This window comes from Acinonyx jubatus, chromosome B3, assembly GCF_027475565.1.
Source record: "Acinonyx jubatus isolate Ajub_Pintada_27869175 chromosome B3, VMU_Ajub_asm_v1.0, whole genome shotgun sequence".
NCBI classification, from domain to species: Eukaryota; Metazoa; Chordata; class Mammalia; order Carnivora; family Felidae; genus Acinonyx; species Acinonyx jubatus.
Window position 1 is genome coordinate 132,463,591 of NC_069386.1, and position 102,217 is coordinate 132,565,807.

Below are 102,217 nucleotides of genomic sequence, written 5' to 3' on the forward strand. Positions count from 1 at the left end.
CCGCCTCACCAGGCTGACACAATTACACCCAGGGATCCAAATTTTATAGAATAAAATTCCTATGAAGAACCCAAGTGGTGTTCAGCTCACTTTTCCATCTGCTGGTGTAAAGAACACAGGCTGCTTTTGAATGGAGAGAGAAGGGTTATCTGGCCAGGGGCCAGAGCAAAGAGTTGTGAGAGCAGGGATTCTTAACCAGGTCAGAGCCAGGGCCAGATGGCAGCTGGATAAAAATTGAGGAGTTGAGTCAACACAGGATTCAGGGTTAAAATGTTCTGCAGGTCACAAAAGAAAGACCTTAGGCTCTGAGGGGGTCACGTGCCTTGCCCTAGGTTAAGAGAACCTCGAAAAATTCTCTTTCCCCAGAGAGAGTTGGCAAAAGAGCCAAGGATGTCTAGACTTCCAGACTAGCGCTCTTCCTACTACATTGCCATAACTCCTTAGGCCAACAGAATTTTTCCTATACATTTAATTAAATACAGTATACTCTGGGGGAAAATAAATGCTAGCCTCCAACCAGGAACATTTATTTGCCTAATGGGTTAATTGGAAAATGACTCCGCTGCTTCAAGAAGCTACTAGGTGGCATGGTTAATGCAATTTTCAATTTTCATATGCGGCTCTGAGTCACTTTGGTTTATCTTAGCATTCTTTTCTCGTATGTGGTTTGTACAGACCATGAGGATAGGCGCCCCATCACTCACTCAAGGAAGTGACTGGCTCTGTGACTGCTGTCCTAAGTGTGTTTGGTCATCTAGGTCAAAGACTGGATCCTCAAGTTTCTCATCTCCAAGGGGCCACCTCATCTACATCTCCATGGTCACTTCTCAGAAGGACCCCCAGGGTCCAATCTCTAGCAACAAATTTCTCCCTTTCCACACATGCTTCTGAGCATCTTCAGAATACCTCCAGCTGGTTTACAGTCATCGCAAGTTCAGCATAGTTTTCCTGTCCAAGATATCCGTGTAGTTAAGACCTATGCATTTATTCCGCTGTATGTAAGTTATACCTCAACCGAAAAATAGAACTAAAGAAGCAGGTTTAAAATGGAATTCATCAGGGTCACCTAGGTGGCCCAGTCAGTTAGGTGTCTGACTATTGATTTTAGCTCAGGTCATGATCTCATGGTGGTGAGATTGAGCCCTGCATTGGGGCTCTGCACGCGTGTGGAGCTTCCGTGGGGTTCTTTCTCTCTCTCTCTCTCTCTCTCTGCCCCTCCCCCACTCATGCATGCACACACACACACACACACACACACACTCCCTCTCTCTCTCTCTCTCTCTCTCTCTCTCTTTCTTAAAAAAAAATGGAATTCATTTAAAAAAGGTATGTGTGTTGGGGGAAGGGGGTACCTGGCCAGCTCAGTCTATAAAGCATCTGACTCTTGATCTCAGGGGCGTGAGTTCCAGCCCTACGTTGGGTGTGCAGCCTACTTTTAAAAAATGGAATTTACCTTTCCCCACTACCCAAACTCTTCTTCCTGAAGTATTCTTTAGCCTGGTTCAGGGTGTCTCTTAGCCTCCACACCCAATAAATCACAGAGACCTACTGATTCCATCTACTGCAATTCTCTTGAATCTTTCCCTTTTTCCTCCATTTTTTCTTGTCAATTTCCATGATCATGTTCAATCAAATGACACTGACCGCCCAGTTTGTGCCGGGCACTGCGTTAGCCCTTTAGTCTATAGTGAGAAGCAACACACCATGTCCTGAAGGAGTTTGCATTTTGGAGCTCCATGTGGTGACCACAATGCTGGAGATGCAGGTCATGCAGAAGGAGTGATTTACTCCACATGGGGGTGAGGGGGCGGGGGGGTGGCAGTGCAGTTGGAGTGTCGGGCATGGGTCTGGAAAGCTCCCAGAGCACCTGACCTGTGAGGGCAATGTTGCCAAAAGGCATTTGCCAAGTGGGTAGAGAGGAGCCAAGGAGGACAGCTCTAGCAAGAATAGCTGGAGAGAATTCATAAGCCTTTTCGGGTTTGTTTCGTTCGAAATGGCTTATAAAGGAGGGGCAAGAGGTAGGAGACGGAGCTGGAGAGGTAGGCAGGGGCCAGACTGAGGAAGGTTTTGTCAACCACATTCAGGTGTTTGAACCTTCACCTGTGGGCAGAGTGGATGTCAATAAAGAGTTTTAAGCAAGAAACTAGCCAGCTTCACTCTTTAGAAAGACCAGTTTAGAGATCATGATCTCTTATGTGAACAACTGCAATGATTTTCTTGACTTCTGCCTCTCCCATCTCCACACACCATTTCCAAAGGGATCTTCCTACAAATTAGACCGTGTCCCTTCCCCTAATTAAAAAGTAAAACAAGATCAAATAAGAACCCTACCATAGCTCCCCACAGCAGAGACAGCAACTCTCAAACTCTAAAGAAGATTGTTCCTGGCGATGTTGATGGTTGTTTTAGCTGGGCGGGGGGGGGGGGGGGGGGGGGGGGGGGGGCAGACGTATCCCTTGTGAATAAGTTTGGTTAACTTTCATACAAAAGTAAACATGTTTCCTTTTATTGCAGAACTTTTCAGAGCCTTTCATTTTCTAATGTCATTTGCCAGTCTTTAAAGAGGAGACTCAGATTCCTCAACTTATTAAACAAGTGAACTCTTTTGTCTTAGAGTCCTGGTTAGCACCTCCGTGGACTAGTGTTCTGTGAAGTGTTGGCCTCCATAACAAAGTCCAAGTTCAGTTAGATGAACAGGGACATAAAAAAATCTGACCTCAACTTCCATCGCTTCCTGCCATCCACATGCCCCTTTATCCTCTGCTCCAACCACACTGGTCTCAGCGCCCTTCCCTCCCTATGCTTGAGGAATTCTTTAAGTCATAGCCAGATATCAACTCCACTGTGAAAAAGTGGTGTATGGGTGATCGTTGCAAGGATATATATTAGCCTGACTAAAGGCTACTATCCATAAAACCACACTATGTACCATCTGGGAGTAGTCTGGGTGAATGATTCTGCAGTCGGTGAATCTGTGAAGAGTGCTAGACTACGTTTTACAAAGAAAGTGAAGGGTTGTTATTGGCACAGAGACTCTGGTCTCTGGAGACTGTGCACCGTCCCATATTTAAAGGGACTCCAGTCTTTCCCAGCCTCTCTGCTCCAGATTACATGAAGAATATAGGTGCTCTGTCCAGCTACTAGGTGCCATGATGGACTAGGGACCAAGAGAGAGATGGAAAGATTTTTTTTAATGGGAATGAGGGGGGTAGCCTGGCTCCTGGACAGGGGGTGTTGGAATAAAGGAGACTGACCCTAGAGTGGAGAGACTGGAGATCAAGAAGGAACCCTGAAAATGAATCCTTATGAAAAACAGCTGCAAGAAAGACCCAGGGTCACATCACCAGATGAAGATGCTTTCCTATTTTTGTGCAGGGACAACAGGAGGAGAAGAAGGAAAAGGAGATCCGGTTCTATTCAGGAAAGGGTGTTCTGGAGTCTAGGAGAAATTCTGTGTGCTGGGAAGAGAAGTCAAGAGGAGCTAGGCAGGAGGGGTACCTGGGTGGCTCAGCTGGTTAAGCATCTGACTTTGGCTCAGGTCATGATATTGTGGTCCATGAGTTTGAGCCCCACGTTGGGTTCTGTGTTGACAGCTCAGAGCCTGGAGCCTGTTTCAGCTTCTGTGTCTCCCTCTCTCTCTGACCCTCCCCTGTTCATGCTCTGTCTCTCTCTGCCTCAAAAATAAATAAACGTTAAAAAAAATTTTTTTTAAAGAGGAGCTGGGGGGTTGCTGTGCTTTGCCCCCCAGACCCCGCTGTGCTCTCACTGGACAGGACCTAGCCTCGGCCACTTCCTTCCAACTTTGGATGGAGATTCAATGGCAGGGGTGCAGGGACAAGTCAGAGAAGGAACATGGGGAGAGAAGAGAGGACAGGGAAGAATTGGGAAGAGAAAGTGGAAGGGCAAAGAACTTCCCCAAGTCTATGACCTCACTCAGGAGCATGGCAGGCCTGCCCCATCTAGACATGTTGCTCCAAATGAGGCAATCCACTCCTTTGTAGTGTCCCTTATGGTCCCCGAATTCTTGCATTATACCTGAGAGCTCTTCACCACCTACTTGTGGAAAGCCCTGGCTTTTAGGAGGAAAAATGATGTCACAGAATTTTTTTTTTAATGGTGCAGAGAACCCTAAGAAGATAATACATTCCAAAGTCCCAACAGGAAAAAAGCAAAAAACAAAAAACAAAAAAACAGACAGCAAGGGGGTCTAGCTCTCCCCAACTATGCATAAATTCTGAGCTGAAAAGATCCTCTTGACTAACCATGGTTTTACTGGAAGTAGATTATAGTTTCAATAGTGCCCATGCACATAAAAATTCAGCAGTGTTATTGGACCATACATAGGTCTGCTTTTCAGAAAAACTGGCAAGAGGCTGTGTGGAAATGCCAGGCTTACAGTGGAAACCTCCATGGGGTATTTTTCGATGTGGAACTAGACAAAAGCAAAACAAAACAAAAATGTAAGACTACAGGTCTCTGTAAGGAGCTAGGTTACTTGCAAATGCCATAGCCTGGCCTTGCACCCATGATGGCTTTTTTGATAAAATTCTTAAGAACAGGGTATATTATATTTCACAAATATAACAGCAATCCATGCTCCTCTTTACAGATAAATTATAAATGGTTTGCACATTAAAACACAGAAGAACTCAAGGTACCTGTTTTAAAGCACAGTTTTTAAAAATTTTTAAGTTTATTTATTTTGAGGGAGACAGAGAAAGTGAGCTGGGAGGGGCAGACAGAGAGGGAGAGAGAGAATCCCAAGCAGGCTCCACACCATGAGTGTGGACCCTACTACACGGGGCTCAAACCCATGAACCTCCAGATCATGAGTTGGATGCTCAACCGACTGAGCCACCCAGGGCGCCCTAGAGCACAGTTTTTAGGTACAGTTGCTCTCTTGTGATACAAGTCAGTTGTGCAACATCAGATACCTTGTGTAGTAGGCTGGATTGCAAGAATTAGAAAAAAAGGCTGGGTTGAAACCAAAACAATCCTCCTGAAACAAAAACTACTTTTAAATGATATCAAGCTGTCCCATGACTCTCTGGCTCTAAATCCGTAGTGATTAATTAATTAATCTTGACAAATTAGTATCCCAATGACCCTGATGTCTGCATCTATGTACAATTTACCTCTGCCTTCATTTTACACCATTGCTCAAGAATATGCCAAACTCCTCAGAAAACAGTGCTGTTAGTCACTGCCTGAGAATATGGAATTCCCTTCCATGGCAATTTACTGCCATACCCATTTGACACCTGTTTTCTTGCCCAGACGGTTTTTTTCACTGATGACTGGAGGCAAAGATTCATAAGGAGGAAGCATTAGCAAGTGAAACATTCTAACTGGAGGCTGTCATCCCTAAGAGCTACCAAAGTGATAAACCTTGCCTCTACGGCCTCCCTTTGTCCTAAAGCGTCCTGTTTTGCTTTGTTTGTTTGTTTTGTTTTTCTTTAATCTTCAATTGCTCATGGATTCTAATGAAGATATCAGCCATTTGTTAAGTAAAGACACTAAGAACTTCAAGAACAAAAATATCAGTAAGAAGGAACAATCTGTGTATTTGTTTGTGGTTGATGAACATTGGCCAATTCCAAAATAATGAAAAGCTTTAAAAAAATGTTTGCTTTTTTTTCTCTTCTAGAAAAGAAAACATTGCGTTTCAAAGTACAAAGCGTATCAAAAAGAAAGAATATTTTCACCCAGCATTGATTCTGTGCTTTCTTGCCATGTATGTAACAATTGTAAGCAGAGGCATTTTATACTAAATGTCAAATGTGTATCTATAGATGTTCATAAGAACTTTTGTTGTGTAAGCAAAAAGAATGAAACCCTGCCATTTGCAACTACGCGGATGGAACTGGAGGGTATTATGCTAAGTGAAATTAGTCAGAGAAAGACAAAAATCACATATGAGGAATTTAAGAGACAAAACAGATGAACATAAGGGAAGCAAAAATACTATAAAAACAGGGAGGGGGACAAAACATAAGAGACTCTTAAATATAGAGAACAAACAGAGGGTTGCTGGAAGGGTTGGGGGAGAGGGGTGGGCTAAATGGGCCAGGGGCACCAAGGAATCTCCTCCTGAAATCATTGTTGCACCATATGCTAACTTGGATGTAAATTTCAAAATTAATTAACTAATTAACTCATTTTAAAAAGAAGACTTTTTGTTGTGTAAAGTAGATATGTCTTAGTAATTATTACATTCTAATCAAAATCATTTTGTTGACACCGCTAAAAGGTACCTAGCACATTGTATTCCACTTTTGTTCCACAGGCTGCGTAACCCTGGGGAAACGCTCTTATCCATGGACCGGACCGGATCTGTCTTGTTCACCTCTCTGAATCTAGAAACTAGAGGAGCCGAAGTTGGGTGGCTCGCCCAGATGAAGAATTTGTACCCATTACAGTAAACAATCAGGCCACAGAAACACACCTAAAACCACTGCAAATGAAGTAATCAGACCTCCTTAAATGTTTTCACCATCTGGAAAAATCACACCCCAAGGGCCAAGACAGTTACCTAAGAACATTTCTAAGTACATTACCCAGGCCTAGAGGCAACAGGTAGGTGGATTCCATGCCAATTAGAAAATGTTATGATTGGCAAGCCACGATGAAACTCTAAAATTGCAGTTTAATGGAAATGCTGGCTGTCATCCCCAAAGTACATTTCAAGGAATCACCAAGCTTTAGAATTAGAGGCAGCTAAATGGAAGTTTTCATCCATATCGAGCCCAGAAGATTAGGAGGTAACACAAGGATTGGTGCAGGTGTCTCCGCTCGTAATCCGGTGCCGCCCCCACTACAGAACCCTTCATCCTTCAGGACCCGACGGAGCAGTCCGGAGCGGGGCTCATATAACAAGTTCTCAGCACCGCTCTGGGATGGGTCAAAGCTGACGATCGACCCCGATGGAGAGCCCAGGTATCTGAGCCGGAGGGAACAGCCAGCCCCATCAGACTCCAGAGAAGCACAATGCTGTGATTCAAAGAGCAAGCTTATCCCCAATCTTGTGAAAATAAGATTTCCCAAGGGGTGGGTGAAACCGACAGCTTTTCAGGTTCTGGGAGCCTCTAGAACGGTTTCCCAAATGTTTGGGGTTGGGCCTTACAGTCAATACACACTTTGCCCCGGGGCGTTTTTTTTTTTGTCCCTTAATTTTTAGCCCCCGGTGTATTTGAAGGTAAATTGATCCCACATGCTTCTGATTCATTTACACTGAACTCATCAGGCCATGTTTGGAAAGAGCGATCTGAGGTCCAAGAAGCTCTTTCAGCCTGCTTTTATGAGTCTCTCCGTGCCTTTTTTTTTTTTCTCAGAAGCAGGAAGCCACGTTTTGACATGGACAAATAAAATGCGAGCCCCAGAGACTCGGGTCCGGTTCCAAATGTGGCACCTTTGACACCAATGGGTCCTCAAATCACCAAGAGACAGCCTTCCTGCCTTCTTTTTCTGACATTAAGGAAACCTTACCCTTGTGCTGTGTCGAGCCGAAGCAGGTAATTGAGAGCTGCCCAGTGCCGAGCTCACATAAACTGTCAGCGTTCTACACACACCTTTTCCTCGTCACCTAAGCCGCCCACGCGAGGGGAGTCCCAGGCTCGGGGCCACCTCCTGCTCTGCGCTCTGCAGGGAGCTGAGCCGGGCCTGCATGCTGGCACGTCTTTAGGAACCTGTCCTGATTCTTCCGAGCTCTGCACCCGAGGCATCGATGTTGTTAGTTAACGTCACTGGAAACCGGCTGCCCAACAGGAAGGGGCTTGGTTGTGCTTCATTTTAATTAAAAAATAACCACAGCTGGACGGCGACTGGGTCGCTCAGTCAGTTAAGTGTCTGACTTCAGCTCATGGTTCATGAGTCCGAGCCCTACATCAGGCTCTCTACTGCCAGCACAGAGCCTGCTTCGGCTCCTCTGCCCCACCGCCCACCTCTCTGCCCCTTCCCTGTTGGATCTCTCTCTCTCTCTCTCTCTCTCTCTCTCTCTCAAAATAAATAAACTTTGAAATTAAAAAACAAAAACACAGCTGGGAGCAGTCAGGTGCGCAGTACGGGTGAGAGAAATGCTCTCTGGGCAAGGGAGCCAAATATACTATTTCCTCTGCTAAAGAAACTTTCAACTAATCCTAGGAACAGGCACAGTTCCTGGCACCCAGTAGTTCTTTAATAAATATGCTCCCAACGAGTAGAATGGGAATATCTGTCCATCTGTGTTGTGGACTGAACCTCATCAGGGAGTACATGCCCTCCTCTGGAAGCCTCAGGTCAACCCCTGGGATGGGACACAAAGGCAGCTGTCCCCACCTGTTCTCTAACCCGTGACTTGCACTGTTGACTCTCTCTGTCCCCTGCCTGGGGTTCTGACTCTTGAAAGGAAAGCCAGAGTCCCTGATCAGGAAACGGGCAATGAGCCCTGCAAATAGCTGAAAAGATGTTGAGGGCAAGGTGACCAAGGCTGGGCCATATTTGTCCCCCTCTCTTTATAGGGCTTATAACAGTGCACTCTGAACTCTGGCTGTTTACTACAGTTTTTAAAAGTGTCAATGCTGGGGGGCGCCTGGGTGGCTCAGTGGGTTAAGTGCCTGGCTCTTGATTTCAGCTCAGGTCAGGTTTTGATCTCATGGTGTGTGAATTCAAACTCTGAGTTGGGCTCTGCACTGACCGTGAGGAGCCTGCTTGGGATTCTCTCTCCCCTCTCTCTGTCCCTCCCCCTGCTCTCTGTCTCTCAAAATAAATAAATAAACATTAAAAAAAAAAAAAAGTCAGTGCCCGGGCCCTACCAAAGACCAATGAAACCAGAATTTCTGGGGGCAAAGCCCGAGACATCAGGTTTTTCTCTTAAAAGTTCCACGAGTCATCCTACTACACAGCCAGGGTTGAGGGCCACTGATCATAAAGTAAGGTGACTACATTTCGGCTCTGGAAGGGTACCTGGAAATAATCTACATGACAGAGGGAACAGTTAAAGAACAACTGTTCTCAAATGAATGAAACAGGATTCAGGTTGACGCTTCCTCTTACCTTCCTCACCTCCGTTTCTCTGCCCCCTACTCACCATCAGGTACCTGAGTTATAAAGGACCACGCAGCTCTCCAGGGAGTTTTCAAACCAGTGCACAATAAATGGGTTCAAAGAAGAGCCAGCCCCACACGCTGAATCATCTACGATGTCAAAATGAACCAAACACAAGATCTCTTCAAATATTTAATCAGTTTAGAGACCTCTGCCTTCCAGCCCAGTTGGGTAAAAATTCTAAAGAAAACATGAGTAAGGGGTCCTCGAAGAAAACACCGGGGTAGAATGGAGAGGAGACTGGGTTTGGGAAGTCAGAACATAACATGTGTCTGAAGGCCTTCTTAAGGAATTCTACCACTTATTTAAAAAAAAAAATACTCAAAATGCACAAGAAAGGATTAGACAGTTATACAAATGTAAGGACAACTAAACCTTCTCTCGTGGCTGAAAATACCACACATGGTTTTGAAATAGACTCTGTGAAAACCCTTAGATCCGGCTGTGGTTTCTTTCCACAGCCTTCTCTGTGCATACAAGAAGCAGCTAGCTACACCCCGCGTCCCCGTGAGCAATCCGGGCCTCGGCAAAGAAGCAATCAGCGACAGACAGCAAGAAGGCGTGGAGGAGGTGACAGGAAGCCGTTCACAGTCTTTGAACGCGGACTCAGACCCCAGCGAAGCTAATCTATTTCCTTCGAAAAATATGAAAATAAACTGACAGGCCTTGAAAAATCACCGTCGATCTCAGGTCAGGGCGCTGATAATACTTTTCGATAACTGCGTCGTTTAAGAACTGGGGAAGCATGTCCTTCAGAGCGACGGGTCTACAAGGGGACAGGCAGCGTCAGGACATTCGGGGCCGACTCCTCGGGAGGCGGTCAGCAAGAAAAGCGTAACATCTGTCCCACGTCACCCTCCCTCTCGTTTCTTCTCTTCTCCTGTCCCTGGGTGCTGCTGAGAGGCAGTGTCAGAGACCCCAGCCCGGGGCTCAGAACGGGTACTGGGACACATATATCCGCAGTCGGATCACGGAGCTGCCTCTGAAGTTGATGACCGTGTTGACCGTGATCATTTCCAAGTCCAGCTGTATGTCCCTCGGCCCTTTGATGGGGCGTGTCATCACCAGGGTGGCGCTGATGGGGCCCGTTTGCTGTGGACAGAACCGGGGATACTGGTTAGAGAAATGCTGGCCGGCGTTAACAGGGCAGGTGAGCCGGACTCCAGAAGCTGTCGAGCAACAGCAGAGAGGGTTGGGGACAGCTGTGGGTCGGTTGTGCCCCACACGACCACCAGGGCAGAGGGCCGAGTGGTCCGGCGGCAGCCTCCACCGGGGCGCCCCTCCCCCCCACCAGAGCACTGCAGTCGGACTGGCATCCCCTGACGCCACGCTCTCCCCTGGCCTCTGCCCACGTCCCACCCGGCTTTTTCCTGCCGACCCTTCAGGTCCCACCCGAAATGTCACTTCCTGAAGGAGCCTTCTCTGCTTCCCCCAACTGCACCCACTCTACTTTCCATCGCCGTCCACCCTACTTGGTCTACGTCTGCTGTCTGAGTCCCCGCCAGACTGCGAGCTCTGTAAGAGCGAGGACGGGGGTCAGGTTTTTCACCACTGAGTGTCCCCAGAACCTGGCACGGTTCCTGGCACACGGTCAGTGCTCAGTGAATAGATCTGGAATGAAAGAAGGAATAATTGATGGAACTAACTGCTTGTCACAGGGCTGTCACTTCGCTTCTCCGGGCCTCATCCTCTAAAATGAGTGTTTGTAGGAGCACGTGGGTGGCTGTCGGTCAAGTATCTGCCTTTGGCTCAGGTCATGATCTCACAGTCCGTGGGTTCGAGCCCCGTGTCGGGCTCTGTGCTAACAGCTCAGAGCCTGGAGCCTGCTTTGGATTAGGGGTGTGTGTGTGTGTGTGTGTGTGTGTGTGTGTCTGCCCCTCCCCCGCTTGCACTCTGTCTGTCTCTCTCAAAAATAAATAAACATTTAAAAAAATTAAAATGAGGGTTTGTACCAGATCAGTAGTTCTCCAGTCAACACCTGCCAATGCACCCAGAACACTTTTTCTTAAACTAACAATTCCAGGGACCCATTCCAAGATTTGCTGCTCAAGTGGGTGCTTGGATGAAGCCTGGGGAAACTGGTTCTGATGTACAGTCCCTGCTGGAGCTCCCATTAGACACTCTAGTCCCTTCCAGCTTCAGCACTCTGTGACCCTTCTGCTGTAGTCTTAACGATTCCCTCCACTGAATCTCTCTCTAAAACTTCTGAGCAGCTAGGGAGGGAGGACTGACATCCACTGAGCATCTACCACGTGGGAGGCACAGTTTTCAGCAATGCACTTATTTAATCCTTATAAACGCGCTGAAAGGTTCTGGTTCTGTTACTCAAAGGGTGGTCCCTGGACCAGTACCACAGGCATCACCAGGGAGCAGGTTAGAAATGCAGGATCTCAAGCCCCACCTCTGGCTTACTGGGCCAGAATCTGTACGGTAACACAATCCCCAGGTGATCTGCGGGTACATTAATAATTGAGAATGGCTGGGACTCCTGATGGCTTAGTCGGTTGGTTAACTGTCTGACTTCAGCTCGGATCATGATCTCACGGTTCGTGAGTTTGAGCCCCTCATCGGGCTCTGTGCTGACAGCTCAGAGGGAGCCTGCTTCGGATTCTGTGTCTCCCTCTCTCTCTGCCCCTCCCTGCTTGCTCTCTCTCTCTCTCTCTCTCTCAAAAATAAATAAAAGTTAAAAAAAATTTTTTTAATAAATAAATAAATAATTGAGAAGTGCTGATCTAAAAGCACAGGACCCAGTCTGGGGACCCTGCCTGTCCTACTAAAGGTATGTCTCATTATTTCCCCATTTTATAACTAAGCCAACCAAGGCCCAGTGAGGTTAAGTCATGACATGGGGTCACCCATGACAGGTAAGGGGAGGGCTGCGGCTTGACCCCAAATCCCAGGCCTTTTTCACTGCACAACAATTATCAGAAGAGACTGCTGTGTGTTTCATTTCTTCTCCCTGGAACCATCTTTTAGGAGAGATGCTCATGGGTCAGGGCAGTGGCCAGAGAGTGGGCTCCTGGGGAGGAAGTAGCGTGAGAGAGCACAATCGCTCCCTATAAGCCGCAGAGCTCAGCGCTGTGCCCAGAAACTGAAAGCAACAGGCTTGCAAAATCAAGCAACTTGGCCTAGTTCAAGCCACACCAGGTATTTTATCTGTCTCCATAAAGGGAGGGCTCCCCATAAAGATCCGACATCCCCAAGAGTATGACAAGGGCGGGACGGGCAGGCAGGTGCCAGCCAGGTACCGGGACCTCCCCTGTCCCCTGGACTATCAATAGCCTGACAGCCATGCAATTTCCTCTTGGCATCCGCTCCCTCTGTTCCTGTCAGCATCAGCGCAAGTGGTGCGTCCTTACACAGAGGATCGCTCAGACTTCCTTGTCAACTCTTGCAAAACTTGAGAGCACTGGGCCAGCAGTGCTGGCCACACAGGGACAGCCACACAGGGAAAGCCACACAGGGAAATGCCCATGGCATTTACGTATACGAATATCTCACCAGCTTTCACTGTTTGCATGAACAAAGGCCAAGGACTGAAGACCTTGAGCCGTGGGCAGCCCTTGGGAGGGAGGCCTGCAAGGCTCGTGGTCATTGGTACGAAGCAATGACGGGGGCAGTGGGTATGAAAGCAGGCACTGGGCTATTTTGTACATCTCTTATTTAATCCCCATACCCTACAGTGTGAGTAGGTGACATACATTACATCAGGTCACCAAACTAGCACACTGGCCCCCCAATCCTGCTCTGACCTCTACATCCTACGACAAGGTCTCAGTACATCTGAATTTCCGGACCATTCCGCTGCACTTACTCCAAGGAAGAATCGCCACTTTGCATTGTCAATGTTTGCCTGGTTGTTTGCCCCCTCTCCCCACCAGGGTGGGCTCCTCAAGGGCAGAGGTCACATCCTGTTTGTTCCTGAACTCTCGGCGCCTGGCCCAAGGCTGCATACGTCCTGGTGCTGAATTTATGTTTGGTGACGGAAGAAGAACGAATGCCCAGCACCCATGCAGCCGACCGCAACGGCGGCAGGGTGCAAACGGACCACCGGATGTGTGTTTCCTTGGCCTTCCTCGGACACGTGCGGGGGTCTGTTCTAAGTCAGCCTGTGGGACAGCATCGTCTGACTCGCGGCCAGCAGGTCAGCTGCCCGGGGACCTGCCACCTGATCCACACATGTCTCATGGAGTAAATATGCTCCTCCTTCCGGCCCTAATTGCGTCCTCGAGTCACCTGGCCAAGGCCAGTCACCAGTCCAGGGCTCAGGGTGAGGCAGGCTGCCGACTGTGTTTGTGAAAGGCACATGTGTGTAAGCACACGTGCCTGTGTGTGCACAGGGCCACGTGTGGCTTGCCCGCTGTGTGCTCGCGACACAGTGACCTTCCGTGTGGAAGAACCTGAATTCTGGCCGCCAAGCCGCACCTCCTGCATGATGCTCCTGTCACCAGCTCCAGAGCCCAAGAGCTCACAGCGTCCTAAAAACAGCAGCCGTCACAGCAGAAACAATGCTATCAGTCCAAAATAACTAACCCTTCCTGAACACCTTCTACTATTACTAGATGTTAAAGCAGCCCTTTCCTGTTATTTCAATTTCTGACCCCACATCCTAAAGAGAAGGTAAGTGTATGCATGGATTTCGATACCGGCCTGCCCAGGTTCGAATCCTGCTTGGCTGCTTCCTGGCTGTGAGACCATGGGCACGTCCCTCAGCCTCTCTGTGCCTCGGTGCCCACGTCTATAAAATCGGGACAGTCATGCAGGTGGCGCGTCACAGGACTGTTGGAAGGATGAAGGGAGCGATATATGGAAAGCACTTGGCGCAGGCCGAGCGCTATATAGGATTTGCTGCCATCGGGGTAGTTCCTGTAGCTGCCATATCGGATTTGCAGAGCGGTGGCCCAGCCAGACCTGTTTCTCTCACCTTCAACATCATGGGGCATTCAAGACACTCACCAGCCCCCACCTCAAGCAAGAGGGCGGTTTGAGAGAACCGTTCAGGGATGTGGGTCCTTTAAGAGTGCAGAGAGAGAGAGTGGGGCGCCTGGGTGGCTCAGTCGGTTAAACATCCGACTTGGGCTCAGGTCACGATCTCATGGTCTGTGAGTTCGAGCCCCGCGTCGGGCCCTGTGCTGACAGCTCAGAGCCTGGAACCTGCTTCAGATTCTGCATCTTCCTCTCTCTGCCCTTTCTCTGCTCACGCTCTGTCCCTCTCTCCCTCTCTCAAAAATAAATAAACAGTAAGAAGAAAGAGTGCAGAGAGCAGTGGAGAAGTCTAGAGACGACAGCCAGCCCGATACCTTGAACCATGGTGATGTAAGGAGCTGCTGGGGACCTGCCTGTTGGTGCATCTGCTCCGCCGAGGCCACAGCGGCCCCTCCCCACCCGCAGAAAGTCTGTGTGAGACACAGCACTGGAAAGAGGGTGCAAAGGTTTGGGGCGGCTTGTAGCCAACAAGGGGCCCTACTGGCAACAATCCAGTAAGACCCCGGTCCCGTCACCCTAAGGCTCCCCTCCGTTATCTGCACCCCCCGCACCCAGTCCTGGAGAAGGAGCCTAAAACAGCACGGTCAGCGTGGGGAGGGGAAGAGGAAGCTGGCATAGGGGCCACCCCCACCCCACCCCTAAGCAGAGGAAGGGGAGAAACATTAAACACTGAGTGAGGGACAGAGAGGTGGACGTTTCCACTGAAACCAGCTTATTAGACTTGATATGAGGAGACAATTCAATAGTAACTCAAAGAACCTGTCAGTCCGAGGGATTAACCTAGATATCACCCAGGTGTGCACAGGTTGGAGCCAGCAAGGTGAGAAAAAGGTTACTGAATGTTTCACCTCTGCCAAATCCTACCTGTTTGATCAAAACAGTCATTCTGTGTTCCAGGCACTGAGCTAAGCAGATGATCTCATCTAATCCCAAGGTAAATGCTATTATTATCCCCTGTTTACAGATGTGGAAATTGAGGCCCAGAGAGGTTAGGTAATGGGACCAAGGTCACACAGTGGTGAGTTGGTGAGTTGTAGAACCCGAATGAAGTGGACCAGCCTGGCCCTGGAGCCCACAGAGAACAACGATGTGCGGCCTCCTGATGATGGGGCCGTGCCTTGGAGGCTGGACGTGTGGAAGGCCCACCTTGTCCAGCAGATTTCTCCTTGTCTTCCTGCCCCATGCCCGTGGCTTCACAGGGCACCCAGACGGAACCTGTTTTCTCTTCCCGGGTGCAGCCAGGAGAGATGCCAGGAGCCACCTCCCTGTCCCTAAGTTCCTTCAGCCTCAGAGTCCTGACATCCTCTTCTGAATAAATAGTAAAGAATTAGGGCCCAACTCAATGTCCTGAGAGGGCGCAAGCATATAGCTCGGCTTTGTGGGTTTCAAGGGTCCCCCAGGGGCTGTGTCAACCTGAGTCCCAGAGGAAGCCTCCAGGAAGGATCCTCCCTCCCGTCCACGCCACCTGTAGGACAATCTTCTTCCCTCACCATCACTGGGTACCTCTTACAAGCCAGCCACACGGGGAACATTTGGGTCTATAGGGATTTTAGCAGGTGGTGTTCCAGTGAGCGACACCTCACCCAGGCAAGGCCACCTTCTGAGGATCTTGTTTTCTGTGTGGGAAAAGGGAAAACGCGAGGCAGGTGGAATCAGTGATGGAATTTTAAATCCCCCAAAGGGGCATCTCTGTGCCCTATGATTGGGACCCGCTGTGTCTGTACAAATGACAGAGGCCAAACTGCAGGAGGCCGGTGGGCTAGGCTTGTGCTCCCGAGGGCAGCAAGGCCACAGCAGCTCACAGATATGGGTTTCTGCTGGACAGCGGAGAAAGGACAGACATAAACACAGCTCTGTCTTTCTCATCTCACAGAAGTTCCTCTGCCTTCAACTCAGTCCATCTTTTTCCAAAGCCTCTGACCCTGTTGCACTGGCCTACAGATGCTGGCTCTGCTGACTGAGTTACACATGTGACCCGGTCCCGCTGGGGTCTTGCCACAAACTATCAGTGAGGATACAGGCATGATACCAGCCCCTGGAACCTTTTCGAAACTGTTCTCACCGCTGCTTCTGAGACGTCCCTGTTTTTAGACAGTCCCAGCCCCAGAAGCAAGGACTGGAAGGTTCGGCCAGGAGATAGGGAGAGGGAGGTAGAGACCTCAGATACAGGGTCCTTTCACAGGACTGCGACCGGCTCCCTTCAAAGTGGGTAAACTTCCATGGGCCCGTAGCTCCCCCACGATGCCTCTGGAGGACCACAAGCTGCATTTGTTACAAATGCAGATTCCTGGGCATAGTGGGCTGAAGGCTCCCAAAGGTATCGGGCCCCAATCCCTGGAACCTGTACTTGTTACCTTATAAGGAAAAGGGACCTTTGCTGAGGAGATTAAGTTAAGGATCTTGCCATGGGGAGATTATCCTGGATTATGTGGGCTGGCCTTAAATCCGATCACATGTGACACACAGAGTGAGACAGGGAGGGTTGACACCCACAGAACCTGAGGCAGTGTGACCACTGGAGGCAGAGACTAAAGTGATGTGGCCACAAGTCAGGAAATGCTGGCAGGTGCCGGGAGCTGGTGGAAGCAAGGAATGGCTTCTCCCCTGGAGGGGAGATGGCTCTGTGACACCTTGGTTTCAGCTCGGTGAATGTGATTACAGGCTTCTGGCTCCCAGAACCCTGTGAAAATAAATTTCTGTTGGGTTAAGCCACCGAGTTGGAGTAATTTGTCATAGTAACCACAGGAAGTGGATACCCTAGGCCTCAACCACGGTCTTCTGAGATAGATTCTCTGGAGAGGAAGCTCTGGAATCCACTTTTTGGACAAGTGCCCACATTCACACTGAAACGTAAAAAACATTGCTCTAAACCGGGGGTATCCAAAGAGGTACATTCACCCCAGGGCTGCAGGAGATGAAATGCAATAACATAAGGGTGCAGGATTATACGTGTATAACACAGAAGTGAGGGGCGCCTGGGTGGTTCAGTCAGGTGAGCGTCTGACTCTTGATTGTGGCTCAGGCCATGATTTCGCAGTTCGTGAGTTTGAGACCCACGTTGGGTTCTGTGCTGACAGCGTGGAGCCCGCTCGGGATGCTTTCCCTACCCCTCCCCGGCTCGAGCTTGTGCTCTCTCTCAAAATAATGAACTTAAAAAAAGAAGGGGCAAATACATTTTAGGATGTGTATTCTAAAATTTTCTCCTGATGTGGATAAGTCAGTGCTATCCAATCAAACTTTCTACGATGATAGAAACGTTCTCTATCTGAGCCAATACAGCAGTCACAGGTGACCACTGAGCCCTTGAAATGTGGCTTGTGCTACTTTTTAATCTTATTTCATCATAATTCATTTAAATGTAAAGAGCCACAGTTGCACAACACAGGTGGGGCCCACTTCCGTGAGGCACGCTTTCATATTCGCCACAACATAAGTGCCAAGAGGGCAGAGATCTGGGGAAGCTGTGCTCACTGCTATATTCTCAGTTTCTGGAAGTGCGAAGTAGGTAATAAATACCTTCAGGTGAGTGGATGGATAACTGGCTATGTGAGTGACTCCTCCAGGCAGGAAAGCGATGGAAGACCGCATCTTGGCCTAACTTCTCATTGCACTGACGAGGGTCCTGAGGCCCACGGGGGAAAAGCAGCTTTTACAAAGCCATCTAGAAAGTAACAGGAATCTGAACCTTGAAGTCCTGACTCCCACCCACCCCCTCTTCTCTCTTCATACCCGCCCCTCCTGGCTGCTCTCCGAACTGTTTCTAGAAGCACGTGCCAGGTTAGACAACACAAGCATCGTTAAAGACGGTGACGATGCCCTCTTACCCGCATATAGAATTCTCGGCCCTCATTCCCAGACTTGATCTGGAAAATGTAATAAGCCCCAGGGTAGCGGGTCGTTGCTTGCATTTGGAAGATGTCAGCAGGAACGGAGCGTCCCGATACCACATCCATATCCCGGTACAAGATGGTAAAGGGCTGGTCTCTGCAGCCAGGATTCTCAGCAGGACACATACAGCGGCTGTTGGGAAGGGAAATCATTTGAGAATGCGATAAATCCTTTCCAGATGCTCGCTGTACCTACTTCCTCACTTAAAACGTTGAAAAGAGGCCACCCCATTTTTATCATCTGAATGCTGTCACTGGTGATCCTCTCTGCTCCTCGGTCTGGTGTAAAAACTCACCAGCGTGTACGTGAGCTGTTTCCTAGAGAATGGCCTATTCTGACCAATCAGATCTTGTGGCTACCAGAATATAAACCTTAGATGTCTGCCTTTCAGAACACTGGCACGTTCTCTAATGCACTTCACATTTGTCATGTATTTATTTGGCAAAATGCGTCCCTGGTCACATAGCCCTTCACTTCCCCAGACGTACACACTCATGAAGAAATTTTAAAAAGTGAGAAATGCCATTTAGCTTGACAGGATTTGGGGGGTCCTTGTACATTCTCTATGGCACTAACACAGTCTGGGTAGAATGTGACTTAATCTTTCCATTTGACAAACAAGTTAGAACTCACTATGTTTAAGGCACAACATCAGACATTTTGGAACTGCAATAATAAATACGATCCTGACCTCAAATGGTTCACCTTCTAGTAGGAGAAATAGATCACGGGCACAAATATCTCTAATACAGAGCAGCTAATTTGAAAGACTAGTAACAGTGTTGTCATCATATGAAATCATGGACTCTCTTTACCAAGGAATGCCTGTTGTAGATACCCCGTTGATTTCTCCCTAACCACCCCCATCTCTCACCTCATCCCTGAGACTTCCCCTCTAGGAGTCAGAGCTGAGGAGAATGGGGAGGTCTATAGATATGTGCCTTGCTGGGTGGAACCGGGAGTCAGTCTTGTCTTGTTTCTGCTGCTCTCCCCAAACTTCTGATCTATCTTCAAAACTTACTGGTTGGTTCGATCTCCAAAATATAGTCCAGATCCAACCACCTTTCACCATCTCCTCTGTCACAGAACTGTCATTCAGGCCACCACCACGTCTCTCCTGGACCTCTGTGATGGCCTCCTAATAGGTCCCTCTCCCTTCAATCCATTACACAGCAGCCAGAGTGCCCGTCTTCGAACAAAGATCAGATTCTGTCTCTGTCACGCTTGAAGATCTTCCAGGGGCCACCCCTTATAACTTGAGTAAAAGCTGAACAAAGTCTGGGGCGCCTGGGTGGCTCAGTCGGTTAAGCGTCTGACTTCAGCTCAGGTCATGATTTCACCGTCCATGAGTTCAAGCCCCGTGTCAGTCTCTGTGCTAACAGCTCAGAGCCTGGAGCCTGCTTCAGATTCTGTGTCTCCCTCTCTCTCTGCCCCTCCCCTGCTCGTTCTCTGTCTCTCTCTCTCAAAAATATATAAACATTAAAAAAAAAATTTTTTAAACTGAACAAAGTCTGGCCTCTGTCAATTTCCCTCAGATCACTGCCCACTTCACTCACTAGGCTGCAGCCACTGAAGACGTTCCTTGAAGACATCAAGTTCACCACCGCCTTGTGGCCTTTGCACATGCTGTTCACTCTGCTCTTCCAGTCTCTGCCAACGTCGACTCATTTTCCCATCCCAGCCCAAATGGCATCTCCTCAGAGGAGCTTTTGGACTCCCCAGTCTAGACCAGCTCCAGCCCTAATGTTCCTTTTATAAATTCCCGTTCCTCCTGCTCACAGCACCCATCCCAGTCTACGATTATGCATTCATTTATGCGACAACCGGCTGAATGCCTTTCTCCTCCACTAGCATAAGAGCAAAACCATCATGCCTGGTACTGTTTGCCACGTGATAGGAGCTCGGCTAACGTTTGATAAAGGGGTGTATAAAAATCATTTGTAAAGTTTGGCTTTCTGAAGGCTGATCCAAATAGCCAAGTCAAACTGTCCCGGGTGCCCGAATGGCCCCTGAAAATGTCACGTGTCACACAGAAAAGAACTGCCTCCTAAATTAAGAAGCCCGGAGGAGGGCGTGATGGCTGGCAGCTGAGGAGGATCACAGACAGCTGGGGGAGATGGCACTGGAGCTGAGATCTGGAAGATGGGGCGGATCTGTCCTTGTGGCGGTGGAAGAAATGCCTTCCGTATGGCAGAAAATGGGTGCGTGAGAGGCGGGAGGCTGGACGTTCCAGGGTGTGGGTAAGGTGAGGGCGAGTCCCGCTCAGGTTGGCAGGAGCACAGGACCACGAACGAGGAAATGAGCTGGAAGGGGGTGGCTGGAGTCAGCCGAAATGGGTCCTGGAGGCAGGCAGCTTGCAGCGGCACGCCAGGGACCTCACGGGCAACACGAGCTCAGTGCTGTCATTGAAGCCGTCGACTCCCTGGCTCCAGACAAGCGCGGCCTGGAGGACCCCAGAGAGAACCAGAGAGAGTGGACACTTTGCTCTGCCACGTAGGACCCTGGAACCAGACACCAAAGGGTTGCTAGAAGCACGGCTCTGAGCAACAAGCCGAACTGTCCATAACGGACCCACCTGCCCCTGCTTCGTCCTCTTTGTCCAGTTTTTGTTCAGAGCAGGAAGCGCATGGGTAAACCACAAATTGCTCTTAGATGCTGTATTCCTAGAGGCCACGGCAGGTGTGTCTGGTCCATCCCTTTGTCTCCAGCGCAAGGAGTGGGTGTTGCTCAGGGGGGAAACTGTGTGACTGAATGAGAGGAGGGCCCGGGGCATCTGGGTGGCTCAGTCGGCTGAGGTCATGGTCTCATGGCTCATGAGTTCCAGCCCCGCGTCGGGCTCCGTGCTGACAGCCGGGAGCCTGGAGCCTGCTTCGGATTCTGGGTCTCCCTCTCTCTCTGCCCCTCCCCTGCTCACGCTCTGTCTCTCTTTCTTAAAAAAATAGGAAAAAAAAAAAAGGAAGAGAGAAGGACAGAAGGTGTGTGTGTGTGTGTGTGTGTCTGTGTGTGTCCAGCAGGCAAGAGGCTAAGTATCCTGACTCCCTGGCAGGGGCACCCTCCTTTCCCACCACACAGGCAGCTGAACCAGACCCCTCATCACATTCCCATTTCCCAAATGACTTACTTATCGCTGATCCGAAGATAAGGCTCCTCACAGCGGATGGGGTCAATGCACTTGAAGCCCCCTTGCAGATTGTAGCAAGTCTGCTGCAGGTTACACGTGTGGTTTCTGTGCTCACACTCGTTGATATCTGAAATGAGGGGTAGACAAGGGGCTGAAGCAGGACAGTGCTTCCAAGGTGCTGGGCTCCTGGCCAGGTGTCGGGGGTGGGGTGGCCTGGGTCTTTACTAGAGAACTGCTCTGTCCACCACGATAGCGACTGGCCACGTGTGGCTACCGGGCCCTTGAAAGGTGGCTAGTCCGAACTGAGATGTGCTGGAAGTGGAAAATACACACAGGTTTTGACAACGCAGTACAAAAAAGAAAGTGATATCTCTTCAAAAGTTCTTGCATGGAGTACATGTTGGAATGATAATATTGTAGATGTATTGCATTAAATAAAATACATTCTTATAAGTAATTTTTCCTATTTTCTATTGCTGTATGGCTCCTCTTTGTAGCTGACTTTATATTTCCATTGCCCAGCCCTGGCTATGGAGAATTCTTGCCTGGTGTTCCAGTTAGGTAGATTCAAGGAGCTGAAATGGGTCAACGGCTCAGCCACCAGCCTCTCCATTGGCCCCACGGGGTGACCATGAGGCTGGGAATCAGCCCGAGTGGCCAATCTGAAGAGTAAGACCTACCCCTTCACCATCTGGGGGTCCTGACCCTTTGGGGGACACAGCAGTCCGATGTGTGAAGTTCCCCTGCCATCCATTTTCTAGGAAATCAGTAGAGAAACACTAACTGGGCTGCCCTCCAGGGCCCATGAGAAGGGCTGGACCGTGGTCCGTGAAGGGGGCCAGGCCACAAGGAGTCTTGGGGATGCAGAGATCTGCCTGGGGGTGGGGTTGGGCCACACAGCCTGACCACAGCCTGCCACTCTGGGAGCCACCGGAACCTACTCCTGCCCTCATCCCTGCCACCTCCCCCAGGTGAAGACCTCCAGGTGACCCCTTGAGCCAGCCCCACCTGACACCTCCCCCAGCCATGTCCCCCTGGACAGCCTTACCCTGGCAACTCCGGTTGTCATCCAACAGAATGTAACCAGGGGGACAGGAGCAGAAGTATGTGCCGGGCTGATTCACACACTCATGCTGGCAGAGGAACTCAGAGAAGCTGCATTCGTCCATGTCTGGGGGTGACAAGTCACACCTGCTGTTTATAATTAGACCACCTGGGCGTGGGAGCGTAGCGGTTGTCTCCTCCGACTCCCACACACTCCTGATGCATATGACAGCTTTGTGGCTACCAGGTTGCCATTTTACTTCTCGCACACTCAGGTGACAGGGAGCTCACTACCTACTGAGGAAGCCTACCAACAACTGGACAGCTCTAGCTGCTAGAAGATTCTTTCCCCCAGGGAGCTGAAATCTGTCTCTATCAAGCTTCCATCACTCCTCCCTCTGGCTCAGCTACGTTATCTACTCACTACCGACTCCTTTTGCCCAACAGCTACATGTAACTTTCACTTCTGAAGGGGGGATTCTTTTGCCCATCGGAGTTTTCTACGGGCAGAACTCTTCCCCCAGAGCCCCCAAAACCCCACGTTCCCTGGTCCCCAGCCTTCTGTAAAGGGCAACCTTACCAGCGCTGATCGCCCTCTAATCACCCCGAAGTTGAGAAGCAATATGCTTCCGAAAATCCCAACTCAAAGGGACACATTGGGGAGGCCGGGGGATGCGCGTTACGGCAAAAGTTCATTGTGTTCAAAGACCTCCTTGAAAAAGAAAGCTCTGGAGGGGCGTGGGGTGGGCCAGCGTATGGCCCCTGGCTGGCCCGCCTGCCTCAGGAGGTGGTCGGCACGTGGGAACCTGGAGCTGGGCCACTCCTGGGCTGCAGAGAGGTGGCGACACAGAGGAGCAGCCATCGAACACATAGGCCGGGGCAGCTGATGCAGAAGAGGGCGTCTTAGAAGGGCCAGACCTCCTCACACACGGAGTTTGGCAGCAGAGCCCCATCTGAGCCTCGTTCGTCGAGCGCGCCAAAGAAAACATGTTTTTCTTTCATTTATTGTTTCCCGAAAACTTGCTTTCACCAGCTTCCCCATGTGACATGTCCTCGGATTGCTCTCTCGCTCACAGACCGCCGGTGGCCGGAATGACCCAGGGAGGGTGTCCGGGCAAACGAGGCGGCTTCCCCACCTCGGGATAATCCTGGTGTCGCCTAAGCCTCTCACATCGCAGGAGGAACAACTCCTTCCCAGCTCTCCCAGGGGTCTCCGGGCAGTGGGCTGGGAGCCGGCAGAACCGGATGTGCATGTGGAAAGTTAAAGCACGCTCATGAGGTAGGACGTGCTTCTGTCCGCCCCGCCCCAGCCCACCCCACCCCTGCTCCCCCAGGGACCTCGTAGGGTCCCAGGCCTCGGGCCCCAGCCCATCACAACAGACAGTAGATTCTGCTCATACCTCTGGGAGAGGCGGGAGTAAAGCCTGAAGCTGTCAAACGCTTGCTATGCACCAAGTGCTGGCTTAAATCCTTCCCATGTCTCATCTTACTATTTTTTTTTTTTTAAGATTTTACTTTTAAGTAATCTCTACACCCAACGTGGGGCTTGAACTCACAACCCAAAGATCTGAACTCACAACCCAAAGATCAAGAGTCGCATGCCCCGCAGACCGAGCCAGCCAGTGTCCCATGCCTCATCTTATTTAATCCTCACCTCAGCCCTATGAAGGAAGTGTTATTATTAGCTACATTGTACAGAGGAAAAATGGAGGCTTACCGAAGTCAGGTAACTTGACTAACGAGTTAGGTAACAACTTACACATAAGGAGGAAGCAGTAAATCTCGGACATGAAGCTAGCCAGCCAGCCAGCCAGCCAGTGTAGGTGTAGCCAAACCACCTACACTGGTCAACACCATGCTGTGGTGTCTCCCTGAGCGATCCCGCTCAGGACTTAAAATCGGTGGATTTGAGGGGTCCTAAGGTTGGGGTCTCCCCTGAGCAGGACTGGCCCCAGGGCAGATGGAGAGGGCAGCACGTGCCCCCACCTCCTGTTGGCTAGGGAGGGTCCCTAATAGGCCCACTCAGTTTATCTTGGGGTCTGCAATCCCCAGACTTTACTAGGGCTGTGGCTCCAATCTCCACCAAAAAAGCTGAAGTCCAAGCCTGGTTTTTGGCCAGGAGCACCCTTGAGGCCATTTTTCACTCATTTTTCACTCATTTTTCACCCGCCACGGTTTCCAGGATTAGCTCAGTTTAGCAAGTCCCCAAGAGATAAAGGGACACAGCCAGGAAAGGGCTGGTGCTGTACAGAGGGGCCACGCTAGCTGTGACGGCACCGGGAGTCACAGTTCCTGGGGGGAAATGAGAAGGAAGGAAGGAAAGAAGGAAGGAAGGAAGGAAGGAGGGAGGGAGGGAGGGAGGGAGGAAGGACGGAGGGAGGGAGGGAGAGAGGGAGGAGGAAAGAAAGAAAAAGAAAGAAAGAAAGAAAGAAAGAGGGTAAGTAGGAAGGGACAGAAAACAAACTCCCTGTGTCCCACTGTTATCCCGAGCCAACCTTAAAGCCTGAGGTGGCCAGGAGTCACTCTAAGTCTTAGGAAAGTGGGCACTTCATGGTGAGTGTGGAGGAGAAGACGGCCATTTAGGGTAAAATGAGTCAACTGAAAATCCCTGCCAAACCACCGAGGATGTAAACTCTGTGAAAAGCCAGAAGTCTCTTACACTGACAGAGAAAATAAATTAATATGGAACGATGCTTAGGTACACTAGTTTTTTTTTTTTTTAAGTTTATGTATTTATATTGAGAGAGAGAGAAAGAGAAAGAGAACCAGTGGGAGAGGGGCAGAGAGCAAGGAGGACAGAGGATCTGAAGCAGGCTCTGTGCTGACAGCAGAGAGCCTGGTGTGGGGCTCGAACTCACAAACCATGAGATCATGACCTGAGCTGAAGTCGGATGCTGAAATGGACTGAGCCACCCAGGTGCCTCGACACCAGCTTTTTTAATCTTTAGGACCACATGAGTGACGTGGCCAAGGAAAGCACTAAACAGCAGAGCTAGAATTTGAACCCAGCTCCATCTGGCTGCAGTCGCTCTACCATACCCCCTCCAGAGATGGTCAGTATACCCCTGTGGATGTGCAGGGACTTTTGGAGAAACAACTAATCCCATCTCATGATGCTAAACTTTCTCCCTCTTAGTCCCTTGGCCCAGATTCCCCCAAGGAGTGCCATAGGAGGAACCGAAATCTAGGAAGAAAGTAGCTTTTCATGCCTGAAGGTATGTTATTAGTTTCCGGGACTGACATTTAATCCGTCTGAGGCTCTCTGTAACTGCCTCCTCACGGCTCTGGCTTTCCGGGCCCCAGGGAGAGGTTGCTCGTTTGTTCAGAGTACTCTGTCCCTAGAACACCCCGGACCTCAGTGAGGCTACCACACAAGTCCCATTCATGACCTGGGTCAGTTCCTGTCACAATGAAACCCGGGATTAGGAAACTTTCCATTCAGTGGGACAAAAAGATTTTCACGCCCTAGGGTATGGTTCGCTTATTTTGAAGAATACGGCGAAGCAGCGTTAATTTGAGCCGTGCTAATTCACAACGTCTCATGATGCCAAAAGTCGATGCAATGGAGTTTACTTTAATCCAGTATTTACCAAAAAACAAGGAAAGAAGAAAAAGAAAAAAGAACGAAAGAAAGAATGAGCACATACGTGGCTCTGTGCCGGATGCTACATGGATTTATAGGAGTAAAATGTCATCCCTGTTCTCAAGGAGTTTGCAAGAGTTTACAACTTTCTTGTCACAAGGTTTTAGGAAGAAAATTGTAATGGAGTCCGCAAGAAAGCCCTGGCAGAGAATCGTAGCTTCTGGGTCTTGGAAGGAATTTGTAAAAGGTCAGAGAAGTCACCACATCTATGTTCTCACAAATTGTTAAGAATTAATTCATTCAACATTCAATCATTCATTCATTGATTTGAGGACTCTTGATTGTACGTGTGCTATGTGCCAGGCCTGGAGCTAGGAACTGATTCGTTATTTGTAGAGATTTTAGAAGTTCGCAAAGCATTTTCACTTACGTATGTGATCTCATTCACTCAGTGCCCCTGCCAACCCTACCCTGGGAGATATGCTATTATTCCAAGTCACTTCACTCTACAAGTACGATGTATGCGATCCCCAGGACTTGTCAGTGCTGGGTAGGGATAGATACTTCAAACCAACACACAACATTGGGTCACTCTTTTCCCTCTTCAACCCCATGTCAGACCCTAAAAGGCAGCTCCGTCAGATTTTGCGTTAGGGGTCAAATGACAAGGGAGGGGACTCTACTCCACCTTTCAGGAAGTGACTCATCTCTGCTTTGTGTGGTTGTGACCCCACCGCACTAAGAAATGTCCCCAAACTGGATATGTGTCTGTGAAATGAGAGGAAACACCTGTAAAGGAAGCCCTTGTCCTCTGACCCCCCCACCCCTGGACCCCTAATACAGATGGAAGTCTCCAAATGCCAAAGCCCATTACCACTGCAATGAACACCGTCATCCTCAAGTTCATATCCTGGGTCACAGCGGCAGATGAAAGAGCCATAGGTGTTGACACAAGTTTGCACGCATGGGTTCTCAGTTGCACATTCGTTCACATCTACGGGAAAAGAAAAGCACGTCACTGAGCATTCCCACAACAGAACATCCCCAATGACCAGGCAGAAAATGCACCGGCAACAAAATCTACCGGCGCTGGGAGACCAGATTCACAGGGGCCAAGTATCTCCACCCAAGATCTCTCACATTCAGAGCTCAGACCCCAGAGCTTCCACCGAAGGACCAGGGTCTCCATCCACATGCCCCTCCTTGCTCACAAGTTGGGAAGGGCAGAAACAACTTGTACATACACCATACCCATGCATGTGCATGTACACACACACCCCTCCTAGTCAGTCTACTCCCCAAGGGTCACCCACAGGAATTTCCAGGCAATATCTGCTTTGCCCTCTCATCTCCCGCATTATATCACCGATTCCCTCTTCTCTCACTACTGACTCTAAACTTTTCAGTAAACAGGTAAATAACCATGACAACTCTAATAATAACTCTGTGATTGCTACGGACCTTATTATGTCCCTCCCCCAAATTCATAGTTTGAATCCCTAACCCCCAATGTGACTATATTTGGAGATGGGGCATTTGGGAGGTAATAAGTTACCTAGAGGCGGGGTCCTCAGATCTCACACTTACTGAATCCCTACAACAACCCAGCTTTGGGGCCACTGCCCCATGTTACAGGTTCAGGGGGTTAAGGAAGGGACCACAAAGGAGCACGAGGAAACTTTTACATAATAGAATATTTCATCACCTTGAGCGTGGCGATGGCTGCATGGGGGGATACATACATCAAAGGTAATGGAATAATGGACCTTTAAGAGCACAGGTTATTGTACACCAATTATACACCAACAATTTTAAGGTTGTTTTAAGGTTAGGAGATGCGCCCAAGTTCCCAAGCTAACAGGAGCACAGCTGGAGCCGGAACTTGAGTCCGAGGGCTTTCCATGATATCAACAAACTATTCTGCACAACTCATCGGGGTGAGGGGAGGGGCAGGAAGGAGCCCTTTTCTGCACTGGCACTGGCTGACTTGATTTAAGCACACCCTCTCCCAAGCCCGACATGCCAATGACCAAAGTTCCAGCTGAGAGCATTTCTATCCCCTTCAAAGTCCAGGTAAACCTCTCAAGGCTCTGAATAGAGATTTGAGTGTTTTCAGAGTGAAAAGCCTTCATCGGCAACAGCTTGTAAAGCTTTTCTTAACGGGGAGGGCTAATCCCATGCCCACACAGTGCCTGCTTCCTGGTATCCTCAGAGCTTTCAGAGGGGGAAAAACAGGGCTCTGCAGGGAGGGTCCACAAGGTACCATTCTCCCCAACAGAGCTTGGAGGCTCTGTGCCCTGGCAGCCTGGAAACACCATGGCGGTGAGTCTTTGAGTCAAGTCCAGGCAGGACGGCACCGCCGAGTATTAGGGCCGGTGTCCTTGGCTCCCGGCCACTCGCTGACCACGCCAATACGAGTGAGCTCGGGTCTTGTCCTCCTGCAGCTCTCAGCTGCCTCTGCAGAGCAACAGGGCCCACAGGACGCTGCCCCCTGGGCCCCGGCTGCACTTGCCTGCCAGCCCCCAGGATCCACACATGCACAAGTGCCCCTGTGAATCATGTGGAGCAGGCCACACCCACCCACTCTGACTTGCTGGACGGGAAGGCTGAAGCCTCGGTTCTCTCAACTCTGCCACCACCTGGCTGCGTGACTTCGGCCAAGTGGCTTCACGTTTTTGAGCTTCGACTTCCTCATCTGCAAGGCATGGCCACACACACCTGCCGTACCTGTCCCCTAAGGCTATTGCTGGGGTTCAGTGAGGTTAACAGAGGCGTCACTGGTTTGAAGAGCGCACAGCAGCCTTCCTTGCGTGAGGCATCAGGACAAGAGCTCAATGGCGTAGGTAACATCCTGTACACCCGTGGCCCCTGCTGATGCAATATCCCGGTGGCTGGGTGCCCATGTCCAGGCTTTACCACACCAAGGCACCTGGCACGTGCCAGGTGTATTATCTGCTCCTTGTCACAGGCCTGTCCCTGAGAGGCCCTTTTGGCTCTGCTGAGCACGGCTGTTCCTTACGAGATGCTGATGCACCTTGCCAGCCTCTGGGGGAAACCTGGGCGGGCGCTACCACCCCCCGGTCTGGGCACGGAGAAGCCCGCGGCTGCCTTATGTCACTCGTCGCAGCGGCAAGGGAGCCAGGCGGCCTGCTCCCTGCTCCAGTGGGAGAGAAGGGCCCCTGCTCTGTCGGGAGAAAATTACCTCCCCTGGCAAGAGGAACATAGCCGAGACTTCTTGGAACAATTAGCAGAACCAGTTCTGGAGAGAAAGACTTACAAAGAACCCAGGATCAGACCCTTTAAGCGCTGAGGCCTTCCTGTTTACTCAATGATTTAGATATGATTAAATGAATGGAAACATGATATCCCCCGACTAGCTGGCCAGGAGCCTGCCCACCAGACCTCAGATGGTGTGACAAGGACATGGGCCCTGCAAAACCTGGTGGCAGGCTCCAAACAAAGACCTCATTCTGAGGCCCCGGCACCGCCTCCACCCTGGATGGAGGGGCAGCTGCCAGGGACCGGAGGCCTGGGTGGGGGCCGGGGCGGGGCCGGGGGCCGGGCAGGACTTGCGCTAATTCCTTGGGGGGCCTTGGGCCCCCAGTCACTTCCTGAGCAGAAGAAACTGAAGTAGGCATGCAGCTTGTTTTTCTTATCAGTATTTGAAGGGATCCTATAAAACCCAGAAAATGCCTTTGTTTCATTCCGGTTTTGTGCGAAACACTGCGTCGGAGGAGGAAATCATCATCCCCCCTGGACTCTCTGCTAAGGAGCAGGCCCTCCCAGCGTAGGCTGTAGGCAACATTGGAGGGAGAGGCATGAAAATTGCCTGTGAAAGCCCTGCACAGAGTATGCGTCTATATGGGAATGCATCGGAGGTCAGATGCCCTTTCTGACCACCCCTCTTGCGCATCAGGAACTGAACTCAGGCCACTGGACGTGCGTGAAAATTTCTGATTAGCCTGGAAAGCTGGCAGGCCAACTCCTGGGAAGTAGACGCACAGAGAGAAGCAAATCCATGCAGGCACAAGCCCCAACTGATGGATGACCGTGGTTCTCATCTCAGCCATACTCAGAGCACTTTTTGAGATATTTCCCATAACCTCCGTTCGGATCTCAGGTTTCTGTAAGCACCCAGGAGGGGCACACGGTGACACCAAAGTAGGAATATGCGCCAACCGTGTAAACTGTCAGATTCCGAAGAAGAGAGCGTCTCGTGCTTTGCATCGTGTGCAAGTTGTCATCTGCATCACTTACCTTGGCAAGACCTTCCATCCTCATTGAGGGTAAAACCGGGGTTGCAGGTGCAGGAATAGGACCCAGGAACGTTCGCACACAGTTGCTGGCAGTAGCCATAGCGACATTCATCAATGTCTGGAAGGAGAAACGCTAGCAAGGTGAGACATCTCTCCTCAATCACCAGTGCCACACCCGGCATCACCATTGGCATCATTATGGCCCATCTCTCCTGGAGCAGGACCGCCAAGGGAAGGGAAGGGGAAGTAAAGAGAAGACAGTACCGACCGACTGAGTGTTGGGGGTGGTGATACCCTCTGGGGCTAAGGCTCAATCTACCTTTCTAACCTTTCCTGCCCCATCTCAGTCCCATGAACACCTGAACCTGAAAAGCTATAGAAGAAATATCTGCTTAGGCTGGGATGTGGGGCAAGGCAAGCTCTGAGATCTTTATCCAACTCCAACATTCAATGCTAAAATGTATCCAATGTGGAGAATCAAATCTAGGATTCTATAGAAACCTCCCACTGCCCTGGGAAGAGACAAGTTGGCTTCAAGTGTAAGAGGAATCCATAGCCTTGCTCCCATAGGCTGTTTGCCAGCTCTATTAACAATAAATCTGTCTCGGTGTGCCTGGGTGGCTCAGTCAGTTAAGCGTCTGACCCTTGATAGCGGCTCAGGTCACGATCTCATGGTTCGTGAGTTCAAGCCCCACATCGGGCTCCGAGCCGACAGCATGGAGCCTAGTTGGGATTCTCTTTCTCTGCCCCTCCCCTACTCACGTTCTCGCCCACCCTGCCAAGTAAATACATAAACTTAAAAAAAAAACAAAAAAAAAAACGCAATGACTCTGTCTCCCTCTCAGGAACAAGAGTGAGTGTAGGCCAGGAAAGGCAGGGCAGCAGGGCCGTCTAGAGACCTATGAATCCAGTAACACGAGGATGCCAGAGTTCGCCTTGGATCTCCTCCTTGCACCAGAGCAGACATAAAACTCTGGATAAACATGCCCCTTCCGAGCCATGGCTGGCCTTTCCTGAGCAAGCGGCTCTGTGGGTGAATGGATCCTTTTAGCAGAGCTGGGCAGTATGCCCTCCCTGCTGACATGTACCAGTCAATGGGGAGCCTGATGTCATTGGGAAAGCACTTCCCAATACTCCAAGTTAATGGGCTGATGGGCAAGAGAATTCCCTCCTGCGAGATGGGACGCCTTGAAAGAAGCCTATAGGTGGAGACCAAGTCCCCACCTATACAATACCTGCTGGGACCAGCTGATCTGACTGTAGCCATAACTGGTCCTTGCTTACCCCCACCTCCCCCAAATGTTTTCTCCTGGGACCCCAGTTCCTTTGGAACCATTGTCCATCCAGGGCTCTGGAGACCAGCCCAGAATCTGTCTCCGTACCTGGTTTCTACCACCTACTGCCAGAAAGGACCCCATCTCCATCTTACCTATTGTTCAGTTGTTCAGCCCGCCTCAGAGCCTGTGCCCTACCCTTGTGACTGAGTCATCTCTGAGTCGCAGCTACTTCTAACCTGGCCCACCCCACTGCCCATGGAGAGCGCTGCAGATCCTGCTTGGAAAGCACACTGACTTGTGCAGTTGCTGGGCCCAACTTTCCCAGGGTGCACTGGGACACACCGCCAAGGCCAGGGAGGCAGTGGTGGGGGTTAGGGAGTGGGGAGGGCATCCTCTGCCCAGGTGTACCTTGGAGGAAAGGCAGCCCCCAGCCCCTCATTTTTCTGCAAAAGCAATGTCTCCAAAGGTGCACAGAATGGGTGGTATATGACTGTGGAACTTGGGTTTGGAAAGAGAAAGAATTTGGCCAGGAGGAGGCATGAGGTCAACCACAATTAGGAAAGGCCTTCGCTTCAGATGTGAAGTGTGAGCGGGCTGCACATGTGGCACCACGTTAGGCCCCCAGGAGCACGTCTCCCTAAGCTTCAGGCCCTGGTGGAAGAGAACAGCTCTCCCAAGGAGATAAATGTCCCAGTTACCTGGCCCCAAGGGCTCTAGGACAGGGCTTGTGTTCCCATCACCTGGGCCTCTCCAGCGCCCCCTTGTGATGGAAAAAACTGGCCTGAGAGGAGCCAGATTTTAGACCCAACTCGCCTTGTTCAAAACGTTCCCCCTCTTTGAGTCTCAGTTTCCAACTCTATAAAAGTTGGATGACATAATATCTAACATCCCTTCCAGCTCTGAGAGTCGACATATTAAGTTCCTGTACAAATAACTCACTCACACTGATCCGCTTATGTTCAAATCAGTGGCATCAAATTTTCCAGAATAGCTGAGGTTGGTTAAAACACACAGCGACCCTCATATTCACAAATGCCATGTGCTGGCAGCGTTTTGGTGCATGGCTGGAAAAGAGGACAAGCCAAGTCCAGTCTGGCTTATCGGCCCCAAAGATGCTACAGACAGAGCTCTAGAGCAGACCAACACTCAAGTCTCAACCAAGAGAGTCTTGGAAAAAAGAACCCTCTTCTTTTTTTTGTTTCCATGATGTTGTTTGGATTTGCTTCTCATCCTCCAGGACTGACTTTTGGGCAACAGAACAGTGTCTTAGAGAACTTAAACTGGTAGGGCTTTTCCAAGAAAACACAGCATAGAAATCACACCCTAGAAATAGAAATTGAAGTGACAGCTAGAGATTGCTATGAATTCATTCACTTGGCTAAACCAAAAAACCAGAGCGGAAGAAAAGAAAATCACCCTCCAGTAAAAATAAACAGAGAGATCATAGAGCAGATGCCAATGGCAAGGGACAAAATTCTCAATTGGTGACGACTGAGTCCTTAAGAGTAGAAAGACCACAACTCGTGGGGTGGGTGTTGGGAGGGGGTGTTAGAATCTACCAAGCCACATTTGAGACCTGGAACATTTCTGTGACTAAGAAGTGTTCCCTTCCCTTAGCAGGATTTCTAACTAAAATAGAATAACCCTCACTTCCACAAACTTCCTGAAGGCAGGAGGCAGGTCTAGGTAAAATGAATACGAGCCCTTAAACATTACAGTCAAAAACTCGGATAATGGCATTTGACCATGATGATCATAACTGGTTTGAACGGGCAGTGCTACACGCGAGCTGAATAGCCTTCTACCTCTCCCGCCCCAAGAAAATCCCACTGTCCGTGGACCACCCAGTTAGGCCCCCATTTCACAGTACCCCTGGAAACCATTCACTTCCAAGAGTCTCTGTGAGCCCCAGAGAGCCGTTACCTAAGCACTGGCCTTCCAGAAGCCAATAGCCATCCGTACAGGAGCAGGTATACCCTCCTTCGGTGTTGATGCAAATCTGGGTAGGATTGCACTGGTGAGAATCCGTTGCACACTCGTCCACATCTGTAACACAGACATATTCCAAAGAATGTCACCTACGTTTATCCAGAGCTCTGGAGCCACCAGAGTTGCCAGCTGCTTGCTTGTCCTTCTGGGAAGAAGGTGATAATGTCCATGAGTTACATTCAAGGAAAGGATGCACCTCCCTGATGGATACCATTAGGAGACACTGACCCTTTTGGAGGGAGTAGACCTAGTCTTCTCCCCAGAAATCCACGAAAGAAAATAGCCAAGAAGAGACCACACACCCTTGGGGACTCTTCTGACATCCTGTCCCATCACTTTCTGAAAGCAGGTCACCTTGATAATAACCATTACTTACTTGATTTGGAAACACATTTTGTCTGGGGCACCTGGGTGGCTCATTCGGTTGAGCATCCAACTTTGGCTCAGGTCATGATCTCGCCGTTTGTGACTTCAAGCCCCACATCAGGCTTGCTGCTGTCAGCCTGTCCGTGCAGAGCCCACTTCCGATCTTCTGTCCCCCTCTCCCCACCCCTCCCCACTTGCACTCTCTCAAAAATAAATAAAACACTTAAAAAATCAATAAAAAGGGGTGCCTGGGTGGTTCAGTCGGTTGAGCAGCTGACTTCAGCTCAGGGCATGAACTCAGGGTATGTGAGTTTGAGCCCCACGCTGGGCTCTGTGCTGACAGCTCAGAGCCTGGAGCCTGCTTCCGATTCTGTGTCTCCCTCTCTCTCTGCTCCTCCCCCGCTTATACTCTGTCTCTCTCTCTATCTCTCTGAAAAATAAATAAACACTAAAAAAATTTTTTTTTAAATCAATAAAGAAAAAAGAAACACATTTTGTCTTAGGCTTATTCATGCATGTGTTAAACAGGGGTCTGTTGTGTACCTGCGTGAGAAACACCTCTGAGAACAGAAGAAAAACCAACATCTCCTGCCAAAAGAAGCTAGTGGTGGAACCACTTGATTGTATCTATCCACAAAAATCCTTCGGCCTGGGGCCCCTGCACCTTCACGAAGCTTCACGGAGGCTTCCGGCCTTCCCTCCGCTCCAGAGCTCCTGGGACTGATCTCTTGCTGCCTTCGGCTCAGCACTGGAGTTCCCTGCATGGCTACATGCCCATGGCTGTCCGTCTGGCAGTGGGCAGTCAGCCCCTTCTCCTTAATCAAGAGCTTCAGAGCCCAGAGAGCAAACTACATCCACGGTCACATCCCTCAAGACCTCCGACGTACACACTCAGCACTCAAAACTGTCGTAACTGCAACAAATCCTCCTGCCCTTTGTCCCCGCGCTGCACTTTGGGGGGGGGAGCGCTTCCAACGCCACACTCTCACTTGGATCTGGAGAAGGACACTTTCCCTAAACATTCATCTGTGCATTCCCGGCACAGGATCCACCGAGTGCCCTGGATCCGCCTGGCCCAGCACCAACCCCTCTCCTCGGTCAACCTCCCCTCCCTGTCTGTACCTTCGCAGGGCACCTTCCGTTTGCTTCCCTTATTACTGCACTTGGGGTTTGCTCATCCGCATCTTCCCCTGCCTCCTCCAAAGGGACCACGCACGGTTGGAAATAACATTAAAAGGTACTCACCGAGCACGTGCGGTGTGCGTATGTGGTATACACATGTTACGTATGTCGTGTGCACATGTAGTCGGCGTGGGCATGCGTGTACGTCATGTACATACGTAGAAGGCAAATGTAGTCTGTATATGTCGTGTGAGTGTGTACTGTATTATGTGCAGATATGACACCTCACATACAGTACCAAGCCAAGAGCTGAGCCCAGCTCCCTTCCCACCTGACTCCAAATCCCTCTATGCAGCTATGGCAGCGGTCACACTACCCAGGCCCAGGCAGGTTCAGAAGGGAGCTGGCAGACTCGGAAGAGGAAAAAGGGCTGGGGAGAGGATAACTGGCTGCCTCTTGACATTGCAGACTGCAGACTGTGGGGGGCGCCTAGGGCCCCAAAGTGTGAATTCCTTGAGGACAGGGTTTTGTGTAGGACAGAGCTTTGCCGGCTACAAGCGCGGAAAGTGGGCACGACTGACTCAGTGAAACCTTCAGCCAGGTAAGCAACAGTTTCTCGGGGTCAAGCGACACCACCGTAATCCACCACCCACCTGCGACAAGTCAACCCCAATGACACCAATCGATCCCCACCCTGCCCCAGCCCGCCAGGTGTCTGGGCATCACGTGGATTCAGGCTTCAGGCCGCTGAACGCCACGGCCTCCAAGAACCTGGTTCCAAGGTGGTGGCCGCTTCCACTCCACCCCAACACGTTGACGATGTGCAGCCTCCGTGGCAAAAACCCAGCTGTTCTTGGCTGCAGGAGCTCATGCCTCTGCCCTTGGCCTCCCTTCCACCCCCAGCTCTGCCCACCCAGCAAAGCCTCCCAGGGGAACCAGCGAATAATGCTTGGCGAGCAGCCACCCCTGCTCAAATCCGCATCGAAGACTATGATAATAAATAATGCCGCTATCGGCCAGTGCATATTTACATTTTTCTGGCGAGGAGTGATGGATGGCAATTGTACCCTGGGAACAACGTCGCCTTAGGAATTCTGCGCTCTTTTTCCTGCCTTGAGGGGATTAAAGGGTGAGCGAGACCCAAGGGGAGAAGAGCCATTAGACTTGGTGGTAGCAAGTTCCCAAGACTCTGTGTTTGTGCGGCTCGAGACGCACACAATGGGCCGGCAGACTCCCCGCAGAGAGAAGCCGAACACTCGCCAGGGGACCAGACGGCTCAGAAGGGCACGCGGCACCTGAACGCGCACAGGCGCGCGCATGCGCAGGCACGCACACGGGCATCCGCAGCTATGTTGGCCTGAGACTACCTCTTTAAAGTTCATTGTCTTAACAAAAAAAAAAAAAAAAAAAAGAAAGAAAGAAAAAAGGAAAAAAAAAGCAACTCCACCCCTTTTACTGGGTTAAAGAATTAACTTCGTGATGCTCCACTTCTGTTGATGTACATTCGAAAAACTGTATTTTCAACTTTCACTCGCTCACTGAGTGGATTCTCAATACATACGTATTTTCGAGAACCCTATAAATCCCTGGAGCTCTTGGAGGGTGTGTCTTGTCTTTTATACGCTCAGAACATACCTGGTATAATGCCGTGTCCATAGTAAATGTTCAATAATTATCTGGTGAATGAATGAACGAACACACGAATAATGAACATCAATGCCTTTAAGCCCCGACAAGTTTCCCCAGCCAGTGGCCGATAAGACCATTTAGGTGTGTGGACTTTAAAGGCAATCAGCGATCAACCCCACCGAAAACCCCCATCGGTTTACACACCTGGTGGAGCAGAAACTAGAATGTTCTCGCTGTGAGGTTCCACCCGAGGCTGAAAGACTCATCACACATTCCAGCTCACAGCTGAATTGCTTACATTAAATACATTTGACTTAAATAACAGAAGGAAAAATACGTTGAACCACTCCAAGGACATTCTTTGGCAAAGCTTCCTTTCTGCATCAGTGGAAAAGTACAAGTTACAGCAACCTGAGTAAAGTGTCATTATCCGCGGATGCAAATCATGCCTGCTATTTCCTTTCCTGTGTGATATTCAGGAAGAGACTCCTAAGAAAGAACGCCGAGTCCATTCAGCCATCTATTCACTCATTCACTCATTCATTCTTTTCTTCTGCTGTGGCTATGTGTGTGTGTGTGTCCTCCCAAACCTCCAGGCTATTTGGGAGAGCTGGCCTTGAGTAGAGCCCTCTAGCCCCGTCGTTCCCGGAAGGAGACTCTGCTTAGAGGCCTCTGTGCACTCTCTGCCTCACTCCTGGGAGCTGTGGCCCGGTCCACAGCTCCCTGGGAGCTGCCTGGGCACCAGGAGGATTCCACCAGATCAACCGTGACTCGTCCCTCCCCAGGCAGGGCAACGTCCACCACTGTCCAGGCAGCCCGAGCCCCGGCCACTGGAGGAGAGAGCTCGCTCACCTCTCCAGAACCTGGCAGCAGTTTGAAGCCCAGAACTGTACCTGCCCGGGAAGCAACTGCCCTCTGCAGTGAGTGGCACAGCTCTGCTGACCCGTGCAGCTTTGTCCGAGCCGTCGCCTCTTCCTTCCGACATCCCCAGAGTGGCCTTCAATGAAAACATCCTCAATCTGAAACAACTGCTCACTTGGGAAAGTCACCAAAGTCAGTCACCCCCTTGACCCCCTCTCAGGAGGCTACAGGCTGGACTGGGCTCCCGGGCCTTAGGACAGAGGCCCGCATATTAGGGACACTCACTGAGGACTTCATATGGCCAACTATGTCCCACGTCCCCAGCCAGACAGACAGCTTCACGTGGACAGGTGTGCTGAGACAGTGTGAATAAAGGATGTCTGCCAAGTAGAGTCGAGGAAGCAGATGGAGGAACTGACCTCAAGACATCAGAAGACCACTGGCAGACGACCCAAATGACAAAAAGAATGCTCTCCTTCAGGCTGACTCAAGAAACACCAGGAGGAGGAGCCACAACTCTTAGTGTTAACTCACAGGTTATTATATAAAGAGATCTAAAGGCACGCATAACAGGCTAAACGTACTGCCATAAATTGTGTAATAAATCGGTTTGTGTACAAATACTATGCAAATGGGAGCATCTGGGTGGCTCGGTCAGTTAAGCGTCCGACTTCAGCTCAGGCCATGAGCTCACAGTTCGTGGGTTCGAGCCCCGCGTCGGGCTCTGTGCTGACGCCTCAGAGCCTGGAGCCTGCTTGGGATTCTGTGTCTCCCTGCCCCACCCCAACTCTTTCTCAAAAGTAAATAAACATTAAAAACATTAAATAATATGCCTATGTATGCCAGCTATTTATTGTTGTATAGTTATTACATTTCCACATCTATTCCTAAAAGTTAAAGGGAAAATACTTAAACTGTATTCATAGTACATGTTCTAATTGAAATTAAAGGTCTTTTAAAAAACTGGAAGACAAAACAAAACAAAACCCAACGATTCATCCATGCCCCGGGGAGAACATTTCCTAAGCCATTCTGCCCGCACTAAAGCCACAGAGGAAAAAAGACCGAAGGGCCGAGACTTCCCCAGAAAGGGCTAATGGGTAAAAAAATAACTTCGGGGGGAGGCAGAGCTGGATGTAAATCCAGGCTCCTGCACTTGATAACTAAGTATTACTGATCAAGTTCATTAGTCTCTCACATCCTCAGGTGTTCTGCTAAATACAGTATTTGTGCACAGGTCCTATCACCACTGGCTGGCACATAGCAGGTGCCCAGGAAATTCTAGTTTCCTAAGTGAGGCGCTATTTCTAACAACTGTGAAAGATAGCAGGGAAGCATGGCTCCTGCCTCCACAGGCTTTGTTCTGGGATCCACCAAAGACACCAAGATGACAGCACTAGGGCTCAGTAAGACATGATTAGTCCAATGGTTCAACCATAGCCAGAGCCGGGGACATCTCCCTGGTAGACAGGGAGGCGATTGGGACAAGAGTGAAAAAAGGTAGGGTACATTCCTTCATGGGGTCTCAGCTTCCACCTCTGCACTTTGGCATCTGTGAGTCCATCTATGACTCCATAATCGCAGACGTCCAGAAGCCTAGGGGTCTTTGTGTTTTGCTGAATTCCACAGCTAACTATGACCAATCTCTACACCATCTACGACTCTTCCTTCTTTCCATGTCTTCTGTTCTCCAATACTGTGGACAAGCAATGGGTCATCCTTGTGAACCTGTGTATACAACCACAGAGGAATGTCTCTGTTCTTGTGTGAGAACGGCCATCAGCCAAAAGGAAACATTCTCACTGGGTGACACTGGGAGAAATCGTCCAAAAGAGTTTGGAAGACTACACCTTTTCAAAGGCCTTTTTTGGAAACGGCAAAATCATTTCCTGGGTAGTAAATTTTTACCCAGTGAAACAACATGTTTTCCCAGCCCATTTTTGTTCCTTCCTTGCTCACGCTAATGGGGCTTGATAAGAAAGAAAATAACAATGGCACATTCCTACGCCTCCGATTGAAGCCAGTTTCAGGCCTGCTGCTGGGCTGGGTCAGTGCCATTTTTCAGCAAGACAAGCCCAGCCAAGGCTGGAAGCTACACGGGACCTACTTCCCAAACACCTGCTTAATTAAAGACCTCAGCGTTTGAGAACTCGCTTGTTGAAATCCAAGGACATCTGCACTCCATGTGTCTTATGGGTCCTGGGCAATAGTTAGGAACCAGATCTCTCTGTGTTTACAGAACTTTTCCCAATGCTTGATATTACACTTAGAATACAAAGCTTGCTCGTATGGCGCCTCTAATTAGGCAACAAATATGTGCTCCGTTTTTCTAAACGACAAAAAATCCTTTCCTCTTGGATGAAACCAGCTAGAAGGCAGGTTTCAACTTCTCTGTGGATTCTATTTTTCTACCCATAAAGTGAGAGCTGGGAGGAGAGTTCTGGAAGGCCCCTTCTAGCTCTGACCTTCTACAGAAAAAAAAAAAACCAACAACTATGCAACTAATGGAGATCATATTGTTTGGTCTTGGGTAATTATTTTCATCAGAGTGCTTGGAAAACATCAGCTGACTTTAGCTGCTTTCAAAATGGGCAGTGAATTGGCCAAGCCCATTCACGTTTTGCCAACGTATGAATGGTCGCTGCAGTTGTGGGGGGCAGGGACTAAGGAAGGGATGACACATATCTTCCTTCTTGAGTGCCATGCATCAAACTGTCCTGACAGTAAGGAGCCAAGACTGCTTACTACCAGCCTAGACGTGGTATTTTTTTTTTTTAAAGGGCATGAGGCTTTAGTTATTACCATGACTGTAAACCAAACAAACATGGCGCTCAAACTAGATTTCCACAAACTAAAATTCGTGCCATTTGCCCATCAACAGAGAAGGACTTTTGAACCCGTACAAGCCACAGTTCCCAAACCTAGCTACCCAAGAGAATCACCTGACTTGATCAGAATGCCTGGGGTTGAGGCTTGGAAAGCTGTTTAAAGTAAGCTATGTGATTCCAGTGCAAAACCACGTCTGGAACTTGCCACACCAGACCAATACTTCACATGCTTTGATGTGCGTACGAGTCAGCGAGGACCTTGCTAACATGCAGGTTCCAGTTTGGCAGATTCTGCATTTCTAACATGCAACCAGGCAATGCCAATGCTGCTGCTGGCCCAGGGCGCTTCGTTCTGTACCCGTGCAACCTGCTCAGAGTTTAAGAGGCTGTTCAAGAGAGGCTAGGAGAGAATTTAAGTGTTCACATATCAAGCCAACAATTCCTCACTGGATATTTCTCTAAGATCAACCCTGCGGGTTACTATAGTATTGTGATTTTTAGAGTCTTATTAAACAAGTTCGTAGCACAGTCTAAGCCAGGCAGGATGCTTTCCTGGTGTACAGAAACATCCATGATTCAATTCCACCGTGTAAGTGCTGGAGCGCCTACTGCTGCGATGCCTTGGGCGAAAGCACTGTGCGCCTTCCAAAGTTCTTCCCCGCTTCAGTTTGCCGGGGGTGCGTGATTTCCTAGGAGTAAACTCAATTTTCTGAATATTAACTAAGTTCTTAGAAATAGTGCCCCTAAAGCGATGACAAAAAGTGCAAAAGATGCCAGTTAGAACAAAGGACGGTGGGGGACCTGGGTGGTTCAGTCGGTTGAGCGGCCGACTTCGCTCAGGTCGTGATCTCACAGTTCATGAGTTTGAGCCCCGTGTGGGGCTCCGTGCTGACAGCTCGGAACCTGGAGCCTGCTTCGGATTCTGTGTCTCCCTCTCTCTCTGCCCCTCCCCCACTCATGCTCTGTCTCTCTCTTTCTCTTTCTCAAAAATAAATAAACATTAAAAAAAAGGAGAGGAAGAAAGGCGGTGTCTTTCCTCCAATGCAGACCATCCCTTTTCCACTGTCTAGGAATCACAGTTCTTAAATCTTAAAATCTCCATTGTGTCCTCCCACAGTCTCCTCCTCCTTGTCCCCTCTGAGCCTACTCCTGCCCCACATCCTGACTTCCTTGTCACCCTCAGTGTCACAGTCCATGATCTCCTTGTCCCTGAACCTCTTCCAATGCTGTCTCAGTTAAGGGCATCACTGTTTTCTAGTATCCTGGGCTAGAAACCTCAAGCATCCCTACAATCTTTCCCTAACTCCCTATTCTCACACAATTCTCCTTCTGGAAATCTTTCAAATTCTCCTCTTTCTTTACGTCACCTCAAACACTTCAAGGCTTCACTGTCTTTTCTCTGAATGATTGAAATAACTTCATTACTAGTCTGCAGGCTTCCAGTCTCTCCCCCTCGACCTCAAGCTAAATGCAACCTCCAGAACCATCCAAGACACAAAAATGATCATGTGGCTATACTCCTCAAAATTTTATATCGCCTCCTGAGAAACGTCAGAGCTTTCTTTTGGCACCTCAGCAACATAGCACATGAAGCCTACTTTCATACTCAAACATGTGCTAAGAACATCTAGCTTTATAGCACTTCATATTGTATTACATAGTTAGCTGTGTATGGCCCAGCTCCCTCCACTAAACCACGAGCTTCTTGAAAGTCAGAACTGGGTCTTATTCACATTTGTATCTTAAGCTCCCAACACAGTGCCTAGCATGATGGAAAGTATGGAAATGAATTCTATTTGAGTGAAGGTACTTCGTTTACTTAGAGTTTTCTGAAAGCAAGAGGGGAAAGTCAGTTAGACCACAGGGCATCAGAGGAAACCGGTTCCACCATCCATTCTTCTGGTGACTTGTATCTCATTCCCACGAGCTGAAGGATATCTGGCATCCAGCTTCAACTCCGGCAGAGCCTTAGGCCTCAGCCTGTAGTGCCTGGGGCTTTATTCCCATCCCAGTCTTTGCCCAGGGCTGATTTGAGAGCATTCTCCACCTCTAAAGGCTTTGACACACCATGCGCTTGGCCCAATGGAGTAAGTTACATTTCCTCTTTCCTCTTAGAGAGCTGGATGTCTGGTCAAGGACAAAGTTTATTTTTAACCATCACAAGAAGGAGGAACACCAGAGAAGGGAAAAGATACACGTTCATTCTGGCCTGAAAATGGGCACCAAGCTCTTAGGGGACAACCAGGAAATCCTACCCATTTTTCAGGCTTGGGACAAAATCCTCAGCCTGGCTGCCTGTGAGAATACCCAGGTGTGCAAACTCACCCCAAGGAATGAGTCTGTCGTCAGCAACACACATTCCCTGCCAGGTCACGTTCAGAACACGATAACGAAATCTGCATGTGTTTTGTTCCCCACACCTGAGGTCAGGGACCCTGCTACAGCTTCTGACATTTGCTTTCTTATCTCTGAAATGGGGCCACTACCCCTGCCCCCTAGTGCTCGCAGGCTAATGGGGAAGACTGACACTGAACAGAAACAGATGTGTGGAGGGCATTGCAGAAGGCTATGAGAACATATAACTGGGTATGAGAAGATATAACTGGGTATGAGAACATATAACTGGGAGTGTCCCAAATCTGGGAGGTGAGGGCAGGTCTTGACACTGGACGATGATGCAGAGAAATGGTTCCTTCACACACATCTATTCCTGGAACCCCAGAACAAGGGAGGGAAGTAACAGATGGCTCCTTCAACATAACAAAGTACAAGCAATAGGCCAATAGGTGATTAAGAATATGGACATGTCATCCTGGGAGCAACCCACTATGTCTCCTCTCCTGCCCCCACTCCTCCACCTGGTTCCCCATCTCTAACAGACAAGCCCAGCACATCAGAGAATAACTGTTAAGGCTACAAGTCAAGAGGAAGTGAAACCTTAGGGCACAGGAAGAAGAAGAAGAGGTGACCATAGGGGAGAGTATGCTAGGGGTGCTCTCTCCTGGCTGAGGGGGGGGCCACATATCCTGAGAGTCTGGAAAGGAGGGCCCCACCCCAAAAAGCACAGATCTGAAGTAGCCACACATGTTTCCCACCACCCTTTGGCCTTGGTAAGAGTTGAATTATATCACTTGAGACTAAAATAAATATTTGAACGAATTGAACACTTTTCAGGATTGCTTGTTTACTTAGCCAATGGAATAGGGGCTATCCTTTTACATCCACCCTTCTGTGGTCACTAGCAGATTCGGGATTGCTTTAGTGTGGACGGCAATGAGATGAAGGAGCTACATGTGGGGCCAACCAACTAACTTACTTGCCAGACCACTTTAGCACCTCCCCACAAAGAGCACAGTGCCCAAGTCCAAGGGTCAATAAAATTCTAAACAGGATTCGTTTATGCCACATACATTCACCACGAGCCAGTACTGCTATAGGTACTAGGCATTCAAAGATAAATGACATGGGTCACATATGTTTACAGTCTAGTAGGGAACAGTTACAGGAGCAGATAATTCCAATTCAGTATGGTCGGTTTCATAGCTAGAGCAATGAATGGGGTCCCGTCCAGGAGGAACAGGCTTCCTGGAACAGAAGATATTTGGGTGGATCTAGACAGATGATGTAGCAGAGGTTGCCACAATTGGATACTGTCCTCCGATATCCATTCTCCCAACTAAAGACTGTATTTTTCAGCTTCCCTTACAGTGAAATGTGACTATGTGACTAAACTCTAGCCAGTGAAACATAAATAAAAATATGTGTAACAACTTCTGAGTCACACTTTAGAATAATGAGCGTGGGGTCCTTTTGTCACTTCTCTCCTCCCTCTGGGATGTAGGTGTGATGGTGAGGGCTAGAGCAGCCACATTGGATCCAGAAGTGAGAACCACATGTTGAGTTTGGCCAAGACACTCTACCATCCCTGAACCACCTGCCTCTGGACTATACCATGTGAGAAGATGTAAATTCTCTCTTATCTAGACTACTATGTTGAAGGTCTTTTTGTTATAGCAGCCTAGCTTGTACCCTAATACAAACGAATAGGAATTAGCCCAAAAAAGTAGGTGGGCTCTGTTATGGCCCCATCCCACTAAACCCAGGGATGGATGCACACTGGCCTGGAGTTCCCCTGTGACCCTCCCCCAATAAGCCTAAAGGAACTACAAACAGGGAAACAAACAAAGCCCAAAGCTAGTAGTATGAAGGAAATAATAAAGGTCATGGCAGAAAGAAACGGTACTAAAAAAAAGAAACTAAAAGTTGATTCTTTGAAAAGACAAACAAAAGTGAGAAACTTTAGATAGACTCACTAAGTAGAGAGAGAGGACTCAAGTAAATAAAATCAGAAATGAAAGAGGGGAAGTTACAACTGATACCAAAGAAATACAAAAGGTCATAAGAAACTACTATAAAAAATGATACATCAACAAGTTGGACAACTAGAAGAAATGGATAAATTCCTAGAAACATGCAGTCTTCCAGGACTGAATCATGAAGAAGTAGAAAATCTGGATAGACTGATACTAACAAGGAGTTTGAGTCAGTAATCCAAAACCTCCTGACAAACAAAGTCAGGATGACTTCACTGGTAAATTCTACCAAATATTCAAAGAAGATTTAATACTTATCCTTCTCAAACTCTTCCAAAAATTGAAGAGGAGGGAACACTTCCAAACTCATTTTATAAGGCCAGAATTACCCTGATAGCAAACCCAGAAAAGAACACCACAGAAAAGATTACTACAGGCCAATAATCCTAATGAACATAGATGTAAAACTTCTCAACAAAATATTAACAAATTGAATTCAACAATACATTAAAAAGATCATACACCATGATCACATAGGGTTTATTCAAGGGATGCAAAGATGGTTCAACATTTGCAAATTAATCAGTGTGACACGCCACATTAACAAAACGAAATACAAAAATCATATGGTAAATCACTAGACGCAGAAAAAGCATTTGACAAAATTCAACATTCATTATGATAAAAGCTCTCAACAGCACAGGCATAGAGGGAATGTGACATAATAAACATAATAAAAGCCATTTTTGACAAACCCACGTATAATATCACACTCGATGGTGAAGAGCTGAATGCTTTTTTTCTGAGATCAGGAACAAGACAAAGATGCCCACTTTTGCTGCTTTTATTCAACATAGCATTAGAAGTCCTAGCCAAAGCAATTAGGCAAGAAAAAGAAATAAAATGCATCCAAATGGAAAAATAAAAAGCAAAACTGTCACTATTTGTAGACAACATGATTTTATATATAGAAAACCCTAAAGACTTCACACATGAAAAAACTACTACAACTAATAAACAAATGCAGTAAGGCTTCAGAACACACTATCAATATACACAAATCTGTTGTATTTTAATACACTAACAACAAACTATCAGAAAGAGAAATTAAGAAAACAATCCCACTTACAATTTCATTCCAAAGAATAAAATAACTGAGAATAAATTTAACCAAGGAGATAAAAGACATGCACACTGAAAACTACATGACACTGATGGAAGAGATTGAAGAAGACATAAATAAATGAAAAGATATTCCATGCTCATTGATTTGAAGAATTAATATAGTTAAAATTTCCATATCTCCCAATGCAATCTATAGATTCAGAGTAATCCCTATCAATATCCTAATAGCATTTTTCACAGAAATAAAACAAACAATCTTAAAATGTGTGTGGAACCACAAAAGATCCTGAATAGACAATGCAATCTTGAGAAAGAAAAACGAAGCTGGAAGCATCACACTCCCTGATTTAAAACTACATTACAAAGTTATAGTAATCAAAATGACAAGGTACTGGTATAAAAAGAGACATACAGATCAGTGGAACAGAACAGAAAACCCAGAAAAAAAACCCATATGTATATGGTCATTTAGTTTATGACAAAGGAGGAAAACAGGGAAAGGACAGTCTCTTCCATAAATGGCATTGGGAAAACTGGACAGTTACATGCAAAAAGAAAAAAGGAAAAGAAAGAAACTGGATCACTATGTGACACTATACACAAAAATTAACTCAAAAGAAATCAAAGGCTTGAATATAAGACCAGAAACCATAAACTCCTAAAAGAAAACATAGATGGTAAGCTCCTTGACATTGCTCTTGGTGATTTTTTTTTCTTGGATCTGATTCTAAAGGCAATGACAACAAAAGCAAAAATTAAAAAATGAGTTATACAAACAAAAAAGCTTCTGCACTGGGGTGGCTGGGTGGCTCAGTCAGTTAAGCATCTGACTTCAGCTCAGGTCATGATCTCGCAGTTTGTAAGTTCAAGCCCCCTGTCAGGCTCTGTGCTGACAGCTCAGAGCCTGGAGCCTGCTTCAGATTCTGTGTCTCTCTTTCTCTCTGCTCCTCCCCTGCTCCTCCCCTGTTTGCACTCTGTCTCTCTCTCTCTCTCTCAAAAATAAATAATAAACATAAAAAAAATTTTTAAAGACACTTCTGCACAACAAGGAAAACCATCAACAAAATTTTTTAAAAATTAAAAAAAAAAGCAATCTACTGAATGAGAGAAGATATTTGCAAATCATATATCCAATAAGGGGCTAATACCCAAAATATATAAAGAGTTCATACAGCTCGATAATAAAAAAAAGCAAACAAACAATCTGATTTTTTTTAAATGGGCAGAGGATCTGAATAGACATTTTTCCAAAGAAGATATACGGAAGATGAAAAGGTGCTCAACGTCACTAATCATCAGGGAAATGCAAATCAAAACCACAATGAGATATCACCTGTCAGAATGGTTATTATCAAAAAGACAAGAAATAACAAGTGTTGGTGAGGATGTGGGAAAAAAAAGAACCCTGGTGTATTGTGGGTGGGAGTGCAAACTGGTGCAGCCGCTGCGGAAGATAAGATGGAGTCTCCTCAAAAAATTAAAAATAGAGCTAACATAGGAACCTTGTCTACTCCTGGGTATTTATCCAAAGAAAATGAAAACGCTAATTCAAAAAGATATTTGCAACCCTCTGTTCATGGCATCACTATTTACAATAGCCAAGATAGGGAAACAATCCAAGTATCCATCAGTGGATGAATGGATAAGAAAGTTAAGGTACACACGCGCGCGCGCGCACGCACATACACAGGAATACTACTCAGCCATGAAAAAGAATGAAATCTTGCCATTTGTGACAACATGAACGGACTTTGAGGGTATTACACTAGGTAAAATAAGTCAGACAAAGAAAGGCAAACATGACTTCACTTATATGTGGAATCTAAAAAACAAAACAAGTGAACAAACAATACAAAACACATAGATACAAAGAACAGACTAGTGGATGCCAGAGGAGAGGGAGGCTAGAGGGTGGATGAAATGAGAGAAGCAGATCAAGAAGGACAAACTTCCAGTCATAAAATATACAAGTCATGGGGACATAATGTAGGGCATGGTGACTATAGTCAATAATATTGCACTGCATACTATGTAACTGTGACAGAGGGAAAGTAGACTACTTGTGGTGATCATGTCACAGGATACACAAATACAACATCATTACGTTGTACACCTGAAACTAATATAATGTTATATGTCAATTACACCTCAATGAAAACTTTAAAAAAGTAAGCGAGGAACGGCGTGTGCAAAGGCACAGAGGCACGAGAGGCACAGCCCATTCAGGGAGCCAAGAGCAGTTAAAATGGGTGAGCGCAGAGAGTGCAGGGGGATGAGGGACAAGGGCCCATTTGTAAAAGGGTCACATGCCATGCTAAGGATGCTGCAGGAGGAGGAAGAAATGGGAGCAGAAAGAAGCGGAAAGGGGGAAATAAAAGGAAAAAGTGAAGAGACAATGAGGAAGGAAAAACAAGAGAGGAAGAATGAAAACACAACTGTCCTCTCCCACATGTGGGTACTTGTAGCTCTCAATTGACTGCTATGAAAGTCCTAGCCCTTGTAGTTCTGCAAAACTTAGCATTAAGTTTTATGGATTAAAAAAAAATTTTTTTTTGAGAGAGAGAGAGAAAGAAAGAAATAAAGTGCATGTGAGATCAGGGGAAGGACAGAGAGAGAGGGAGAGAGAGAATCCCAAGCGGGCTCTGTGCTGACAACACAGAGCCCAACAGGGGGCTCAAAATCACGAGCTGTAAGATCATGACCTGAGCCGAAATCAAGAGTCAGATGCTTAATCGACTGAGACACCCAGGCGCCCCCATTAAGTTTTATGTTTTGATGAGCTCTCTGAGTTAGCTTAAACAGAACAATTTGACTTCTGTATTGAACACCACACACACACACACACACACACACACACACACAATAAGGTGGGCCCGAAAAACTGTGGTCCCTGTTTCTAAATGGTTGGTAAATGCTTTTTTCATTAGACTTAGTAGCAGTCGTGAAGGAAACTCTAATAAAAAAACAATAAAAATAAATGGCCTAATGTAACTCCCTGGGGCCACCACATTTCTCTGTGCCCCCTACCACAGACTTCCTAGAAGTTGTCTTCAATCACTGCTCTGCTCCACACCTCCCACCCTCTCTCTAAGAGAGACTCCCATCAGACTTCCAGCTTTTTAATCCCACTACGGACTCTCTCGCCAAGGTCACCAATGACTTCCACAATGTCAAATCCAATGGCTTAGTCTTCATCCTTCACTACTTCTCAGCCTTATTTGGCACAGTCAACCTCCCTCTTCTTCCTTAAAGACTTTCTTCCATGATCCCACCGTCTCATGGTCTGGGAACTTCCCTAAGGTTATCCTGATAGTAAGTACAGATGGTTCAGGACACAACTCGGGCCTTTGTATTTGAGCCCAGACTGCTCTCAACCCTCACACCCTGGCTGACCTGCAGGCTTGCATAGACAAAAAAGTCAGTATTGGCTGAACCAAAAAATGCTGCCAAAAATATTACAATTAGAAAGAATTTAGGAATCATCTAAGCCAATATTTCTCTACCTGGACTGTACATTTTTATCACCTGGGAAGCTCTAAAATATATTATAGAAAAGGGGCACCTGGGTGGCTCAGTCAGTTAAATGTCCGAATCTTGATTTTGGCTCAGGGCATAATCTCACGGGTCATGAGTTCAAGCCCCACATAGGGCTGTGCACTAACAGCTTGGGATTCTCTCTCTCCCTCTCCCTCTCTGCCTCCCTCTCTCTCTCTCTCTCTTTTGCTCTCACTATCTCTCAAAATAAATAAATAAACTTTAAAATATATTATAGAAGCCCACCCCAGACCAGATAACTCACAACCCCTGGGGAGGTCCAAGACAGATTTTAATGTGAAGCTAAATTAACTATTAGCTCAATGGTGTGCATTAGGAACACCTGTGAGTCTTGTTTTTAAAAGTCAATAGAACTCTTGACTCAAGAAGTCTAGAGACAGTCCCAGGAGTCAGTAATTTTAACAGGCATCCCAGCTGATGCTGGCACAAGTATTCACACTTGCAGAAACACTGGACTAGTTCAAACACAAGACCAAATGGCTCAAAAGCAGGACCCACACTGTATTGAACTTTGCAGCCCCCTACTCTAAACATAGTGCCTGGCACAGAATACTCATTTAAAAACTAGTTGCTCACATTACACTGATTGGGAAGGAAGGAAGGAAGGAAGGAAGGAAGGAAGGAAGGGAGGGAGGGAGGGAGGGAGGGAGGGAAGGAAGGAAGGAAGGAAGGAAGGAAGGAAGGAAGGAAGGAAGGAAGGAAGGGAAGGAAGGAAGGGAGGGAAGGAAGAAAGGGAAGGGGGAAGGAGGGAGGAAAAGGAAATAGCAAGTGTTGGTGAGGATGTAGAGAATCCGGCCCCTTGTGCACTACTAGTGGGAATGTAAAATGGTGCAGACAGTATGGAAAGCAGTATGGTAGCTCCTCAAAAAATTAAACATAGAATTACATATGACCCAGCAATTACGTGTTTGGGTATATATACAAAAGAATTGAGAGCAAGGTCATGAGGAGATGTTTGCACACTCATGTTCATAGTAGCATTATTTACAATAGCCAAGGTGGGGGGAAGCAACCCAGATGTCCACTGATGAATGGATAAGCAAAATGTGGCATATATACACAATGGAATATTATTCAGCTTTAAAAAGGAAAGAAATTCCAACACCTGCTATAACATGGATGAACCTTGAGGACATTACACTAAGTGAAAAAAAAAAGGCCAGTTACAAAAAAGACAAATGTTGAACGATTCCACTTCTGAGATATCTAGAGTAGTCAAACTCCCAGAAACAGAAAATAGATGGGTGGTTGCCAGAGGCTGGCTGGGAGGAGAGGGGAATGTAATGGGTAGTTCATTTTTAATGGGTACAGAGCTTCTGTTTTGCAAGATTTAAAAGTTCTGGGGACTATATCACAACAAGGTGAATTATACTTACCACTTGAAGCGTACACTCAAAAATGTTTCAGATGGTAAATTTCGTGTTATATGTTTTAGCCTCAGTGAAAAAGTTAATACCTATAAATCAAAGCATATTTACTCACTGGATTTCATTCTAAATTTTATGAGTTGTTTCTACCCAAAGACATAGTCCACTGTGATGTGAAATAAAATCTCAGTGAAGAAGCACATGGCAGTTTCCTGAGCAGCTTAACCCTCATCCCCAAGAGCCCACATCTGCTCTGGAGCCCTCTTCTCCACAATGGAATGGAGACTTGAGTCTCCCTGCAAGGGAGCAGAGAATCCCGAGAAAGGGGCTAGAGTGAGAAAGATGGAAATGTAGACGAGATAAGGAGGGAGGCAGGGAAGCAGGAACAAGACTGTTACATCGTGCATCTCAGACCTCTAGTAACCCAGTTCAAAGGAAAGCACAGCTTGGTGGGGGTACAGGCTTTAGGGTTAGATCCCTTTCAAATCCTGCTGCCCCATTGTTTTTGGCTGTGTGGTTCTAAACAAGTATTTTTGTTTGTTTTTCTGTTTGTTTCTAGCCCCCAAAAGCCTTGGTTTCCTGGCTTTTCCCATGGTACACAACTCCTGGGGTTTCGTGAGGATCCCACGCAAAGAAAGCCTTTAAATCAGTGCCCAGCATAGAAATGGCCCTGGGTCAAGGTTAACTGTTACAGCGTTGTGTCAAGAAGTAGGAAGAGGAAGAAAGGGAAGATGGGGAAGGAGTCTACCTCCTAAAAGGAAGGGAAAAGAAGGATCAAAAGCCAGGTTCTAGTCCAGAACCTTCCATAGCTCAATGGTATCCTTCAGATAAGTCTTTCTCAGCCTCTGAAAAGTGAGATCTGAGGTCTCTTCTATCTGGAAAGGCTGATGAATCTGAATCCTCTATGCTCCAGATGAGTTTCCTATGGTCATCACTCACTGTCAACACCTCTTACCTATGCAGAGCTAAGGAGGCCCTCTGGAGGACACAAGAGGAAAAGACATAAACAAGGCTAGGAGATGCCCACAACTTGCCTCTGCATGCAAAATAAGGACAAGGACTTTGTAGACCAGACTATTACAAAGGAGGGAGAAAACTCAAGGTAACAGGGTGACCTGAATGAGGAAGAGCCTCTCACCTGGTGCCACTTAAAAAGTATGGGGAGCACAACTGACTTATTGACTTTCTGGTCAACCCCATGTCAAGTGTCTATTACAATATATAAACGTTATCACAATGCACAACCATTGTTACAGTATATGAATACAGTTGTCATTGCTGCAATACGTGAATCTTGTTATAATCTATAAATATTGCCATCTTTCCTAAGATTTACTCCAAAATAAGAATGTTCTAATATTTCCCTCTACATTTCTTTCAAGACCTGTTCAATAAGCATCTTCAAAAGGCTTCTCAAAAGCTTAGGAAGACAGAGAAAGTAATGATTCACTCTCTTCACCTTCATACACCAAAGCGGTATTGATTCAAAAAGGAGAAAGTGAAAAAAATTAAGTTTAAAAAAAATTTTTTAAAGATTTTTAAAAGGAGAAAATGTACTCATCAAAAGAAGGAATGTACATTCATTCATTCATTCATTTAACCAATATATATTGACTAGTGTAGAATGGATATGTACTTTTCACTCTTTGTCTTCAAACGCCCTTTTACAAGCAGAATTCACTCAAATGTTTTTATCTACTTATATTCTCTTAGGTAAGTCCAAGGTGTTACCTGTCTGTTGTTTTAAGGAATAAAAATGAGGTGGATATAGAGTGCCTGGGTGGCTCAGTCAGTTAAGCTTCCAACTCTTGATTTCGGCTCAGAATAAGATCTCATGGTTCGTGAGTTCGAGCATTAGGCTCTGGCAGTGAGGAGCCTGCTTGGGATGAGCTCTCTCTCTCTCTCTCTCTCTCAAAAATAAATAAACATTTTTTTTTTTTTAATGAGGTGGAGATGGTCGGTGTATAGAACAAAAAGTACAGATCAGGAAATCAAAAACTCTCACCACTAACTAGGTTTAACATCCATTTTGCCATTTCCTAAATGGGGGTATCATGCCTAATTACTTTCAGGGATTCAATGAGATAAGAATTTTCCTTGCAGAAAATGTCATTTTACATGCATTTTTAGAGACTCTTACCATCAGAGAGGAAATGCTTGCCTCCAGGTAACAAGAGACACAAATGAAAAACCAAGTATCCAGTGCTATTACATTTAAGACTAGCCCTGATGGTCTCATGATACCAATTCTGCAAGCAGCCTTTCACCCACCCACTCAGTGTCTGCTTTCTAGGCCACAGGAGGAGGGAGCAAATAGGGTAGAAGACAATTTTGGAGGGCCATTATATTTTTGGTGCTTATTTACAAGGCTACTTTGGAATATGGAACGGACAAACTGGCTAAGCAGAAAGAGGTAATTCCTTGAATGCCTGGTCACTAGACATACATTCATCTGTCATTCATTAGATCAGCACATTTACCAAACAATTTCTACATTCTTGGCATTATGTGAGGCGCTGTGGATACCACAGTGAATAAATCATGTTCCAAACAAATTTTGCAGAAATCAGTATCACGCAGATCATATTCCCTAGTGACAATGCAATAAGTATAAATCAATACCAAAAAAATAAACCAAGCCCCACAAATGTGTAATAAAACTCGTCACTAAATAAATCATGAGCCATAAGAACTAATCACAATAAATCAGAAATTTCTTAGAACTTAATGGCAATGAAAATGCTATGGATCCAAACTTGTAGGACACAGAGAGAAGTATTTAGTCTTCAATGCTAATAACATTAGGAAAGAAGAAAAGCTTAAAATTAGTGGGCTAGGCATCCAGCTTAAGAAGTTTGGAAAGGAACAAAGAAATCCAAAAAATTAGAAAGAAGAAGATAATAAACAGAAGAGGAGGAATTAATTAAATACAAAGCAAAAAGTGAAAGAAGAAATAGAGGAGATCAACACAGCCAAAAGTTGGTTTTTTGAAAATGGCTAATAAAATGGATATGACTTTCGATAGTTTTTGAAAAGAACACAATACCAGGAATGAAAATAGCAACAGAACTACAGATTTAGTTGCGATTTACAAGGTAATACAAAGAATGCCCCCCCGAAAGTTCGTGTAAATTAACCTGAAAATTTAAACAAATTCTTACAAAAACATAACTTTGCAAAACTGACTCAAGAAGGAATAAAAAGTTCCAATAGTCCTATAACTGTTAAGGAAATTATATCAGAAGCTAAAAATCTTCCCATAAAAAAACCCAAACAATTAAAAGCCAAAAAACAAAAACAAGAGATCTGGTGATCTTTGGGCAAATTCTAACAAACTTTCCATTAATAGATCATTCTAGACTTCCAGAAAATAGAAAAGGAAGAATATCTCACTCTGTCAAGGTAATACATTGATACCAAACCCAGCAAAAGTAATTTTTAAAAAGGAATGTCACAGCCATTTTATTATATAATCATTGAGGAAAATATCCTAAACAAATACTAGCCAAATAAATCCAGCAGTATGTTTTAAGCAAATTATACTTTATCATGACTAAGTTGATTATCTTAGGAATGAATGAAAGGTGGCTTAATAAGAAAATCTATCAATGAAATTCCCTACAGAAGCAGATTTTTAAGCATATCATTATGTCAATAGTTGTAGGAAAAAAGCATTTCATAAAATTCAACACCCACTAATAATTAAAAAAAAAAGAAATAAAACTCAGCAAAACTCATTCTTAATGAGGGATCATTAGACCCAGTTCTGATATCATCAGAAAAAACACAAGGATGCCCACTGTCACCACCTATATTCAGCATTATTCTAAAGGCACCAACCAGTAAAGACATGAAAAATATATTAAAGGTATAAAAATTAGAGAAGAAACAAAATTCCCATTATTCATAGTGTGATTGTCAAAATAACCCAAAAGATTCTACAAATGATTGGAAATAATAAGAGAATTTCACAATCCATCTGGATGTAAGTTCAATATTCAAAAGTAAATAGCATTTCTATGTACTAACAACAAAAAGGAACACTGAATTCTTTAAAAGATATCATTAACATAGCAACAAATAATATAAAATTCCTAGGAATGAATGTTCCTTGCACAAATATGTGCAAGACTTGTTTGGAGAAAATTATAAGAGCCTACTGAAAGATATTAAAGACGGTAAAAAGGGAAGAAACAAAGTGGAGGAACCTGTCTTATTAGATAATAAGACTTATTTTAAAGCTATAATAATGAACACTGAGTCGTTAGTGGTGCACAAATTGTAAATAGAAAAGAACAGAGAGAACAGAAAAATACAACAGGTGTGGACTTGAGAGGTAAAACAGGAGCCATTACAAAGCAATGGAGAGAGAAGGGACTATTCAACAAAAAGTGTTGAGGTCACTGGTCATCTTCCATATGCAGATAAGCAAAATTGGGTTTGGCTTCTCACCATATACACAAATAAAATCCAAAACGATTTTTTTAAAAATCCAAACAACTTCAAGATTTCTATGTGAAAGTTTTAAAAGACAATATATGAAAATATATTTATAATTTTAAGGTAGGGGAGGATTTCTCAAACAAGCCCTCCCAAAAACACTAACTATGAAAGAAAAGGTTAATAAGGGGCTCAGTCAGTTAGGCGTCCGACTTTGGCTCAGGTCATGATCTCATGGTTCATGGGTTTGAGACCCATGTCAGGCTCTGTGCTGATAGCTCAGCATTCTGGTTTGTATTCTGTGTCTCTCTCTCTTTCTGCCCCTCCCACATTCATGCTCTGTCTGTCTGTCTCTCTCTCTCTCTCTGAAAAATAAATAAACATTTTTTAAAAATGAAAAAAAAAGAAAAGATTAATAAATTGAACCACATTAAAATTGGAAATGTCTGTTGCTCAAAAAACACCATAAAGATACTGAAAAGATAAGCCACAAATTGGGAGAAAATATTTGCAACCTATACGATTGGGAATGGATTAGTATCCAGATATATAAAGAGTCCATACAAATCACAAGAGAAAAGAAAAAGGAAAGAGAAGCCAATAGAAGAATGGGCAAAAGATATATGATCGGACAATTTCACAAAAGAAGAAACACAAATGGCCAATGAGTATATTAAAAGACGATTAACCTCATTAGTGGCCCAGGAAATGCAATTAAGAACATGAGGAATAAAACATTTTACAACTACTAGATTGGCAAAAAAAAAAAAATAATAATAATGTCTGTCAATACCAAGGGTTGGTGATATCGTAGATCAAAAGAAGCTCTTAATCACTGCTGATTAGTGTGTAAACTGGTATAACTATTTTGAGGAACAATAAAGCATTCTTTTGTAAAGTTGAAGTCCCGTAACTTATAGCACAGGTGTATGGAATCCAGAAGAATATCCACAGCATTATTCTTTGTAATAAGAAAAAACTAAACACCACCTAAATGTCTTTTGACAAAGGAGTGAGTCAATACACTGTGGTATAGGAGAGCCTTACAGTGAAGAAACATACAAAGGAGAAAGTAAACCGCAGCTACACACAGCAACATGGATGGGAATCTTAGAAGCATAACGTCAAATGAAATAATCCTCAGAAGACCTTGGAAGGAAATGCAGGGGGTGGTGGAGAAGACCACAGGTTCTTAGGTTGGCTGCTGGTTTCTCCCATATGCATGGTTAATAAGCTTCTGACTTGCATGTGCTATGCATACTTTTGTGTCTCTAGCAAATATTGCATACATCCTTTCCACAATTCAGCTCGTGGTTTACTAAGACAGACTGACAACAGCTATAATACATTCTGATAAATAATGGAGCAGTTTTTTCAAATGCTCTGGAAGAAATTAGTCTTGTAGATTTTTTTTTTAAGTTTTTACTTAAATTCCAGTTAGTCACCATACAGTGTAATATTAGTTTCAGGTGTACAATATAGTGATTCAATACTTCCATACATCACCCAGTGCTCGTCACAAGTGCCCTCCTTAATCCCCATCACCTATTTCACCCACCCCCTCCGCCTCCCCTCTGGTAACCATCAGTTTGTTCTCTACAGTGAAGAGTCTGGAGGCGCCTGGCTGGCTCAGTCAGTGGAGCATGACTCCTGACTTCAGGGTTGTGAGTTCGAGCCCCACATTGAATGTAGAGATTATTTAAAAATAAAATCTTTTAAAAAAAAAGAGCCTGTTTCTTGGTTTGCCTCTCTAGTCCTATAGATTTTATAAGAACTGGAGACTCTACTGCATCACTGATAATACTGTGAGATAGGCTGGGCTGGGGCTGTTATTCCCATTTTACAGAAGAGAAAACTGAGAGTCAGTTTAAGACATTTGTCTAAGGTCACACAGCTAGTGAGGGGCAGGGCTAGGATCAGACCCAAATATCCTGGCCCTGGCCCTGAGGTCTTTCTGTAGATGCTTCTCCCATTAAACACTTGCAGGGAAGATTCTAGTCTATTTCTGATTTCTCAGTACTATACTCCTAACATTTTCAGAAAAGCGTTATTCAATTGCTTAAGGCTTCTTTCTCGGTCATGGGCAGTGGTGCATCCCTGGGCCATCATCCCAATTTCAGAAGCCCTTAGAAGCGATCCTGCACTTTGTAAGTGACCAATGGGACTTTTTTTAAAGGGCAGAAGTTAATGAGTCTAATGAAACACTTCTCAGGGACTATATGGCTGCATACAGCCATGCATCCTATCTTTTGAGCACCTTCTGTCGTCGTACGCTCTGTATTCATTCTTTCTTTTAATCCTCACAGAGGAGCATTACTTCATCTTACAGACAAGAAAGTCTAAGCTGTTTCCAAGATTTACTACAATAAGAGGCCAGGGGGATAAAGAAGGACCAATAGTAACGCACGTGTGAGCATAGGCATTTAGAGGAAAGTATCACCACATTAAAATAAAATGGGATCAGAAACACACAGGTGCTTTGGTGTGGAATGATGATAATGATGATGATGGTGGTGGTGGTGGTGGTGGTGGTTATACATGGTAAGAATCTATCATTCTTTGTTTTTTATTCTTTGTTTTTCCTGAGGACAGCGGCACAAAAGATTCAAGCATGGCACTAGGCATTTCTTGACTCAAAACATTGGAACGGCCTGATATTTACTTTTTTTAAGTTAAGTTTAGTTTATTATTTTTTAAGTTTCTTAATTAATTTTTTTGAGAGAGAGAGAGAGAGAGCGCAAGTGCACGAGTTGGGGAGGGGCCGAGAGAGAGAGGAAGAGATAGAGAATCCCAGGCAGGCTCCATGCTGTCAGCACAGAGACCAATGCGTGGCTTGAACTCATGAACCATGAGATCATGACCTGAGCCAAAGTTGGACACTAAACCGACTGAGCCACCTGGACACCCCCAAGCCTGATAGTTCTATAAAAAGGATTCGTGGTATTATCTCTCTAGCAATTTTTAATGGAAGGAGGAGTTAGTTGCCTTTGAGGGGCCGCGTGGGCACCTGCACACCTGAGGACAGGTGGGTAGCCCAGACGACAATCCCAGGCCCCTTCCTTCTTCACTGGTGACCATCCCTCGGTGTCGCAGACGTGTCTGAATCAGCTGCTGAGCACGTCCTTCCTTGTCTGTCACCGTTGGCTCAGAACAAATCGACGGTCGTCTGTTTCTTCGGTTTCCATGGAGAAGCCAGGATTGCGGCTCCCAGGCACAGCTCTTGCCCACTCGACATCCAAGCTCCCGTCCTGTGGTCACAGCACCCTGATTGTCCTTTGAGGCGCCCTCTCTCCCCACTTGCAGCACATGTGTCCCAGGTTGCTTTAGCTCCACTGCTGGCCCCAGGGATGGATCTGTGACGCAGGCAAAGCCCCACATGTTGCCGGTCACAGCGATGAGCCAAGCTGGCTGCCAGAGTCCGACCACATCCTTTTGCTGGGGTTCTAGGGATCGAGGCATTCTCTCTGGGTTACTAAACTGATCAAACAAAAGCCTGCAGCTGCCAAGGGCTACCTCGTGAGAGAGCTTTCCCTGAGGATGTATTTGTATTTGGAGACAGGAGATAAAGACAGAAAAATACCCAAGTCCACATGATATCACTTGAACCCTTCGATCCAACCATGACTGGGGCTAATTCCACTCACGGCCTTCTCAGTTATGAAAAAATAAAGTATATGGGCATGTTGGGGGGGGGGGTGTGCATGCATGCATATGTGTTATGTTATTATTTTTTTGTTTTTGCTTAAACCACTTTAAGCTGGATCTCTGTTACTTGCGATCACAGTCAATACACATAGCATAATCAAATTGCCCTACAGCTTTACTGAACCACAAAGTCCTGATATTGGCAGTCACTGCCAAAAGCCAGAGCACCAAGAGTAATAACTAATGTGTTTTATTTTGAAAAGCAGATATCGAGAAACCTGCTGTGTTCTGCGAAATCTCCGCAGAACACATCAGTCTAAAGCAGTTCTTCCTGGGGCAACTGGGTGGCTCAGTCGGTTAAGCATCCAACTCTTGATTTCAGCTCAGATCATGATCTCACTGTTCGTGAGTTTGAGTCCCGAGTTGGGCTCTGCGGGGACAGTGTGAAGCCTGCTTGGGATTCTCTCTCCCTCTCTCTCTCTGTCTCTCTCTCAAAATAAATAAATAAACTTAAAAAAAAAGATTCTCTCTCTCTCTCTCTCTCTCTCTCTCTCCCCCTCTGTCCCTTTCCCCTGCTTGCATGCCCTCTATCTCTAAAATAAAAAATAAATTTAAAAAATAAAGTAGTTTTTCCCAACTATTTTCATGTCAAGGCACAGGGAAAATTCTAGAAATGGGTAAGGCACAACCAGGAGAGCAAAGATGGCTGGTCCCAAGGATTCAGGCACCCCATCAAGTCCCTGCCAACCATCCTCAAAGCTGAAGGGACCAATCTCCAGGCACACCTATCTCCCAGGTGCCAGTTGGGAAGTCTTACTAGAGGAAAGTCAAAGTGGGAAGGGGGGGAACACGCTTCAAAACAAATCCTCAAACGAGTCTTCTCTTAACAAGATAGGTGACCTGCCTTATCTGACAGTACATGCCTCTCCCTTCATACCCCATTCTGGAACAAAGTGCCTTTAAATTATTAGCATCGTTTTTCAAAATCAGCCTGCCAAAACCCAGCTGTTTCTGCACAGTCAGGCTTTCTGGGGTGTGTGGCTGTGGATTCGTGGGAAGGACCCCTCGCTCCGCCGAAGCTGCTTTTGCTCTTTACAGCAGACCCAGACTTTCAGCCAAGAAACAAGGGGACAGAAGGTCACCGGATTGGGGGTGGAGGGAGGAGTATCTACAGAGCTGGGCCCAAAGAATGCCATTATTCAAGAAATGATTGAAGAGTTTCTTCAAGACTGGCCAAAGGAGTCATTCTCTTTGAACTCTGGGGGTTTAAGAATGCTGAGCGTCCAGTCTGCAGATTCCTCCGTTGACCCATTGTGGTCAGACAAAGACAGAAAGGCAGAAAGAGCTTCTTTTCTTTATAAATCCAGGAGCTTGATTTTGTCGATGAGTGCACAGAATCTAAGGAAAGGCGTGTTGTTGTTGTTGTTGTTGTTGTTGTTGTTGTATTAACAGCCGCATCTTTCTGTGTATCCACCACTTACTACCCAACGTTCCTGGACAGCTGACCCATTAACAAGATCAACAAACGATATTGAACACGCTCTATATGCAAGACAGGAAGTAAAGGATGAGGAGAGAGATACAAAGGTATCTAAGACATGGGGCTTTCAGACCCGGAGCACAGACACATTTCTAATTAAGTCTAAGGTAGATGATGATAAATACCCCAACAGAGGTACAAGCACAATGTTCTGGGAACTCAAGGTAGGCTGGGGAGGAAACCGCAAGGGGCTTGGGATGGATGAGGTGGTAGATGAAATCATGTATGGGCTGGTCATCAAGGATAAGAAAAAAGAATGGCATTCCAGTGGTCTCTGTCCTCAAAGCATCCTCCTGAAGGAACAGGACTCTGTCATACGTTATGGGCTGAATTGTATCCCTTCCAAATTCACATGCTGAAGTCAAATTTTGTCCCTCAAGATTCCTATATTGAAGTCATAACCCCTCGTACCTCAGAATGTGACTGGATGTGGAGAGAGGGTCTTTAAAAAGGTAATTAAGTTAAAATGAGGTCATTAGGTGGGTCTTAATCCACTGTGACTGGTGTCCTCATTAGAAGAGGGAATCCAGACACAGAGATACACATAGAGGGCAGATGATGTGAATACAGCCTTCTCTAAGCCAAGGACAAAAGTCTGGAACAGATCCCTCCCTCACAGCCCTCAAGAGGATCCAACTCTGCTGACACCTTGATCAGACTTGACGCACTTCTAGCCTCCAGAACTGTGAGAAAATACACGTCTGTTGTTCAACGCCCCAGGTGTGTGGTACTTGCTATGACAGCCCAACTAAACTCATACATTTTGTGTGCTTCCCTCTGTCCCTGAACATCTCCCACACCGGAGACTGCCACCCAGCCTCCCCAAGGGAAGCAGACCACCTCGTCCTCCTCCTCCCTTGACTGTTCTTAGGGTTCTTGTTGATAAGACCCTATCAGTGTGTGCATGCAGCTCACTGCACTTGATTCTAGAACCCCATACACTCTTCCTGGTCAGTAGGCTGCACTGGAATGTGATCCTGGCAAGCCTTCCCTCCTCATGAGAGCTAAAAGCCAAGTTGTACTATCTACTGTTGTCTTAATACTTTCTATTTTATTAACCCTGTTGTGGCTTGCCTGCCTGCTGATGTACCAGGGTTTCCTGCCTTTTTACTCCCCCCATCTTCAGAAGGAGAAAATGAATGCTGGCAGACAAATGTGCTCTATTTACGACTCTTTATGGAGCGCGAATGTGGAAAGAACAAAGCTCTATAACTTACAAAGATTAAGCTTACCTGTCCATGTGGCTTGGTTGGGGGCAAATTCTTGTGAAACCAGACTCTGGTTAAGGGAGCTGAGGCCTCTGCCATGAGCTCATTTTAAAAAGATAGTTCATTTCATGCCCTCACTCACCTTATCCTGACAAACACTAGCCTGACCAAACTGCTTAGAATATAAAAGTGAACACAGGCAACAGAATCAGAGATCCCAACATTGTCGAGCTGAGATCCTGCATCGTTCATTTGTTACCCCCAGCACCTCACCACATGAGTATCTAATCTTAGAGATCGCCCTTCTCTTAAAGAGGATGAAGCCCAAAGTCACTCAGTTTCCATATCCAGCCTCTTCCCACAGCTAAGTGTCATTCCCTGGGAGTAGGAATCCAAAGACTTTGGGATTTATCCCAGTTCTGCAAATGAGAGGTGACCCTGGGCAAATCACATCTCATCCCTGGTCTCCAGGTGTCCCAACTGAACCACAGATGTCCCTTCTGTGCGTAGACTTTCTTGACTCCCTTGGGCAGACTTAGTTGTACCCAGGGCAGCCATGCGGTGGTCTCCCCAAGAATTGGCAGCCTGCGGGGCACCTAGATGGCTCAGTCTGTTAAGCATCCGACTTCGGCTCAGGTCATGATTTCACAGTTCATGAGTTTGAGCCCCACATCGGGCTCGGTGCTGACAGCTCGGAGCCTGAAGCCTGCTTCAGATTCTGTGTCTCCCTCTCTCTCTCTCTCTCTCTCTCTCTCTCTCTCTCTCTCTGCCCCTCCCCTGTTCACACTCTGTCTCTCTTTCAAAAATAAATAAACATTAAAAAAAAAAGAATTGGCAACTTACCCCCAACACACACACACACGCACACACACCCCATTTCCTGTGGGTCCTTGAAACAGCCCTGCCCCCAACTGGAGGGTGAAGTGTCAACCAAACCCACCGTCAGTACTCTTCTGGTCACAGTGATACCCTCAGGGGGGTCTATAACCACCTCAGATCTCATCTCCAGCTCCCCTTGCCAGAAAAGATCAAATGCTACCCTGAAAACCTAACTCCAGTCTGGCAAAGCCTCAACTTTGTTCTTTTGAAACTAAAGGGTAGGAGGAGGCCTCAGACACTTGAGGGTTCTGAAAGCACCAATTTGGGAATTATGAGAAGTGTTCTGTGCAAATCAGTCATAAAATTTTAATTCACTTACTCAAAAAGTTCCCAAGAGGCTCACAGCTGTGGCGCCTTGGCTGGGCCCCCTAGTTTGTTAGAACATGGTGCTGACAAGCCCAAGATCAAGGTTGCTTCCCTTTATGCCAATCTGCTCATCACAGAAGAAAGCCTGGAGCCACAGTTACAACCCACACTCCCTCATTTGCCGTGACTGCAGCTTGTTCTCCTGTAATTTGTCTTAAGACAGAAGAGTAAGGATACGTGAGCCCTTCCCCACCTGATGGCAGGTGAGGTGAGCGTCAAGGTTTAAGCACAGCACCAAGAAGGGCAGACTTGGAGACCCACACCTGGCCAGATGTCCCATGGCTTTTGGCTGGATTTCTGACAACCCTCCTTGAACCCAGAGAGTCCAATTCGTTCACCTGGGAATTTATGAAAATTGCCCGTGCAATCTTTACTAAAGTTAGTATCGACCTTAGAAAAAGCTCAAGCATGGGGCACCTGGGTGGCTCAGTTGGTTGAGCGTCCGACATCAGCTCAGGTCACGATCTCACAGATTGTGAGTTTGAGTCCCTCACCAGGCTTGCTGCTGTCAGCGTGGAGCCCACTTTGGATCTTCTGTTCTCTCTCTCTCTCTCTCTGTACCTCCCTGCTCCTGCTCACACTTTCTCTCTCAAAAATAAATAAAACATTTAAAAAGCTTAAAAAAGAAAAAAGAAAAAGCTCAAGCATGAAAAAGTTCAAGAAAAAGGTAACAGAGGAGACGCCATCTGACTAAGTCAATTCCAGGGTTTCTGTCAGTGTTTGACTTTCTCCCTTACTGAGACTACAAAGTCTTCAGTCAATGCTCACTTAACAAATACTTGTCAAGCACCAATGACAGGCCAGGAACTAGGGGTACAGCAGAAACAAAGTAAGAGGTGGGACAGATAATAAGACAATAAATACATCCATGACTCAGAAACAAGTTGTGTGCCCATCAGTGGATGAATGGACAAAGAAGATGTGTGTGTGCACGCACGCATGTGTGTGTGTATACAGGGGAATATTACTCAGCCATAAAAAAGAAAGCAATCTTGCCATTTGCAACATGGATGGACCACGAAGGCATCATGCCAAGTGAGATGAGTCAGAGAAACATGAATACCCCATGATCTCACTTATCTGTGGAATCTGAAAAAACAAACAAATGAAACAAACCCAAGCTCATAGATACAGAGAACAGATTAGATTGATGGTTACCACTGGCAGGGGAGCGGCATGGGCAGAATGGGTAAAGGGGTCACAAGGTACAAACTTCCAGTTTTACAAAGTAAGTCACGGGGATGTCATATACAGCATGGTGATTAGACTCACTACCATATTGCATATTTGAAAACTGCTAAGAGAGTAGATCTTAAAAATTCTTATCATGGGAAAAAAATGCTGTAACCTTGTTGTGATGGATGTTAACTAGACTTATTGGGATACGATATAAATAGGGAATCATTATGTTGCACACCTAAAATTGATATAATGCTGTCTGTCAGTTACCCCTCAATAAAAATTAATCAATTAATTAATCAAAAGTGGGTCATCAATCAGTGGTGCTCCAAGTGTGGTCCCTAGACTGGAAGCATCAGCATCACTTAAAAGTCCAGGACTTAACTCAAAGCTACTAAATCACTAGGAGTGGGACTCAGAAATCTGGTTGAAGTCCTGCAGATCATTGTGTGCACACTCAGGTTTGTGACAGATAATAATGATAAGGGCTGTGATGGAGAGTGAGTGCAGAGTTACTTTGGACCGGGCGGTCGGGGAAGGGCTCTTTAAGAAGGTGACATTTAAACTGAGCTGAGACCTAGAAGAGGAGAACGAACAGTAATGTGAAGAGCCAGAAGAGAGTTCCAACAGAAGGAACAGCAACTGCGCAGGCCCTGAGGTAGGGAAGAGCCTGATATGTCTGAAGAAGAGAAAGGAGGCCAGCGTAGCCTATAAATAACAAAGAGCATCCCATCCAAAGAAGACCTCCAGATGTCCATCAGACACATGAAAAGATGCTCAACATCACTCATCGCCAGGGAAATACAACAAATCAAAACTACAATGAGATATCACCTCACACCTATCAGAATGGCGAAAATCAACAACACAGGAAACAACAGGTGCTGGCGAGGATGTGGAGAAAGGGGAACCCTCTTTTGTTTTAAATTTTTTTAATGTTTATTTATTTTTGACAGAGAGAGTGAGAGAGAGAGAGAGAGAGAGAGAGAGAGAGAGAGAGAGACAGAGCATGAGCAGGGGAGGGGCAGAGAGAGAGAGAGACACAGAATCCGAAGCAGGCTCCAGGCTCCGAGCTGTCAGCACAGAGCCCGACGTGGGGTTCGAACTCAGAGACCGCGAGATCATGACCTGAGCTGAAGTCAGACGCTCAACCGACTGAGCCACCCAGGCGCCCCGAAAGGGGAACCCTCTTGCACTGCTGGTGGGAATGCAAATTGGTGCAGCCACTCTGGAAAACACTGTGGCTGTTCCTCAAAAAGTTAAAAATAGAATTAGCATATGTTCCAGCAATTGCACTACTAGGTATTTACCCAAAGAATACCAAAATACTGATTCAAAGGGATACATGTACCCTGATGTTCCTAGCAGCATAATCTACAATAGCCAAAGTATGGAAACAATCCAAACGTCCATCAACTGATGAATGGATAAAGGAGATGGGGTACATATGGACAATGCAATATTAGCCATAAAAAGGAATGAAATCTTGCCATTTGCAACAACATGGATGGATCTAGAGAGCATAATCCTAAGTGAAGTAAGTCAGTCAAAGACAAATACGATATGATTTCACTCATTTGTGGAATTTAAGAAACGAAACCAGTGAACAAAGGGGGGGAAAAGAGAGAAGAAACAAACTCTTAACTATAGAGAATAAACTGGTGGTTACCAGAGGGAGGGAGGTGGGGGGGTGGGGGTGAGAATGGCGATGGGGATTAAGCAGGGCACTTGTAATGAGCACTGGAGAGTGAGTATGGAAGCACTGAATCACTGTTTATACACCTGAAACTAATATCACACTGTATGTTAACTAACTGGAATTTAAATAAACACTTTCAACAAACAAACAAACAAACACAACCCACAAAGAACATCTTCTGGGAGGAGTTGGGTCTGAAAGTCAGCAAGCCTGCACTCGGTCAGCCTCTCCCACGGGCGAATGGGGGGATACTGGGACAGTCACAGAGCCTTTCCAAGTAGTCTGTAAAATGGGGAAAACAACATCGAGCCTGCCTAGTGGGCTGCTGGAGGATTCAGTGAGTTAGTGGATATGGGAAAGCATTTGGAAAAGCAAGAGGCGGTGTTCAAGTGGGAATTATCACATTTAAGGGAGTCGATTAAGGATATAACCTCAGAATCCAGCCTCCCACAGTGAGAAGCCAACAGACCACAAGCCAGCGCCACCTGGTCCCTGGCCAACGCCTGCTCTCCGGAGCTAAGTAAGATTGAGATGATTCTCTAAAAAGGGTCTGTTTCGGAGGGCTGAGGTGGGGGATTTCCCAGAAAGGCCTGATTGTGAAACTCTCACATTTCCATCCCACTGGTCAGTCTAAGAGGACGCTTGGCTTCATGAGGAGCTTGTGCTGGACCCCAGCTGCTTGCAAACTCTCCCCAGGTGTTACAAAGGCACTGCCAGATTTCTTACGGAACCAGGCCACATGCTTTCATCACGGTCAAAGCTGATTTCGTTGCCGTCCATGGATGCCCTTTTTCTGGAGGGACTCGGAAAAAGGCTTGTCTCTGCCTCAAACTTACAGGAAAGCTCCAACCAGGACTCTGAGAATGTGGAGGTGACATCATTATGAGACGGCCCAGTAAGCAGTCTCTGGAGCTTGGACGAAATACAAAAAAAATCACTGCCTCGGATGGAAAAGATGCTGTCTTCAGAATCTACCTGCTTCCAGAAGCCACCCTTCACCTGGTTGTTGTAAGCACTTTCCTGAGTGGTCAGGGCTAGAGAGAGCCCTAGAGACTGGGTTCCAGGCCTTCTCGTACAGATGGGGAAGTGGAGCCCAGAAAGGGAAGGGACTAGAACCACCACCGCCCACTGAACTTGTTGTAGGACTAAGGTCATAGACCCCAGCTCACTGGGTGCCCAAACTAGGAAGCTTCTTCAAACAGAAGTCACACACACGCACATATTCAAAAACCAGCGTTCACAGAATAAAGCCCAAGCCCTTGGCCAGGCATTCAAGGCCCCTACGTCTAATTCCGGCCAACTCTCTTAGCTTTATCTCTCACTCCATGCCTGCCCCACCCCCAACCCACATCCACGCTGCGGCCACACTGGGTATCAAGAATGGGCGGGTGACCGACGGGCTCATGACCGAGGCTGGCCCTCACCGGTATTCCCGCCACCACGTCTGCACGTGTGCTGTTTCCTCAACCCAGAAAGCCCTTTCCCATTTCCCACACGAAAACCCCACTCCATCCTCCAAAGATGCTCTTAATGGCATCACTTCCATTCCTAGAGAGGAAATCCTGTTCCCCCTCCAGCACCTGGCAACGCTGCTTTCGCCGCTTCTCACACTCTGGCTCGTGTCAAGACTCGGATGATTTACGTACAGCCATGCTCCCCAACCCCTACTCACCTCCACTCAGCTGCGAGATCCTGAGGGCAGGGGTCAAGGCTCATTCATCTTTGCAAACCCTCTGAGCACTTGGCGCCTGGCACACAGAAGTGCTCAGTGAGCGTCCACTCAATCAAATGAATGCACAGCTATGTTGCACCTGTCCTTATGGAAGGCTTCTATGACCACCAGCCAGGACAACACAGCACTGCTAACCTGCTTTGGATGCTGTCCCATGACATCAGGCGATAATTGACTAGTATGTGTTGGGTTCCCCATTTCCGACCCCACTACCATCCCACCCCAACTTCCTGCCACCGTGTGCACTCCCCAGGGCAGTGATGGTGCCTGATTGATCTTTTGGCTGCCCAGCACAGACCCCAGCACATAAATGACAAATGAATAAAGTCCATGAGCGATAGACGAACCTATTTGGACAACAGACATAACCAATTTCCCTTGCTCATTTGAATCCTACACACACGATTCACCGTGTAAGCTTTCCTGCTTGTTCAACAAATATTTATCAGGTGCTAAAATCACAAGTTCCTGCTGGATACAGGGTTGCTAAATAAATAATCACAAACGTCTATTTATCGTAGTTATGGAGAATGAGCCAGGGTACACAGTACAGGACGCTGTAGTCATTGCTAAGTTCGCCCTGAGTTCATCACTTGCACTGGTGGCCCTGTCTTATCATGCTTCACTGTGGTCACAGTGACCACAGCAGAGATGGCCACCCCTCACCCAGCTCAGATGCAGAAAACAGATGATTTGTCTTCCTCCCCAATGGGAATGAAGCAGAGTCTGGGTTTTTGTGTCTTTGCATTGCTTAATATAACCCCCCCCCCAATTATTATCCCTGCTTCCCATGGGAACTGTTGACAATGCCAATTTCATACTGATTCCGGATGCAAAGTCTGTTCTGTCTGACCTCATTGATTCCTGGGGGATGTGTTAAGACCTGTGAAATATGTGAAGCTCATAAATCAACTCTGGCTGGGGTTCTGCAAATGTCTGAGCTTGAAGGAAAGTCAGACGGCACTGACAAGTCCCCCTGGCCCTGACCCGCCCACCGTCCCCCAGAGTCTGTGGATGCTGGCTGCCTGGGGCAGGGCTCAGCACTGGCTGTCCCCATCTCCCCTCTGGCCCAGCTCCGACAAGCCGGAGGGGAATGGGAGGTCAGTCCTTGACATCCAGTCTGATGTCTGAGGCCCTCTGGAGGGAAGGAATCCTGTGAATGTCCTCTCCCTGCCAGCCCCCAAGGAGATGGCCCCAAGACCCCTCCCCAGGCATGCTTCTCTGCCTCCAAGACAAACAGGAGCCTCAGGCTCAGGGGTGTGCCCCGAGTGAATGATGAGAGGTTGAGTTAGGAAATGAGTGAAGGCTCCCCTCTCACTGCTTGGGTTTAACAGTGCTCACACTCTCGTCCTTCGCTCATTCATTCATTCATTCATTCGACAATCACTTGTTGAGCGCCCACCCTGCCAGATGCTGTGGATAAACAGTGGCTCCTGGTGTGATGCCTGCAGCTGAGGAAACCTTCCAGCCCACCCCACCCCCCCGCCAGTTACCGCATCCACTGCCCCAACCCCCTCCCCCACCCACGTCCTGATGAGGGCACGTAGGCACCTGCCCGCCCTCTGCCACACACCTGGGGGCTGCTGGGAGCCCGTGAACTTTCTGCCTCCAAGAAGGAGGGCAGCTGGCCTGCTGGGGAAGGTTGTCCGATGAGGGGTCAGCCTGGCCCACCAGCACTGCCCCGGTCACAGCCTGCCAGCCATGTGGTCTGGAGTCCGCCTCTGTCTACATGTCCACGTGTCCAGAGAAGCTGGCAGCCAGACAGCAGAGAACAGATGTACCCATGTCACTCCTTGGCACTTCCAGAGCTGAGAGGGCCCCAGAGAAGGGATCAAAGGCAGCCTCTCTGGAGGCTCGGTCCAACTCTTGACTTGGGCTCCAGTCACGATCTCACGGTTCATGAGTTCAAGCCCAGCATCAGGTTCTGCACTGACAGTGCGGAGGCTGCTTGGGATTCTCTCTCTTCCTCTCTCTGCCCCTCCCCCGTCTCAAAATAAATAAACTTAAAAAAAAAAAAAAAAAAGGAAGCAGCCTCCCTGGCTCAGTGGAGTCAGGGTGGAGAAGGGGGGAGGTATCAGTGGTCATAATCTAAAAGGCAGCCCCTCTCTTCCCTCCCCTTCAATGCTCCCTCCTCAAACTTCCCCACCTGGGACAAGCAGCCTGCTGTCTCACCGGGTGCCTGGGTGGGGATTGGTAAGATGTGAAGCACCCAGAGCTGCTGTTCCTACAGGGAGGGTGGGGGTCTGGGCAGTGACAGCCGGGACTGTTTAGGGAGCACACCTGACCATGAGACACTCGGCATATCCTCTGCTAATAAGCTTCAAAACAACCCCACAAGGGAAGTATTATTACCCCATCTCGTAGACGGGACATGCAAAGGGTTTAACACCCTGAGCTGGACAACGGCACAAGGATGGGATTTGAACCCCAAATATCTGAATCTACAGCCCATGCTCTTGCCCCCCCATCGGACTATCTCCCACTGCTCTTTGGCCTAATGAACCTCTCCCTCCAGGTCCTTCGAGAAACTAAACATCTCCTTTCTTTCCCCAATAGCAGATATTACAACTTGAGCCTTTCAGAGGATATTTACATGAGGCTGTGGTCAATAACATTAAATGTGATTGCTAATGTATTGTTTTAATCAGTTTCATTATACTCGTGCACATGCTCTCTATAAAACTAAGGTTTTGCATCCATATGATATTTTTGTTTCTTTATGTCATTTAATCCATTTCTGATAGCACAAAGAGCTCCCAAAACTCTGTTTCTTGCCTCATGCTGGGGTAGGGACAGGAGCCACAGATACCCTTTCGACACCATGCACACAAGCAGATAAGAACATCAACAGAAGCCGCCAGTGTATACATAACCTATACGAGTGATTCTGTTCTAGAGTTGGCCAGTGGTGTTCAATCCACTTCCATCAAAAGGATATTTGAGGGGCACCTGGGTGGCTCAGTTGGCTAAGCGTCTGACTCTTGATTTCGGCTTGAATCATGATCTCACAGTTCATGGGTGTGAGCCCCACATTAGGCTGTGCGCTGACAGCATGGAGCCTGCTTGGGATTCTCTCTCTCTCCCTCTCTCTTTGACCCAACCCCCCTCCCCCTCTCCCTCTCCCTCTCTCTCAAAATAATAAACTTTTTTTTTTTTAAAGGATATTTGAAAAGAAATCTACAACTAGCCTAGAGGCGCCTGGGTGGCTCAGTCGGTTAGGCATCTGACTCTTAATTTCAGCTCAGGTCATGATCTCACAGTTCTTGAGTTTGAGCCCTGAATCAGGCTGTGTGCAGTGTAGAGCCTACTTGGAATTCTCTCTGTCTCCCTCTCCTGCTGTTCCTCCCCCACTTGTGCTCTCTCTCTCTCTCTCTCTCTCTCTCAAAATAAATAAACTTTAAGAAAAAAAGAAATCTACATCTAGCCTTGATGACAAAAGATATAATCACCTTCTTCCACTGCAACACATTTGGACACATCACACCTCTATAGCAGCACCATAACACACACCTCCCACTAATTTAAAACACACACGGCTCAATGGTCTGCTCAGCCCTGGCCCTGACAGGTAACTGCGCCCTCCTGTCCTCCAGCAGGCACTGTCTGGAGACCCGGTCGTGCACCCACCTTGGCCAGAACCATCAAGAGCAAAGCTGAATCATCCGGCTACTGAAAGTTCATACTTCTTCCATCCTCTTGCAATACCGCTTGCTTTTCACACACAACTGGCTAATTCCAGCATGGAACATAATTGAAAGAAATAGGACCAGACCAAGGAACATAAGGTGAGAGCCAAGACAAATTTGTAGGTCATTGAGAAATTTGCTATGCCGGGCACTGGGGAAGTGCCTACCACACGAAGGCACCGAGGGCTGGGCGTATCCCACTGTGGGTGCCCACCCAGCACTGAGGCCGGTCAGTGCGCTGGACCTCGCCGCGGACTAGGGCCAGTTCCCAAAGGCGGTGACAGCTGTAGGTGGGAGGGACTCCCTCACAAATGGAGAAGAGACACAGTCCTGCCAGATGTCATTGAGCACGTGTGCTGGTTGAAACACGACATAGAGAAGGGGGCCACATCACTGAGCAATCTGGACGAGAACAAGTTAACGGAAAATCCAGACTATCTTCCTAAGGACTGGGAAGATTTGGAAAAGCAGAACATCCTCAAATTGGAGGAACCCTGAGAGATCATCTCATCCAAGGAATTTAAGCCTTTTGTGTGTATCTCATGAACCCATTTTACAGACTGATGAAGCCCACGGACCCCTGCTCAGAAGAATGCTTTGAATTGCATGCAATGAAATTCACAGGATTGCAAAAGAGACCAATTACATTGAAAGGCTTATCAAAATATTTTTTAAATGGATGTGTAAGATAGTAATATATATGCTTCCTTATCAGTGCATTGAATAAGATTGGACAGCAGCTCTAATACCCTGTACAATTTTGAAGTAGCAATAAGTGAGAACAAAATTTCAAGATATGCCGAATATTTCAACATGCTTCAGAATAACTGCTACAGCTGTGATGTGATGTGTAAATACCGTGTTTCTTTTTTTTTAATGTTTTATTTTTTGAGAGGGGGGCATGAGTGGGGGAGGGGCAGAGAGAGTTGGGGACAGAGGATCCGAATCAGCTCTGTGCTCTATGCTGACAGCAGTGAGCCCGATGCAGGCTTGAACTCACAAACTGTGAGATCATCACCTGAACCAGAGTTGGACGCTCAACTGACTGAGCCACCCAGGCACCCCTATTTAGTTCTTATCAATGTCCTTTATAAATGTCCCTTTACCACATGGTCTTTATAGGCTTTAAAAAAATTTGGGGGGTGGGGGGGAGGGTCGTTTTTAAACAGAAATTCAAACAATATGGGAATTATATTGAAAAAATTAAGTTTTAAGATTTCTCTAAATGCAGCCCTAGCTAGGGGCGCCTGGGTGGCGCAGTTGGTTAAGCGTCCGACTTCAGCCAGGTCACGATCCCGCGGTCCGTGAGTTCGAGCCCCGCGTCGGGCTCTGGGCTGATGGCTCGGAGCCTGGAGCCTGTTTCCGATTCTGTGTCTCCCTCTCTCTCTGCCCCTCCCCCGTTCATGCTCTGTCTCTCTCTGTCCCAAAAATAAATAAAAAAACGTTGAAAAAAAATTTTTTTTTAAAAAATGCAGTCCTAGCTAAGAATAGACAGATGGAAGGAAGCCTTTGCAAAAAAAAAAAAAAGTGTGGTTCTGGGACCAGCAGCGTCTCCCAAGGGCTTATGAGGAATCTGGAACCTCAGGCCCCACGGCAGACCTGCATTTCCCAGGAAAAGAGCTGTCCTGATACTTCCCAGAGTCCCTTCTCTGCTTAGGTCTCCTCCGAGGCCTCTCATGCCAAAAAGTAGCTAGAATCCAACCCTCAACCCTCTGAAAGTCACGCACTATTAAACCTAGTTCCCAGGGGAAATAACAAACACTAACAGAATAACAGGATTAGGGATTTGAAGCAGGAGAATTCATAATGGAATGATTAGATCCGAAATCATGAAAACAATCATCGTAGTAAGTAAGTGTTACTAGCCCTCACCACACGCCAGCCTCCACGCTAGACCATTTATATGCGTATCTCACTTAATTCTCACAAATATCCTACCGAAGTTGGTACTGTCATCCCCTGTTTACAGATGGAAAAACTGAGGTTCAGAGAGGCTCTGCTGCTTGCTCACTGTCCCAGCCAACGACCGGGAAAGACCCGAAGCGAGAAGGGACAGCCTGAGTCAGGGGAACAAACTTGCTGAAGCCTGCTTCACAAGGACGGCTGAGCAAACCCAACTGTGGAGCCCCTGCCTCAATCCTGGTCCCCCTTCTTCCCGGGCCAGCCTAATGCCAGTGCCCTCAGCAGCTGAAGAACCGAGTGGCCTGTGCTTCCTGCATTTTCCTTCTGGTCTGATCCCTGAGGACTTTGTTTCACGTTACAGCCCTACATAAAAGCCTATATAAAAAAGAGGAAGAATGGGGCACCTGGGTGGCTCAGTCGGTTAAACGTCCGGCTTGATTTTGACTCAGGTCACTATCTCACGGTTCGTGAGTTGGAGCCCCGTGTCGGGCTCCGTGCTGACAGTATAGGGCCTGCTTGGGATTCTGTCTCTCCCTCTTGCTCTACCCCTCCCCTGTTCATGCTCTCCCTCTCTCTCTCAAAATAAATAAATAAACATTAAAAAAAATAGGAAGAATAGCCTGCAGGAGCCCCTGCATTGGGAGCTGAGTGAAGTTTCTGTGTGCTCTTGTCCTTGTCTTATCTGCTGGTAATAAACATCATGTTGGAATGACTTCTCATTGTTTTGTTTCACAGTTTAAATAACTAGGTTTATTCACTGGCATCTCGAAGCAGAATCTGACTGAAGTCTCATAAGGGGCCGAACTGGGCAAAGTCCCGAAAAGTCTGCAAGGTGGATATGTACAAAGCTCAGTTTTAGGTCATTTTAAAGGTTTTAAGGAATTAGGCTCTTTAAAGAATTCAGACTCTATGACTCTTCCTATAGGTTATCATCTCAAGACCCTAGAATCTTTCCTGATTAACACGGACCATGTGATACTCTGTGCAGACATGGGACAAGGTATTTTTGTATGTTCTCTGCAAGTTATACCTTGTTATGCCCATTTTACAGATGAGGAAACTGAGACCCAAGTCTCACAGCCAGGAAGCAGCCAAACTAGGGTGGGAATCAAGGCCTATCTGATGTCCAAGTTCCAGCCCTGTCCATTCCAGAATGCACAGCCTTCCCATCTCTGCCTTCTCTTACACATCTCGGAGACCTATCACAGGACACCTAGTATTTCAGCCACTTCTTTTGCGTCTAATCTCCCTTCCTTGACGGTAAGCCCTGGAGACAGCCCCAGGGCCGTGCCCAGACACCCTGTCCCCTTGGTGCCCAGACCAGAGCCTGGCACCAATAGATGCTCTGTTTACACTGGTTACATTCAACACTGGCTGAATAAAAACTGGCTGGCCTTCAAGAGAAAGCCTCAGGCTAGCACCATCCATCTTCCAGAAGGATCCATATGTGTCCCTACCTGCCTGCTCATGCGCTTTGATCAATGAGAAATCCCCGGGGCCAGGAGGGAGAATAAAGGCATTGCTCCTAATTTCACAAATGACCAGAAGATCTCCTGCAGCCCCTGGGGTAGCACGGCTCCAGGAAAAGGCTGCTAGCTCAGTCGCAGAACATTTCGTGAGCATGGTGAAGTCACTGACGAAGTCCCTAAATTTGCCACTAAGCCAAGTTAACTGGCAAAGCCAGAACCAAGAATGTCCACCCAGAGAGGTGACACGTCGAGCCCCAGTGGGGACGCATAAACAAGTGACATCCACAGTCAGGGACCTTGGTCAAAGGTCTGAGGCAGTGCACTATGATAGGAAGGTTGCTGAGTCGGGGTTCAAATCCTGGGTGCTCCGGCTCCGCAGCCCAGCTCCCCTCTTCCTAAGGCCTCGGCACCCACACTGTCAACCCCACCCCAGTCTGCTTCTACGAGGTCCTTTGGCCAGCTCAGAACCCTTACTAGTGTTTGATTTTACCTTTTGTCTGCGTCTGGGGTGCACCCAGGTAGGTATAACTTCCCCGCAGCAGCACAGGGTCTCCTGGCCGACTAACCATGTCCATGTGGCTCTCCATCGCTAGAGAAGCAGGCCACCGATCTCCCAAGGGTCCAGGATCTGGAGGACACATCCTAACCAGCCATGAGTCCCACCACCCTCGTGGAGGTGGCTCCTGGGCCGAGCACCCCCAAGCCAAGATGCCAGCTTTCTGGATGACACAAAAAACTTTCTTGTCACATGGGCTGCAATTCATGGGTCACCGTTCAGTCTACAAGTGTCCTGGGTGATCCAAATTCACAGCTAGGGGTTGGGGGACTAAATCTGCAGCCAAAGTTTGTTCCAGAAGAAGCAGGGTCTAGTCACCTCCAAAGCAGAACCCAAAAGAGAGAAGTCAAGAAGGAAACTCAAGGGCACAGGAGACCTGTACACTGAGCCTGGCCCTGTCTGGCCTGTAGAAACAGGTCATAGTCCAATCTGGGCATAAGGGAGGAACCCACTTCTTTGAAAATGGGTCCAAAACTCAGGAAAAGGGAAGCCATGGTGAAACTGTCCACTTGTTTTTTAAGCAGATTGTCTTATAGTTTATGAGGAGCAACCAGGGCATAAAGGGGACAAAAGATCAGAGTGTTGCCTATAAAGCGGTTTGCCAAAAAAATTTAATTTGAACTGGATCAGGTCTCCAGATCTATTAACAGTTTACAGAAAAATAGAACGGATGAAGGAACATGTTATAAAAACGTGGTGAGCCAAATGTCAAATGTAAGGAATTCTACAGGACAAACCACCTCTTCAACTAAGCAGCAAGACAAACAAAAAAGATTAAGAGCTATTACCCACCCAATGCAATTTGTAGACCTTACTTGGGTCTGATTCAAACAAACCAACAGAAAAGAAGACATTTATGCCATGGCCCAGGAAATCCGACCACCTGGATATTTAATGATAAACAGGAATTAAAGTTGATTTTTGTAGGTTTGATAATGGCCTTGTGGCTATTTTTTTTTTTTTTTAAGAATCTTTTGTCTCAAGGGGTGCCTATGTGGCTCAGCCAGTTGAGCATCCAACTCTTGACTTGGGCTCAGGGCAGGATCTCACGGTCATGAGACCGAGCCCCGTGTGGGGCTCTACACTGTGTGGAGCCTGCTTGGGATTCTCTCTCTCCCTCTCTTTCTGCCCTTCCCCTCCCCTCCCTCTCTCTCTCTCTCTCTCTCTCTCTCGCTCTCAAAACAAACAAACAAACAAATAAATAAATAAATAGTAAAAAAGTAAAAATAAAGAATCTTTATCTCTTAGAGATACATTCTGAAGTATTTAAGGATGGAGTTATACAATGCCTGACATTTGCTTTAATTAATCCACTGGGGGAGAATAAACACCAGCAAGGCTGGTCTGTGCTGAGAATTACAGCAACTGAGTGATAAGTAGGTAAGTGTTCATTATGTTCTCCGTGCTTTTGTCTAGGTTCAGGATTTTATAAGACAAAACTTTTAATTACAGAAAAAGAAAAGGCAAGAGAAAGCCCTCATGTTTAATCAGGGCTCCAACATAGACGCTCTGGGAGGCTTTAAACAACCTTAACCTTGCTGAGCCTCATCCAGAGCCTGAATGGCTTCAAATCCTGGCTCATCCCCGTTTGCCTTGACCCGATTTCCTAACCTGTCTGTGCTCCGGGCCCTTACCAGTATGACAGGAATGATGACAGTCCTACCAAGCAGGGTGGAGGTGAGGAGTAAACGTGTTAATTCACATGTAAATATTCACAGCGCATGCAGCACGGTGGAAGTGTTTGCTGTTACTACTGATGCTACCGGTGATCACTCTTACTATTTTCATCTCGATGGGGAAGAGAAGACTCTTTTGGAGAGGCTGTCCTCCCTCCTAGGACACCAAAGGTCCAGAAATGTTTCCCAGCTCTTCCTGATCACACTTCCTCCACAAGCTCAGACCTACATTCTCCTCTTCTAGGAGGTGAGAATTGTGTCCTCACTTCCTCCACTTTTACTGACAAGGTCCCCTCTTGGTGCGTCTCCCCTTGGCCCGTTTTCAAGCCCACCTCTCGCATTCTTGTTCCTGGAGGGTACAGTGGGCGGAAGCAGCCTCCCTTCCCCACCCCTTCTCTCGCCCTCTCCCCTGGGACGCCACCTCTTACAATGCCCAGAAGGACCTCTGTAGATCAGGAAACGGTGGGGTGGAGGGAGGGGAAGTTAGAAAGAACTCAGAACTTACGAATGCATAAATGCTCAACTTTTTGGAAATGGATGGGCCCAGTGCCAGTCCTCGCCAGGGCTCCTTGATTCTATTCTTTTTACAAAAGGGCCATTATGAAGGCTCTGCATCTCCCGTGTGACAGGTTGGGAGCCATAAAACTGCATGACGTCACAGGGACCAGGCGATGAATAGGTTTCCCAGCCATGTCCTTATTCTCAAGGGCACTGGGATCCTGGAAAGAGGTCCGTGGGAGGGAGGAGGACACTTCAGGGGGCCGTGCACCAGCCCCAGCTGCTCCACAGAGGGGCCTCCACGGCCCCCCGCCCCCCCTGCCCAGACGTCAGGCAGAGCACCCTATATCCCAGCCACCCGAGGCCGCCTCCCGAAATCCTGGAGCACCTTGGTGGGTTACTGTGCCCCCGTCCTCACTACAAGTCAAAGCCAGGCACTTGGCGCATCGGGCCCCATAGGACATCCTGGAAGAGGGGCACCGCCCCCCAACCTCTCCTTCTGCACATTTCCTTTTGGAACCATTTCTTTTCTACCAGACAAGAGAGTTCGTGCGGCCAAGTTAGGAAAGCGTATGCTGGCAGTCAGGCCAGTGGACTCCCAGCCTACCTGTGTCATTACTAACTTTTTGGAGTCCCTGTTCCCTTTCCTGTAAGACGAGGAGGCTGCAGTTAATTGCTGAAGTCCTTTCCAGTTACAACGGTTCTGCTTGTTTTAAGGAAGTGCGTGCCACTCCCTCCACCAAACCATGCCCGTGGCTCGACTGGGACCCATACTCTTTGCCTTTGCCCACTCATCTATATTCAGAGTGACCATCAACCAGCTCTCCCCTCCCTCTCCCCCATCTCTCTCTCTCTTTCCTTCCCTCCGTCTCTCTTTCTCTGACACACACACACACACACACACACGTCCCTTGAGACCAGTAAGAATGGAGAAGTCTGGGTCCAGGTGTATCCAATTTCCCCTCGCAGCTCTGAAGACACTCATTTGCATACTATTTCCATGCATCCAGATGGACATGGAGGCTCATTTCCATGAACGTATAGAAGACGTTACAAATAACCAGCACAACTTCTCTGACAGCTCAATACTTCCGAGCCCTGAAATGGGACCAATAAAAGTCTCACTAGGTACACCAGTGGTCTCCTGAGGCTTTGGGGTATAGGAAGAAAGTACTAGAACTTCAATGCACACTTATTTTTATCACATCCTCTAAAATGTTCTGTTTTAATGTATGCTTTATACTCTTCAAACCATATTAGTATACTAGGATATGTAATACGCATATCATGGGGCTCCAGGCTCAAAAAGATCTTATATATGGGGTCCATGATCAGAAAAGGCTGGAGCCATCATCCCTCTAGACCATCCACCAAAGCTGGAAGCAGTTACAAAGCAGTTACGAAGGTTTGGGTCCAACCATCAAAGCTACCATCCAGGTAACCCTCCACCAAGACCACACTGGCCACAGACACCAAAGAGGGCATGGGTCCAACCACCTGCCAACCCCCTTGGGGCCTCCTAGCATGTGGTGTTGCCTTCCCCGCAGAGGTCTACTCTTGCTGTGAGTTCCCATAACTGAGGCTCATTTTAGCCAAAAGAACATGGGCGCCCACCCAAGGAACCCACTCTCTTTCCAGAACAGTTGGCCATGGCCTTCGAGACTTCTTTTATTTCAAGAGCATACATTCCATTCAAGGGTGAGGGGTATTTGAAGAGAAAGTGATGGTCTTTCTAGATCTTCTCTCTGGGATTCACTGAATTAGATCAGATGCATTTACTATTGGACAGAGAAAACATAAGCTTGGTCTTTAGACAGATGATAGACGAAAATAAAGAAAAAACAAATTGGCTTTCTGGACAACTGTCACGTGACTAGGGTTGGGAGGGTTCCCAGAGACACAGGCTGCTAAGAGTGAAGGAACTTTGTAGAAGGTAAGTCATTGTTTGATGGGTTAGGACTTCATCGTTGCCGGGTTAGGACTTCACCGGAGCACAGGGCACAGGGAGCCTGAGATGCTGGGATACTCACCCACACACTGGTTGCTTTCATCCATCTGGTATCCAAAGCGGCATATGAGAGGCCTCGAAATCGTGGGGTAGTTTGGAGCTGATAGCGGTGGGGCCGCTGCTGGGTACGGACCTGAGTAGGGGTTCGAGTAGGGGTTCGAGTAGGGCCCTCGGTACACTGGGTTTGTTCGGGGGATGCATAAATACCCGCCATTTTGGTTAACACACATCATGTCTCCTCGGCAGGCCTCAGGGATGGTCCGGCATTCATCAATGTCTGGAAGGGCCACAGAAGAGGATGAGAGTTAGTGGCTCCCTGGCCACACCGTGCATGGTGCATATTGAAGCAAAGGACCCCAAAACACTCTTTACCCCAGCACCTGCTCCCAAACAGTGAGGGCAGACCGTGGCTCATCACCGCAGGCATGCCCAAATGTTGGCTAAATTGAATCAAGTTGGCCAGTGTCACCCAGAGACCACATCACAAGCTGGACCACATCCACAAAACCCAAGCAAACACTACCAATTAACATAAATAGAAGGTGACAGTAGCAATGAATATATAACCACTAAAATAAAGAGTGTTTTATCTGTGAGTGTACCATCTAAAACCATCTCTGGTGCTCCCATGTGCCCATAGGATGCTCGGGAAACACCGCGATGGACCTAATCATTGTTCCCACTTCAACTCCAAGTGACAGCTGGGCAGGGGAGAGAGTCCCTTGCATCAAGGAAGACAAGGCTTGGCTGAGAGCTAGTCACTTGTTAAGAAAGTGGAGGCTTACTTGGAAGTCAGCTCACACTGGGCCACCAGACGGGCCCGTTTCCAGCCCAGGCTGGTGTTCCGCCCGGAGCAGGAAGTAGGTTCCCTAGAAAATCAGCCACGCTAGGCTGGCACGGGGGACGCCTGGCCTCTGGCTCCAGCATGGGCAGCCCACTGCCTGAACCCGCACACTGGGCCCTCTCACCATCCTTGAGGTCGTTCCATGGGGGAACAGAGGCTGGGGGAAAGACGCCTGGGTCCCAACAGCTCACCCCAGCCGGCTCATCCGAGAAATGCACCCCAACTCTCACCTCAGGAAAGGGTAATGTGGAGGCTCAGCTGCCCCATTCTCTAGCTGTAGGCCTGAGACCCTCCGTAAGTCTGAAGGGACAGAAAAAAATGGCCGCTGCCCCCTCTCACCCCTTGGCCCATCCTTGTCCCCCAGCACCTGGACTCAAAGTGCAAGCCTAGATTTTCCAGGGTTCTCACCACTCGTCATTTTTTGGAACCATCTATCGCCCCTCCGGTTCTCAGCTGATGTGAGCTCAGGGAAGACAAATGATCTGGCTTCAATCAAATGTAATTAAAAAGCTAAATTCATCCCGGAGGTGGGGACAGGTGGGGCTGCCTTATTATCTTTTGACATATGCTATGCTCCACCCACCACAAACTATGCTATACTCAACGTCCTTTCCACCCCTGGTCTTTGCTTCTGCCGTTCCTTCACCTGGAATGCGGTTTCTCAGGATCCTATTCGTCCGTCAGTGCCCAATTCAAGTGTGGCCTCCGTGAAGGCTTTCTTTACTGACCCCTGACATAAGACCTCACTCCCTCCCCTACTTTTGCAGGGCCCATTGCTGTCACCTTAACTTTGCAATGGCTTTATTCCACCATGTACAGAGTTCACTCCCGTCTGGGTCTGCCTCTCCCACTAGATGACGTACTAGGAGGATAGCCCCCGAATGTCAATCCTAATCCTCGGAACCTGTGACTGTATCAGGTTACCTGGCAAAGGAGAATGAGGCAGCAGGTGGAATTAAAGCTGCTAACCAGCTGGGCTGACCTTCAGACGGAGGGATTACGTGGGTGAGCGCAGTGTAATCACCTAAGTCCTTAAAAGCTGAAGAAGAGGAGGCGGGAAGGGTTGATGATGTGGAGACGTGACGATGGGAAAAGAAGAGATCCCAGAGCCCGTGAGGGACTTAACTCACGGTGGTGACTCTGAAGATGGGCGAGGGGACCATGAGGCTGGGACTGAGGAGGCCTCTTGAAACCGGGAAAGGTCCTCTTCTGACGGCCAGCAAGGACACAGGGGCTTCAGTCCCACAACCATCAGAAGCTTAATTCTGTGGGGCTGTAAACTGGTGCGGCCACTACACAAAACAGCATGGAGGCTCCTCAGAAAATTAAAAACAGGGGCACCTGGGTGGCTCGGTCGGTTAAGCGCCCGACTTCGGCTCAGGTCATGAACGCGCACAGTTCGTGGGTTCGAGCTCCATGTGGGGCTCTGTGCCGACAAGTCAGAGCTTGGAGCCGGCTTTCGATTCTGTCTCTCCCTGTCTCCCTGCCCCTCCCCCACTTGCAATCTGCCTGTCTCTCAAAACTAAATAAACATTTACAAACATATTTTAAAAAATTAAAACATAGGGGAGCCTGGGTGGCTTGGTCGGTTGGGCATCTGACTCTTGATCTCGGCTCAGGTCATGATCTCACAGTTCATGGGGTTGAGCCCCATGTCAAAGGATTCTGCTTAGGATCTTCTCTCTCCCTCTCTCTCTCTCTCTCTCTCTGCCCCTCTGCCCCGCTTGTGCGTGCTCTCTCTCTCTCTCTCAAAATAAATAAATAAATATTAAAAAAATTAGCAACAGAACTACCATATGACCCAGCAATCCCAATTCTGGGTATTTATCCAAAGGAAATGAAAACAGAATCTCAAAGAGATGTCTGCACTCCTGTGCTCACCGCAGCACTATTCACAACAGCCAAGGCCTGGAAACGAGCTAAGTGTCTGTCAGCAATGAATGGACAAAGGTGGGTTTATAGCCAGATACATAGCTTCACACACACACACACACACACACACACTCATATTTATACACATACTCAATGGAATATTATTCAGCCATGAGAAAGAAGGAGATCATGCCATTTCCGGCAACATGGACGGCCCTGGAGAGCGCTATGCTAAGTGAGATTAAGTCAGACAGAGAAAGACAAACACTGCATGATCTCACTGACATGTGGCATCAAACAGAGCTAAACCCATAAAAGTAGTGAGTAGAATGGGGGCTGACGAGGGCTGGGGGCTGGAGAAGGCCGGGAAAGGGACAAACAAAGAAGATGGGTAAGTGCCCCGTACAGTCACGTGCAGCACTGGGAGGACAGTGGACAATACTGAACTGCATGCCTGAAAACTGCTGAGAGAGCAGATCTTAAATGTTCTCATCATAAGAAAAGAAACGTCATTACGTGCTGTGACGGAGGCGTTAGCAAATGCTGTGGTGGTAATCATATTGTGATACAGAAGCATATCAAATCAAGTTGTGCACCTTAAACTCATACAACGTTAGGTGTCAACCATATCTCGATTTAAAAAAAAAAGGGAACTGGGGCGCCTGGGTGGCTCAGTCACTTAAACATCCGACTTCGGCTCAGGTCATGATCTTGAGGTTCATGGGTTTGAGGCCCACATCGGGCTCTGTGCTGACAGCTCAGAGCCTGGAGCTGCTTCGGATTCTGTGTCTCCCTCTCTCTCTGCCCCTCCCCCACTCATGCGCGCGCGCGCGCGCGCGCTCTCTCTCTCTCTCTCTCTCTCTCTCTGTCAGAGATAAATAAACATTAAAAAAAGCAAAAAGAAGAAAGAAACTGAATTCTGCCAACAACACACATGAGCAAAGGCAAGGATTCTCCCCTAGAGCTTCCAGAAAGGGGAACAGCTTTCCTGGCCCCTCGATGTTGGCAGGATCTACGGAGTGCTACCCCTGTAGCACTTCTGACCTACAAATAATATAGATAACGACCTACAGATGAGCTGTAAGATCACTTTCTGTCGTTCAAGCCACTGTATTTGTAGCAATCTGTTACAGCAGCCACAGCGGACGAATACAGATGGAGAGCCCCTCGGGGACGTGGCCCAGTTCTCGCTCATCTTCGCCCCCCGCAGGCCTCAGCCCCGGGCTGGGCACACAGAAAAGGATGGATAAAAGGGCATTATTGACTTCAAGCATTCTGTGGCCCTGTTTTCTTCCATAATCCAGGCCAATACAGATTTGATAACATCGAGCAACAGCTGGGTAGGAAACAACCCGGCAATCAGTCTGTCCCTGAACGCCCCACCCGGCACAGGATCCTCAGTGGCCTCATACCTAAACACTGTCCTGACGAGCGGTCCAGATCGAAACCGTTAGTGCATTGTTGCTGCAGGAAAGGAGAGAGGAGAAAGAGGTAAGGCCAATTTCTTGGCTGTTTTTTTTTTTTAACTATAAAAGTATTACAAGGACATCACAGAAAGTTCAGGAAATGAAGTAAAGAAAAAAAAGCATCCATAATACCAACACCTGTATTATAATACCTATTTGCCCGCTCTTCGTTGGAGTATTTTCTTATAATCATTTTACACTTAGCATTCCCCTTTAACCGCCACCCCCCCACCCCAACACACACACGCCATTGCCTCAAAACTCCCAATTTTAGCAGATCTGGGACCATTTCATGCCCTAGTTATGAAGAGCAGTGATAATCACACCTAATCTGCCTGAAGATGAGCCACATTCCGTGTTTGCATCTTTCTGGGAATGGATAGGACTGCTTTTAAGGGCAATCACTCTCTTCCTCTGGGTGCCATCCGACCTCCTCTCCTCCAGGCCCGCTGTGGGTGCCCTGCCCCCTGTGAGATGCCCTAACCTAATCCTCTAACCTAAAAGCTACACAGTGAGGCAGTCAGTTTTCTACGAAAACTAGAATTGGGGAAATCTCTCCACTTCAATCTCAGCAAGACAATTACACAAAGATGCTTCTAGAAATAGATCTCAACAGTCCCCACAGGGTGCGGTTTTCACGGGCAACTTGAGTTACAACTTTATGAACTTCGGAAAGTGTCATGGGGGCCGACAGTAGGCCTCTGGGGAAGACCCTGGAGACAGACATTTTATAGGAGTACAGGGAAAAGGAATGTTTCCGGCTACAGGAACCCCGTCCCTGGCCGTCCCTGAGCTTTCAGGGGTTTGGCTTCTCTGAGCTCTGGGCTGGTTTGTGGAGATGATGGATTTGGCTGGCATTCATGGGAGTGGGCTCAGGAGTGTTAGGTCCCTGGGACAAAAGAAAAGGAGCAAATGAGCCAGGAGGCTGTGCCGTCCAGCTTGGGAAACCAGGGGACCCAAGTCCAGCCCTGGATCATCAACTAAGCACCAGTGGGGGGTTCGATTCCGCCAGCCCGCCTGGCTTCAACTTCCTACTCCAGCTGCTACTCACCATACAACTTTCAATGCCTCCACATCCTCACCTTTAAATTGGGGGCAACAGTACTCACTTCGGGGTGGTTGTAACGACCGGAGGTGTTGATGTATGCCAGGTGCCCAAAGCCCAGTAAACACAGTACTGGGACCATCACCCTCCCCAGGCCTGAATGTCACCACCTGTCACCATGAGGCTGGGTCAGAGGACTCCAAGGTCCTCCCAAGATCTAAGTCTCTGTGACTCTTCCTTAGATCCTTTCCATCCCCAATAGCCTGAATCCATTTCGAAATTCTTAACAGGAAGGGAAAGAACATTCCCCCACCTGCCTGTGGGCCCTCAGCCCTGCTCAGTGAGGCCTTGAGCCAGAGACAAAGAGGCTGCTCTGGGTTTTCAGGAAGGATGTGCCCACATTCTCAAAGGCTGACACAAATGTGGCTTAATAAAGTCTGGGTGCTACAGGCCTCCGGGGCCTGACTCCGCCACCCTCCACACTCCCCAGAGGGCTCCGCCCAGAGGTGGGTCCTCTGCCCACCTCCTCCAGCCAGAAATGGGTCTGTGGAGACACAGAGACTCACGTGGGCACCACCGCCCTCAAGGACTACAGCACCTTTGACTTTTTAACATTTACCATAAATCGAGACCCAAGGGACACAAGTAAGGCAGCAGATCCAATCAGAAGTCCTGGATTGGGAATCAGGACACTGAGGTCCCAGCCCTGCCATCTATAAAGTACGACCTGGGGCAAGCGTCAACTTCTCTGAGCCCGGCTTTGATCTCTGTACGACCCAGAGCTCGGCTTGGGTGAACTGCAAAGCCCCTCCCAGCCCCACAATCCTAGGATTCTGAAATGCGTGGCTGGACACCCTCACCCTGATTTTTAGCACGCTTCTAGATAATACACAAAATAAAAATCATACCTGTGCATTCCCGGGACTCGGAAGACAGAGAGCCAGAATGGTAACGGTGAGTATCCTGCAGAGCAAAAAGCCGGGATGTCAATGCCCAAGAAACTTCCAGAATCAAGGTCTGGGGATAAACATGGGTCTCATGTTGCCCATGCATTTGCAATGGTGACTCCACGGGTGCTTATATATGGTGCTCCAGAGGTCAAAGTGGACTCCAGATGCCCCCAAGCACCCCAGACAGAACCATCCTTCTTCTACTGGCTTCATATGTTGGGATAATGTGTTAGATAACTTTTTTTTTTTTTTTTAGTAAAAGGTTTTGCTGCTTCAAAGACAAAACTCTAAAACCCACCGCTGTGGCACACACTAAGTCCTGACCAGCGGCTTGGTCTTCACTTCTGACACAAGGAGATCTGCCTGAGTTTTGAACGTCTTTATTCCGAAATGGTTACAGAGAGAACAAGCCTCAAAAGATGCAAGGAAACTGCAAATGTGAAGCACCTGAGTTTCTATGGAAGAGAGGGGTCTCGCGAAAGTCGCCTAATCCCAGGGCATGTGTCCCACGGGCCCCGATGGCGAAGAGGGGCTGGGGCACCTGGGCAGCTGGGAGAAGAATGAACACAGAGGCAACGCTTGGGAGGAGGAGTCTGGAAGCCCCGGGTCAGGCTGGCTCTCCATTCACAAGCCAGCAAACCTCTCTGAGCTTGTGAGTTCTACCCTTCATCACCCACAAGCTTCTATCCAATAAAATCATGGTCACCAATATGCTTTCAAAACACAAAATAGTGGGGCGCCCGGGGGGCTCAGTCAGCGAAGCGTCCGACTTCGGTTCAGGTCATGATCTCACGGTTTGTGAGTTCGAGCCCCGCATCGGGCTCTCTGCTGTCAGCGCAGAGCCTGCTTAGGATTCTCTGTCTCCCTCTCTCTCTGCCCCTCCCCCCCTCAAAAACCAACAAACATTTAAAAAATATACAAAATAGATACCACCTCACATCCATCAGGACAGCTATAATCGAAAGAGCAGAAAACATGTGTTAGCAAGGACGTGAAGAAATTGGGGCCCTTGGGCACTGTTGGTGGGGAGATGATGCAATCTGTAGCCGCGGGAGCAGCGCCCCAGAATATTAGAAATGGATTTACCATATGATCCAGCAATTCCACTCCTGGGGAAACACCCAAAAGAAGTGAAAGTAGGGACCTGAAGAGATATATGTACACTCATGCTCATAGCAGGTAATTCACGACAGCCCAAAGGGGAAAACAACCCACGAGTCCGTCCACAGATGAATGAATAAACAACATGCACACCGAGATATTATCCAGCCTTTAAAAGGAAGGAAATTCTCACACCTGCTGCCACATGGATAAACCTTGAGGACGGCATACTAAGTGAAATAAGCCAGTCACAAAAGGATAAATTCAGTATGATTCCATTTTGACGTAGAACAGTCAAAATCCTAGAGACAGGGGCGCCTGGGTGGCTCAGTCGGCTAAGCATCTGACTTCAGTTCAGGTCACGATCTCACAGTTTGTGAGTTCTAGCCCCCCATCGGGCTCTGTGCTGTCAGCTCAGACCTGGAGCCTACTTCAGATTCTGTATGTCTCTCTCTCTCTCTCCCTCTCTTAAAAATAATAAATAAACATTAAAAAAAACTTAAAAATCATATAAACAAGGAGCAGAATGGCGGGTGCCAGGGGCTGAGGAGAAGAAGGAACGGGGAGGTAGCGTTTCTTGAGGACAGAGTTTCAGTGTTGCAAGATGAAAAGGGTTCTAGAGATTGACTGCACAACGTGAAATGTACTTAACGCTACTGAATGTATGCTTAAAAATGGTTACAATGGCTTTTAAAAAAAAATCTGTGTATGTGAAGAGCTTTATTTATTGCTATTAGTGCTATTAGCGTTTAGTTCAATAGTGATTTCTCTGGGCAACCACCACTTGCCAACACAGACCCTAGACGGAAGAGCTCCCAAAACTATGACTCAGTCGCTGCCATGGGGAGCTGGTTGTAGAGCCACTCGATAACGTCTCTACGCTTTGTATAGAGGGACACTGGGAGAAACATCCAGAGAGCACCATAACAGCCAGGCTCGAAGCAGAGACAGGAAGGTCAGAGAAGGCTTCCTGGAGGAGGTGATCTTGAAGACCTGCTCCTATCCATATACACCTCCTCTTTAAAATCGCTCCCTTCATGAAAAGAATGTTCGATACATTACAAAGCTCACTCAATCCATGACACAAGACCCATCTCGATCGGCAACACTGGGTACTTGGAGGGCCCCAGGATTGAGGTGACATCCAGAGGGAACAGAACCCTGATGTGGTGCTAGAAGACGCAGGCCCGCTTCCTTCCTCTGGTCCCTGATCCAAAGAATAAAGACCCTGAGAGTCCACACGCTTTCATTTCGTGTAAGTGCCTGTGTGAGCCAGGTTCTAGAACGCCGGAGACAGCTCTGACCTTATAAAGTGCAGAGCCAAATCCGAGGGTTTTTTGATATTTGCGACGGCCAGATTTATATCTGGAAGGAATGAAAGAACAATAACAAATTTATTTTCCAAGCTGTATATTATGAATTTCAATGTTTTCCTGTTTCTTCACATGAAGTTTCCTTTCGCTTGGTTATAAAACCCTGTCTCGTTTATGTTGGAGACAGAACAGCCTGACTGAATGCAGTGGGCTCCAAGAGCGAGTGGAAAAGCCGTGCTAACCCCATTTCTCCCCCTACCCCCGCCTGCCTGTTCCCTTTGGCCGGAGGGCAGCTCTGGGACAGGGCTCCTCTGAGAGGTCCAGCCTGCAGCCCAGCCTCCTGGGAGAGCCACAGCCAGGTCCTGAGGGCCAAGTCAGTTCCAGGCTGATCGAGAGGGTTTTCCGAAAATGAAAGAACCCACGCCCTTCTGCTCCCACGGTCTCTCAAATAGTTACACCTTGTCACGAAGAACTCCAGAACACTCGAAAAACTATAGGAGTTCTAGGGGAGCCTCTGATGTTCCCAACTGGTCCCCGGAACTTTCAACATCAGGTGGGTCCACCCATTTTGTGCACCAGCCTAAACTGCAAGGAAAGCCAGAGAGACCAACGGTATCTCAGGGCTGTCTGTCACAGAAGTGCTGGTGGCCAGGACAGGCATCACACACACACACACACACACACACACACACACACACACACACAGAGTTCATGTGTCTAAAGCAAGCCACATTTTCAAGAGTTCCATAGAGAAAAGACTGCAGATATAATCTAAAGTTCTTCAAGGTTGAAGGCTTACTTGACTGGAATTGCAATTTCCTTAAAGAACAGCAAAACATTTGCTTACATGTATTTCTGTCTGTAGTCCCCGCTTCTCATTGGCTTGAAACTTCTGGGTCGCATGCCCTTTGTGAATCCCACACAGACATAGAGCAAACCCAAGTTGGGGATGTCCAGCTAGCCCGGCCGCTTGTCCAACAGCCAATGCAACAAAGCAATTGCTAGTAATTGCTAGAGAACTAGCAATTGGCCCCCCAACTTCAGAAACAGATATATATCCTAAAACGGCTGCCCGTTGGGAAAAGAAAGGAGAGTCGGGCTCCGAGGGTTCCGCAGCTCTCTCCGGGACGCGGACTTCTGCAACTGTGTTATAAAATACCCACTCCCGAAAGAAGGCTTCAAGATGGAAATTACAAAGGCGCAGCTTTTTATAATTAACAATATCATTGCATCACTAGCTAATGCCTTTTCCAACATCCTGACACAGCCTGAATCCCAGCCATAGCCATTTTCCACCCCTCGGGTTTTTCAGTAAGCTTTCCAGACCCTGGAGGAAAAAGTCCTGAGCGGGCGGGGGGAACCTACCTTTTTAATCCTGGCATGTCCAAGATGCGGGAGCGGGAGCGGCAAAGGGGAAACGAGAAAGCTGGCAGCGCGGGACCTCGGAGCCGGCCCTGAACTTCAGCTCCCTCTGGGCCCGAGCGAGCGAGCGAGCGTGGGGCTGGCCGGTGTGTTTATTCCAGGGGGACGAGCCAGTCGTGGGGTGGACGAGGGGAGAGCCTGGGTGCTCCGAGCCACTGGAGAGCCCACAGAGAAAGCACCTGGTTTTGCTTAGCCCTTTTCAGTAATTCAGCATTAAACCAATTGGAGGAGGAATTTTAAAAATGAACACTTCATTTTCTAAGTATGTTAAACAATGCAAATGGGGCCTCAGTCTGGACACAGCTGGTTCAGATTACAGCGCTCACCAACTGGCTAGACTCCTCACAACAATCTTGGGGCGTCTGCCAGGACCCAGCGCTGGGAGGAGAGCCCTGTCCCGCGCCCCGCCGGAGCAGCCGCACTCGGGCTCCCCGCATCTCTACCGGAGGCGATTGGCGGGCAAGTCCGGGGGGGGGGGTGGGCTGGGAGGGCCTGTTGACCCTTTACTTCCCACCCCGCGAGGACGTCCCTGCCCGGCTGGGCCGGTCAGGCCGAGGCGGTGGCGGGTGGCGGGTGGGGGTGGGGGGCTGGGGGCGGTGGCCTGGGGACGCCCCTCCTCCGGGAGACGGATGCCTTGAACTCACGACAGGCACAGCGACGGGGACCAGAATCGTATCAAGTATTGGGAAGCCAGACCCAGGGAAGCGGAGGCCTGGGGGCAGCGACAGGAGACTCACGGTTTTCCAGAAGAAGGGGTGGAGAGCACGACGGGGTGGGGAAGAAGAGGAGGATGGGATCTGGCCGATGCTAATGGGAGACAAGGAGCTTGTGCAATGCAAACCTTCGCGAGGACGCTCGCCCCGCCCCGCCCTCACCCCCTGATTCTGGAGGGGCATGTTCTGACTTCAGTGAAAATATCCAGAAACCGTGCACCTTACACGTCCTCAATGTGACATCTCAATCCAGCTGGGAATTTTTTTTAATTAAAAAAAAAAAAAAATCCTCGACTCGAAAATGATTTTAACGAGTGAAACAGATTTGAGAAGACAAAAAAGGACAGTCAGGGAAAGCAGAATGATGGATAAGAACAAGAGGCATGATGTTAAGTGTTTTACATTCGTTGTATCAGTGGTTGCAAACTATTCCTTCCTTTCTTTCTGTTTTTAAGCATTGGAATCTTTCTGTGGAATGAAGTCTTCTCAAAGACACTAGTCTATGAAAGAGGATGGTTGGATCGGCAGTAGTCCAGATTGCTCCTCTCCTCCCTGCATCTCCCCATGGGCCCCTCAACAAAGCCCTACTTACAGCTGGGAAGGCACTGATGAAGTCCTTTCTCCTCACCTTAACTCCATGCAGTAGGGATTAGCATCTCCGTTGCAGTAGAGTGAGATGAAGAGAGGTTCCTTAACTCCCCCATGGTCACACAGCTATTCACTGAGACAGCTGAGACTCCAAAGTCTACATAGTTAGCCTTCCCAGAGGCCAATCTTTTTAGTAAATAAATGGAATCCTACTCTAAACATGCATTCAGGGAAGCCTGGCTGGCTCAGTCAGAAGAGCATGCTACCCTCGACTTGGGGGTCATGAGTGTGGGCCCCAGGTTGGGTCTAGAGATTGCTTAAATAAAAATTAAAACGTTAAATTTTTTTAATGTTTTTATTTTTTTTTTAGAGAGAGAAAGAGAGAGAGACAGAGCGTGAGTGGGGGAGGAGCGGAGAGAGGGGGAGACACAGAATGCGAAGCAGGCTCCAGGCTCTGAGCTGTCAGCACAGATCCGATGCAGGGCTCGAACCCAGGAACTGCAAGATCATGACCTGAGCTGAAGTTGGACGTGTAACTGAGCCACCCAGGTGTGCCAAAATCTTCAAAAAGTAATAAAAGTAAGAGTGCATTCAACAACAAATAGCAGAATACTAATAGTTCTTGAAGCCGTGTCCATTGTGCTCTCCTATTTGTGTATGTTGAAAATTTCCCATAACAAAACATTGTTTACTTCTTTTTTTAAGTTTATTTATTTATTTTGAGAGAGAGAGAGAAGTGGGGAGGGGCACAGAGAGAGGCAGAGAGAGAGAATCCCAAGCAGGTTCCCCACTGTTAGCACAGAGCCCGATGCGGAGCTAGAACTCATAAACCGTGAGATCACGACCTGAGCTGAAACCAAGAGTCACACGCTTAACCAACTGAGCCACCAGGAACCCCAATAAAACATTTTTTAAAAATACATTTTATTGGGCCACCTGGCTGGCTCGGAGGGAGGAGCACGAGACTCTGGATCTTGGGGTCGTGGGTTTGAGCCCCACGTTGGGTGTAGAGATTTCCAAGGTTGTTGTGAAAGTTTATAAAGAGCCTTAACATCCTTCAGTTGGGTACCAACAGGGTTAAATAAAGTAAGGGACTTCCCAAACTGGACAATTATGCAACTGACAATAAAAGCTAGGTAAATAAGCATACATACTGGATGACTCCTTTTATATAGAATTCTGAGGGAGGTAGTGATTGCGAAGGGCATTTCTGCTGATAACATTCGAATTATCAATCTGGGTAACTGGTTACACAGTATACGCTTAGGACTTGGAGGGTCTTATGTATGTTACCCATTTTTTTAAAGGACTAAACCAGCTCCATGCATGCTAACATTGAAGGGTTTCCAGTAGAGTCAAACTGGCAGAATGTTAGTGATTTCACATAGCTTCATCTAATGTAGCAATATGTAAAAAAGCAAGTTGTAGAATTGTATAGAGCGTGCCACCATTTGAGAAAAAAAATATATCCACAAGTTCTTGCTTGTATATATAGAGAAAAGACGTTTCCTGAATGATAACGTGAGAAACTGTTAGCATTTTTTGTCTTCTAGGAAGGACGTTTGGTAGGCAGCTAGGGAAAAGAATTAAAAGAAAAATTCGCTCTCCCCTGCTCACCTTTGGGTAAAATTTGAATTTTGGACCACAAGCATGTATTACGTATCCAAAATATGAGGTTACTTTAATATACACATATATTCTATTTATGTAGAGCTATCTGGGGGGTAGGAGAGTTTTAAATGACTTAGTTCATATGCCTCACTTATTCTATCAACCTTCTTTTTTTTTTTTAAGTTTATTTATTTATTTTGACAGAGATGGAGAGAGAGAGAGGCAGAGAGAGAGAATCCCAAGCAGGCTCCGCACTGTCAGTGAGGAGACTGATGTGGGACTCAAACTCACGAACTATGAGATCATGACCTGAGCCAAAACCAAGAGTCAGACGCTTAACCGACTGAGCCACCCGGGTGCCCATACTATCAACCTTCTGGAAGGAAAAGGAGGGAGAGAAAATCAATATGCCTGTTGTCTACATGAGCAAATTGAGGATCTTGAAAACAAAACTTTCCAGGCATCCATCTTGGACCAGAGATTGTTTCCATTTAAAACTCTAAGTTTGGAAGAGGGAAGAGAGTTAGGGTTGCAATGAAAGGCTTGGGTCTTTGTCTTGGTTTTGCCACCTACCTGTTGGGTGACCTTGGGTGAATCACTTCACCTCTCTGCATCTTGGTTTCCTTATCTGCAAAATGGAGATAACAGTTACCTCTCAGGGTTGATGTGAGAATAAAATAAAAGTGAGTTATCCTCATGAGTGTCACTGTGCCCAATTCCTTACCCTATACAATCCCCCCCCCAAATATCTTTAGTAACCAGCAAATTATCAGCATCCACGGCCAAAGAGAATCATAACCTCATAAAACAGCCCAGGTATCTGTTGAACAGCTCAGACTGTTAGAAAGTTCTGTCTTGAGTTGAACTCAAATCTGCTTCCCTATATGCAACTGCCTCCATGGGTCCTAATTCTCCCCTCCACGTGGGCTACTCACCTTCTACCATCTTCTTTTCATGAAAACAGCTCCACCTCTTGCCAGTGCTGGTATCCCCTTCCTGGGGGCTGAGCACCCCCAGTTCTTTCAGCAGCTCCTCACAGGTCACATGACCCTGCTGCTGCCTACTCCAGCTTCTCCTCCAGTGGCTGCATCAGCCTTCTGGCTCGTAGTGAACTGACATCAACAGAAACAATCCGTGATACACAGGCTGCTTAACACCTTCGCTTTCATCCTGTACTTGGACTGCCAGTCCTCCTTAACAGAGAACAAGGTTTTTCATGGGCCCCTCTTAAATTTTCATCCACTGTTCAAGATCTTTTTCTTTAAAAAAATTTTTTTAACGTTTATTCATTATTGAGAGGCAGAGAGACACAGAGCGTGAGCAGGGGAGGGGCAGAGAGAGAGGGAGACACCGAATCCGAAGCAGGCTCCAGGCTCTGGGCTGTCAGCACAGAGCCCGACGTGGGGCTCGAACTCACAAACTGTGAGATCGTGACCTGAGCCAAAGTCGGACGTTTAACCGACTGAGCCACCCAGGCGGCCCTCAAGATCTTTTTCAACATGAATTTTACTATGTAAATTATTAAGTATCACCCCAGCTTTGACAACTATGTTATCTGCTGACTGTGACTTACTTGACTTTATCAGAGTTATGAATAAATAATTGACCAAGACAGGTGCTGGAGTGATGTGCTCTGTCCAGGTTGGCACCGACCCGCTTCTCTTTCTTCAACATTTTGGGGCCACTCCACTGGTGGAAGGCCACCAGCTTACCTGTCCCTGGGACCCTTGTTGGCTCCTAGAGATCACCACTTCCCTAAGTGGTTTTCCTTTTCTTCGTTGCTGCATAGAAATCCCAACATCTGCCCCTCCCGCCATCATCAGAATCAGGTACAATCACAACGATGAAACAACCTCACAAAATGTACACTGCAGTGAACATATGAGAGTTTATCATCTACTGAGTGGGACCTTCCTGGCTCCAATGAGGGTCAATATCTTCACTGTGCCGTAAATTGGAAGACAGATGGGCTATTTTTCTTAAAAAAAAAAAAGACGATATTAAAATTAGGGGGGAAATTCACAAAATTATACATTTAACGATATATTTTGACTATTAATATTAAATTGTTTAATGTTTTACTGCCCCAAATAATCACATCACAATGCCTTTCTGGAAGCAAAAGCAAAACAGGGAAGAGGATGTTATTGAATGTCTAGACTCCACACAAACCCTCTCCTTTGACCCCCTTAATAACCCTGTAAAATAGGAAACCCTGCATTATGCAGTTGAAGAAAAGACTCAGGGAGATTAGGGCCCTGTAGACAATGAGCAGTACAAATTCCAGCCCACACCAAGCCTATTTGGCTCCAGGGCCCTCATTCTTTCCAGTTACTGAGATTTGCTTTCTCTGACTTGCTCCTTACATGGCTGCTTCCCTCCTAGCTGCCCACAAATGCTTAGAACTCCATGGTCCCTCCCACCATTACCTTTTCTTCTTTTCTTAGCATTCGTAAAGGCTCTCACTTCTTACATTATCCAAACTTGGCCCCAAACAATCAGAAAACTAGAATAACCACCAGTGCCCAAGGAAGGTACAGGTCTTCCCAAATGGTGGAGGGGGGAATTTCTATTGTCCTGATGCCCCTGAGTCCTGATCTCCTCCTCCTCTCTTTCTCAGCCTCCTCTGTGTGTCAGCCACCCCCTCACCACCTAGTCCCACCTTAGCCCTCCGACTTCCCGCCATGCCCCACCATTCACTCAAAATGGTACTTCCTGAGTTTTCCAGTGATCTCATGGCCAAATGCAATGACCTTTTCTCCATTCCTGACGGTTCCTTTGACCCTCTGAAGGATTTGAGCATAATGACCTATCTTCTCCTCTCCTGTCTTGAAGACTTTAAGTTATCCTGGCTTGCCCACTATGAGTCTGCATTTTCTCCAGCCCCCTCTCTTTCTCCTCCTCCCTAACCAAAGAGTCCCCCAAAGTTAGATCCTGCTGCTCAACTCTTTCCCACTTCCGTCCTGGGAATAGTCACTGGTCTCACACATAGGTCCCATAAACTGTCAGCATTATGCAGATGACTCTTGAATAAAGCCCTCTCACAATCCCTAGCATCTCTCTTGCTCTGCAGACCCAAATGTTCAACTCCTTATGGGCTCTTTCTCCAAATCCATTTCCTCTCCTGACTTATCAGGCACCACATCAAGGTAATTAGTTCACTCTCTGTGAACTAATAAATACATGAGTCAAAAGGACTCCATCCTAGTGGTTGTTTTTGGTTTGGGGTTGTTGGTGGTGGGGGTTTGTGTTGATTTTTTTTTTTTTTTTAGATAGAAATACCTCGGGGGGCGCCTGGGTGGCTCAGTTGGTTGAGCGTCCAACTTTGGCTCAGGTCATGATCTCACGGATCATGGGTTTGAGCCCCACATCAGGCTCTGAGCTGTCAGCACAGAGCCTGGAGCCTGCTTCAGATTCTGTGTCTCCCTCTCTCTCTGCCCTTCCCCCACTCATACTCTGTGTGTGTGTCTCTCTAAAATAATAATGGTAATAATAATAATAATAATAACTTTAAAATATCCCTTTAAAGCACCAGAGATTCAGGCTCCCACTACCTTGTGCTTGGCAATCTCTAGAGTGTTGACCTCCCTCTACTGGGTCCAAAATGGCGCACCACCATCACACTCACATTTCAGGAAGCAGGATAGAAGTTGAGAGAAGCACCTAGCCACAAGGGACACTGGCTGATGTAGCCTGTGTCCTGAGAGATCACCAACCGATTCACCTAAAAAATCTGGAGTTCTCTCACTGTGAAAGCAGAGAACAGACATCAGAAGGCAAGCAGCAGCCTCTGCCAGAAACCCTAAGGGGCATCACTTGCTCTCTCTACTTTCTTTGCCTATTTCTATTTCTAAAGTAAAGGTAGTTCTCCATTGTCATCTATGTTACAAATACTTCCCTCAGTTTGTCTTTTGCCTTTTAATCTAATGAAGTTGTCTTAATGTTTATTTTGTGTGAGAGAGCAAGCAAGGGAGGGGCAGAGAGAGAGGGAGACAGAGAGAATGGAGCAGGCTCCCTGCTGTCAGTGCAGAACCCGAGGCAGAGCTTGAACCTGCAAACCGTGAGATCATGACCTGAGCCAAAATCAAGAGTTGGACGCTTAACCAACAGAGCCACCCAGGTGCCCCTAATCTAATGACATTTTTTAAACCCATACATTTTACATATTTATGTAAATAAATATGGATGTCTCAATGCCATCCTTCATGGTTTCTGCCCTGTGTCATGTTCATGTTAAGCATATAGTGAGCTTTTAAAATATTGGTTCTGCGGGCGCCTGGGTGGCTCAGTCAGGCGTCTGACTTCGGCTCAGGTCATGATCTCGCGGTTTGTGAGTTCGAGCCCCGCGTCGGGCTCTGTGCTGACAGCTCAGAGCCTGGAGCCTGCTTCGGATTCTGTGTCTTCCTCTCTCTGCCCCTGCCCCACTCACGCTCCGTGTCTCTTGCTCAAAAATAAGTAAAACATTTAAAAAATAAGTAAATAAAAATAAAATATTGGTTCTGTTTCTCTGGAAAACCCTGACCAATACAGGACCCTAAGTAAAATTTTTAACTTTGCTGAGAGCTTCAGGTTTCAGCTATAAAAAATGGGGCAAAAATCACAACATGCTAGCTGTAATGAAGATACGTTCAAAAGTACCCAGCAGGTGCCAACGCACAGCAGGCCCTCAATAGAGGTTTTGGAACTCCCCCCACCCCCCGCCTCCCTGCCCCATTTCTCTATAGTGGAAGTAAGTTTGCATTGGCCAAGGGAGGGCATGAGGAAGAGTCCCCACCAGTCTTAAGAATGTTAAAAAGGACATTGCCTGGAGGGGGTGACCGAGTCCTGAAACTTATAAATCATTTACTGTAACCCCCTAATTTTACAAATGGAAAAACAAAAGCCAAGAGAGGCTAATTTAACGAAGATCGTAGAATTAGAGGCAGAACAGAAATTGGAACCCAGATTTTCAGGGTTTCTTTTCCTATCACATGGGGTCTCTAACTGTACTTTAAGGTAATGAACTTGTTGAAGGATGTCAGAATTTTCTGTACATGCTTGGGATTCTCAGGAAATTCAGCAAATTGTGAAAACACCTGGGCTTTTCTTGTGGATTATTTTAACTGGCTATGGTTTAAACATGTAACCATGTGAAAAATATGGGATATCTACCATAAAAAAGACTTTAGGCAGGCACACCCTTTGCCACGGAGTCCCAGAGTCATGCTCACGAAAAATGGCTAATGGCAATCTTCTATTTGCCATCTCTATTTCATTTTTGTCTATTTGTTTCCTGACACTTAAAGTGACTTGAGTTTAGGGGCAGACATAATATAATTTTATGATGGCATGATGTCCAAATGACCTCATTTCCTATTTATAATCCACATAAGATTATCGGTTCCCAAATTCTTCAATTTACCAGACCAGTAAAATCAACACCCTCAAAGAGAGAACGATATTACCGGTCAACTTTTAATTTTGCCAGAAAAAAATAAAAAACACACACGACTGTCACATATGTCATCATACTGCATGAAAGAAAGGACTTGTAACACCAAATGTAGCCTTTGCAAGCCTATGTATCCAGATGGGATGTCAAATTTTAACAACACGCTGTGGGAGAATTCAGGAAGGGAAGCAGCATACATTATTCGATCATCTCCATTGTCCCACACAAAGTAACAAAATTGCCTCCTTATTTGTAACAGTTTTAAGACATGCTGTGGGAGAACGCTTTCAAAATAAAAACAAGGAACAAAGTGGCACAAGATGAAGCCGGAAGTGACAGACCCAAGTTGATAATCATGGAAGCTGGTACTGGGTACATGGGCTCGTTTTGCTGCCTCCTCTGCTTTCGTGGGTATGTTCAAAATCTTCTCCAATAAAAAGTTTACTTCCTTAGAAAATATTATGATGTAATGTTGGGGTGCCAGGGTGGCTCAGTTGGTTGAGCATCTGACTTCAGCTCAGGTCATGATCTCACAGTTCCTGGGTTCAAGCCCTGCGTCAGGCTCTGCGCTGACAGCTCAGAGCCTGGAGCCTGCTTCCGATTCTGTGTCTCCCTCTCTCTCTGCCCCTCCCCCGCTCATGCTCTGTCATTCAAAACGAAATTAAAAAATATATATATGACATAATGGTAAGATTTGATAAGGCTGGGTTATGAGTATGCAAATGTTTATTCTGTATCCTTTGAACATACTTTAGTTTTTTGTTTCCATACTTTAATGTTTGTACTTGCAACCACTGCTTGCAAGATTTTGTGGGCTAAATCCAACATTTGAACTTTTAACAGTTGCTCAGTTTCTTCTGACTGCTTTTTTCCTGAGCACGGGTCATGCTTTCTTCTTTGTATTACTCACATTTTCTTTTAATTGAACTCTGGACAATTTGGATTATATTGTAGCCACTACAGTATTCTTTTGTATTTTTTCTGATATTTAAAACTTGATTCGATTGAAACTGAGGAAATCTGTCTCCCCCATGGGAGAGTGCAGCTGTGATGTCTCTGCTGTTTTTATATTCTTATTTCTGTCCCGTGCTCTGCTTTCCCGAGGTTGCCCCTACATGGCTTAATGGTCAGCAGAGACTTTGCTCATTAAACACCTTGAACCCATGTGGCTCCCATCCATGGCCGACGGACCTGTGTGGAGTGAAAAACGCTCTAAGACCAGGTCCTCCACGGCTTTCTCAGTTCCAGAGTCTCCCTGCTAAATGTCCAGTGGTCGACTCCTCGCCCTATCTGGAGTTGCAATCTCAAGACTAGCAAAGCTGAGTTTTCTCCAGTTTCCAAGTCACAGTTTTTGCACAGCCTACACCTCCCACCATGAGTCCCTCCCCTCAGGCAAGAAGGCTGCAGGTTTGCATGATTGGCTTGGTGCTGGGAAAACTGGGGAGAAGGGGGGGAGGGGGGTTGGAGAGCCAAACCTTCCTTCCCAGGCAGGAAGGCTAGAGACTCCAGGGGTTCTCATCTGAAGCTCTAGATGTTTTTCAAAAATCAACAATTTTCAGTTTCTTGCCTGTCTTTGGTCAATTACCAGGGCCCCAAAATGGTTATTTTTTGATCATTTTTGTTTCCTTTTTTTTTTTTTTTTGCAGAGAGGAATTATTGGCTGACCTCATCACACTGCCATAGCCAGATGTCTCTAAATATCCTTATTGTCTATTCTTAAGTGTTTGAAATATTTGGCACACACACACACACACACACACACTAAAAGATGACAGTAAAAAATTATTTTTCACCAAGTAAAACTAATGTCCAAAGGGAAAAAAAATACAAGTGAAAAGACTTCCAAAAACAGAAGTCTTCATTTCTCAAGTAGCTCTGTGGAGCATTGATTTTTTACCATCATCAATATTTTTCAACACGGGAGCTACAGTTGGCAAGGGCAATTGCAGGGAGAGAGGTGTGGTTGAACACACGTATCTAGACTACCTCTAGTTAGTTAAGTCTGCACGTGGTATGGTAAATACTTCAGGGAAATGACTTTGAAATGATTCCAAACATTTCCAAAGACTGCACATTCCATGTAAGTTTTCAAAAATAAAAAACTACCTCATTAGTCTAGAACTCCATCACCATCACCCTCTTTGTATTCAGGGCCAGTGCCTGAAAATCCCTTTTATAAAAGGGATTAACTCACAATCACACCGATCACACCGCTGTTCTTTAAATACACTTCAGTGGAAGGAGCTGAGACAAATTTAAATTACGTTGTTTCCAAGCCTTTTCTTTGAAGGAGATGCTGTTTCCCTTCACCACCTGGGATGGACCTTGTCCTCTGGGAAGTGTTTCCATTTGCCCTGGGTTGATTCCCCATTGCTAGAGCAAAGTGTCTCACAATATAATGTCCAGCATCTACATACCATATAAATTTTTTTAACATTTTATATTAAAAACATTTTTTAATGTTTATTTTTGAGAGACAGAGAGAAAGAGAGAGAGAGAGACAGAGCAAGTGGGGGAGGGTCAGAGAGGGAGAGGAGAGCAAGAGGGGGAGGGTCAGAATCCGAGGCAGGCTCCAGGCTCTGAGCCATCAGCACAGAGCCCGATACAGGGTTCAAGCCCATGAACTCTGAGATCATGACTTGAGCTGAAGTCAGACACTTAACCGACTGAGCCACCCAGGCACCCCTAAGATTTTATTTTTTAAGTCATCTCTACACCCAACATGGGCCTCAAACTCAAGACTCTGAGATCAAGAGTTGCACGCTCCACCAACTGAGCCAGCCAGGCACCCCTAAATGCCGTGTATTTTAGAAAAAAAGTGTTGCTTACCTACATTTTTAACAGACCGAAGATATCCAGGAAGCAACTTTACCAAACTCTTACATTATGTTCACAATATTTTCAATTGACGTTTAATGTTTGAGTGTTGGAAACAGTTAACGCTGAGAGTACTCTTGTAAAAACAGTCACAGACGAAAATTATCAAAGTTATAATATCATGATAGAGCAAATTATCCATTTCTTAACCCCAGGAGGGCTGAAAGACCAATGCACAGTAATAACCAAGTTATTGGTTCAAATATTTGAAAACCAACTAAGGTTCAAATATTTGCCTTAAGTTTTATTTATTTAACATTCTTCAATTTTCCTTTATCTCCAAAACAAATACTGTTGTAATTATAATGGATTATTAACTTACTGGATGTATTAAATTATGGCAAAGGCATGCTGTAAAACCCTCAGATATATCATGTGTTCACATGACCTAAGTCCCAAGGACAGGAAAACAAGGGTCAGGTTAGTAACATTTTATATCCCATGAGAACTGGTTAGGGGAAGAAATATTTGACTTTTATCTGACATTTGCCAGCTTGCTTTCTTCTAGAGCTCAACTCTTGCTCTAACACGTGCTTAAACACCATTCCCCCTGCTCCTGTCTGCCTGCCCATGAAGCCCCCAAGCACTTGGTACTCTCCCACTTCTCCAGTGATCTGGACACGCGTCTGTCTCTACCAGTTGACTGGATTTCTCATGCCTCAGACCCTCCCCACCCCATCATTTTCAGCAGATAAACTCCTTGCCAACCTCACCTAATTCCCACAACTTCCCTCCACCCTGATGCACCTGCCATCCGCCTCTGCTCTTTCATCACTCCTGTCCCAGTAAAGGGATCTTTCCTCTCTCCCAACCCTCCGAGTTCTGATTCTATCAGCTCCCCTTTCTCAGGAACTCTCCACACTGTCTTCAGCCTCTGAGCTTAACACAACTCTCCCTCCACCCCACTCGCCTACTCATGTCCTCTTTCCCCTTCAAAGTCTGACTTCTCCGAAGAGTTGCCTACAAACACATCTCCATTTGCTCATCATCTACTCAACTCACTTGACAATATGGGTTTTCTTTCTGCCACTCCACTAACACTGCTCAAACTCAAAGCCAACAACTTCCAGGTCCCTAAATCCAATGGATTCTTAAACCTTATCTTCCCAGTGCAGCAAGCACTTCATACTTTTGATCTCTCCCTACCTTCTTGAAACAACCCTAGGCTTCAGTAATACCCCACTCCTGACATTCTTAGCCACTTTGGGGCAGTAATAATCACAACTTCTAACATCTGTGTAGAACTACAGATTTTGTAAAGCATTTCCACAAGTGGTACATGTATTCATTTAATATTGTGAATGAATGTGTCATTTGATCATTTACTATGTGGGTGTTATTTGAGAGATGAAAAAAAAAAATCAATCTCATAGCCAAGGCAATTTTGTTAAAGGTCGCAAAGAAAGGGTCAGTCAAAATCAGTACTTCATCTCTCAACTTTAAAAGCCATGCTCCTTAAAGACATGAATAGACACTTTTCCAAAGAAGACATCCAGATGGCTAACAGACACATGAAAAGATGCTCAAGATCACTCATCATCAGGGAAATGCAAATCAAAACCACACTGAGATACCACCTCACCCCTGTCAGAATGGCTACCATTAACAACTCAGGCAACAACAGATGTTGGCAAGGATGCGGAACAAGGGGAACACTTTTGTGCCGCTGGTGGGAATGCAAACTGGTGCAGCCACTCTGGAAAAAAGTATGGAGGTTCCTCAAAAAATTAAAAATAGAAATACCCTACGACCCAGCAATAGCACTACTAGGAATTTATCCAAAGGACACAGAAGTGCTGATTTGAAGGGGCACATGCACCCTGATGGTTACAGCAACACTATCGACAATAGCCGAAGTATGGAAAAAGCCCAAATGTCCATCAACTGATGAATGGATAAGGATGTGGTATATAGATACAACGGAATATTACTCAGCAATCAAAAAGAGTGAAATCTTGCCATTTGCAACAATGTGGTTGGAACTAGAGTGTATTATGCTAAGCAAAATAAGTCAGAGAAAGACAAATGTATGATTTCACTCGTATGTGGCATTTAAGAAACACAACAGATGAACATAGGGAAAGGGAAGGAAAAATAAGATAAAAACAGA

The 102,217-nt window shown here is 47.1% G+C and overlaps 1 protein-coding gene across 5 annotated transcripts; it reads right to left on the reverse strand.

Annotated features, from left to right (window-relative positions):
* Nucleotides 1–9,200: 9,200 nt before the first annotated feature.
* On the reverse strand, nt 9,201–89,242 carry FBLN5 (fibulin 5). Of its 5 annotated transcripts, XM_027066445.2 has the most exons (13): nt 88,831–89,226; nt 85,985–86,003; nt 85,010–85,064; nt 83,003–83,054; nt 78,897–79,151; nt 33,160–33,282; nt 29,961–30,077; nt 26,578–26,697; nt 22,125–22,247; nt 21,077–21,203; nt 17,892–18,087; nt 17,584–17,689; nt 9,201–10,173 (listed from the first exon to the last, which is right to left on the reverse strand). In XM_027066445.2, exons 2-13 carry the CDS (start codon nt 85,993–85,995, stop codon nt 9,902–9,904), a joined length of 1,557 nt encoding a protein of 518 aa, XP_026922246.2. In that variant the 5' UTR covers nt 85,996–86,003; nt 88,831–89,226; the 3' UTR covers nt 9,201–9,901. The 5 variants fall into 5 exon arrangements, with proteins under 5 accessions (XP_026922246.2, XP_026922244.2, XP_026922243.2 ...); XM_027066443.2 differs by lacking the exon at nt 85,985–86,003 and having other exon boundaries at nt 88,831–88,960; XM_027066442.2 differs by lacking the exons at nt 85,985–86,003; nt 88,831–89,226 and adding an exon at nt 88,313–88,557.
* Nucleotides 89,243–102,217: the final 12,975 nt, after the last annotated feature.

Bases quoted from the DNA above. Each gene is read 5' to 3' on its own strand.
- FBLN5 (XM_027066442.2), bottom strand. From the start codon at position 88,368: ATGCGACCCAGAAGTTTCAAGCCAATGAGAAGCGGGGACTACAGACAG. The intron at 26,698-29,960 runs GTAAGTGATGCA...CTTTTCCCGTAG, and splicing joins GGATGGAAGGTCTTGCCAAG to ATGTGAACGAATGTGCAACT. The intron at 18,088-21,076 runs GTAAGTCATTTG...CCTTCCCAACAG, and splicing joins TATCTTCGGATCAGCGATAA to CCGCTGTATGTGTCCTGCTG.